This window comes from Anguilla rostrata, chromosome 2, assembly GCF_018555375.3.
Source record: "Anguilla rostrata isolate EN2019 chromosome 2, ASM1855537v3, whole genome shotgun sequence".
In the NCBI taxonomy this organism is placed as follows: Eukaryota; Metazoa; Chordata; class Actinopteri; order Anguilliformes; family Anguillidae; genus Anguilla; species Anguilla rostrata.
In genome coordinates, this window is record NC_057934.1 from 30,196,035 (window position 1) to 30,318,981 (window position 122,947).

General features: G+C 41.4%; 5 protein-coding genes, 1 long non-coding RNA gene and 7 other non-coding genes across 17 annotated transcripts; 8 read left to right on the plus strand and 5 right to left on the minus strand.

Annotated features, from left to right (window-relative positions):
- Positions 1–3,719: 3,719 nt before the first annotated feature.
- On the minus strand, positions 3,720–33,338 carry dna2 (DNA replication helicase/nuclease 2). Of its 2 annotated transcripts, XM_064321503.1 has the most exons (23): positions 33,017–33,338; positions 32,863–32,916; positions 30,363–31,450; positions 29,414–29,587; positions 27,080–27,263; positions 24,277–24,425; positions 23,162–23,293; positions 22,594–22,825; positions 21,479–21,596; positions 17,995–18,151; positions 17,498–17,686; positions 16,980–17,210; positions 16,061–16,177; positions 13,742–13,851; positions 12,959–13,068; positions 12,505–12,729; positions 9,531–9,724; positions 7,051–7,140; positions 6,419–6,626; positions 5,680–5,769; positions 5,365–5,547; positions 4,449–4,597; positions 3,720–4,337 (listed from the first exon to the last, which is right to left on the minus strand). In XM_064321503.1, the coding sequence occupies exons 1-23, from the start codon at positions 33,050–33,052 to the stop codon at positions 4,283–4,285; spliced, it is 4,275 nt and encodes a 1,424-aa protein (XP_064177573.1). In that variant the 5' UTR covers positions 33,053–33,338; the 3' UTR covers positions 3,720–4,282. The 2 variants fall into 2 exon arrangements, with proteins under 2 accessions (XP_064177573.1, XP_064177575.1); XM_064321505.1 differs by lacking the exons at positions 32,863–32,916; positions 33,017–33,338 and adding an exon at positions 32,752–32,829.
- An 11,290-nt stretch (positions 33,339–44,628) lies between these two features.
- Positions 44,629–44,699, plus strand: trnag-gcc (transfer RNA glycine (anticodon GCC)). Its single transcript has one exon. It is a non-coding gene; the product is annotated as a tRNA-Gly (tRNA).
- A 1,925-nt stretch (positions 44,700–46,624) lies between these two features.
- trnag-gcc (transfer RNA glycine (anticodon GCC)) lies at positions 46,625–46,695 on the minus strand. Its single transcript has one exon. It is a non-coding gene; the product is annotated as a tRNA-Gly (tRNA).
- Positions 46,696–46,810: 115 nt separating this feature from the next.
- trnag-gcc (transfer RNA glycine (anticodon GCC)) lies at positions 46,811–46,881 on the plus strand. The gene has a single exon. It is a non-coding gene; the product is annotated as a tRNA-Gly (tRNA).
- Positions 46,882–48,806: 1,925 nt separating this feature from the next.
- On the minus strand, positions 48,807–48,877 carry trnag-gcc (transfer RNA glycine (anticodon GCC)). Its single transcript has one exon. It is a non-coding gene; the product is annotated as a tRNA-Gly (tRNA).
- A 115-nt stretch (positions 48,878–48,992) lies between these two features.
- Positions 48,993–49,063, plus strand: trnag-gcc (transfer RNA glycine (anticodon GCC)). Its single transcript has one exon. It is a non-coding gene; the product is annotated as a tRNA-Gly (tRNA).
- Positions 49,064–50,988: 1,925 nt separating this feature from the next.
- Positions 50,989–51,059, minus strand: trnag-gcc (transfer RNA glycine (anticodon GCC)). Its single transcript has one exon. It is a non-coding gene; the product is annotated as a tRNA-Gly (tRNA).
- A 115-nt stretch (positions 51,060–51,174) lies between these two features.
- trnag-gcc (transfer RNA glycine (anticodon GCC)) lies at positions 51,175–51,245 on the plus strand. Its single transcript has one exon. It is a non-coding gene; the product is annotated as a tRNA-Gly (tRNA).
- A 6,461-nt stretch (positions 51,246–57,706) lies between these two features.
- si:dkey-197c15.6 (putative nuclease HARBI1) lies at positions 57,707–64,806 on the plus strand. Its single transcript, XM_064321506.1, has 2 exons — positions 57,707–59,003; positions 64,079–64,806. The coding sequence occupies exons 1-2, from the start codon at positions 58,337–58,339 to the stop codon at positions 64,498–64,500; spliced, it is 1,089 nt and encodes a 362-aa protein (XP_064177576.1). The 5' UTR covers positions 57,707–58,336; the 3' UTR covers positions 64,501–64,806.
- A 398-nt stretch (positions 64,807–65,204) lies between these two features.
- On the minus strand, positions 65,205–73,528 carry LOC135247726 (proteasome subunit beta type-1-like). Its single transcript, XM_064321507.1, has 6 exons — positions 73,299–73,528; positions 71,562–71,669; positions 69,420–69,501; positions 67,906–68,035; positions 66,409–66,515; positions 65,205–66,231 (listed from the first exon to the last, which is right to left on the minus strand). Exons 1-6 carry the CDS (start codon positions 73,397–73,399, stop codon positions 66,046–66,048), a joined length of 714 nt encoding a protein of 237 aa, XP_064177577.1. The 5' UTR covers positions 73,400–73,528; the 3' UTR covers positions 65,205–66,045.
- Positions 73,529–74,796: 1,268 nt separating this feature from the next.
- On the plus strand, positions 74,797–86,083 carry LOC135247727 (TATA-box-binding protein). 4 transcript variants are annotated; one of them, XM_064321509.1, is made up of 8 exons: positions 74,797–75,251; positions 77,206–77,405; positions 78,006–78,328; positions 78,675–78,762; positions 80,732–80,823; positions 80,979–81,146; positions 81,408–81,502; positions 85,062–86,083. In XM_064321509.1, the coding sequence occupies exons 2-8, from the start codon at positions 77,352–77,354 to the stop codon at positions 85,139–85,141; spliced, it is 900 nt and encodes a 299-aa protein (XP_064177579.1). In that variant the 5' UTR covers positions 74,797–75,251; positions 77,206–77,351; the 3' UTR covers positions 85,142–86,083. The 4 variants fall into 4 exon arrangements, with proteins under 4 accessions (XP_064177579.1, XP_064177578.1, XP_064177580.1 ...); XM_064321508.1 differs by lacking the exon at positions 74,797–75,251 and adding an exon at positions 76,325–76,484; XM_064321510.1 differs by lacking the exon at positions 74,797–75,251 and adding an exon at positions 76,373–76,553.
- On the plus strand, positions 78,773–80,467 carry LOC135247729 (uncharacterized). The gene is made up of 2 exons (XR_010328279.1): positions 78,773–79,312; positions 79,380–80,467. It is a non-coding gene; the product is annotated as an uncharacterized LOC135247729 (long non-coding RNA).
- A 2,626-nt stretch (positions 86,084–88,709) lies between the features above and the next one.
- Positions 88,710–96,147, plus strand: LOC135247728 (rho-related GTP-binding protein RhoU-like). Its single transcript, XM_064321513.1, has 3 exons — positions 88,710–89,482; positions 90,370–90,428; positions 94,041–96,147. Exons 1-3 carry the CDS (start codon positions 89,239–89,241, stop codon positions 94,491–94,493), a joined length of 756 nt encoding a protein of 251 aa, XP_064177583.1. The 5' UTR covers positions 88,710–89,238; the 3' UTR covers positions 94,494–96,147.
- Positions 96,148–122,947: the final 26,800 nt, after the last annotated feature.

The window sequence follows — 122,947 nt, forward strand, 5'->3', positions numbered from 1 at the left end:
CATCTGTGTTTGCTTCTTGTCTTTTCCTAGTATGGAAGGCTAAATGGGGAAAAAAAAAAATGAAATTGACATCTGGAATGACACTGTTAACAGGTGCATTCCAATTGCTTATTTTCACCTCGGACAGCAAATTACAGTTTATGGGCACTAATTTGATTATTTTGGCAAGATTTTTTATCCAGAAATGTAGATTCCTAAAGAACATGGGCAAATGCTTTTTCATTGCACTACTTCCTGATTTTCCTACATTGCATATTTTTGCACACTAAATGGTTTCAGATCTTTAAACAAACTGTAATATTAGACAAAGGAAAACTGAGTAAACGGGGAAAAAAAACATTTAAAAAAAACTTAATGAAATTTAATGAAAAATAAAACAAGTCAAACAGCCATATGAAAAAGTAATTACCCCCTTAAACTTAAATGATTGCACCACCTTAATTAAAGCAGAAATAACTGCTTTAATTGAGACAAATTGATTTGGTTTTTGAACAGTCATGACTTTGACGAGGCCAGTGAAAAACTAATTTGGTTTCTTTTCAGCCATTCAGATGTGGGTCTTGCTGCATGACCCAGTTCTGCTTAAGCTTCAACTTAGACATAGGACTGGACTGTCTCCTTAAGAATTTTCTGGTAGAGCAAAACATACGATTCTGTCAATAATGGTAAGTGCCCAGGTCCTCAGGCAGCAAAGCATCCCCACATCATCACACTACCACCACAATTTTTGACTGTTGGTATGTTCATTCTGTGAATTGCTATATTTGCTTTACGCCAGACATAATGGGACCTGTATCATCCAGAAAGTTCATTGAGCATTATACCAAAAGGCTAGGGGATCATCCTGGTGTTTTTTGCAAATGTGAGATGAGCATTGAGAATTCTCTAGATTAACAGTGGTTTCCGCCTTGCTAATCTCTCATGAGTCCCATTTTTGCCCAGTTTCTTTCTTAATGTGGAGTCATAAACACTCACCCTAACAGAGGCTAGAGAGGTCTGCATTTCTTTGGTTTTTCTGGGATCTTTTGTGACTTCCTGGATGAGTTGTCGCTGTGCCCTTGGGAGAAGCTGCTGAACCATCCTGGGACGATTCACCACCATTCCAAGTGTTGTCCATTTGGAGATAATGGCTTTTACTGTGGGGTTCAGTGAGGTCCCAGAGCCTTTAAATGGCCTTATACCCCTTTCCAGACTGATATTTCAATAACTTGTTTCTCATCTCTTCTGGAATTTCCTTTAGTGCGCTTGTAAAAATATTGTGGCATCTATTTCACTCTGATGTTAAGGTGTTACGACCTGGTCTAGGGTCAGACTGTAACAGGATGTATGATAAGGGAAATGTACTGCACACTGACTACTAACTCGATTCTAAACTAACTGAAAACTGGTCTTTGAAGGGTACTGGGCTGCTTTGAATGCTGAGCTTCGGACAATTAGTCGGTAGTCTGAATACCATACCCTAACGGAGAGTTAAAACTCCACAAAGTGCCTTTAAAAATAAAGTAAAAATCACAAAGCAAAATAAAGTAGCGTCCCAATGGAAGCATTTGTAGTCCAGCTGGGAACACACCAACTAAACGAAACACTATACTTCAAGTAGTGGGTCAAACGAGAGTCAAGGTCAGATATGAATTTAAATCGGCAAACAAAGCAGAAGCGAGGCGAGAATCGGAATCGAATACGAGAGTGAACGGTCAGATAAAATCACAGGGCAAACAAACTAGAATGGTTAAGGCAAGAATCGGTGTCGAAGGGCGGAGTGTAGCACTGGGTAAGGAACTGGGCTCGAAAGGTCGCAGGTTCGATTCCTGGGTAGGACACTGCTGTTCTACCTTTGAGCAAGGTACTTAACCGGAATAGCTTCAGTATATATCCAGCTGTATAAATGGATACAATGTAAAATGCTATGTGAATGACATAAATTTGAATGTGAAAGTTGTGTAAGTCGCTCTGGATAAGAGCGTCTGCTAAATGCCTGTAATGTAATGTAATGTAATCAAGGGTCATACACGAGATCAGCAAACAAACCAGAAGGGCTAGATGGGAATCGGAATCAAACAAAAACAGGAAGTAGTTCAGACTTCAGAACTGTGAAGTCATACAAATTTAATGAAATTTAAAAAATGCATTTTGTGTTTCCCTTTGTCTAAGATTACATTGTGTCTAAAGATCTGAAACCATTTAGTGTGACATATGCTATAATAGAGGAAATTGGGGGGAAAAAGGACGGGGGCAAATATTTTTCACAGCACTGTACCTTGGTTTTTGTTTTTTGAAAAAATTGTCTTTCAAACTTTCAATCATTGATGTTTATAGAAAATAAGCAAGCAGAAAGATTAAAATGTATTAGTCATCTATAATATAGTTACACTTGTTCAGTGAAAATTGTTGAGAAACTTCAAGGACCCATGTGTGATATTTGTTTATTTACTTACCATTTCATTTTGTTTTGATTCTTAAATGCACTTTTTGTTGGATAGCTGTTTCATAGCTGAATATGTCTATTTGTATTAGGGCTGGGCAATATATCGATATTGTGATATGAGACTACATATCGTCTGGGACTTTGTATATCGTAATATCGTGATATGGCATAAGTGTTGTCTTTTCCTGGTTTTAAAGGCATACAGTAAAGTGATGTCATTTTCTGAACTTGCCTGACTGTTGTAGCTGTTCTATTATTTGCCTTTACCCACTTTGTGTATTTTTGGGAAAGTACCAATAGTCATCCCCACAATATCATCACAATATCGATATTGAGGTATTTGGTCAAAAATATTGTGATATTTGATTTTGTCCATATCGCCCAGCCCTAATTTGTATATATGTTTTGCTATTCAAAATTTTACCTCCTTGCGTCCTTTCTTAACTCCAAGCTCCACCCACCGGAGGAGCTTTGACCAGTTTGCTCAAACGAAAAGACACTTGAAAGTATGACAGCCTGGAGGAGTTTTTTAGTATTCCAGACAGAATAAAACAAGGACTTGGACCAGGATGCTTACACTAATCTGGAAAAAATACAATTTTTTCTCCCCAATTGAGTGCCCAATCATATTTTTCATTCTTCACTTCCATAGCCCTGTATGAATTTTGGAGTGCAGACAAGCATGAGCTTTCCTCATTTCCTGCAGTACACAAGTTGGGTTAACACAGACATGAGTAGGACGGAGTCACTTTATGAGCAGCTCAACAGACAGACTGACCAGTGGTTGCTGGTACGCATAATAAAAATTAAAAAAAGGACAAAGTGACTATGACGTCAGCCATTTACTTTCCATGAGCTTGCAAAAAGTGTTTTGAAGTCGTGGAAATGCAGTTGTGTCACCATGTTGTACCATCTATTGCAACTGCATGTTCTTATGGGGAAAATTTATATTTGGTATAATAAAAATGGTACTACATTGGTGCCATTGACCTGCACTGAAACGGGTTGCTGAAAGACCTATACTGGAGCCAAATGTGCTGGCACTAAAGAGCAACGTCTCAAAACAAGACAAGGAACTGAGCTTCAAACATGAAGCCCAGTCTTGGCCCCTAAGTTGCAACATTCACTCATCTCCATACCCACTCCTAGTAGTCAATACAACCATGGAATCAACTGAAGTAGTTATTAACTGAGAATGTAATTAAATAGAAGTTAATCACACCATGCATTTAAACTTTGTAAAAAAAATCTTTTGAACCCTTAAGCCAGGATGCTTCCTTAAAACACAACACAGTATGGTCTAGAATTTATTAATCACAAGTAACCAATTAAAATGTACACAAAATGGTAAAAAATAACTGCATAAAGTTAATGGATTCATACTGATACAGGCAATAACTGTCAGAATGAGCTAGCTTAAGACAGTGTAAAAAAGAAATGCCTAGCATTATTCAAAGACTGAGGTAATATGTAAAATATGTATTTCTGTTCATATTTCTTGTTTAGAAATAAGATGGTATGATCACCTTCTGCAGGCATTTCACAATGAACTTTTTAAAAAATTGCTGTAGAATTACCATAACAATGCCACTACTAAAAAAACTATATGGTACCATTGGAGGTTGGATCCATAATTGTTCACATTTTTCATATTAAGTCCCCACTCCCCAGATCTGTTGTAATATGAAAATCACACAAACAGGTTTATATATTACCGGGTAATATATATTTTAAACACACCCAAAAATGAGTTAATACTTCGTTTGAACATTTTAACAGTTTAACACAACTTAGAGAAAAGTAGTCATTGTGGCCCAGCCACCTCTCCTCTAATATTGGTCAGGACAGTTCCACTGATTAGTGCAGAAGAATATGTGGCAGTGACTCATGGGCCCCAGGAGGAAGCTGGTAGATGTGGAATTACATTAAGGAAAACACTCATCCAAATGTCACTTCTCTATAAAAAAAACATTTTCAGCCATTCAAATTCACATATTTAAGTATCTGTCGTGGTATAAAGGATATCATCTGCTCCCGCTCTAGATGGGACAGCAGCATTCCCAGTGGGGCATAGCGCTGCACAGTGGGGGTGGAGCCCAGCATCAGCAGTTTGTATTTAGCCCGGGTGATGGCCACATTCAACCTGCGCCAGTCTTTCAGCAGCTCACCCAGCTGTCAAGAGACGGAATGGTTACGCCTTGCACCACACATAAATTATGGTCAAAGGGCAAACTCCACTGACCTACTGTAAGAATAATCTTGTCCTGCTCTGAAAATATAGGGCTGGGTGATATACCACAATAATAATTTTTGAAAGCAACAACGGTCGTTACCACCGTGTATACTGCCTTTACTTTTCGTATTTTTCTCAAACTATATCTCATGCGGTAGTAAACAACCACGCTTCAGAGGCTGTGTGAAATGCTTATAGAAAAAACATCACCACAAGTTGTTTATTCGGTGATCATAAAAGACAGCCAAATCAGCAGCAAGGCCTTGCAGCATCCATGTGATTTGACAAAAACACATCACATGATCACGCAAAAGCTGCCTGGCCTTGCTGCTGTTTGGCCGTCTTATCAACACCCAACCGATAACAGTGGTTACGCTTTTATTTATTTATTTATTTATTGGTCGTTTACTACCATTTCAGGTATAATTTATTTTTTTTAAAGACAAAAAGCAAAGTAATACACCATATGGTGGTGAAGACCGCTATTGCATTTGACATGTATTCTTGTGGTATTTCACCCAGCCTGAAGATAATGTATCCTTTTGGAAGAATACAGAAATGTGTCAAACATCAGTGGCAATTTCTCACACTAGCTGCATTTGACTCATTACACATTTACTAATGGTTAGTGGAAGAAGAAACAAATAGAACATACATGAACCAGAAAAGCAATTAATTCTGAGAACTACATTTTATAAACACTCACACTGCCCTCCACATTGCTTCTGACAAAGGAAACAATGATGACACCCTTGTCCCGTCCTTGGTACTTGTCCACGGTGTTAACCTCCACTGCACTGAAGGCTGGGGCCCTCAACAGTCCCAAGATGGCCTTCAGTTGCTGTCTGTAGGGAGCGATGACTCCAATATCACCTGCTTTGCAGCCAGCCTGAAACAGTCATCTTCAATGATACACTGGTAATGGGCAAAATTGTGGCCAGAGCCAACGATCCCCACCGAGTAAACCTAACACCTAAAGCCACTTCCGACATGCCAGTGAAATAAACCAGCGCGCCCTCACCTTTAGCAGGAGGCTGACTATGCAGTGAACAAGAGCAGCCTCTGCATGGTTGCTGATCCCTCCTTTCTCCACAGTCTCTGGGGCAGGGACCTAAAAGAACAGCAGCGCAAATTAATCCTTTTGCACAGATGCAAATTCTGGCCAATCCTCGCCCATTTGTGGGGGTGTTCTATTAAAGGCTTTATAACTCCAGGTGTGAGCATCACAGAGACTTGGAAAATGGCTTTAAATGAAGCAAGACACTTGTTCCATTTGCAATACTAACTTGGTCTATATTATATTTCTAATTTAGGTAAAAATAGTGACACAAATGCAATTATCTCGGCAAAAAATGCAAAAACAACATTGTTCTTTAGTCTGAAATGAAAGCCAGATCACATATAAAAACAGGTAAAACTAAATTTCCTGTATCAGAAATGCCTTGTGGAAAATCTGGGGGTGATATTTATTTAAACAGTGAAAATTACCTAAAGTGCAGTTCAAATATCCAAAACAAAACCTTGTTCTTTGTGAAGAGAGGAATGTAATGGTGTTAGACTTTGTATGTCTGTATGTCAGTGCAATCAAGAGTTATAGCCATTTAAATACTGAAAATTCAATTCACTGCTATAGTGCCACCAAAAGCTCAGGACAGAAAAGATAGCATTGAAATCCCCTCCATGACAGATTTGTCCTTGAAGCCTTCTGCTGTCATGGTCTTCTGGGAGCTGCGGTAATGTGTGCAGTGAACGGGTCTCACCTTGGAAGTGTCAAGGAAGCAAATGGGGTTTTCCGGCTCCACAACAGCCCTTATCCAGCCTCTGTGCGCCACTTGGCTCAGGTACAGCTCCAGATCTCGCTCAACAGCCATCCGCATGGGCAGCTGCAGCACTGAGCGAGCGGTGTGCTCTGACCCACACTCCAGCTTGCCCCCATACACTAGCGCGTTGCTCAGAGACATGATCTTGCTGGAAATACAAAAAATCAATTTACTGGAAGGAGTTTGTCTGGGGGGGGGGGAATAATTTTTTATGTTTTTGTCATCCCTTTTCTCCGCCATTCCCAATCATGCTCACACTGCATCTCAACCAATTCAGAAGAATACAGACAACCGCAGTAAACAAGTCAGGCTCGCACAGGCATGAGGTGTGGGTTAGACGTGTGCAGTGCAACAGAACTGTGAGCACCAAAATGACAAGCGGAGGAAGGAGGCTTGGGGGATCACAGGTGCACAATGAGATGCCGAGCAACACTAGCAACAACTGTGCCGTCGGGGGCTGTTGTCCAAACTGCATACCAGACCCTTGATTTGAGCCCATCTATGCACTAGAACAGTGCATTGACAGCATGAGCCACCCAGCCCGTTTGGAGGATTTTCATGGAGAAACCCACCTGTTCATCCTATACTGTACGGTCAGCTGCACAACGGCATCTTTATGATGCTCAAGACGCTTGAATAGACTCTCATCCATGCCTAGAGACCTGAAGGGGGGGAAAAATTATAAATTTCATGAAAATGTATTCATATTTTTCTTCAATCAATTCAGAACCTGACCGTAACACATGGTGAGATCTTGTTAATGAACTATCTCCTTTATATGACTATTGTGCTGCAAGATAATATGTACAGTACTGGAAAAAGTGAATGTATAAAGTTAGATCAGGGCCGAAAGTTTTGTAAATGAAACACAAATGAGACGTGAAAAGGAAAAGGCTGAAATTTAAAAACCTGAAACCAAAAAAAAAAAATGAAAATGAGCAGCATTGAAATGTAATGTCGCAAAAAAATAATTTACTGTTGAATGTTATTTTCAGTTTCTCCATCCATTTACAATGTTTTTTCCACCCAGTTTCAAACCTTTTTTTGGCACAGGGAGGGGTTAACAAGAGTGAGGTTTGATGGGGGCGTGGTATCCCTTGAACGACATTTAGTTTATCATCCGAATGACATCGGTGTAGGTGTTACAGCGGAGCACCTTGAATCAGTGACTGATGAAAGCAATTATTTTTAGATGCTGGCGTGTAACTGGGGCTATAAGAAACGAAACCGACACGCTACCGAAACTTTAGCTAAGGTGTGCTTTTAAATACAATGTTGCAAAGCAGCTACACAGCAGACTTAAAAGCATAGACTGTGGCCTATATAAAAGTGCAAATCACGGAAAAGTGCCTTATGATGGGTAGTACACAGCAAACAACTTCAAATGCTTTAAGAGGACACAACACTAATAAGGTGCCGGGTTTCGAGGGTTCCAAGGTGCATTTGTAATTAGGTAGCTGTTTTGTAGTTGACTTAGTTAATGCACTCGTGTTTTAACTACTGCTTGTAGTTTTGCATAGACTGCGTTGTTGCTGTTCTTGTTTGTGTTAGTGTTAATCAGTTTAACCTACAGGGTCCAAGTCAAACTATGTGGTTGTTCCCTGCACTTGGAACAGTACTTCTCTCTAGGGTTTTCGACACACTTGTTCCTGGTTATGATTATACACTTTGTTGTACATCGCTCTGGATAAGAGCGTCTGCCAAATGCCTGTAATGTAATGTAATGCATTTCAATTTCAATGTTTAAAATGATAGAATCCTAGAATCCTAGAACCATACAAAAAAAAGGTGACGTGATGATACATCTCAGAGTATCAACTTTTTCAACTTTTCCATTACCAACTCGCAAAAATCAGACCTATGTCCCGTTCGATTATGATCAAGCTTTTTTACTTAATTTACAGCATCACCAGAGCATCAAATGTGTCGTCTCTGTGTTGCATCATATCTTCTATAATTTTGGTATCTGTCTAACAACGTTTGTTTTAAGCTATTATCAGCCAATACCAATATGACACCAACATTTTTGTGCATCCCCAATTCAAGACAATGTTGTTTGACTTAACTATTGGTTCTGTTCATGACGACAAATTATTTTATATTTAAAGCATCAATGAACCCTGATTCATTTAGGCTTCTTCAGTCGTATCTTACATTGAGCTCAAAGCTGAAGAGCTCAAAGCTCAAAAAACATTACATTCAGAATTATTTGATGTATATGAAGATAATTATCACAGCTGAACAAAACAAAAAGACATTGCTATAACTATAAGTTATTGCCCCCCCAATACATATCACTGCTTGTTACGAGAGAGCAAAAGGAAAACTGTATATGAAGTTCTACAGTTACTCCCCAAGCCTCTTTTCTCAGTACGCCTGCTGGGTACACAAAAAAAATAATAATACTCACCAGCCACTTCATTAGGTCTACCTGTTCAACTGCAAACTGCACCCGTTAATGCAAATATCTAATCAGCCAATCACGTGGCAGCAACTCAATGCGTTTAGGCATGTAGACATGGTCAAGACGATCTAGTGAAGTTCAAACCAAGCATCAGAATGGGGAATAAAGGTGATTTAAGTGACTTTGAACGTAGCATGGTTGTTGGTGCCAGACGGGTTGGTTTGACTATTTCAGAAACTGCTGATCTACTGGGATTTTCACGCACAACCATCTCTAGGGTTTACAGAGAACGGTCCCAAAAAGAGAAAATATCCAATGAGCAGCAGTTCTTTGGGCAAAAATGCCTGGCAGAGGCAGGGATGATGGCAGAGGTCAGAGGAGAATGGCCAGACTGGTTCGAGCTGATAGAAAGGCAACAGTAACTCAAATAACCACTTGTTACAACCGAGGTATGCAGAAGAGCATCTCTGAACGCACACCAAGTCAAATCTTGAAGCAGATGGGCTACAGCAGCAGAAGACCACACCGGATGCCACTCCTGTCACCTAATGAAGTGGCCGGTGAGTGTGTATATATATGTATATATATATATTTCTGGAAAAATGATGCTTGTAATGCAGTGACTGAGAATGCTGGTGACATGTTCACCTGGCTTCCGGGTTCTGGACAATAGGCGGAAGCTGCTGGTGATCCCCCACCAGAACAAAGCGATCGGCGTAGAAGAGGGGACCCAGGCACACCGGCTGACTGATCTGTGATGCTTCATCCACAATACAGAAGTCGAAATGGCGTCGGCTGAAGATGGGGTGCTTCATGCCCATGCAGGTGGTGGCCACCACAAGCTATCGAGGGGAAAGACAGGAGGCAGTCTGATGCATTATATATGTAACATGGTCAATAACTTTTTGTACACTGCTGCTACAGTAGCCATTTCAGGATTGTGCACATGCAATTCAGTCCTCTATCAAATGATTAAAAGAATAGAAACACCCACCTGGTCACATGCATTTATAATAAGTACACAACAGATTGGCCAAGGCTATTCGCTTCTGCTATTTGGTTTTGTGTTTGTTTTTATGCATAAATAGGCTATGGCCAAATTCATTTAAATTTTTATTTATGCAAGATAACCTAATCTTGTTTGAAATTAAATGTTCTGTTGTCAATTAAATAAATGCCTCCTTTTGAAATGCTGTATAACAATAGACATAACTTAATTCACAGGTCACTACATTGTCCTCATGTCATTTTGCACAACAGTAGGCTACTTGGAAGTTTTGATGTACAGTAATTTCCAGCAACGGTAGTACAAATCCAGCATAACTTATCCAACTTTATTATAAACATAATTGAAAGGGGTAATGACTACTGAAATGTCAGAGCAGTTCGAAGTAAAATTTCATAGTAGTAGGATAAATATTTTCTGCATAAATCCAAAGCAAAATCCAAAAAATAGGATTTGTACCGTCTATGTCCGCAATAAGTATACATTAAAACTGTTTTTAATTTTGAAATTATTCAAGATAAATTGCCTGTAGTCATGTCTCTCCTGTCAGTGTGTAGTTCCTCATTTATTGAATGTGAAAATAAACAATTACTGAAATAAACAATTATTTAATATACTGATGGGTAGAAAATTGTTTTTTTTTTTCTCCCCAAGGAATTTTTGAGAGAAACCGGTAAAGATGTGTGCAGACAAGACATGCCAACAACAAGCAAGCAAGAGGAAAGTGAAACCTGACAACTACATTTTGAATAAAAATTAGTTGTTATATTTTAAATTCAATGGTTTTTACTGGCAGAGGTCAAAGAAAACATGTCTCAATATGTGCAATGATTTTAAAATGGTAATAAATCACTTGTGTCTTCGTGTTTACTTTAAGGTACAGGGCACAACTGACCCCACCTATGGACACAAGTATCCCTGTTGTTCCTTTGAACATATTCTGTTTGAACTTTTAAGAGAAAATGCACCTTTCATGCTAGCGATCACCAAATGTTAATACAGCATCAAGTTGTTCATTTTAAAATACTGTCATTCTTAGGCAAGCAGTCTCTTTGCAATCACGTAAAAGACTAAATGGGGCACAACCATACCAAGTCTCCCCTACAATCAGATATATAGCAAATTCTTTAACACTAGAAAGGGTAGAGGTGACGCCATTGAATGTTTAGACTTTTAAATTAAAATTACTCCACCACCCGCAATGCAATAGCTAATCTCCTCCATTCTTTTTCCTAAATATTTGGGCTTAAAATTACTGTTTTAAAAATTCTTGAAAAATCTAATCAGCAAAGAAATACAGGCAGTTTCTGCCCTTCTCTTCACAAAAATCCCTGCCAGACAATAGGCAGCAGGTTTTGGCCAGGTGCAAATGTGTCGCTCGCTGCTCAGGCATGCTATTGAGCAACTGAATGACCAACGCTTTGATATGAATTGCTCAAATAGTTCTGCACATATAATCACACAAAATGAATTCATTGCAATCATGTGATGAAGCTGATAAAGACTTTAGGGTGTGGATAATTGCAGGCATTGTAGTTGTAGAAATGATAGATTGAGACTTTGAATAAACTGAACAGTCTACATGACAACTGCTTAAATGTAACTGATGTGTGTGCGGTCCCTGGTCATTATGATTGAAAAAAGTCATTTAAAAAAAATACAGCACTTTGTATTTCTTTGAATTTCTTTTTTCCATTTTGTGTTTCGTTGTGTTTTGCACATTTTAGTGCTTTGCTCAGTGTGCAGTTAGATAGGGTAGTGCATGCTGGTATGTGGCCTGTAGTATCAGAAACAGATCAAATACAAAAAATGTACTTGCATCCATCCACCCATTATCTATACCCACTCATTCTGGTCAGGGTCGCAGGGATTTCTGGAGCCTATCCCAGCGTGCATTGAGGCAGAAAACACCCTGGACAGGTTGCCAATCAGGTTGCAGGGCTCTCACACTATGTACTATTCATTAAAACATTTAACCTAAATATGTGAGTTGTCCTGGCTGAAATGAGCGTGGAATGCGCAGAGCAAGTTTGGTCAGGAACCTTGCTGCAGCCGACTTAGTCGGCCTAAGTAATCACATTCTCACATGTTTCCATAATCAATCAATCACATACACACAATACCTTTTCTCACAATGCCAATGCCAATAGTCAAATATCTCAAATATCTCTGTTTTTGCATGCTTCGCTTGCTTCTGCACAGAACTGCGCTCACCCCCCACCACCCCAGCACCACCATTAGTTTGTATTTGCTTCTAAGTACCGAGGGGAATGTTTAGGAGGGGAGATGTATCATGCTCCCTTTTAGATAGGATAGTGCACACTAGTTTGCGCACTGTATTACCCGAAGCTTGCTACCAACCTTCCAAGTGAATTTAGATATTTATCATCAAGATAAAAGTATTAAATGCAAAATCTTGTTTTACAGCCAATGGCTTGACATGCATATGATCTGCTAAGCTAATAGCTAGGTATACAGTGATACCATTGAAGAGCTTAACAATGAGAACACTGATTGTTGTTGGGTTGCAGGCTAAAGAGAGTAGAAGTTAGCCTATGGCTTAGAATCCCTACCACAGCTGTAGAAACCACTCAATTATTAGCCCACCAGTGTTACCTCACTGCTGTAGAGCCGCTCTAGCTCATGTAGCGTGTGGATTTCCCTTGAGCGGCGCAGATTCTCCTCTGTGAATGGCAGGATATCTGGATGCACCTTTTGGATCCGCCCCAGTCGCAAGAAGCCAATTTTGAACCTCTTCAGCTTGAGCAGAATGTTGTCCACAGCCGAGTGCGTGTAGCTGGTCACCAGGACACTGAAGCCACAGGCGTGAAGGATCCGAACCTGGAAGAGAGGAATTAGGGGGGTCTGCTAGCTTGTCTGATTATGGAACAATTTCAGAATATTACACAGAAAACCACGCAAGACTGAAGAATTGGTTTGCAAATGAAAAAAACCCTCACAATGGAAAATGGGAAAAACATTTAAAATCAGACCATTCCCAAAGCAGGTGACTGAACACAATACAATGATGAAATATGACGCTATAAACCTATGGTGGCAGGTTGCTTACCAGAGTGCAGATAGTAGTGGTTTTTCCTGTTCCAGGCATGCCTACTATGACTGTGTAGTCCTTAGATAGCAGTACTTTCTTCATGGCTTGTTTCTGAGGTTTATTAAGGCCTAAAAACAGAGCAATGGGCCAAAACATTTTAACCAGAGATTTAAATTAACTGAAAATAAAGGATCGACAGGAGATTTTCAACTACTGCCATGTGGAGCTCTGATATAAAAATATCTGACCAAAATATCAGATAGGAGAGAGATGTTTCAAGAACTACAAAATGTGTGAGCGATTAAGTGTTATCAGTCAGGCAATGGCTGGAACCTATCATGATGTTTTGTTTCAAAGTACATGATTGGTTCATATGGGTAGCTGCACCAATTATGAGTTTCGTGGGACAGGGGCACAGATGTGAAAGCACAGCAGAGCAGTAAGAGTAGGACCAGAGTAAGATCCCAAGATGACCCCCATATTGAATCTGTGCTGACCTCATACAGCTTCCCCCAGTTCAAAAACCAGCATACTACAGTGCCTAACAGCCACTGCCCACTACTGCACAGAAATCAATTAACATATCCACAGAACCAATCTGTGGTGTTCAACACATGGTGGCTCTGACAGATAAGGCTTAGAGGAAGATGGCCATTTTCAAACAGTGGACCAATTTGTAGAATTGTGCAGCTTGGTTTGCAGACTAATTACAGACCCTTTAATGTCTGATGACAAGACCATAAAAAATGAGATGATAATTCACATTGATGTTTGAGGGGTGTCAGGTGTCAGAATGTGTACCTTTGAGGATGTTGGCAACTGTATCCTTGGCCTCTCGTGGAAGCACGCTGCTCAGGCTCTCGATGAACTTTGGTGGCTGGAAATCCACAATCAGCTCCCGCAGCTTCTCACTGCATGAAGGAACACAGGGGCAACACAAACAGATGTTCAACTTTGGCACATCCAGGACTAGATCAGATTAGGGGGTGCCAAAAGACTTATGTACAATTCATAGATTACATACGCATCACAGACCAGGTGAGGTTAAAAGCTACTTATACGTGCATTCATTCACATACCAATGTAATGTACCAGCTACTCAAAGAAGTTAATATCTACCCCAAAGAAGCACATTAATTATATTATAGGGTATGTCAAGTTGTACAGTATGCACTTGTATTTGAATTAGATGCTTTCAAAATGTATGCAGGCTAAACAAATACAATACACATTTTGAAAAGTCACATTTGTTATCTTATCAGAAGAAAATAAACCTGAAATATGAAATTAAGCATTCAGCATTTATAACAAGAATTTAGAGTTGTTAAACCATAATTTATTACTACTTATAACAATCCTCCCATTAAAAATGATGCCATGACAACAGTGCTCAGTGTAATTATATTAACCTCTTTGTGCCCATGCCAAATCTGCCGAATCCTTGCCCAATTTAAAGCTTTATAACTCCAGATGTGAGCATCACAAAGACTTGAAAAATGGCTTAAATGAAGCAGGACATTTGTACCATTTACAATACTATATTTGTTTATATTCATAATTTAGGAAGAAATAAAGTGCCACAAATGCATTTGTCTAGGCCAAAAATCAAAATGAATTTGCTCTTAGTTTGCAAAGAAAGTAATGTACCTGTTTACAGATCTCAAATGAATTGCAAACTATAAATCTCAAGCTGGGGACACAAAACGTGTCGCAAAACAACAAATTTTGTTTTACAAGCTGAGGACACGCCAAAATACAAAACATTTTAGCACTATTTTTTCATGTACGATAGGGAAAAATCCATGTGTATGCACCAATCATAATTAAGGCATCCACAGCCAATCACGGTAAGAGTAGCTCATAACCAAATCGGTAAGAGCAGCCAAGCGGCAGGGAGTAGGAAACTGGACGTGAGCTGAAGCTCTGTGGAGCCATAAATATTTAAAGGGAACCCAGCCTGTTAAGACTTGTATGGTTTAATATTCTGTAAATGCCCTCAACTATGGAAATATGTTGTAAAAACCACACTAAATATTTCAGTTATTTAAAAAAGAAACCCCAGCATTTAATAGAAATTTTGAGCTATGGAGGTCGCCATTATTTTAGACACGCAATGCACTTTGGGTAGATGCCGTAAAATTGTTGCACTGGAAGTTAACTCAGTTGTTTTGTCCAGCAGTTGCGGTTATTAATAGAGAAAAATATCAATACAATGCCACAGAATTTGGATATCTGTGAATAGGACAAATTCAATAAACATCTTAGTGCATCAGCACGTATTATTATCATTTAGGGATTATGCATCTAAAGGAGATATTATCACCAGTTTATATAAGATGTGGATCAATAACATTACGTCAGTTAAATTAACGGGGATGATGACACGTTTCAGTTTCACCAAAAACGAGTTTGATCCACATGGTCACGTGACTTTGAATGACGGGTGCTAGAAAGTGCAGCTCTTTACAACAGGCAACTTTTCCATCTCAGCATGCAGTCGGCGCACAGATGCCATCTCTAGTCTTATGCCCTACTCTCGTCTCCTCCAATCTTCATCGTTTCTATTTTGTGATGAGGGCTGTCCTCTGTGCTTTCCGCCGGAGTAATGTCCCGCTCTGGCTCGAATCAAAAAGGCTGAACAGAAGGCATCTTCAATGACGCTCAATGCTCAACGGACAAGAGTAATGGACCGGGGACAAGTGCAACCATTTGATGTCACTACCCATTTGATGAGTGCATTGCGACAGTAAAAACAATGACGACCTAAAGTTGAAGGATTTTTAAAAAAAGTTTAAATAACTAAAGTCTTCCATGTGTTTTCATAACATTTATATAATTGAAGGCATTTACACCATATTAAGGCCTACAAGTCTTAACAGGCGGGGTTCCCTTTAAAATGCATAAAACACGTGAGTTGTGAAACGTGGAAATAAAATCTGACACTAAATTCTTTCCGTAGGCAAGACATCACTAATCTAACACAAACTTTAGAAAACAGGAGTTCGAAACACATTTGATCATACGGATAACCATTTTTTTTCTTAAACCAAGAGACCATTATACCATACTTAAGCTTAATGGTAAACTAAAGTGGAAAGCAGAAGCTGTCTGACAGCAGACCTTATAGTAGTGTTCTCCATCAGCTTGGAAAGGTTTCCTAAATGAGTGTCCATTCCTCCCACCCCTTCATCCTGATCCAATCTGAACATAATGTCAGGAGAATACTTTGAGAGGTTCCTGTAAAAATGAGGGTAAAACAACACATAGTTATTATTAAAGCACACAGTTATTAATTTGCCCCTGGATACATAACATAGATTAAATATGCAGCCTTTAAACTGGCATACATCTGAAAAGATGCTCTTCACATGGAGTTCTCATTGTCAGGGGTTAAACTGGGATTTGAAAGGTGCAAAATTGGGATTTAAAACCCTAAAATTTGGCATATCATAAAAATGTATAGCAGGGGTTGGGTAGACAAGAAAATAAACATAACAAAATGGTACAAACAATCTGTCTTAATGCAAAATAGTTGCCAAATTGATTGGCATGATTTCTGCAATATGATCCGTACAATATAGGCCTACCGGTAAATGGGTTGTTAAACCCCATAAACTTTTCTTGATCCTCAGCTCCATATTTCCTGTACTCTCAAATTAAAACATTAAAACAAGTAAAATTGACTTTTAAACCAGGAAACTTTCAACTGATGTCCAATTTGACGCCATTTTCCATGCTTTCTGGCAATACACAAAAACTGAAATCCCCAAAATTATCCCTTTATATTGGCATACAGTGATAATTTCACTGTACAAGTCAATTATGTTGCATTTATTTAGCCCAAATCAATAGCCGGCACCCCCAGCATAACAAATCAACAAACGGAATTTTGAGAACCAAATCAAGCATGTTCAAATGGCTCTTCTATGATGCAGAAGGTTAGACTAGCAGAGCTTCAAGACAATCATTTTGGTCTATTTGGCTGAGGCCTGAACCAAACAAATAAACAATGCATTCCGAGACAACCATATAATCTCACCGATCCAGGGTGCATGTTACTCCAGCAGCAGTCACCTCAGTGACATAACCCGTAGCCACAGCTAGCAACTTCAGCTCCTGGTCGCTCACCACGACCCGGTCGCCCACAATCAGACAAGTCTCAGCCTTTTCCCCGCCCCGTCGCACGAAGCAGTGGACATAGGCGTTGTCAAAGAGGGGCTTCACTAGGCCTGTCCGCAGAAGGTTACCCATACATCCTCCACTTCGCTCCCTGAGTGAAACAGAGGCCAACAGTGATCAGAGACAAAGCGATCACACAAACACACATGTACTTTTTGTATGACACAGAAACGGGATTCATCTTGTGCGTCAGCACGTCCCACTTGTTAAAAAGTGCTCTTTTGTCAAGTAGGGCATTACTTGTACTGTAATGAGTGTTTGCATTGACGTCTGCAGACAGTAAAAATCAATTTCACATTTTTGAATAGATTTTTTTTCTTTACAACCAAAGAGAAAAAAATGAGACACACGCATGCATCTGCAAGCACGCACGCACACCTCTCCTCAGCTGACAGTAACCAGATGTTTCGACGGCCCCCCTTTCTTTCCATAGTACGCCCCTCCAGGGCACAGAGCAAGACCCAGTGGCTGAAGTACTGCAAGTGGGCCTCACTCAGGTGCTGGGTCTCCTGCTCCACGAAGGCAGGCTGGTCCGGGCGGCCTCCCAAGGTACCGCGTTCTACAGCTCTGCAGGAGGGAATTCTCAAATGGTGACGACTCAAAGACTTTCCAAAGGACCAAAGTCCCAAGATGTCACTTAGTAGATTTTATTCCAAATCTACACCCCCAAAATGAATGAATTAATTAATAAATAAGACATGACAGCGCAGTGCTCAGACTGCACTGTAGGAAATATCATACAAGAGAGCCTGATATCAGAATGCTACACATGCAGCTCATTGCATACAGTACACTTAAACAGTAAACATGCTATTGTTTAGGTGACACAGGTGCACTTCCACATTAAGTCAGCTGGGACACGCCTCAAACCCTACCTGTTGTAGAGAGCACAGTTCCGCATCTGAGGGCAGTATTTGCAAGACTGGCAGTTGGCAATGTCAAGCATGGGTGCCAGATGTGGCTTTCCTCCCTCATCTCGCATCACGCTGTTGTCAAGGTAATGTGCCAGTGTGTTCCGCAGCTTCACCAGTTCTATGGAAAGATGAGTTGGAATGGCAAATTATTTAGACTGCAGACAGCAGTGTGTGCGTGTGAGCTATACAGCACATTCACTGCAATAGAGAACAACAAGAGTGCTAGCTTGTGGTTAGCCTTCATTGACTGCAGTTCTATGACGTTATACAATGAAGAATTCTCAAGCTAGCATGAGATGATAGCACCAGCCCATAAAACTTGATCTTGATATATAACTGAAATGAAAGAAATTGCTTACTATAATAAAAGGGTAATTATGAGTATGCCAGAGGCTTTGTTGATGCAACAATAGAGGCTACACAATCAATGTAACCAGACAAATACATTACATTACAGGCATTTGGCAGACGCTCTTATCCAGAGCGACGTACAACAAAGTATATAACCATAACCAGGAACAAGTGTGTCGAAAACCCTAGAGAGAAGTACCATTCCAAGTGCAGGGAACAACCGCATAGTTCAACTTGGACCCTGTAGGTTAAACTGATTAACACTAACACAAACGAGAACAGCAACAACGCAGTCTATGCAAAAATACAAGCAGTAGTTAAGACGAGTGCTTTAACGAAGTCACCTACGAAGCAGCTACCTAGTTACAACTCTAAGCTTACAGTCAATTTACAGATTACAGGGAGGTAGGGAGGGATGGGGAGAGGTGCAGCCTGAAGAGGTGAGTCTTCAGTTGTCGCTTGAAGTGGGTCAGTGTCTCAGCTGGTCTGACCTCCACGAGGAGGTCATTCCACCATCGTGGGGCCAGAACAGAGAGGAGACGTGTTCGGGAAGCGCAGGTGCGAAGAGGGGGAGGTGCCAGGCGTCCTGAGGTAGCGGAACGGAGGGGTCTGGCTGGCATGTAGGGTTTGAAGATCTTGTGGAGGTATGCTGGGGCTGATCCCTTGACTGCCTGGTATGCTAGGACTAATGTTTTAAATTTGATGCGAGCCATAACAGGCAGCCAGTGGAGGGTAGTGAGCAGGGGAGTGATGTGGGAGTGTCTGGGGAGGTTGAAGACCAGACGAGCTGCAGCATTCTGAATGAGTTGCAGGGGTCTGATGGCAGATGCCAGTAGTCCAGCCAGAAGAGAGTTGCAGTAGTCCAGGCGGGATAGTACCGTTGCTTGGACCAGGAGCTGGGTTGAGTAGGTGGTGAGAAAGGGGCGGATTCTCCGGATGTTATACAGGAAAAATCTGCACGCCCAGCTTACCGCTGCGATGTTCTTGGAGAGGGACAACCTGTTGTCCATCACCACTCCGAGATTCTTGCACAATATTACAAGTTTTTACCATGGCACTGAAAATCCCAAAAATGCCGATTCAGTGAAGTAACGCTAAAGGTGGTGACATGTTAGCTAATTTCATTCATATCAGCCACGATGTGTTAGACAGAGCTAACGTTGACGTTATAGTCTGGCACTTTCGTTTCAAATCCAGACAGGAACTATCTGGACGGGAACAATTCCAAAAGACCATCGATGTAAAATATAAATTTCAATGTGAAAATGCCAACAAAATAATTGCCACAGATTCAAACATTAACGTACCCAGTTAGTTGGCAAATTATTTTTTTGGCATTTTAACGTTGAAATTGACATTTTACATTGCTGGTCTTTCATTCCAAATGGAAGCAGTTGTTGATCACTTGCAGCCCCACCAGCCGGTTAGGAGGAGTGAGGAGTAGGAACTCAATGTATTTCAATGGACAATAATGGAAATTAATTCAAATAAAATACTTGTCGTTGACCGATTAGCAAAATATTTGAGAATTCAGGTCCTTGGCCTGCTGCCAGCATGCACAACAAGTATTAGGCTGATCGGCCCAGTAGTATGCGAGATTAGCTGCAGACAGATACAAACACACTCACACTCACTCACACACACACACACACACACACACACACACACACACACGTGACCAAACGCATAATCCCCTCTAGGCTCTCGCCTGGCGGAGATAATAATAGGCAAAAATCACCACAGCTGTCACTTGACCACTCGATAACCTTACAGTGGAGGCCAAAAGTTTACATACACCTAGGCTATGTAAGATATTCAAACTCTCCTCACTCTTCATTTCATGTTACCATACAATTATTTTGGCAAGTCAATTAGGGCATCTACTTTGTACACATCAGAGGTAATTTTAAAACAATCTATTAGAGACTTAAAGATATATTTCAGTTTTAATTAACTACATCTCTTTAGAAGCTTCTGATTGGCCAACTGTCATAATTAGGAGTTAATTGGCACCTGTGGCTGTATTTAAGGGCTTACCTTTAGAGCCACTGCCTTTTTTCCTTGATACCATTGGAAATTCCAAGCAACTCAGCCAAGACCTCCAAAAAATTGTGGACCTCCACAAGCCCAGTTCCTCATTAGGAGCAATTGTCAAACAACTGAATGTACCACAAGCATCTGTGCAAACCATTGTATGCAAATATAAAAATCTTGGGACCACACAGATATTACATCGTTCAGGAAGGAGGCACAAATTAACTCCCAGGGCTGAACAAACTTTGGTCGGAGGCATCAGGTACCAACTCCGCACATTTCTTAGATCATAAAACCGGAATACAGGTCGGCCAAAATCCTCCGGTCACCGATCACGTCTTATGGAGCAAAAACCAGCCGGTTCCAATCCAGGGCTGATCAATCGGTGCACCCCGAAAGCAAGGTATAGAGGTAATTCTATAACAAAATTCACAAATCTGTAAAATGGATTCACAGACCTCAAAATTAATGCGAGAATACACACAATAACAGTTGCAAACTTACAACTCGAGCAAAGACAACTCTCAAATCAATGTCTTACAACCTCTCAACTTTTGCACCAAATTTTTCAGTGAAACTTGAGCAAAACATTTGCAATGGATTGGTGGCAGTGTAGTATAATGGAAGGAAGTGGTCTTGTAACTAAAGGTCACAGGTTCAATTCCCAGGTAACTAACTAAATGCCTGTAATGGAATGTAACAATCTAATATAATGCTCTGGTAAGGATGGTCAATGTCTGTTCTTCCAAACAATCATACGAGTGGATTTGGGAAGACGCTGTACTGCCGTTACTTTAAGAAGTGAACATCTGTAGCCAAATCCTAAGACGAAAACTCAAAGAAGGCACAGAACTCACCTGTGGACAACCACCATATTCTGTCATATTACTACAGGGAACAATATAACGAATGACTGTCTGATTTAAACACCAACAGTTGCACACTCCATTTCTGTTTATAATAAAATATTTATTCACTACACTGAATAGTGTCATTCAAATCTCCTTCAGAGGGACAGAGTAGTGGGGCCTTTTGGCTAACTCTCAGAGGAGATTCCTACCCCTCCTGTCCATGTGGTTCCCCACAATCGGGTGCACGGTGCCAGTCTTCAGGTAGAGCAGGAGTCCTGCCTCTGCATCAACACGCCTCTCCAGGCTCATCAGGGTATACAGGATCACCTGACAAAACACACGAAGCAGCCTTAGAAAACACCCATAATCCACTGAAACAGGGTATAGACATCCACTATCAATCCTTGGCTTCTCCTTCAATCATCACTGTCAACAGCCATGTCAGCAAGAAATAGTCATTTACATAAAGTGTACAGAAACAGCAGCTTTTGTTCAATCTCCGGCCACTTCACAATTTAAAAAAAAAAGAAAATTGTGGTTGAGAGGAGGGTACCAGGGATTGACATTCCATCTAAAGCTTGCAAACTCCAGTGGTTACAGGAGGTATTGCAGTTTAGTAAGCCTCTGGCACCAGAAAGCAAATTTTCCTACAGAAATCCATTCAAAACAATGAATCTACCCAGGCCGAATTATACTATTTTGGACAGTACTTTTAAATTCTACATTTTCTTAATACCAAACCAATTATTCTCCAGAGACATTTTTTTCTGAGACCCACAGAAAAATTCCATTCATCCCTTCATGTTTAGGTACCCAGTGGACATGCAGATCTGGTGCCAAAAGCACAGCAGCCTCCATGAACTGGCTTCATGCGCCAACGAACTGCATTCATAGCAATCCATGGAACTGGTAAGAAGAAGCTGTCTCCAGTTCTTATACATTTCGATGGTCAAGAGCGAGAGCACAGAGGGGATGATGGGGGAGGAGGAAGGGACATGAAACCAGTCTGTATCGTATCGTAGGTATGTAGGCGGAGCCAGCGAGAGGGGAAGAGGAGAAAAAATAAAATAAAATCCTGTAAATAAAATCCATTACTTACAATCATTGTTTTATAAAGACCAGCTAAGTATAAAACCAAAATAGGACTTGAATATTGTCCTTATGCGGTTACAGAGTAGACAAATTATCCAACAGTATCATTCCCTGACATCTATCTAATTCAGTTCCCATGTACAATTCATCATAGGGCTATGCTAGATGGCCATGTCCAAGTGCTCATTAACAGTCACCTGCGTGATATCAAGTAAAATGCGTTTCTCTGTACCTGACTGCGGTGCTCTATAGAGTTGGACTCTTTGCCGGTCTTAAGCTCCAGGGGCATAATCTTCTCCTGCGGTGGTCGGCGGTCCCTGCGGTGGATACGCACTCTTGCGGTCAGATCGATCTTGCCTTTCAGGCCGAAGCGTGGTGACCAGATGTTCTCCTCGATGTCCACAAAGTCAGTGATCATCACACTGCAGGCAGCATCCTGTTTGCTTAACCTCCCCTCAGTAGGTCTAAGTTGAATGGCATGAAAAAAAAGCAATAATGGTGTGCAATTTGTCAACAAATCGGTCCAAATGCTCATGGATTTGTAGCCTCACACCAGACAGTATGTCTAGATTTCCATTTAGCAGATGTTCTTATCCTGAGCAATTTAAAGATGACAGTCTTTACACACAATCCATTTATACAACTTGAGTTTAGTTATCTGACAAATTTATCCTACAGTCTTGGAGTTGACTTAGCTTTCTAAACATTATACTGCACTGTCATCTAGAACACAGACAGGTCCACTTATGAAAATGGCTATTGAGACTGACAATGAAATATTAGGATGAAAACATACTCACAGATTGACGGTCAGTTGTTTGGTTCCAGCCGGAGTTGAACCACTAAGGTACGAGTTTGCCCAGCCAGACAGAGAGGGCAAGTACTCCTCAATCCCCTGCTGCATGTCTGCTTCAGTCAGTTTGAGGCTATACCTTCAACACAGCAATAGATTATATTAAGGAGTATTTTAATGAAATAAAGTAAAAATACACCAAAGTCACTGCAGAGACTGCATGGTGCATGCCAATTACAGCCTACCAAGAACTGACATAAGCTGAAATACTATTTGAAAAGTCTTTGAGATCCAAACACTCAGGAACAGGAACATTTTCCTTTTTTTTTTGTTGGAAATGTCATCAACATTCCCCAGTTTTAATTATAATCCTATTTTGGAACAGTTATGTACATTATGCCTACTCAACTTATTTTGTAGAGGTTATTATTGTTTTTTTCAATATAAATCTTTGTTTAAGTTGAAGTTAATTAAGCAATTGATATTCCGGATCTTAAAACACAAATGTCTTTTTGCGTGTCAACCATCAAACACAACAGCCTTTTCAGCATCCACTAACTTTGTCCTCTCTTGCAAACTGTTTAATATTTTTCCAGCCATTCCTTACATCAAACACTTTTGAATTTGCCCACATAATTTTGCCGGGTCTATTCATGATAGTATACCTCCTGGATAATTCGCGTATTTGGATAACTGGCATTTGTGGAGATCATTCCCTATTTACTGTTACACTCCAATATTTAGAGTGAGTCCAATGCATGTCAGTGTTTGGCATGTTAGATTAAAAAAATAGTCCCCTAGCCAGCTTCTGTTTTTAAAAAAAAAAAACCTTAAAAACAGGCCATTAAGGTCATAAAGAATATGTGTGTGTAAATTACAGATAGTGTACATATACAATTTTATATTTGCACAGCACAACTGTATATGTGCAATTAATAATCAACATTAACTATGGTTTAGATGCATTAAAAAAACCAATATGTCCTTTCACAAGTATACATAATATTGGAGAAAGCACATAACTGAAATGCTAGAGTTGGTGTTCAATTGTGAACTGTAATCATGAACTGTTGCCTATTTGAAACCAGTTCTGAATTTCAATTCGACGCATTTATTTCTCACATCTCTCCAAGGTACTGAGGCCCACGAAGTGTCTGGGAAGCAAAGTGTTGCAACTTTCCAAGTGAGAAGTCTCGTGACATTGCTGCCTTCTGGAAGATTTCATGAACAATCGTTCCATTGAGCATCTGTTTGGAACCCCCGTCAAAAGCCTGAAAAATCAGATACACTTAATTATCCCACATAGTTAAGCCAATTCTTCCTTTCTTCTTGCTTTTAGCAGTTCCAACAACAATCTTTCATTAACAAAGTACTTTGTAGATTTGACAAACAAAACTGACTATACAATAAATGTTTGTTCATAAACTGTACTTTGTTCTGAAATAGGTCAAGCTGCTTATTCTGAATTAGGCCAATGTTCATCATTAAAATTTCATAGTTTAATAATAGTATAATTCATACTAAATAGTTTCTTTTAATGAATTAAAGTCCATTTTAATAATGCTATACCATTGTGCTATTTCTAGCCTCATAAAAAAACATTGGTGGCCGCTGGTTGCACATACTGTACCTTGCAGCAATTAGTTGTACTTTTGATAAATAGTATGCCCGCATACATCCAAAATGAGTGTTCATGTGATGGAGCAATTTCAGCTAGATTACTGTACCTTTCCACATACAGTGAGCGCCATAATTCATTCGACAAAAGGTTCTATAATTTCTAAACGGTTCATTCGATATGTATGAAAATACCCTCAAATTAAAGCTGATAGTCTGCACTTCAACCACATGTTCATTGTATTCTTCCAAACTAAAAGTGTTAGAGTACAGAACCAAAGTAACAAAAAATGTGTCACTGTCCAATGAATTATGGTGCTCACTGTAATTTAAAGATGAATTTGTATAATCCTTGATGTGTCCCAAGTAAAACAGCACTGCTTGCTCCCAAGTCCTTAGGCAGGATCTTAAGTAACTGTATCATAGGTAGCGAGTTTGTTCTGAATGAGAAGTGGAAACTATTGGCTCTAGAAATGTGTCTGCATGTGGTTAAGAGCTTTGGCTGTTTAAATGGGCGGCAGTGTAGTATAATGGCTAAGGACCTTGTAACCTAAAGGTCGCAGGTTCGATTCCCTGGTAGGACACTGCTGTTGTACCCTTGAGCAAGGTACTTAACCTGCATTGCTCCAGTATATACACTCACCGGCCACTTCATTAGGTCATTAGGTTCAACTGCAAACTGCTCCCGTTAACGCAAATATCTAAATCAGCCAATCATGTGGCAGCAACTCAATGCATTTAGGCACGTAGACATGGTCAAGACGATCTGCTGCAGTTCAAACCAATCATCAGAATGGGGAAGAAAGGTGATTTAAGTGACTTTGAATGTGGCATGATTGTTGGTGCCAGACAGGCTGGTTAGAGTATTTCAGAAACTACTGATCTACTGGGATTTTCACGCACAACCATCTCTAGGGTTTACAGAGAATGGTCAGAAGAAGAGAAAATATTCAGTGAGCGGCAGTTCTCTGGGCGAAAATGCCTTGTTGATGGCACAGGTCAGAGGAGAATAGCCAGACTGGTTCAAGCTGATAGAAAGGCAACAGTAACTCAAATAACCACTCGTTACAACCGAGGTATGCAGAAGAGCATTTCTGAACGCACACCACGTCAAACCTTGAAGCAGATGGGCTACAGCAGCAAAAGACCACACTGGGTGCCATTCCTGTCACCTAATGAAGTGGCCGGTGAGTGTATATCCAGCTGTATTAGTGGATACAATGTAAGTCGCTCTGGATAAGAGCATCTGCTAAATGCCTGTAATGTAATGTAAATAGCAAAAATTCAATTCATTTCTATAGCGCCACCAAGTGTCGAATCGGTGGCAAAAGTACTCCTGCACTAATCCATGTAGGCTAACCCTCGTCCACTTCGCCAAGTATCAGCCCCAGAGACCAAAAATGGGGAAAACATAATAACACATAACACAGCAAAACCGCAATTAAATCCATTCAAAACACTATGATTCAATTAGCTTTCCAGCTAGATTAGTTGTAGTTCTACATATTTTAACTGATTGACACTGTTCAGATTATGCTTTATTCTGATGTGACCTACAATTTCCTAAAGGTTGCAATCCTATAAACGGAGTGTAGAACTAATTAAAATATGCATAATTTATACAGAAACCTGACTATATTAGTGCATATTTCTTGTAAATCGGCCAGTCGCCTTTGGAGATATCATTTAAGCATATTTCAGAATATTCAAAAGTAGCAACAAAAAAAATCTAATCAGACGTACTTTAATAGTCCAACAGACTTTTTTGTCCACCATGAGGAGAGGAATCTAGTGACACTAGTCCCATCTAATTAATAAATTGATGCAAGTTACATGCTGATATGTCAAACAGTAGATATTTTTTATTTATTTTTTTATTTCACCTTCATTTCACCAGGCAAGTTATTAAGAACAAAGTCTTATTTACAATGGTGTAATATCTCAAAGATTTTACAATAAATTCAAAATGGAGAAAAACTCAAAATGGTGCATTATAACTAAGGATTTGAGTTGCCAAGGAAGAGAGACACCTTGAGACAAGATGCAAGCTCTTATCAACGACATTATATTTTTGAAAGAAATCCAATAGGATGATGCACTCAATGGCCAATCTGCTAAATCAGCCATGGAAGGCATTGTACAAGTGCCATGTTCATAGGTTAAAGCATGTGGATTCAGATGCCAAAATAGTACAGAGGAAAGAAATGGCCAATAGCATTTCCACCAAAATGTGTACTTACTGAGGGAGCAAAAATGCCCAATATGCAAAATGCTGAAGGACTCTTGGTATTAAGCTGGATTGTCTCACCTTGAACCTTTCCCCAAGAACAGCACGTCTCATGCAGCGGATGCTGTTGGCAATGCTGGTGCCAGATATCAGCAGGTCTGGCATCAGAATCAAGAACCCTGACACCCTGTCAATTGTCCAGGTAGCAGAAATGCATTCTCCCTCCAGGTGAACTATATTGCCAACAGCAACAGGAGTAGACTCCCTTAGGGCAAGAAATGAGAAGAATTACCACACTAATGCCAATATTACATCTTCACCTCACAGGAGCCAAATAAGAGACCCAAGTTCTATTTCAGTACAAAAATGAGAAACTAAAAGGCCACATGCTCTGTTGAAAATTAAGTTAATGGGAAAGAACCAAGTGACACTGACAGGTTTCTGGAAAAACACTAAATGGGAGAGTACAAGCAGCTGCTTTTGTCCTGAAATGAAGTGCTGTAAAAGCGCACGCATATGATATTAGCAGGGTTGAGGTAGAGCAAGGTGGATACCATACACAATAGGGATGGGGGTATTGATGCTTGTTAACTTATGAGCACCATGGGTTCTATTTACAGTAACTGCCAGAATAAAAGACTGACGCTTTCAGCACTGAGTATTGAAGCAGCAGCTATCACACTCAAAAAAATAAAATCACACGTAAATATTCTCACCCCTCTCAGCTCTCCTATTCATTGGCACTACCCTCAGAACACCAAACACATTCCCACAATCCTATCCAATGAGTTACTCTCTCATTGAATTTCTCCACATCAACACGATGCTGATGAGAATAAATCTTCAGGTATAACCAATTATCACTTGAGCTAAAATAACGGCCTGAGCAACACTGTGCAACATTGTCATGCAAACGTTGGGCAATTTTAGCATGAAAAGCTATACAAACATAGACGGAAATATTAGCCTTATTTGCCATCACCATTTAAAAGTGAATGCCGTTTTCACATATGGCATGATCATCACAGCACAGTAACGGTTGGTTGCCTTGTAGTTTCATTTCAGAAACAACCAAGTCATATTCAGAAGAATTATGTAAAAAAAAAAAAAAAAGAAATACTTAATCTCTGTGTAACTTTTATTAATGCTGCTATACTGTAATTGGTAATAGACCATGATAATAGCTGAACAGTATTAGAAACAGTTATTCTTTTATCATTGAACTACTACAAGATGTAACAGTATTTGCTCAGACATGAGCAAATACTGTTACATCTTGTAGTAGTTCTATTACATGAATATATGTATCTTGTGTATATATATATATATATTGTGGAGGAAAACCTCTTCTTAGGTTCGGTGGGTGAGTCGGTGATGCAAGAATAAAGACTAGAAATTATGATTTCTTCTAATAACCTTTTTATTCTCTTCAATCAATAATCCTTTTCATGTACGTAGGCCTACGGGAGGTCTCCAGTACCATAAAGACACAGAGAGCTTCCTCGCATTATGTTTTACATCCTTTTTATACAACCAGCTCTCCTCCTACCCTGATGTATCTTCCCTTTAAAATAACCAATCCCAGCCTAGGTCAAACTTATGTTTCATCAGTTAGTTTAACAATAGCTATTGTATAATCTTCCATTTTAATCAATGACAGATATTCCACTACACCCACTAACAGAGTGTATATGCATGACTTGAATAACAAGTATTTGTCCTCATGGTTAACAATTGTTCAATCTTCCAGTTCCAAAGTACATGCATTCACTACATGCTGTAATCCAAATGAAATATTGACTCATATACACACCACCATGTTCTAACAAACTATGTTTATATCATTACCGTTGCCGTGATTACTTTGATTTTCATTCATTCATTTTAATAGAATATAATCTATACATTTACTAGATATAGCAAATCAGTTCTTTCTAGGTCAGTATCCTTTCTCTTCCCTTGCAACTCAAAGGTCTTCTGCACAAGACTGTTTCCCAACAGAAGTTACTTACAAAATTCCACTAAGTAAATGTTTACAATTTTCCCTCCTGCAACTGGGGTTCAAAGATTCTCTAGGTAGTATGCATCAGTGTACAAGGAGGCCACTGTCTTTCCTTAGTTACAAATTCTTAGACATAACACAGAATACCTACTGTTCTTCAGTGATCATCCCATAATCACATACATTTAAATATATTCTTGATCAGTACAATCTTTAATAAGAAGAAATGTAAAAACATTAAAAGAATGAAGAAAACATACTTCCACAATATATATATATATATATACACACAAGATATATATACTCATATACACACAACAAGCATTAACTCTGCTGGCCTGCTAATCTTGTGAAAAGTTTTTATAGCTTTGGCTATTAATTTACTTTTAATCGACTGCAATAATAAAGCTTACCAGTCATCCTTTAAAATGACGAGCTCTGTGGGCACAGCGGTCTTTGAAGCAGTGACAATCAAATGCTTCTCAGGAAAACTTCGAGGACCAGCAACCTCCTGCATCCCTAGAACCCAATATCTGTTGTGAAGTCCAGTAGACAGGATTACATGGTCTGGAATGCCTTTTTGTTTCCTGGAAAAGGCAAAACCAAATGACACTTGTGAACTTGGTCTTAAGAATCCAGAGAAATTTTTTGAATCTACAAAAATATCCCCATGATTAGAAAGATACACACTCGTCTTCTTAGACATGGATAAGTTTCTAATTGGTTGTAAAAATAAACTGTTTGGACCATTGTTACGAAACAAGAATGCTCTGGTGAGCTCAGCAATAACAAACAACCTGGTAGATCATGGAAGAACATTGTTGTGCAAGACCAAAGAAAAATTTCTATTGCAAAGAAACATCTTTTTTTTTTTTTAGAAAAAGACTACACCAGCATAAACTCAGAGTTCACCCAAAGATGCAAACCACTGACAAGCCTCAAAAACACAATGACCAGGTTAGTGTTTGCTAAAAAGCCATATACGTATCCAGACGCTGGTAATATTATGCTCATTTGTCCAAATTCTTTTGATCCACTAAAATGGGGAAATATGTATAAAAAGGGCTGCAATTCCAACAAGAATCAGTTGATATGGATGCCCTCAAATAAAAAGTCTGCACTTTAACCTCTTATTCATGTGCTGGTGTACAGACCCAAAATAACAAAAAGGTGTAACTGTCCAAACACCAAAAGACTGCACTGCATATGTGGAAGGAGGGCCAACTGATTATCCTAACATCATCATTACCACCTATTAGCTTTTGGGTTTTTTGTGTAACTATGTGCAGGTTCAAATTTCAATAAAAATAGGTTGAAAACTAAAGATGAATAAACATTTTTAAAAATTACACAATGTCTTACACAGATTTCTTCTCCTTTTCGTTGCTGAGACTCGGCTCCATGTGGTCATCAAACCAGCAGTCTTCCATTACTCCAATGTCATCCCCAGACCCGTTCACAGCAATTTCTCCAAGTCCATGTCGCAAACAGCCACCTTTCCCCCCAACTTCCCCTTTGTTTCCAAGATGGCACTGCTGATCACCTCCCCCACCACTGCTCAAGTCCCTAGCCCCTTTAGCACAGTTTCTGGGTTTCACTACACTATGTGAGGTAGTCTTCGGTTTCCAAGGAGTCTGATCAGAAATGCTCAGTAGATCAGCATCCACCTTATGTTCAGAAATGATAGTAAAATCCCTTCTCCCCTCATAATCTGAGCTGTGTCTGCAACAAGACGCCTTAACCTGAGAGGGCTTCAGGGAGTTGGGTGATACCTTACTCATTGGAAATGATGCGAGTACAGGCACTTCTTCCCTCATCATCACATGGGATTTGAGGTTCCTATCCTGAAGATGTTGAAAGCAGGTCGGTCCAGTTTCACTAGCCTTAATGTCTGAGCCTTTGGCCTTGGAGCACAGTTCCTGCTTGGCTTGCCCGGCTGAGCCACCAATCGCACTCAAGCACTCGTCCAAGAAGTCGTCAAGATGAGGGACACGTGTGGCATGGCTGCCGGAGGGCCTCTTTACTGCAGCTGCTTTGAGTCGTTTGGTTTTCCCTTTCTGTGCTTCTTCAGGACTTTGCAGCAGCCGCTTCACAGAACTGCTCGCCGTTGTACTGTTCTGCAAACCTGCTGATGTTGGAGCCCAAGACATCTGCCCTGCTTTCCCAGGTAGAAGAGTTGAAATCCCAGATGCAGCCCTCTTGGCTTGCCTCGGGCCAGAGCAAAAGGAGCGGGAAACAGGAGATGACACCTCCTGCAAAGGCTCCCTCGATGGACACAAGGGCCCTGTCTGGCTCTCCGGAGTCTCTGGTACAGACAACGGCCCCGGAGAGGGTGGGAAGTTTTCAGTCTCTTCTTCATCGCTGTCCCCCAGGAGACTGAGGAGCATGGATTTCACAGCTACATCAGAGCCTTCATGAAATCTGTTCTCCTTTGGACGGGGCATTGGACTCTGAGGTCAACATAAACATAGATAACAGTTGTGCAGGAGCAATATACACTTAAATACCTATGGAACTAAAATAAAACCAAGTCTAAAATACTACAAAAACTCAGTTTAAAGCAATTTGTAACAAGCAAGTTTGTCTAATTTCAGGTAGACAAATAACAATTTAGAGGATTCAGGTGAAAGCATTAAAAATAGATGAAAATCCTTTATAGCAGTGGTTCTCAAACTCCTGTGGGACCCTTGTGTATGCTTGTTTTCGTTCTAGCCAATCTCTTGCCGAGTTAAGGCTGTCGGACACATGTTTAATTTCATGCATAATTTATTTTTTAAACTTGTGAACACAATGCAGGTTTCATTATCATTTGCTTTGTCTTTGAATTCCTCATTATCTACCAAATGGTTTGTTTTATTGACCCAATGTCTACACTTTCACTAATTAGAAGCCAGCTGATTCACCTCAGTCTTTAATTCAGTTTGATCATTTACCTCACTATGTTTTTTTCAATACAGCAATGTGAATATGGGGCTTTTATTCTTCATGGCATTGATAGCTATTTCTTACATACTGTGGCTTAAGAGGGTGAGTAATCCCTCTAAACATACATGAAGAATAATTTTTGACATCTTGTTACAGTTCTGGGAATGCAATTGTGGCTGGAACAAAAAACAACTGACAAGGTTCCCTGGGACCCCCGTGTATGCTGATTTTCATTTTCAACTACAACTGCAATATCAGATGCTAATTTTTCTTAATTACACACTTTTCATTTTGAGCGATTATTTAGTTTCTGAAGCCACATTATTTCAGAAATTGCATTCCATGAATAAGAAAAGTGCCATATTCACATTGTGCACGTTCTGCAATATTGCAAGCGATTCCGTAAAAGGAAGTTAAAATAAAATTCTGATCAAATTAAATACTGAGGCGAATCAATAAGCTCCTAATTGGTGAAAATGTGGACACCTGGCCACTAAAACTGACCATTTGGTAGATAATGAGAAACTCGAAGGCATATCGAGCCAACCCTCTGCGTTAATAAGCTTAAGGAAATCATTATAAAATAACTTAAACACATGCTTTCAACAGCCTCGATTTTACTGAGAGATTGTTTGTAACAAACAATTGTTTGAGAACTAACTAGATCTAACTTATACTAAGACAAGTACCCTAACGCATTTTCAGGATTTAATATGTTAATTTTTAGTTTTAATATTTCATTAGTCTAGAAACCTTACAAATAAAACCAATCTGGAACCAAATTAAATTCATCCAATTCTTCAAGCGGTTTTAATGTTAGCCTTACCGCAGTTCAGACAATCAACCAATTTAGCTGACAGAAGAAATCGCTCACCAAGCAGCTAATGAATGTATGAGACGGGGAAGGCTTGCGTGTTAGCATTTACTTTAAATTTACCTGATTGGAGCATAAAAGAGACGCGATCTTCTTTTGACCTCCATTCATTCCAACCTGAAAAGAACTGGTAACGTTAGCCAAGAGAAAGATCAGAAATGTAAAGCTGCAGTTATCCAATTTCAATCAAATGCGTAGAAGTTAGCCAGCTACTTACCATATTTTTCTTCAGTTTATTTTTAATCATTTTCATGTTCAGACCTAATTCAGGTCAACTAGCTAGCTGCCTTAAAACGATGCGATTACTGGAATTTAACAACAGTACTTTAGTAGCTAACTCTGATTTTACCAGGATTGTGACATTTTACGTTTGTTGACCTCGTTATAACAATCTAATGCAGGCCAGCGAAAAACAAACAACAGAATTATAATCCTGATTTTAAGTACTCCTCGGACATAGGGGCAACAAGTTCCTACTGCAGATGGTTCGTGTCATGAAATTTCGCGGTTGTTTGTAAGCAAATGGCTGTTGCAGGAACCCTTGAGACACCGGAAATGCTAGGGGAAAGTAACCAATGACAACGCATAGAAGGCGGGACTTATCCCACCGACTGACTGTGAAGGATCTGTTTGCGGGAATAGGGTCTTGGGACAAGAAAGGGGCTGCAGCTCAGTGGGCTACAGGCTAGAAGTGTGTCTTTAGGAGGAGGAGTAAGCGCACCAATCTCTTTGCTATTATCATGCATTTTCAATGCCTTATCAACAATAATATTTTTTGCCTGTGCAGTCAGTTTCATTAACCAAAAAACATGGCTGAGGCTCGCTTCAGTTTTCTTATTTAACTACAGATTTTCCCCTGAATTCGATAAATGGAGTGGTGCAGGGATGTTTCATGATATTATATGATAGATCTACTACTTGAATAACCAGTGTTAGACTGAAGAAAATCTAGACAATGAAGTTATAAATAAAGTTACAATAAACTATAAAGTGTTGTAAGCACACTAATATAGCATACTTGCTTAAAATAAGAAAGTGTACTTAGTTCACTTTTGAACAATTATTCACATCAGGAAAATATGCATAGGCTTATACTTGAACTTCTTTGCAACGTTTAGTACACCAAGTATTTTCAAGTAGGCTGCAGAAATAATACTGACATACTTAACTTGTAGTATGTCACTCATACTCATACATACAGTGCTCAGTCAATGTTTGAGTTACTTTTGAGTTTTATTAAATAAAATGTGAGCCAGTTTAGTCCCAAAGTCAAAGTCAGACTAGTTGGCCTATATTGAAAGTTCACATGTAGCCCACAGTTTTTATTTTATTTTTTGGTAAGGGGGTGGTTTTACACTCTATGCTATGATGGCATTGTAGGCTACACAGATTTTCATGAATAGTAGGTTGATCTTTTCCACAGATGGTATTTCTCAATAGAACTGTTGTGTGATGATTCCTTCAGAAAAATGTGTAGCCTGTCTTTTAAATTGATTAAATAAGTAGATTGAAAGTAACAGACTTATGTGCTGAAAGTGCTGAACACCTGCCACCAGATAGCAAGGTTAACTACATGAAAATTGTGTGCTTTCTGAAATTAAGTGTGTTAACTTATACATTTGTTATATTCAAGAATTTCATAATTTAACTGCAAGATTGCTCAATTGCAGTCTATAAAGAAAGGCCTACTGAATTTCACTATTTTAGCTTTTAGACACTCAATATGGAGACATTTAGGATGCCACCCAGTGATAATGTCGGGAGTCAGGAGCAGCCCCACGCTGCCTCCGGCCACCTAACAATGTTTTTTTTCAGGAACCCACCCACCACCAGGAGATCAGGACAAGGCAGGTAAAAGGGAAACTTTTATTTAACATTTAATTCAAAAAAACAGAGCACGCCACAATCTCGCACCAACCGCGCCCTTCCTTCTTCCCCCCCGGCTTCCTCTAGCACTCTTCCCCTCTGGCCCTCCCCTTCCCTTCCCTTCCACGGAGCCCCCGACGCAGGTAAGAGCAACACCCCTCACACACCACACACTTTTAAGCCGCTGGGGTTCCCCTTACACGTGCCCACACTCAGCAAAAAAACAGTGTACCCACTCTGGCCCCCCTGCGCCTCAGCCCCGCTGCCGGATGGGAGGGGAGACCTCACCCTGCCGTCTCACGGGGGGAGCCACTAACACAGGCGGGGTCTCACACACACTCACTCCTCTCACTCCTACACACACACACACACCACAAACAATCATCCAAATCAAAGAAAGGATGTAGTTGGCCCACACCTCACTGCTGGGCCACTCTACATAAAAAAAAAAATAATAAAGAAAAATAAATCAAACCCCCAAAGGTCTGCTGTCTCCCACTGTCCACGTCAGTCTCTAGGCTGCTGGGCGGCGCCCCGGCCCACTCTGCCGTCCGCTGTACGTTCTTGAAGTTCCACTGGTTACCACGCAGAGTCCCTGCTGCGCCCTGTAGCTGGAGAGTGAGTCGGCGCCGGCTCCGGTCCTGGTCCGCGCTTTACAGTCTCGGAGTGGGAGACTCACTGTTCCTCCGCCCTCGTCAGGGCTTGTCCAGAGTCTCCCCTCGCGGCGTTGGTCCTGGCCGACGTAGCGCAGTGTCCTTGCCACAGGACCAGTCCGGCTCTGCACAGCGCCGCTCCTCCCCGGATCCCACCACGTTTTCCGCTTGGTCTGGGCACAGCTCGCTCCTCGTGGCACCAGTGCAGCGTCCGGGACCGCCAGCCCACCACCAGGACGAGAGACAGCTCAAACAAAGAGAAACAGAAATAATAATAACAAAAGAAACGGAAACCCGCCCAACAAAACTAAACTAACTTAAAGCAAAAAAAAAAAAAAAAAAAGGAAAAATCCTCTTCCGAGGAACCAAACACCCACCCCGGCGTCTCTCGTGTTCTCCCTCTCACCTGCCTTCTTATCCCTGCAAGGTTGTTAGGACAAACACAAAACAGCTGCGCCACGCCCCCAACTCCCGCGACCGGCGAATCGGCTTAGGCTCCGATCTGAATGTGCACCCAGTCTCCAATAATCAATCCCCCAGTGAATCAGGCACAGCTGTCAGGCTACCTCCTGACAATAACACTATGTATCTTTATTGGTTTAATCGACATTTTACATTTTTTAAAACGTATTCCTTTAAAAAGTCAAAAGGAACAAAAATACATTCAGACATGGACATTCCCTAGATTACAAAAAAATCAAAACACTCAGAAAAGGAAACCTAATACAAAACAAGCCTACCTATATTTTAACTAATAATCACAAGACAAATTATTTTAAGAATATTTACAATAAATAGTATTTCCTTAAAAATTAAACAAAAATACGTGCGCTCGGGATGGTATGAAGAGCGAGTGCCCCTCCTAGGGGGGTGGACTATATGATGAGTTCTTTCCAGTGGTCCACCCCCCATTTCTCTCTCGCCAGGTCCTTGTTCTTTCGAAAGTCCACCAAAACGCCGTCCTGGAGGAGGTTCTGTATCTTCCTCCTGAGAGTGACCAGGTCCACTGATGTTTTTTGGTAGACCTTGATGTTTCTTGTCTCCCACAGGACCTGCCTGACGGTGTTGATAATCCTCCACTGACGCTGGAGCTCCATGGTCTTAAGTCCCTCCCGGGGACCGTAGAGGACTCTCTCAGACGTCAGGGAGGACATCGGCAGCAACCTGTTTTGGGAGACAGAGGAAACAACAAGGCCCCAGACCCGCCTAGCCACGGTGCACTCCCAGAACAGATGGTGAATGTGTTCTGAGTCAGTGCAACCGTGGGGGCAGCGCTCAGTCAGGGCTAAGTGCCTGCGGTACATAAAAACTCTTGTGGGGAGACACCTGTGAGCTGTCATCCAGGCAATGTCTTTTTGTTTGTTAGTGAGACACTTGTGTGTCACATTTTCCCAGATGACTTGCGGGTCCCAGGCCTGACCTCGGGAGCGTGGCGGTCTCGTTTGATCTTAAATGAGCCATGATGATTTTATAGCTCCACGAGGTCAGGCCGGCCCTAGGCAATCCCGTCCAGAAAGCAAAGTCCTTCAGGGCCTGATAGACATAGGGGGGGGGTCCCAGCTATACGGTATGGTGAGGTCCAGCACACCCAAGCCCATTGCTCGTGGGAAGGGGGTGGCATAGTACCTAGCAAAGGCACCAGAGGCCTTTCCCACCTTCCCAACGTTCTGGACCAGGGCGGCCAGACCTTGCACCATAATAATTGTGACTATGTCCGGGACCCCCCGCCCCCCATTCCTCTCCTCTTTGAGGAGGGTGGCTCTACTCAGTTTCTCCATATTGCTCCCCCAGACAAAGCGAAAGGCCAACCTAGCAATTTGTTTGCTGGTGGCCTTGTCTGGGGGAAACACCCTCCCCACATAGAGAAGAATGGGCAGGACAATTGCCTTCAGGACGAGGATCTTACCCGTCAGGGGCCGAGCACTCCAGCTCCGGGTTTTGTTTTGGACGTGGCGTAGGGCTCCCTCCCAGCTCGTTCGCCCTCCTCCGTCAGCCTGGAAGGTCACCCCCAAGAGCTTGATGGTATTTCTGCGTACAGGGAAGGAAACGGTTAGAGGCTCACTATAATAGGGAGACAGAAACAGTTCGCTCTTGTCCTTGTTGACCAGGGCGCCAGTGGCCGCACAGAAGTTGTCCAACACCTTGGTGGCACAAGCGATGGAACGACTATCTGTGGCGACGATGGTAATGTTGTCCATGTACGCCATCACCTTTAGCCGCTCTCCCCTAGCCCCCGGCAGCGGGTAACCCGCCACTCCGGGGCTGGCCCTGATGGCCTGGAGAAACGGTTCCAGGTAGATGACGTACAGGAGAGATGCTGGAGGGCACCCCTGCCTGACGCCAGACCTGATGGCAAACGGGACAGAGGGCTGCCTGTTGACAACCACTCTGCCCGTTATGTCAGTCAGGCAGATCTTCGTCCAGCGCCGGAGGGGGCCAGGGATGTTCATTCTCTCCAGCACTCTCTCCAGGCACACATGACTCACCCGGTCAAATGCCTTCTCCTGGTCAAGACTGAGAAGGCACAAGGGGGACCGCCGCTCCCCGGAGTGGATGATTAAATCCCTCACGAGGAGCAGGTTGTCATTAATGGACCTCCCCTGCACGCTGCAGGTCTGGTCCGGTCCGATCACCGATGTAATCAGGCCTTGGAACCTCCTCATCAGCGCCTTCGCCATGATCTTATAGTCAACTGAGAGGAGGTTGATCGGCCACCAGTTACGGAGGTCCTTCAGGTCCCCCTTCTTTGGGACAAGAGCTACTAAGCTCTGTCTCAGTGAGGCCCCCAACCGCCCCTCCCTGTACGCCGCTCTGAAAACTTCAGCCACGTCCTCCTTCAGGAGATCCCAGTAAGTTTCGTAGAACTCGGCTGGGATTCCGTCAGGACCCGGAGCTTTATGTTGATTGAGGGAGAGCACGGCCCGGGTGAGCTCCTCTGTGCTCAACTCCGACTCCATCTGCTCGTCGCCCAGACGTCTGTCAAGGCGGCCCAGGAAGGTGTCCATGAGAGCCCCGTCGGAGGGCCTCTCACTATAAAGGCCCCCGTAGAACTCCCCGGCCACCTCCCGGACCTCCGCCTCTTCAGACACCACCACACCTCTGTTGTTATAGAGAGACGAGATGTTGTTAGTCTTAGACCGTGCCCTGCGGAAGAAAAACCGTGTGCACTTCTCATCCTCCTCGAGGCCCTGGAGCTTGGAGCGGAAAGTAAATTTTTCCCGCTCTTCCCGGTAGAGGGTGGTGAGGCTCTGCCGAGTCCGTGCGATTTCACTGCTAACATCCAGGCCTCGGGAATGGAGGAGGCTCAGTCTCTGGAGGGCAGCATTGTGATGTACAAAAACTGCCCTCCTTTCCTTCGCCTTCCTCCGCCCGACTGCCCGGAAGTAGCCTCGCACTCGCTCCTTCACCATCTCCCACCACTCCACCGGGGAGTCAAAGAGGTGTTTTAGACTCACCCACTCCAGGTAACGTCTCGAGAAGGAGAGTCGCACCTGGGGGTCTTGGAGATGGCTGGTGTTCATTTGCCAGAGCCCCTTACCCACGGTTATAGGTTTCTTCCAGGCCAGGGACACGGTCACCATGTGGTGGTCCGAGAAGTGCACCACCTGGATGGAATAAACGGGCACCCCCAGGCCTGGGGAGAGCAGAAACAAATCGATTCTCGAAGAGGAGCTACCAGAGGAACTCACCCACGTGTGTTGGGGGGGAGAGGCGCCCCCGGCGTCGCGGAGGGAGAAATCCTCTATGAGGGACCGCAGCAGGTCGCTGGATCGGTCCCGTCTGGGTTTGCTGCGGTCCTCATCTGTTAACGCACAGTTGAAATCCCCCCCCACGACAACCGGCATTGTGCAATGAAGAAGTGGTGCTAGTTTTGTAAAGAGGGAGACCCTCTCGGCTACGCTGGTGGGGCCGTACACGTTGATAACCCTGAGTGGGGAACCCCCGACCTTGAAATCGGTGACGAGGATTCGCCCACTCTCCACAATGTTGCTTGATGTTATTCGCACAAAGGGATTTTTCACCAATGTGCCAACCCCATCAGCTCTGGCGATGTTGGAGCCAGACCAGAGAGAGTCTCCCATTCTCCATTCCTCCACCAGAACGCCATCCAACTCCCGGAACGGAATGCCACATTCCTGGAGCAGGATGCCGTCTGAGGGGATCTGAGACAGAATGGAGAATACTGTGTGGCGTTTGGAAGGGTCTCTGATACTACGTGTGTTGAGTGATGAGATTGTTAATGAAAAGTCATGCGTTTTATTGTTGTGTGTGATTTATGAGCCAATATTGCTGTTTGCAATGTCCTTACAGATTTTGTTGAGTTTTTGGTTAACTATGTCCTGGTTATTGAGGCGCCTACTCACCCCCGGACCATGTGCATTCACAGGCCTCCCCTCCTGACTGCCTGGGAGGTTCCGTCCTGGAGAGGTGGGGGCAGGTGTTCTTGCCCCAGGCTTCCCCCCAGTCCCTGGAGGGCCCTGAGAGGAGGATGATGCTCCATGCCCTTTAACAGGGTCTGGACCGGAGGCTGGCTGGTCCCTAGTGATTCTAGGGTGGGCAGTGATGGTAGTTTGTAATTTTTCTTTGTGATGTATGGGCGGTGGTGTAGGTGGTTTTGTAGGGCGGGGAGGGGGCTCAGGCCTGGCTGTAAGTTGTGTTCTATGATCCAGTTTGGAATGTAGCTGTGTCGATTGTTTTGTAGATTGTGTTGTCTGGCGAACTATTGCTGGGTTGGGAGGTTGACTGGGAGGTTGTTGTCTTGCTGTGGTTGGGGATCTGATGCGTTTGCCCTTTCTTTTTTTAATTTTTTGCCAGGGTGTGATGGAATTGGATTCTGATGTTGAGGAGTCTGACTCCAACACCACAATGGGGGTGTTGGAGTCAGGCTCCTCCTTGACCGTGACGGAGTTGGTGGGACCTAATTCGGCAGGGGGCGCTGTGGAGTTGGGGGTTCCAGGGGTGGTGATGCAGAGGGTAGGGTCTTGTGCTGTGGTCTGTGCATGTGGGGGTGGGCTTCCAGGCTGGGAGGGGGTAGGAGTGGGTGGTCTGGTGCGTGGCATGGGGGTGGGCGGGGGAGGCGGTGGGGCCGGAGGGGGGGCAGCAGATGGTGGAGGGGGCGCGGTGCTCCTAGCCCTGTTCGCGTACGAGAGGGGGCAGTCTCTAAAGAGATGCCCCCTCGCTCCGCAGAGGTTACAGGGCTTTGGGTCACGGCACGCCCTGGTCTCGTGCTCGCCGCCACACGTCTTGCACTTGACCACTGTACAGGCCCCGGCTAAGTGACCTAACTCGCCGCAGTTCCTGCACAGCTTGGGCATGCCGTAATAGAACACCACACCCCTATGTCCCCCCAGCGTGATTGAGCTGGGGATGTAGCATACCCCCCCTGGTGCAGAGGGGTCAGGTTTAAGCTGGACCAGCCATTTCCTGGCTCCGGTCCAGACTCCGTCCTCATCAAGGACTCTCCAGGCTTCAGACTTAACAAGACCATACCTGCCCAACCACGTACTCACGTCGTGGTCCTGTACAGCCTCATTGTAAAACTGTACAGTGACCACCTTGTTTTCTGTGTCGGACAGGGGCTCTACGTCAAAATTAGTGAGGGGAGCCTTACCCTTCCCCTCTCTATAGAGTTTCCAGAACCTCTCCAGGATATTTGCAGTTCTAAAACTTATTTCAAAAATATCTGCATTACCCGGAACCTTCACCAGGCAGTTCAGGTCGCCAGGCACAAAGCCCATAGCTCGCTGGAGCACTGCCTGGCTAAATTCTAGGCGGGTCAAACCTGTCACTCTCCTGTTGCTGTTTGGGGCAGCGGCATTGCTTGCCCCCTACGGCTGCGCCCTTCGCCCCTTGTGCCACCTGGGGGGGGCCACTAGCACCGCTGCCCCCTTCTCCGCTGTTCTGGAAGGTCATTCGGACGGCGTTGTGGCGTCGGACCCCTGGCTGCACTCCCGAAGCCATCCTCCCTCTCCCTCAGGCCGGACCTAAGCAGGTAGAGGAAGAAGCACAGGTACAGCGCTAAGTGTTGCTGGTCCGTCCCAGGGGGACCAAACGTTGCCGCACCAAGGGAGCTGGTCGGAGGTCAGCTCCACAAGGCGCAGTGGGACCTCCCTTCCGGCAGATGGCACCAGGCGTTGATCCACGTAGCTGGTCTCACTGGATCCGGGCGCCGCCGCCGTCGTTGGGGGGGAGGTCCTCGGGTCCCCCTTTCTGCCTGCTCCTCGGCCTCGTCCTCCGGGTCCACCTGTTGGTCCTGCTGCGGTCTTGAGAGCAAAGGAGGGGAGCCAGGAAGCGAGGGCGAAGACTCGGCGGAGCTGGAATGGCCCGGAGAGCGAGCCGCTACGGGCCTTCTCTCCGGGCAGCGCTGAACTCCCCTCTGGTCTCCGGCGATGGTCGTCCGCAGCAGTGGTGTGGTCCCCGGATGGCGGGAGTCTTCTGGCAGGGGGTCCTCCTAGCGCTGTCCTGGCTTCGGCGTTGGGGATTCAGCAGGCCGCGGTCACGCCACTAGTACCTGCCTAGCCCCAACGCTATAAGGTCCGGCCTGGTCCGCCGGTCCGATGCAGTGGACACAGCCGCGGTCAAGCCACTGGTACTGCGCCACTACACCATGCCAATAACATTGTCTCTGAATTGTACATAGCTGATACCTACTGTGCTCTCACTTTTTCCATCCATCATCTACCCCACTTATTCCTGGTCAGGGTCGTGGGTGGCCTGGAGTCTATCCCAGCATGCATTTGGGCGAGTGTTAGGAATACGCTACACCCACTGAACTGCTACACCCTGGACAGGTCATCAGTCTATTGCAGGATGCATACACCATTCACTCACACACTTGTATCTATGGCAATGAATTCTCTCTAGTTAGCCTAACCTGTATGTTTTTGGACTGTGGGAGGAAACTGGAGGAAACCCACAGGGCCTCCCCATGCTGCCCCATCTCATTTTATAAAGAACAGCCTACCAGAGGAATGAAAGAATTAATAGTAAACAAAATAACATTACATAAGGATGGTGTGACAAACACGCCTGCCACAGGCCACCAAAGTGGCTTTCCTTGGGGCCCTCCAGCACAGAGACACAGGGAGATGATGTTCAAGCAGTCCACATTTATTTGCAAGGGTTTGGCAAGATGGTACAGCCAAATGAGCAGATGTAAAACCCCTGTCATGACAGAGAAGGCTCCCTGTGTGGGTGGGGATGGCAGATTTAAGCTGTGCGCAGTGATTACCTCACTACGCACAGGTGCAGCCACTCCTGTTCCTGGGTCCAATTAGCCTGGCCAATTATCTAATTCTTAACCAATTATCCAACTGGCCAGGTCTAATTAGCTTGACCCAGGGCAGGTGTGGCTGCTTAAACCAGCCATCCCCACACCACAGATGGCCATATAAAAACAGTTAGGACGCTGATAGCATGCTAACTGTAGACATGCTTTACGCAGGTTACAGCAACTTTGCAGTTCTGAAATCTAATGGTGGCAAAGTAACCTTCAAAATATTTTGAAATTTAATTTGGATTTCCTGTTTATGAATTTTGTTTTATGGATTAAGTATTTACCAAGATTCTCCACAAAGTGGTAAGTATGGTATACATAAAATATTCTCAAAAAGTCCTTTCAAAAAATGCTAAATGAACAATCTACAAATAAGTGTCCTATGTCTCATCCTCTTTACCACTCAAAGAGCATTCCTTTTGGACATTTATAGCTGCAAACATGTTGCCTGGGTAAATTCTGTGCAGTATCTTAAAAGACATCTCCTTAACCTTGAGATTTTAAAAAAAGATCATAAGGAGATATTTAGCAGGCTCTAAACTGATGGACTCTATACAAAGATGGCCATTGATAAACTACAGTTAGGGTAAACTTTCCTGTGAGCACATCTCTCATAAACTTGTTACATTTTTTGTCATTTAATTTTATTGAGTGTGTAGATTGGATGGCTGATCTATTTCTTTATGTAGACAATTTATTATATTGGAAAAGTATTTGCACTGAACTTTGTTGCCTGGACCGCAACAGCGGGGCCAGCCCTACAAACGTGTCTGTGATGAAGTTAAACCATTGGTCGGCTGGTCCTGCCATATACTAGCCAGTCATTTAATTCATTAATGTCAATGTGATCAGGCCATATGGGGTTATGTGCTATGTCACAGCAATTATATCTTAACATGAATAGAAACATTAAGGATAGCTTTAGTTGCTGTGTCATATTACCTCCTAAATACTGTTATATTTAATTATTCTTGCAACTCATTTTAAGTATAAGAAACACCCTCATTATTAAAGGAGTACCATGGTGGTTGAACGTGACACTTCCCAGTTGTCTTCAGGCAACAACAAAACAAATGTGCATAATTGTTTTATTCTTCAGTCATTTCAATGTACTTTAAAACGTATTTTTCTAAGCCTAAATTTCCCACTATAAAAATTCACCCGAACCGTCTAGGTGTGGTAATGAGAACTGTCAGTTAGCTATGATTGACAGACCGTGCCCCGTTACCATAGCTACCCCCATGATACGCGCTCTCTTTGGGACACTGAATTTTCACAAGCTAGCTAGCTTAGTAGTATATCAAGTATCGATAGATAGCTAAGGTAAGGACGTTGACTTGTATCCAATTATAATTTTTGCTATCTAGCTAGCCAAGTTAAGATAAAAGCACAACTATAACGTCCTCATAAAAGCAAACTAGCAAGCTAACGTTATCGATAACATTGCCTTATGAAAGCAAACCTGCTAGCTAACGTTAGCTAGCTAGCTAAATGAATATAACCAGAAATAATCTAAAGGCACTCTAATTTAAGTGAACCTAACGTTAGTCAAATATTTGCATTGTCTGAACAGCAGGACGGTGTGCCCTGTCAGATTTCTTTACGGGGCGTGGAAATGGGAGTGGTTACTATATTCGTGACGTAGCAAAATGACAACTTTCTCAACCGGTTGAAAATAGGACGATGAATTTAAAACGCATATTTCTCCAAAAATACAGAACGGACATATTTAATACTTTGCTCATTGTGTTTCTTCAATGCCTCTTGTGCAATTAGCACATAAAACCGAGAAAGTGTGAAAATCACCATGGTACTCCTTTAAGAAGTTGGTGACCGGATGTAAATTGCTATCATACCAATTCTGGAAAAATAATGTCTAGTTCTTATGTAAGTATGCTTATATCATACAGAACCACCAATGCCCACATGCCCATGCAAAATGCAGTTACTCCGTGCTGAGGCAAGTGAAAGAGGCGTTCCTGCATTTTGCCACTACTTTCTCTGACAAATAAGAGCACCTCACAGCACCTCAAAGCATTGGTGGTTCAGTGGTAGAATTCTCGCCTGCCACGCGGGAGGCCCGGGTCCGATTCCCGGCCAATGCAGAAAGCTTCTTTTCTGATTTCCTTACACCTTATTACTGTTCTTTGGGAAAGGCTCATTCCTTTTTCCCGTTTTCTTTCACCACTGGTTCTTCCCTGACCATAACAGCAGAGGTGAGCCATATTCATCGCACTGTAGCTAATAGGAGCCTTCCCAGATTCAAATACTGTTTTCAGAAATGCACAAATAATGCATTGTGTATAACGTGAGCCACATAATTTCTCGGACAAATTCTCATCTTCTATAAAAGGGTAATTTTATACATTTCCATTTTACCGTGTACAAATTGCAGCACGTTTTATGCATAGCCCCCCCATTTCTGGGCACCATAATGTTTGGAACAAATGGCTTCACAGGTGTTTCTGATTATTCAGGGCTGTTCAGTTGCTTCCTCGGTGCAGGCATGAGAGCTTTCAGTATCTAGACTTGATTCCAGGCTTTTGATTGCCTTCAGAGTCTCTTACTGGCGTTTGTCAACATGAGGACCAGAGCTGTGCCTATGAAAGTCAAGGAAACCTTTATGAGGCTGAGAAATAAGAAAAACTGTCCGAGACACAGGCCAAACCTCATGCTTACCAACATCGACTGTTTGGAAGATCACTAAGAAGACAGAGAGCACTGGTGAGCTCAGTAATCACAAAGGAAGGACCAAGGAAGACCTCTACAGTTAATGGGCGGAGAATTCTCACCATAAAGAGGAAAAAACCCCAAACGCCTGTCCGACAGATCAGAAACGCTCTTCAGGAGGCAGGTGTGGACGTGTCAGTGACTACTGACCTCAGAAGACTTCATGAACAGAACTGCAGAGGCTACACTGCTAGATGAGAACTACTAGTTAGCCACAAGCACTGACTGGCTTGTTTACAGTTTGCTAAGAATTACCTAAAAGAGGCTGCAGAGTTCTGGAAAAGGTCTCGTGGACAGAATAGACCGAGATTGACTGGCATCAGAGTGATGTCAAGAGCAAAGTATGGAGGCCAAAAGGAATAGCCCAAGATCCACAGCACCCCCCTGCCATGGGAACTGGTTCACTTGCCTTCAATGATCATGTAACTGCTGATGGCATCAGCAAAATGAATTCTGTAGTGTACAAAAGCTTCTTATCTGCTCAGGTTCGAGCAAATGCCTCCAAACTTGTTGGATGGCGCATCATTCTTCAGCAAGACAATGATCCCAAACATACTGCTAAAGCAACAAATGAGTTTTCCGAAGGCAAAAACTGGAACATTCTGTACGGGCAAGACAGCTGCCAGACAACATCAGCCCTCTCATTAGGTGAGTTCACCTGCAGCATTGCAAGCACGCACTGCAAGTGACATGCCATTGATACTCGTATTGAAATGGTTTTAGTTGTGCTTGTGCATGTTTTTTTGTTGCTGATGACAAGGCATTCCTTTGTTTAGTAGTGTAAATGTAATGTGTGCTCTAATGTGACGAGTTTTCAGCGTTGAGGAAACTACTCTGAAAGAGTAGTTGTACAAACTACCGAAAATTTATTTGAAAGTAATCGAATTACAGCCAAGCTACCCTAAAGATAAACTTGCGTATTGAGAAAGGCTCTGTTATCAGAGAGTGGAGGTGATCTACTAAGCCTTTAAGAAGCAGGAGCATCCTCTGCTTTTGCCGTTGCTAGAAGGCTTTCAGTCCTTCCTGGAATGCCCTTATACACATTCTGAACTGTGTGTAGCGCGATATCGAACCTTTCTTCAAGAAGGCGAGCCTCCAGTTCTGTGAGGGATGAAGGAGGCGGAAATATACTTGGCACCTTGCGCTCTAATACTTGCCATTAAGGTTCATTGACGTTTGGCGCCGGTTATTGAGGAGGCCATGGATGACACGGGACTTTACTGTGGTGCTCACGAGACCACACCACAACTTGAAGTTCCGTGCGTTCGGGACCATATCGTTTTGAAACCAAAACACTGCCTGCATTGGCCGGGAATCGAACCCGGGCCTCCCGCGTGGCAGGCGAGAATTCTACCACTGAACCACCAATGCCCACATGCCCATGCAAAATGCAGTAACTCTGGGCTGAGGCACAAAGTGAAGGAGGCGTGCCTGCTTTTTGCCACTACTTTCTCTGACAAATAAGAGCACCTCACAGCCCCTCAAAGCATTGGTGGTTCAGTGGTAGAATTCTCGCCTGCCACGCGGGAGGCCCGGGTCCGATTCCCGGCCAATGCATAAAGCTTCTTTTCTGATTTCCTTACACCTTATTACTGTTCTTTTCGAAAGGCTCATTCCTTTTTCCCGTTTTCTTTCACCACTGGTTCTTCCCTGACCATAACAGCAGAGGTGGGCCATATTCATCGCACTGTAGCTAATAGGAGCCTTCCCAAATTCAAATACTGTTTTCAGAAATGCACAAATAATGCATTGTGTATAACGTGAGCCACATAATTTCTCGGACAAATTCTCATCTTCTATAAAAGGGTAATTTTGTACATTTTGATTTTACCGTGTACAAATTGCAGCACGTTTTATGCATAGTCCCCCCATTTCTGGGCACCATAATGTTTGGAACAAATTGCTTCACAGGTGTTTCTGATTATTCAGGTCTGTTCAGTTGCTTCCTCGGTGCAGGCATGAGAGCTTTCAGTATCTAGACTTGATTCCAGGCTTTTGATTGCCTTCAGAGCCTCTTACTGGCGTTTGTCAACATGAGGACCAGAGCTGTGCCTATGAAAGTCAAGGAAACCTTTATGAGGCTGAGGAATAAGAAAAACTGTCCGAGACACAGGCCAAACCTCATGCTTACCAACATCGACTGTTTGGAAGATCATTAAGAAGACAGAGAGCACTGGTGAGCTCAGTAATCACAAAGGAAGGACCAAGGAAGACCTCTACAGTTAATGGGCGAAGAATTCTCACCATAAAGAGGAAAAAACCCCAAACGCCTGTCCGACAGATCAGAAACGCTCTTCAGGAGGCAGGTGTGGACGTGTCAGTGACTACTGACCTCAGAAGACTTCATGAACAGAACTGCAGAGGCTACACTGCTAGATGAGAACTACTAGTTAGCCACAAGCACTGACTGGCTAGTTTACAGTTTGCTAAGAATGACATAAAAGAGGCTGCAGAGTTCTGGAAAAGGTCTCGTGGACAGAATAGACCGAGATTGACTGGCATCAGAGTGATGTCAAGAGCAAAGTATGGAGGCCAAAAGGAATAGCCCAAGATCCACAGCACCCCCCTGCCATGGGAACTGGTTCACTTGCCTTCAATGATCATGTAACTGCTGATGGCATCAGCAAAATGAATTCTGTAGTGTACAAAAGCTTCTTATCTGCTCAGGTTCGAGCAAATGCCTCCAAACTTGTTGGATGGCGCATCATTCTTCAGCAAGACAATGATCCCAAACATACTGCTAAAGCAACAAATGAGTTTTCCGAAGGCAAAAACTGGAACATTCTGTACGGGTAAGACAGCTGCCAGACAACATCAGCCCTCTCATTAGGTGAGTTCACCTGCAGCATTGCAAGCACGCACTGCAAGTGACATGCCATTGATACTCGTATTGGAATGATTTTGGTTGTGCTTGTGCATGTTTTTTTGTTGCTGATGACAAGGCATTCCTTTGTTTAGTAGTGTAAATGTAATGTGTGCTCTAATGTGACGAGTTTGCAGCGTTGAGGAAACTACTCTGAAAGCGTAGTTGTACAAACTACCGAAAATTTATTTGAAAGTAATCGAATTACAGCCAAGCTACCCTAAAGAAAAACTTGCGTATTGAGAAAGGCTCTGTTATCAGAGAGTGGAGGTGATCTACTAAGACTTTAAGAAGCAGGAGCATCCTCTGCTTTTGCCATTGCTAGAACGCTTTCAGTCCTTCCTGGAATGCCCTTATACACATTCTGAACTGTGTGTAGCGCGATATCGAACCTTTCTTCAAGAAGGCGAGCCTCCAGTTCTGTGAGGGATGAAGGAGGCGGAAATATACTTGGCACCTTGCGCTCTAATACTTGCCATTAAGGTTCATTGACGTTTGGCGCCGGTTATTGAGGAGGCCATGGATGACACGGGACTTTACTGTGGTGCTCACGAGACCACACCACAACTTGAAGTTCCGTGCGTTCGGGACCATATCGTTTTGAAACCAAAACACTGCCTGCATTGGCCGGGAATCGAACCCGGGCCTCCCGCGTGGCAGGCGAGAATTCTACCACTGAACCACCAATGCCCACATGCCCATGCAAAATGCAGTAACTCCGGGCTGAGGCACAAAGTGAAGGAGGCGTTCCTGCTTTTTGCCACTACTTTCTCTGACAAATAAGAGCACCTCACAGCCCCTCAAAGCATTGGTGGTTCAGTGGTAGAATTCTCGCCTGCCACGCGGGAGGCCCGGGTCCGATTCCCGGCCAATGCAGAAAGCTTCTTTTCTGATTTCCTTACACCTTATTACTGTTCTTTGGGAAAGGCTCATTCCTTTTTCCCGTTTTCTTTCACCACTGGTTCTTCCCTGACCATAACAGCAGAGGTGAGCCATATTCATCGCACTGTAGCTAATAGGAGCCTTCCCAGATTCAAATACTGTTTTCAGAAATGCACAAATAATGCATTGTGTATAACGTGAGCCACATAATTTCTCGGACAAATTCTCATCTTCTATAAAAGGGTAATTTTATACATTTTGATTTTACCGTGTACAAATTGCAGCACGTTTTATGCATAGTCCCCCCATTTCTGGGCACCATAATGTTTGGAACAAATGGCTTCACAGGTGTTTCTGATTATTCAGGTCTGTTCAGTTGCTTCCTCGGTGCAGGCATGAGAGCTTTCAGTATCTAGACTTGATTCCAGGCTTTTGATTGCCTTCAGAGCCTCTTACTGGCGTTTGTCAACATGAGGACCAGAGCTGTGCCTATGAAAGTCAAGGAAACCTTTATGAGGCTGAGGAATAAGAAAAACTGTCCGAGACACAGGCCAAACCTCATGCTTACCAACATCGACTGTTTGGAAGATCACTAAGAAGACAGAGAGCACTGGTGAGCTCAGTAATCACAAAGGAAGGACCAAGGAAGACCTCTACAGTTAATGGGCGGAGAATTCTCACCATAAAGAGGAAAAAACCCCAAACGCCTGTCCGACAGATCAGAAACGCTCTTCAGGAGGCAGGTGTGGACGTGTCAGTGACTACTGACCTCAGAAGACTTCATGAACAGAACTGCAGAGGCTACACTGCTAGATGAGAACTACTAGTTAGCCACAAGCACTGACTGGCTTGTTTACAGTTTGCTAAGAATTACCTAAAAGAGGCTGCAGAGTTCTGGAAAAGGTCTCGTGGACAGAATAGACCGAGATTGACTGGCATCAGAGTGATGTCAAGAGCAAAGTATGGAGGCCAAAAGGAATAGCCCAAGATCCACAGCACCCCCCTGCCATGGGAACTGGTTCACTTGCCTTCATTGATCATGTAACTGCTGATGGCATCAGCAAAATGAATTCTGTAGTGTACAAAAGCTTCTTATCTGCTCAGGTTCGAGCAAATGCCTCCAAACTTGTTGGATGGCGCATCATTCTTCAGCAAGACAATGATCCCAAACATACTGCTAAAGCAACAAATTAGTTTTCCGAAGGCAAAAACTGGAACATTCTGTACGGGCAAGACAGCTGCCAGACAACATCAGCCCTCTCATTAGGTGAGTTCACCTGCAGCATTGCAAGCACGCACTGCAAGTGACATGCCATTGATACTCGTATTGAAATGGTTTTGGTTGTGCTTGTGCATGTTTTTTTGTTGCTGATGACAAGGCATTCCTTTGTTTAGTAGTGTAAATGTAATGTGTGCTCTAATGTGACGAGTTTGCAGCGTTGAGGAAACTACTCTGAAAGAGTAGTTGTACAAACTACCGAAAATTTATTTGAAAGTAATCGAATTACAGCCAAGCTACCCTAAAGATAAACTTGCGTATTGAGAAAGGCTCTGTTATCAGAGAGTGGAGGTGATCTACTAAGACTTTAAGAAGCAGGAGCATCCTCTGCTTTTGCCGTTGCTAGAAGGCTTTCAGTCCTTCCTGGAATGCCCTTATACACATTCTGAACTGTGTGTAGCGCGATATCGAACCTTTCTTCAAGAAGGCGAGCCTCCGGTTCTGTGAGGGATGAAGGAGGCGGAAATATACTTGGCACCTTGCGCTCTAATACTTGCCATTAAGGTTCATCGACGTTTGGCGCCGGTTATTGAGGAGGCCATGGATGACACGGGACTTTACTGTGGTGCTCACGAGACCACACCACAACTTGAAGTTCCGTGCGTTCGGGACCATATCGTTTTGAAACCAAAACACTGCCTGCATTGGCCGGGAATCGAACCCGGGCCTCCCGCGTGGCAGGCGAGAATTCTACCACTGAACCACCAATGCCCACATGCCCATGCAAAATGCAGTAACTCTGGGCTGAGGCACAAAGTGAAGGAGGCGTGCCTGCTTTTTGCCACTACTTTCTCTGACAAATAAGAGCACCTCACAGCCCCTCAAAGCATTGGTGGTTCAGTGGTAGAATTCTCGCCTGCCACGCGGGAGGCCCGGGTCCGATTCCCGGCCAATGCAGAAAGCTTCTTTTCTGATTTCCTTACACCTTATTACTGTTCTTTGGGAAAGGCTCATTCCTTTTTCCCGTTTTCTTTCACCACTGGTTCTTCCCTGACCATAACAGCAGAGGTGAGCCATATTCATCGCACTGTAGCTAATAGGAGCCTTCCCAGATTCAAATACTGTTTTCAGAAATGCACAAATAATGCATTGTGTATAACGTGAGCCACATAATTTCTCGGACAAATTCTCATCTTCTATAAAAGGGTAATTTTATACATTTCCATTTTACCGTGTACAAATTGCAGCACGTTTTATGCATAGCCCCCCCATTTCTGGGCACCATAATGTTTGGAACAAATGGCTTCACAGGTGTTTCTGATTATTCAGGCCACTTTTTCTCAAGAGCGCCAGAGCTCTGCATCTGAAATTAAAGGGGATTGCTGATATTTTTTTTTATAACGGCTAGTCGTATGCCTGTCAAATGAGTGAATAGATAAAGTGCTTTTCAAGGGGATTTGTATTGGCTTTCTGATGGTGGAAGCCTGTTATAGTTTTTGAATTGGTTCACCACTGTATGTTTCAATAATTTTTAAAAAAAATAAATTTATATAACAAAGCGGCAGTGCTACATAGTAAACCTTGATCATACTGTAAAATTTCAGATAAGGATATTGGTAATCCACATGCATTTCGTAAAGGGTTAGTTCACATTAATTTGGCATTGTGCTGAACATTTTTCAGTCCATTAGTGTAAACTTTTAAATTTACAAACGGTTTACAAGATGGGCTCTTCGTTTTCAGTCATCTGTCATAGACATATATGCAGTTTCACATATTTCTGATGTACTGCACGCTGTCAAAAATTAAAAAAAAAAAATTAATAAGTGTATGCTGCTTCCCGGCAAGAATGTATTTATTGCTTCCCCTCTGATCCATACAATTTTGACTAATGAATGTAGAAACATGTTACTTTGTAAATGTGAAAATTTGAAATAGAACTTTTGAATATTGATGGGATTTGGTTAAAGGGTTACTCTGTTTTTGTTACATTTACTGCTAACCTGGAAAAAAAAAAAAAAAAACGTTTATCTGCAATTAGGCCATTTTTTTGTATACTATAGATGTTTACTTATGTACAACATTTTCCCTTTCTTTGTCAGAAAAAGTACATACTGTAGTTATGGAATGTGAAAATACAAAGATAAATATGATTTCACAAAGTTGGTATGGCAATGGAGCGACATGGTGGCTAAACTATTAGAAAGACCAAAAGATGAATGAGCCCATTGAAAGGGAGTAGAAGCCAGGCCTAGATTAGTCTCAGTTTCTAGTGAGAGTACTCACTAGAGAAGTTAATCAAAATGTAATTGATTTATTCATTTTGATCTGTGACAAGTAATAAGCTTGTTTTGTTCGTAGAATGTCTTTTTCACCTGTGCTTCATCAAATACATCAAACGCCAAAAGGACTTCACTGTAGCACTCCCGACCTGCAGTCTGATGATGGTGGAAATTCCACAATATCTAAAAAAAGGAAGAAAAAAATTATTAAAGTTATGGTAAGTGTTTTATAATAGGTCCACACACAGACACACATGTACACACATAAATATACACACACACACGCACATATATATATATATATACACACACACACACACACAGTTCCCTCCATTATGTTACCTTATACCTGCATTAAAGTAATAATCTCAAAGATTTTCATTAAAATAAATGCCTTTTAAGTCACTATTTATCGCTGCATTGGGTAACACAATGGGGATTGAGCCTATTTTTATATTAATTTATACTATTATTATTATTATAATTCATGATTTAAAAACTTGGTGTCTGTGGCGACATTCCCAGGAAAAAATCACAAGCGGCGCACAGTTAGTGACGCGTTTTCATCACCCATCAGTGGTTGGTCCGCCAGGAGGTAGGCGAACTAACGCAACAGGCTCGCCTTCAACTCACTTGTGTGTGAGCGGCGTAGTTTTTCCGGTGTCTGCATGCTTACAATAACAGAGAAAGGGGGGTTGGGGAGTTATGGAATCTAAAACGTTTTTGTGTAACATGAGAGATCATATTATTTGTTGATGTAGATTTCATATTACATTTAATGACAATGTAACTTTACTAAATTACATAGCTATTTGCACAGCTAACGCTAGCTACCGGACCATGTCAAGAAAGACAACATTAGTTTAGACAATGTTGCGCACAGTATCCATCTCTCATATCAGGTAACGTTGCGTTAGCTAGCTAGCTAATGTAATTAACACAATCTAATGTCGGCTAACAATTAGAAAAAAAAGCTAGCTAACTCTACTGACCGGTACCGATCTCGCAAACCGTCTCTCGAATGCAATGCTACCTTGTTGCAACGTTGCAGTGTAGCTAACTTAAGGCCAGTTCAGATCAATGATTCGCATCGAGACTGGGTGCAACTTGCAAAATACCAAGACGTCTGATTGTAAACGTTCTAAAACTGCACTTGGCGATTTGACAAGGACGGTCTTTTAAAACCTCAGGGCAGGCAACGGCTCTGCTACTAGCCAGTTCACACCGCTGCAATTTTCTCTGCAACATTCTAAAACCGTCTCGCCTCGTTGCGAATCATTGATCTGAACTGGCCTTAACGTTACCGTTATTTACATTGTCATCGAGTTCATCAATATATTATAATGATCGGAATAAAGCCGGGTATGTGGAGCAGAGCCGGGTCTGATTTCTGAAGACGTCATGCAGGAGAAAACTAAATAAAAGAATACGGCAGTATGGATTAGCATTGTTATTATTTTATTACGCTTCCTCATATGTTCCTTCAGCCTTTATGCCCTTTTTGATGAAATCTCCTTTGTTTTTGTTTTATTCTTCTTGTTCTGATTGCTAATTTAACACCCAGCTCAGCTTTATTCTCGAAAAGTTTAGCTAGCAAAATCAGAAACACCAGGGGTAACATTTTGAAAGGCAGTTGTTTCAAAAATACCACACAACAATCATTCACAAAAAAGACTGCTTATTGTGCACGAGATACATAATTGCACGAGCCACAGGGAATCCCACAAATTCTTCTCTGCAGTATAAAGATGTTCATACCGGGCAAAAGGTGGATAAAGAACGTTTGCAGAAATTGATCATCACTAATTCTACCCCAGGTTTGCTACGGCATTTTAACCCGGCTCGGCAGTGTAAAGACATCTTGAGTTAGCCTAATGTTAGACAACGAATGAGTATGTACATAACGTTACTTTTTATTCAGTATATTCAATAGTAAGTGTTATAGTTGGCGTGCCAACTGACTGACGTCACACAGGCGACACTGGTTGGATCCGGTTGGATCTATGGGAAGTGAGGTCCAAAAACAGACATGCAATTACTGCTTCTCGCCATTGGCACCGCCATAGAGAACGAAACTGAAATCTTCGAGATTGTCACTTTAAGGAAGCAATTGAACACACCTGACAAATCAACACATGAGAAGGCATTTGTCCCAAACATTATGGTGCCCTGAATAAAAAGTGCTCTAATTTGTACATGGTGAAACCAAAATGTACATAAATACCCTTTAATAAAAGCTGAACTTTACTGTTGGGGAAGCACAAAATCATCAAGAATGTGATTGTATGTTGCTACATTAAGATTTGCCTTCACTCTATCTAAGGGGCCTAGCCCAAACCATGAAAAACAGCCCTAGACCAAGGGGTGTCCAAATAACTTTGGTCATATAGTGTATCATAAAGGGGCAAAAGTTAAATTGAATAACTGTAGTTACCTTCATTGCAGTTGAGCCTTCTGAATCATCCTCAGCGAGACACCTGGATTTTATCTGCTCTGGGTGTGGGCAAATCCTTTGTAGTGATAAGAGAACAGCATTATAAAAAAAGATTACAAAGTCCTGCATGTTTCATAAAGATGTGTAAACGGTATAATTTCACACTGTATGGATGTTGATTTTGAGATAAATTGAGACAATCAAGGAAGATAAGATAAGAGGGACTTAAATATGATCTTATAACTGATACTGTATTTGGCTCTTGTGACTATTCAAATCCATCATCAGGGACAGAGGTGACATTTCAGGTATGGGTAACAGCTCAGCTCAATTCAGGACAGGAATATTTTACATCAGATTACACTAATAAACACGAAAAGATATAACTGTGTATAACAGTGATTTCTAATACAAGTTTATTCCCAAAAATCCAGAAAAGCTACCATGCTGATAACATCAATGTCAACAGATGTAATAAAATGGAAAAGATTAGTGTCGTCGGAATAAACTATAGTGCCGTCTTAACAAGACAGTTCACACACAATTATCTTCCTACAATGTTTCAGTTCTTTCCTTTGGTGACCCTCAGGTAACATTGTTATAATTTCAATTCCTTTTACTGCTGTAGCTGCAGAGAGGCACCGACTCATAATGATGGAGACCATATGCCAACAACAGGCTCATCATTGATGGTACTGAAGGTCCTTGAGTCATGGCTGAAGGATGCATGAAACAGCACTGCAAAGATGTAAATGGTAACAATAAACCAAGAGAGTAATGAATACTGTCCAGCAGATTATATATTTAAATAGATTTACTGTGTTATATCCTAGATAAGTTACCTGGGTGTCACTGGAGGCAAGGACAGCAAGACAGGTGTGTTCAACGTAATGGGATGGCTCCTCCACAATGACTTGACCCAGAGGATGAGTTAGAAGGATGCCAATCAAAAGAGGGCATTTAAAGACCTTTTTGAAATAAATAGTCATTTGTAAGGGAGCAGTCACACATTACATTACATTACATTACATTATAGGCATTTAGCAGACGCTCTTATCCAGAGCGACGTACAACAAGTGCATAGGTTTCATGATGTAGAGGCGCAAAAGAAACACTAGAGTGAAGTAAGGATCGTAGTGCCAGAAGTGACCACATCGATCAGGACTCCAACCCTGTAGAGTAAGCTTGTTCAGCAAGCAAGAATCCTACCAAGTACAAACTAGCACTGGAATCACACCTAATCATACAAAAACAATCCTGCCAGATACACTAACATAATCAAATTATCCTAGCTAGGTACAATGAGCTGAACTATAGGCTAGGGAGGGTGGGGAGAGGTGCAGCCTGAAGAGATGAGTCTTCAGTCTGCGTTTGAAAGTGGTGAGATTCTCTGCTGTTCTGACCATCACGGGGAGGTCATTCCACCAGCGAGGGGCCAGGACAGACAGCAGACGGGAGCGGGAAGTGCAGACGCGAAGAGGGGGAGGTGCCAAGCGTCCAGAGGTGGCAGAACGGAGAGGTCTGGCTGGTGTGTAGGGTCTGATGATCCTCTGAATGTACCCTGGTGCTGACCCCTTAGCTGCCTGGTATGCAAGCACCAAGGACTTAAATTTGATGCGAGCCATAACAGGCAGCCAGTGGAGGTCAGTGAGCAGGGGGGTGACATGGGAATGTCTGGGGAGGTTGTAGACCAGACGCGCTGCAGCATTCTGGATGAGCTGCAGGGGTCTGATGGCGGATGCTGGCAGACCAGCCAGTAGCGAGTTGTGCGAATGCACATGTGCGAATGCAGGCGAATGACCATCGCCTGCCGAGGCAAAATTCTTATCTTGTTGTGCTGAATGTGGGCAGTGCAGGATGTGACGCACACGGAAATCAGTTTTCTGGTTTGTAGTCCGTTTGGGTGGTTGTGGTTGTTGGTCACACATGAGCGGTTCACTAAGAAAACTACAGCCAATTACAGCCAAGTGGGGTCAACCACACACACTTCTTTGCTATTGGTTGAGGCTGCTAAATCGCTGGTCAAAGTTCACCAAAGTTGAACTCCACGCGAAGTGAAGATGCACATTTGCTTCACCACTTGAAGCAAATGTTTTATTTGCCCCTTCGCTCGCATAGAATGGAAGTGAACGGGAGGCGAATATTCGCCAATGTTAATTTTGCGCTTGTGTGACCGTGCCCTAAGTGCCACAATTCAATATGCATTGTGGTGCCAGGAAGGGAGTTGGGGTGCTGTCCACCAGGAGACAGCACTGGCCCCACACACGGGTATGGCCACAGCTACAATGCATTGGGACTTCAGTGCATCTGACAAGCAATGACCCTATTCATGAGAACGTGTACATGCTAACTTTTATTTTGAAATGTACCCCTCTTGTGCTAACCGGAAGCCGCTTGTTTATGTAGTTAATTTATCGCTCCTCTCTGTATCTCGGCTATAACAACTGATAGTATTTAGTGATTATTTGGTGAAAAACGGTAATGACTTTAGGTATACAGCATAATAAGTCTGTCGTCTTTGTTTTGTATATCACATTTGGACTGAACAGTTGGACTGAATCATTGTATTAATATTTAAGCCCCTCACAAAGTAGCCGTTTGTCACTAGGGAAAGCACGCATTGCGTTCCTGGTCCAGCAAGAGATTTGAGATCAGTTGCTACTGCATAAATATGCCAAAAAGGGTGGATGTCTGGGGGTGAAACCATGTCTATGGGTGAAACCCCAAATACCTTCATCTGATTCATATAGCATGCATTCTGAGAAACTCGTTTCAGTCCAGTTTTAAGAGTAAGACTCTTTTTCCTTTGCAGGAGAGCAAGATTTGTACCAGCTCACGGAGTAGCTTTTAGCCCATTTGTTACGCTCATTAGTTCAAAACTCATGACAAAGTGTGGCAAACGTTTATTATGAAATTTCCCACCTCCCACGCTTACCGGAAGTCCATTTCTTATTGTTAGCTTCACGCTCATAGCTGTAGCTCGGCAGGTAGTATTTAGTGATTACTTGATGAAAAATTGGATTGAAAAATGCTAGCGACATTGCTACGTGTACAGCATCACAAGTCCGCCATCGTTCTTTTGTATGTCACACTTGGACTGAACAATTAGATGCAGGGAGCAATCATTGTATCAAAATTGTATGTTTCGATGAACTTGTGCCGGAAACCCAAAGGACTATAACTTTATAGGCCTGGCTACACTGTGATTGGCAACGATTAGCCAACTGAGCACTTTGCGGGTACACGCGTTATAAAAGAAACTGGAAATGACAAGCGGGGTGCGATGATGCATAGCTAGCTTGAGAAGCTGATTTTTTATTTTGGAGTTAAAGATGTCTTATGCATCTGCAGTTTGGTTGGCGGCTTTGGGGGAATTTGATGATGAATCTGACAGCATCCCGAGCAGTTTGGATAATTTTGATGACGACTTTCTTTTAAAACATTTCCATTTCACTAGATCTGCAGTTTGTTTCATTATTGATTATGTTGGAGCCCAAATGGAGTCAGCCAAATACTGCTCCGACGAGCTTTCTACTGATGTTATTGTTCTGGCCGCATTGTGTGTTTACGCAAACGGCTTTTTGCCAAATGAAACAGCAGATATGATTGGAATAAGCCAGGCATCTGCCAGGAGAGCAGTTAATACGGTGTCCAGGGTTTTGTCTGAGAAAGCTGAAGAGTTTATCACATTTCCAGACAGTTACAATGATCGGGTACTTGTGGCACAAGAGATCCAGAGGTTTTGCGGTATACCAAATGTAGTAGGTGTGCTGGGATGCATGCACGTGCGCATCAAACCTACACCAGAGGAGGAGATTTTTTTTTTGAACGCGTTCGATTATCACTCCATAATGTTCCAAATGATCTGCGACTCTCAAGGCAATTTATTAAGTGTAGAGAGTCAATGGCCAGGAAGCACAGCGGAGCAAAGCATCTGGGAGAGTTCAAAAATCTTCCAGCAATTTCAAAGTGGTAGGCATGGGCACAGTTGGCTCATTGGTAAGTTTCCCCTGCTTTCCTATTTCTTGTGAAATCTTTTCAGAGTGCCTAAACATTAAATCAATCAAAAAACGAGTTATTTTGCATAAAAAAGATTTTGCTTTGATTCCAACCTCCTAAATACTTGATAAAAAAACTATTAGATTTTAATAGTGTAGCAAGGGAGAGGCATCCCCCTCCCCCCAGTTGTTTAAAAGGGCATAGCCCTAGAACCATAGAAAGCTGCAGGGGTTCTGTGTACACATATTTCTCTCTCCATTTCTAGTTTGAGGAATTTTTCGTCTAGAGAGCTAGAAGGATACACACTGAGTTCAAAGCAAGCTAGGGACGGTTCTTGCCACGCTATTAAAGACATCCTCAGTGAGGGGACATTGAAAGGTGAACATTGATGTGAAAGCAGCTTCTGACAACCCAGCTCAACATAAATCTCTAGCACAGTTAATTAATAAATACATCTGTGGCAAAAATGCATTAAGCACATGTTTTACTATGCACAAGGAATCTGTTTTTTTCATTATGCCAATACTTCAGAACCAGCTGATTTTAGATGTATCCTACATGCAGTGAATAGACAATACATGCATTTCCAGTTTTTTAGAAAATTATATTCCACTTCTGGATGAGTGGGTCAGTTTTCTGAAGGTCTTGCACATACTGTTGGGGTAACACCGGCAGGGACAGTGCAGGTTGAATGAATGGAGCAGATGACTCGGTCTGTACTGACTGTTGCTGTATCTTTTCTCTTATTGTACTAGGAATCTCGCTGCCAGGGATCAGTGTAATAGTTAGTTATTGATAGTTAACCACTGCTTGGGACATATCTTTACCACAAAGATGTTGAATGGAACGTACTGCCTTGACAAGGCGGCTGCATTCCTATTCCTCCCAGGCCTATGAATGACATCAAAATCGAATCGGCCCAGCACAGAGGTCCAGTGGTGCTCCACTGCCCCGTGTTTAATTGTATTAACGTAGCTCAATAGACTTGTCTGTTATAACCATAAAATGGTTTGCAGTCAAACAATCTAAATTTAGCGGTGGCAGTCTTTTTCAATGCACAAAATTTTATTTTCTTATCACTAAATTTCTGTATGTTGCCTCCTCACATTGCCTCCTCCTATGCACCACTGCTGATCAAAGGGCCCTACAGTGAGTCTATGCAGGCGCTTGCCCTTGTCCTTCCCTTTCCGTACCCCCTGTGCTGCTAATGCATGTGATTGGGCTATTGTCTGTGCAAAACTCCTCATGAAACGTCTATAGTAGCTAGCAAACCCAACAAATGATTAGAGCTCTGTGGAGTTTGAGGACTGTCTCCAGTTCCTTACTGAATGTATTTTTTCTGGTTCTGTGGCTACTCCAGATACTGAAATGACATGCCCCAAATGCATCTTTTCGGGTCTTTACATTAAGGGCCCTATAATCAACCAGCATTCATGAGGACTCATCCTTCTTCCTTACTGTCACAATTGGAGAAGAGCAGGGACTACAACCTTCCCTAAGAATTCATCTTTCAATCACAATTTTGATGTCTTCATTTTGTTGTGCTCTCACGCCTCCTGCTAACATAAGGGGACTAGTGAGTCTATGCAGTGCCCCTTTCACCCTTCTAAACCCTGGTTTGTAATGCAGCTGTTTATGGTGACTTATTGAACGCTAGTAGCTTCAAACCAACTATTCTTGTATTTGGTTATTTTTATGATTTTTTTTTCTGGATTCGTTGATGCTGCTTCTCTTTTAGTGTTAATCAGTTAATCACCAGGGTTCAGTTGAGACTATCTTTTCCCTGTACTTGGAACCGGGTACATTCCCTAAGAACTTTTCTCATACTTGTTTGTAGGGTTTCATTTGTGTGGACGTCCTCTACATAGAGCGCTGCCAAATCTCAGTAAGTTCAATGTAACCCACAACAATGCCCGGTTAAATGACCTGGGTTAAGTAGCGGATTTACCTAGGCTATATGGAAATTTTCTATGTTGAGCCTGTGAACACATGGCATGACCGTTCAGGATAGATTAGGCAGGGCTTGGTTTCTATTCTCTAAAGCAATACAGAGCTAATATTAATGTTACATTAGTTCATCTTGAAAGCAGCCAGATATTTCACTGAATAATGGTTTTTAGCAGAGATGGAAATCCTACCCACAGATCACAGTTAAAGAGTGATAGGGGTGTAGTGGGTAGCACTGTTGTTTCACAGCAAGACAGTTCTGGGTTTGAATCCAGCCTGGGCCTTTCTGTGTGGAGTTTCCATGTTCTCCCTGTGTCCATGTGGTTTTCCTCCGGGTACTCCGGTTTTCTCCCACAGTCCAAAGACATGCAGATAGGTGAAGTGGAGAGACTAAATTGCACATAGGTATGAGTGTGTTATTCTTACAAAAGGTCTTATGTAAGAATGTTGCAACATTTAGTGTACTTTATCTGGAAATGTTGCTGCTTTTGTTCACAGTAGAACTGAGAACTGGAAAAAGATTCCCATAAATCTTACTAGGTTCTGAGCTGGCAAATAGCAGGAATGTCTACAAGGAAAATCGACTCTGACTCCTATTCATACATGACTCTGACATGGAATATTGCTGGAATATTTACAGATGCAAGTATGAAAGGAGTTAATGTTGCATGCACATGCACACACAGCTGATTTATGCTTCAGCTGATTCACTGATGTTCGTGCCAGAATCTCATTCACACACCATAAAGCCAGTCATTCTTCACTCGTATACGTTTACCACATTATGGATGAATTGGGTTGCAAACAACGCCATAAGAGACACCCATAACACTCCCTGAGACAACTAACAACGACCAAAGACATTACATATTAAAACTGACTTTAGAGCAAAAGTAAATGAGCAAACATTTACACAAGTTTCATGCCTGAATGTAAACAATATGGCAAAAGATAAATGTTGACAATAGTGTTAATGAAAAAAGTGTAGCCCACAGCTTTACTCATTTGTTTCAACCAAGTTATTCTGAGCCAATGGACCCATTTTCGTCAAAGCATAGCCTTAAAAAAATCTGGCAGAAATTCTGCCTCTATGTAGGGGAAACACTGAGCCAATCATGCATTCGTGTAGCCCATCTCAGAACTACAGGCATCTAATGTTACATATGCGCCAAAAGTTTACATACACCTAGGCTAAAGATATTCACACTCAGTTTTTCACAACTCTGCACATTTTATGTTACCATACATTTCTTTTGGCAAGTCAATTAGGGCATCTACTTTGTTTACATCAGAGGTAATTTTAAAACAATCGATTAGAGACAGATTTATTTCAGCTTTAATTCACTATATCAGAATTCCAATCGGTCAAAAGTTTACATACACCAGGTTGGCTGTCTCTTTAAACAGTCTGGAATAATCCAGAAATTGTTGTAGTGACTTTTTAGACTCTGATTGTCCAATTGTCACAATTAGGATTTAATTCGGAGTTAAATGGTACCTGTGGCTGTATTTAAGGGCCTACCTTTAGAGCCACTGCCTTTTTGTCCTTGATACCACAAATTAACTCCCAGGGCTGAACGATTTTTTTTCCAAAAAGCTCAACTGAACCCCAAGACAACAACAAAGGAACTGGTGAATGAGTTGGAGGCATCAGGTACCAAAGTATCAACATCCACCATTAAGAGAATCCTACATCGCCATAGCCTGAAAGGCCGTTATGCCAGGAAGAAGCCCCTACTCCAAGACCGGCATAAAAAAAACCAGAATGAAGTTTGCAGGTGATCACCAGGACAAAGACCTAGCCTTTTGAAGGAGTGTTCTCTGGTCAGATGAAACAAAAATTGACCATAATCATCAGTGCTATGTATGGAGGAAAAAGGGCGAGGCTTTTAATCTGAAGAACATCATCCCAGTTGTGAAGTATGGGGGTGGCAGCATCGTGGTGTGGAGGTTTTGCTGGAAAAGGGACTGGTGCACTTCAGAAAATAGATGGCATTGTGATTATCTACAAATACTGAAGCAACACCTCAAAACATCAGCTAGAAAGTTAAAACATGGTCGCAACTGGGTCTTTCAGCAGGACAATGATCCTAAGCATACCTCCAAAGTTGTAGCAAAATGGCTTTAAGACAACAAAGTGAAAGTAATGGAGTGGCCATCACAAAGCCCTGACCTGAATCCCATATATAATTTGTGGACTGAACAGAAAAGGCGTGTTCAAGCAAGGAGGCCCACAAACCAGAGTTACACCAGTTCTGTCACAAGGAATGAGCCAACATTTGGGGAAAGTATTGAGAGAAGCTTGTGGAAGGCTACCCCAAGCGTTTGATTCAAGTTAAGCAATTAAAAGGCAATGCCACCAAATACAAAAAAAAAACAAAGTGTATGTAAACTTTTGACCCACTGAAAATATGATATAGTACATGAAAGCTGAGATAAATCTTAGTTATTATTTCGAAATGACCTCTTCTGGAAATGAAGTAGATTGACTAATTGACTTAGCACAGGAAATGTATGGTAACATGAAATGTGTGGAGTTGTGAATGTCTTTAGCCTTGGTCTATGTAAACATATGGCCTCAACTGTAGCTTAATGCTGACTTTCAGATATTCAGGAAAAGAAAATGTGGATCACTTGCCACTAAGACACACCCCTGCATGGTATTTGTCATAACATAAACTGCCCATTTTGTAATGAGATATTTTCCTTATTAACGGACTAATTAATTTAGAATCGTGACTTGTTATTGTTGTGAATTAGAAATCGGTCATTCACAGATGTGCAAGTACTTGACCTCTGTCATTCAAGAAAGTTAATATTGCAGTTTTTTAAACTATCTTGATAGACAGTATCACAGCCATTTTTTCATTTTCATTGTCTCAAGCTCCCATAGTTCATTGCAAAGACTATGATGTCTTTGAGATGCTGGTGAAACACTTGATGGGAATTGCATGACAATGGCAAATCAGAAGACTGGTTTCTTTGCTCGTAGAACCATTTTAGTAAAAACATAATGATTTAATGACATGGTGTACTTTCCTTTTAAGTCAGGTGGGATACAAGCTGAAAATACTGATATGAATTGACTCAAAGCATATTCTAATCTAATGACATTCTATTTTTTTAAGGTGCCAGTTGTTATTCTCTGGAAAGACATGTTCTGACTCCTCTGGCCTATGTGAGAAAAAGACCCAGCATGCGTTACAATGAGGCCCACTTCAAAATCCAGACTGTCATTCAGAAGACCTTTGGTGCTCTGAAGTCACGATTCCGGTGCCTGGACAATTTGGGAAGCATACAGAAGAACAACTGCAGCACACATGTTGAGGTGGTCAGTGCTTGTTGTGTTCTACACAACATTGCCATGAAATTTTCTGTTCCTTTCCCTGAGGAGTTTGTGCCAGAACCTGGGTATCATGGTGTGAATCGAGAAGAGATTACACAATCAAATTCCAGCATGCTGCTTTTCAGAGAAGACATGATAAAAGCTTTTTTTCCCCAGGATTCAGATCCTGTACCAGGGATCTTTGTTGGTTTTGAAAGGACCTAGAGGGACATTACATTTTATGTATGTTCATGGAATTTTGTACATTCAGATATCTGTCTGCCTAATTGCCTAGCCTTCAAGATGCTAATTTCTTCATTTTATGTTCAAAATTAAGGTGGTTCTCAACTCAGTCATATGAACAGTATCTTAAGCAATGGCTTAAAAACGTAGCTATATTTATAATGGCTTTTAACCTTTGTAGCCACTGCTTTCTTACTGCTTTTTAAAAAGTTTCCTGTGTTGATGAAAACAAACTTTTTTAATGTAAATAAGAAATATTTATATCAAATGAAATATACTTTCAAATTTGATGTTATGTGATTTTGCTTCTAGCTGACATTGCTAGCTCAATTTTTGCAGTTTTTCCCTCCCCATTTATTCATTTCTGCAAATATTTTTGTTTCAGCAAAAAGTTTTATTTTTACTTTCTAATTGGTGTCAGAGCAGAAGCCCGTAAGACTCAAATGAACAAGATGAACTGATTGTGCTGAATTAACTGAATGGCTCAAATGAACAAAATAAACTGAAAGTACTGAAAGACTCAAATGAACTGAAAGATTAAACTGGTATGAAAACTCTAAAAGTAGCCTACTGAACGACTTGTATATAGCATAGGCCTACTAATGCCTCGTGCAAGCAGCAGTGAGACAAACGGAAACAGGAAATGCTATATGTTCGGCGAAAGAAGTGTTTAGATTTGTGAAAAATAATGTCACTGGGATGTTTATAATGACCTTATGACAACGTAAACTTTTCCAATAGTGAGGACATATTTTCCACATTAGCATATTAGACTACAGACAGAACCCAATGGACCTAGCCTAGCAGGCTTGTCCTTAGAAACAGCGTTGTCCTTCATTATACATATAATATGAACAGATCGTAGCAATACAATTACACTTATTTGCAATTGATATTAAGCAATTAAATGATGACTTAACTGCGAGTCTTTATGTCAACAACAACAAATCAAGAGAAATATAAGTATGAATATAAAATATGGATCAAAACAGAGATGAAAATATAATGAAGTTAAGTGAAGTTCACTCCCAAGTGAATTTTGCAAATGAAGTGCATGAGGGTGGACACAAAACAAGTAGCTTGGATTTCTGTTGACACTGAAAACTTTTTTGAGATCTTTTCTGGATAAACAGATGCACTGGATGGCATTTTTTAATGTGACGCCTTTTTAGCTTGATATTTTTATCCCAGAATGGCTCTTTTGAGCTTTTTCAAATAAAAACATAGCACATATTTAACATTAAAAAAACTGCATACAAACATGCCATGACAACTGATGCCGATTGGCGGTAAAGGTATAAACAATGTTTATGAGTGAAAACCACACCTGAGAAGAGAAAGAAAATGACACAAGAAAGCGTTTTCCAGTTGATATTAAAAATAGTCAAAGCTAAAATGTAATCACCAGTTAAAAAAAAGAAAGCAAACAGCATTGGAGTTTTATAATTCTCTTTGAATTGGAATGAAAAAAACTAGTTGTTACATGCAGTTTCATGGCAGAAAACAGAGAAGGACAACAGGGCATGCTCAATCCTTCCTGAGCGGTACAGTCTCTTCCTTGATGCCACCCTTGGTAATGATGCAGAGCCGCAGGGCATCTCCCGTGTAAACGTCCCTCTCAGCTGCTGATATGAAGACGTCCTTCACCAGCTGCACTGCCTTGTCCTGGCTCAAAGGCACATGCTGCACGTTCTCCATGTTCTTGAACCCGATCTGCGGAGAGATTTTTTTTTTTGGGGGGAGGGGGGTGGTTCATTTCAGTGTTTTAGTAAGTTCTACAATTTTGTGTTTTGCAGTTTTCAAGCAACCCACATCACACTGCAGTCATAAAAACAAAATTTCACTGAAACCTGATGACAATAGAGAAACAGCATAGGTCATGACTTTTACCTGATTGTCCAGAAGTGGCTGTAGCATGGCACTTGCTGAACCTCCAGCCTTGTAGGTGTCTCTCTGGTAGGATCCCACTGGATCAAAACTATATACAGCTCCACGACCTATGAAGAGTATGATTACCATAGTGTTACTTAAATCACCAAAGCCCATCAGTTACTGTTTCAAAATGGCCGTCAAATGACTGTCTTCATTATGGGTCAGGCATTCACGCTTGTACCATTCTCTTGGTGTATGCCACGCATGCACTTGCCTAATTGTCGAGAATATGGTGAAGGACGACTCATCTGACCATATCACTTTTTCCACATCTCTGTAGCCTAGTGCCTGTGGTTTTTGCACCACTAAACTCTATGTAGTTGTCATTACAGGCATTTAACAGACGCTCTTATCCAGAGCGACTTACATTGTATCCAATTATACAGCTGGATATACACTCACCGGCCACTTCATTAGGTCCACCTGTTCAACTGCAAACTGCACCCGTTAACGCAAATATCTAATCAGCCAATCATGTGGCAGCAACTAAATGCATTTAGGCACGTAGACATGGTCAAGACGATCTGCTGAAGTTCAAACCAAGCATCAGAATGGGGAGGAAAGGTGATTTAAGTGACTTTGAACGTGGCATGGTTGTTGGTGCCAGAAGAGCATCTCTTAACGCATACCACGTCAAACCTTGAAGCAGATGGGCTACAGCAGCAGAAGACCACATCGGGTGCCACTCCTGTCACCTAATGAAGTGGCCAGTGAGTGTATACTGGATATATACTGGATGCAGGTTAAGTACCTTGCTCAAGGGTACAACGGCAGTGTCCTACCAGGGAATCGAACCTGCGACATTTACGTTACATGACCAACTCCTTAGCCATGCTGACACAGTCTGATCACATCCTGCACTACACAGCACGTCCTGCACTGATATTATCAGTCACCTGAGGAAGAGTTGCTGTTATGCAATGTGCGCAATTTTCGACCCTATTTACTGATGTCTTTCCCACAGACCTAAATGCAGATGTCACTTTAGTCACTGTTCCTATTGAAACACTAGCCAGTTGAGCAATCTTTGTGACTGAAGCTTCAGCCATCCATCCCCCAATGACAAACCATCTTTCAAAGTCACTTGAATCTTTTCCTCTTGCCATCTTGATCCAAAATCGAGGTCAACTGGGCCTGCTCAGCATTTTTATACATGCCACAGAGCATGATAGGATGTTAATTGCTTAATTGTATCATGCAGCACACCGGTATGGAAGCATTTGCTATGTTTCTCTGCTCATTTATTCAGGTTTACATACGTGAATCTACACAATTCACATATGTGCCATATTTTGTATTCAAAACAGAAAATTCTGCTAAAAGGAGATGAGTTTGCATCCCCGAACTAAGGAATATGGAGCCATATTAAAATGCATTTTATCAGCTCTGAACAATAATAATCCAGTGATAATTATATTACTTCATCTCCTCAAAAAAATAGCAATGTTAACATACCCTCTTCATCCAGACCGCCAATGATGTTGTAAACGTAGTAGGGGAAGAACCGTCTTCCATAGAGAATGGTAGAGAGCATGGCTGCAATTGCACCACTTGTCATTGGCTTGTTGTTTGAGTGCTTGTACATCTAAAACAAAGCAGAAGTTTAATGGACAATATTCCATATGGCAGGCATATTCAAATCTGGCCCTCAGGGCCAGTAGTACTGCTGGTTTTCATTCATCTAATCAGCGACTGATTTAAACCTGACACGCTTGGTGAGCGTAATCTCTGGTCAGTAAGTGACATTATTTGACTATGGACTATCAGGCAGCAGTACAGGGACAGATTTGAGTATCCCTGCTATATGGTTGTTCTTGTTCACTGGTTCTGTAATATATACATGACTTGCCAAACTTCCAAACAGAGCACAGGAGAGTATGAATAAGCAAAACAGAAGAGCCTCTGTGGATTGCTACAAAAAATAAATAAGGCAGAAAATCCAAATTTGACAGATTACCGTGCACAAAATTATTGGCACCCTTGATAAAGATTAGCCAAAAAAGAAAAAATAAAACAAACAAAAAGACTGAATAAAATGTGTTTGGTTAATTGTCATGTCCAAAATGTGAAAACTATTCTTTTATACTAATACACGGAAATGTTAGATCAAAATTAAGATCAGAAGTAAGATTATTTGCACCCCTGTTTTCAGTACTTTGTGCATGCTCACTTTACAAAGATTAAACTGCCGAGTGGTTTTCTACAGTGTTTTATGAAATTGCTGAGCATATAACCTATTGACCATTGCCCTAAACAGTCTTTCAAGATGCTTCACAGCCTTTGGTCTGCACTTGTGGAATGTCTCCAGTCTCCAAACTTGAACCTGAATAGAAATGGAAACGGGGTGGCAGTGTAGCACAGTGGGTAAGGAACTGGGCTTTTAACCGAAAGGTCATAGGTTCGATTCCTGGGTAGGACACTGCCGTTGTACCCTTGAGCATGGTACTTAACCTGCATTGCTTCAGTATAGCCTATATCCAGCTGTATAAATACAATGTATAGATACAATGTAAAATGCTATGTAATAAGAACGTCTGCTAAATGCCTGTAATGTAATGAAAGTGGTTTAAATTGAAGCAGGCAGTCCACAAGTGCAGCCAAAAGATCCAAAGGATACTGAAAGATTCTTTCTCAAGAAATTGAGAAAAATATATGTTCACCAATCTCATAAAACAAAATTTTCCATGGACAAATCATTCTCACAAACTGAATTCCATTTCCAGACACTATGGAGATGAAGTGTCTGTGGTAAAGCCAACCTTTTAAGGAACTGAATGTTTAATTCTATCATGACACATATTTGAATTGTTCATTTGTTTCTTATGTTAGATAATTCTTTTGGAAATATCATGATAGCTTCCAGAGACAAATCGGATTCAGAGTTACTATTCTTAATGCAGTTGTACAATGCATTGGACCTTGCCAAAAAATATATGTAAGAATTCAGAGTGAATGAAAGGCAATCTTACCTTTAATCTTGCATCAATAATTTTGGTGAGAGTCAGGCAATCTCCATGAAACCCACTGCACCCAATGACAGTTGTGTCTGTCCTGAAGGGAAACAATCACATAGTATATCAATGGCACAATGTGACATATACTTTATTGCACTTTAAATAAGTTAGTGTTATTTTATAATGAGGATATTTCACACTGTAATGTAAGCGTTCATTGGTAGCTTAGTAGTTTTTGTGTTGCATGCTACAGTTATGATGTGAGAGTTGGCACATTTCCAAAACGTGGTGGAAGGTTGACTATTGTTTCATGTCGTCCCATCCCCATACAAGAAACATTACATACTGTAGAGTACAGAAATACATACAAGAGTTAATTATTATAAATGTAGGTACTGTGCTGCATTGTGTGACAATGTTTTTGCATTATTTTTAATCTGATATCAATGTTTCATCTTAAACCTTCATAAGGAGCTCATTGAAATGCTTTATAATGGACAAAAAACATTTTATGTCTTTATATTTTGTCACTGTGCATTGTATTCTATGAAGGCTAGATGCTTAAGAAATGTCATGATGGAGTCTATTTAAAACAGTCCAGCTTAGGCCTACTATATTCTGTCATTAGCAGCATACAACTTACTAGTAACACACGCTATTGGTACTAGTATTACTTTCAGTCATTGGCGGCATGAAACACTAACTTAGGTTTAACCCGCTTGGGGTTAGTCTGCACTTTTGACTTGCTAGTAATCCCAGCAAGCTAGCATGCTATATCAAAACTATGAAATCTGTTGGTCACTAAAAATCTGTTTACAATAACAGACATTAGGAATCCATGACATATACACACAATACAGCACCTGAAGAATAATTCTGGCAAAAAAATGAACTTGCATCTAGCCAAAACAGTTGGAGACAAAGGGAGAGACATTCTGAGGGTTCAACTTGAAATACATCGCTCAAGCTCCAATGCCAACCACCCACAAAAAGTCTGTTATATTTGGCCCTTCTCTCCCCAACTAAATTAAACAAGAAATAAATACAGAAATATATATTGAACTTAATGCTAAAGGAAATAAATAGGGAAATAAATAGAGAAAGGAATAATTAAGGAAATAAATAGGCAAATAAATGCAAAATTCCCCATTTGACAGATTAATTTTATCTATTAATTTATTTAATTCTGAAAATGGGAGCCAGCTGACTGACAGAATTGCAGTACATGATTGCTTATGTTATGGACCAATGGCTTTGTTCAATTTCCCTCTTTTTATATCCCTATTGAGATTGCCGGCTGTACAGTAACAAAATATTGCTGGTCTCCTTAGTTAACAACAACACTTCTGATATTATGTTATCCCTTTCTACTTTCAAATTATATTTGTAAAATCTGTTGTATCTGTAAGTTAAGTCTCAGAAAACTGACTGCAGTATTCCTTAGATTGAAGGCTAGGGTCATTCTGCTTTACTGGTAGACCTGAAGGATCTTTATTCCGCTCCAAGAATCTCTCATATGCCCTTCTTGAAACAGATTTTAAACCTTCTCTGCGCATGTCCGCTTTGCCTCTTTAGTTTGTTTATTCAGTCAGATCCAAATTAGATTTTTTACTCCAATTTTTCTCCTGACTGGAATACTCTCATTTCTCATTTAATGTTGTTTTAGCTCCTTGGTAATCCAGGACTTGTTGTTTGAGAACACCATCACTGCCTTTGATGGAGCATAGTTTCCTCACATAAATTTGGATAGCTAGGCACTGTGCCTCCACCTAGTGTGGCATTCTGTGAGAATAACTCCCAATCAGTGCATTCAAAAATATTAAAATTTAAGGAAATTTAAGGGAGTTTTTTTATTTTTATTGAAGAGTACATAAACAAATGAAACTAAAATACAAAATCTGTAGCATAATATATGTAAACTGGGGATAAAATAATCAGTGATTTTACATGAATGTAGTTTGAAAAACCAAAGGTTTGGCTTTTTGATATTCAATTATAAGAAAGTGCATGCATGCCTGTCACTAATCACTGATTGTATCTCAAATCAGTTTATTTAATAAGATAATAGCACATAATAGTAGTGAATGATATTATATTTGCATTTCATATTACATTCATAATCACAAAAATGAATGTGAATCCTGACAGAATACTTACAGTTTGTAACATTTAGGGGAATCCCTGCTGTGGATTGAGTAGCCTTCACTCAATCTAGTATCTGAAGCCACAATGGCAAAGTCTTCGCCTGCGACAGCCAGGACGGTTCTGCAAATAATGCATAATGGTATCATCACCTAGTTAGTCCACATTAGCTTTACTGATGAATAGCCATTTCAGTTAGAGATGAGTTGGTTATCAGCTACCTAATGCCTACAGGTGCAGCTACGTAACTTGACAAAGTTAGCAGAGATTCAAGTAGCTAACTAATCACACTTAGTACACGAATGTATACGTGAACGAATAAGGCTGGACACCCACCGCACGCGTAGTTGATCATATATCATATCTGATCATATAAATGTTTAGACGTGAATAGCAAGACGACACGGGGATTCCCAATGGTTGATTACGGATTATTTATTATTATTATGATCATTACATATTCTTCATAAAGTTGGCACGTTTGTTAACCATGCAAATAAATTAATAGGCTACAGTTTGAGATTGATTATTATGTAGGCTACGTTGCGATTTAAGCTTATGGTAATTCTTTAAAGCGTTTACTTTCTTACGTATTTACATGATTTAACAAAATATTACCAAATTAACAAACTGAAAAAGGTCTCTCAGCAAGTATTCACTTAACCCATAATCAACAGTCGTGAACAAACGTGAAATACACGATGTAATCCCACTGCAGACTGCGAGAGCTACTAGGAATATAGAGCTTTAAGCAAGCCTTTGCGCGACACAAACGGAACCCGTGTAGACACACGACGCGCCGGGCCGTGCTGCTTCGCCGTGCTGCTTACGCGCCGCTTACGCTACGCTAGCGGTGGGTGCACGGCGTTTAGACCTAGGCTCTGAAGACGTATAGTACATAAAGTTTTTTATGTCATTGATACTACCATATGAGTACCATCATAGGTGTATATTGCGCAGGGGATACGCCCCCCTCAATATTTAGAACATGTGCCTTGTCCCCCCTAATAAAAACATGAAAGAAGCATTTCTGCTTCTTTCATGTTTTTGTGTTTGATGCTCAAAATTTCCCCCCCATTAATGTGTCCCCCCCATGTTCAAACGAAACCTACGCCACTGGGTACCATTGTTGTAGCTATCATTACCTGACTGAGTAACGTACACAAAGTTTTTTTTATGTCATTGCTAATACACCACCATATGGCTACCATTGAAGCTATCATTACCTGACTAAGTAACGTCGTAAAATGTCTTCCTACCGACATGTCTACATTCTGTCCAGAGACAAGATAGCTAGCAAAGAGTAGCCTACGATTGAAATTCATTTGAAAAATCGATTTTAAAGTAGATTTTTAGTGAGCTATCGCAAATTACAGCAAGAATCGACAGTAAAGACAGTAAAATCAGCAGACACCAATGTGTGAACAAGCTTAACAGAACCAGTACAAACGGATTGTCACTGAAATCTTGCTCTCGCTAGCTAGCTGTGTCCAACGTTAAACTCACACAACGCTTTAAGCTAACGTTAGCGAAAAAGATATGACAGGTTCTCTGGTTGGGCAAAACAAAACAAAACGATGACAAACTTGCTAGTCGTCACAAGCGGAAAAAACACCGTAAGCCATCAAGGTATAATTCACACTGTGCATCCCTATTAGTATTACCTTAGCTACATATTTCACTGACAGAAAAAACTAACAACTGGCTAGCATGAACTTACTCATACAGCACATCATATTAATTTTCACTTACCCTCCATTAAACGCATATGGTGAGAATTTGTGCTCTGTCGGCCCTGTATAGTGATACTCCTTTACCGTGCCATTCTGTCCATACATATCGGCTGAAAGCATACTGGTGAATTTTAATAAAACTATTGAGTCGACACGACATCCAACACCTGAACATAAAAACAAAAGGGAAACTCGCTGTCTCACTATGTCAACATGGCGGATCAGACAGCTCCTGTCGATTATCGAACCCAAGGGGCCAGCTTTCGGTTCTCAACTTCAGTACAGGATGTAATTATCGCCCCCTACTGATATCTGTAATTTTCGCTCATGAAACCAGTTTCTCAATGAAATACAGTTCAGAACAGATTCCACATTGTGCTCAATTAATTTTTGACAGTAAAATAAAAATGCTTCCACTCATATACTGATGTTAACTCTGTACACAATATTGAAAATAAAAATCATTAATTATTTTTCCAGTGTGAAATCTTTTTTCTTACTACACAGGCAAAGATAAAAATTTATTATAATTATTTATTTTAGCCTACGTCATATTTTGGAGATCTGTATGATGTAATGCCCTATGGCAAGCCAGTTTAACATTTAATAGTCTGGCCAGTTTCACATTACAGATATCTGTAATTCATTTATGACTAGTCAAAACATTAATTTATGATATTTCTAATTGCATTTTGATTAGTCAAAACTTTAATTTAAAATATCTCTAATTACATTTTGACTAGCAAAATTGACGTTACTTCCGCCATTCACTTGTATGGAACCTCCAATTAAAGATACCTACATTTCAGTTTTGACCATCTAAAACGCAAATTCCAGATATCTCCATTTAAATGTGCCCGGACCCCGTCTGGCTTCCGTCCCTGTGCCCGGACCCCGTCCGGCTTCCGTCCCTGTGCCCTGTCTCGTCTCGTCCCAGTCCCGAGTCCTGTCTCGTCTCGTCCCAGTCCCGAGTCCTGTCTCGTCTCGTCCCAGTCCCGAGTCCTGTCTCATCTCGTCTCATCCCAGTCCCCAGTCCTGTCTCGTCTCGCCCCAGTCCCCAGTCCCGTTCCTGTTTTGTCCCGTTCCTGTCCTATCCAGTCCCGAGCCTTGTCCTGCCCTGTTCCTGAGTCCTACCCCAGTCTAGTCTAAGTTCTGTCTTGTCTCTAGCTCCCACCCTTTGTTTCACTCCCTCCCTAGGTCGGCCTCCTGGGACGTCAGGAGCCGTCCCTTGGGGGGTGGGGGGGCGGGGGGGGGGGGTACTGCCATGGTTCTGTCTTTCTGTTTGTTTTTCCCTGTTGGGCACTTGTTTTGTGTCCTGCTCGTTCCTCTGTTGGTTAATTGTATTATTGCTTTCAATTATTTTATTATTGTCTCGTTATTTAATCATCGTCCCCACCTGCCTCTCATTTTCCCTTCCTTCTGGTTTGATTGTTCTTTGAGTTCACCTGTGTCTTGTTACCCCTGTCTATTTAAGTTCTTTGTCCCCTTGACTTGGGTGCTGGTACCTTGTGTCTCTTTCTGACTTGTGCTTGTTCCTGACTTGTGTTTGTTTCTGATTTATATGTATCTACCTGCTTGTGTTCTGCCTGCCTTGTGTTCCGTCTGCCTGTGTTCTCCCCTGTCTGTGTTCTACCCGTACTGTTTCTGTTCCCTGTCTGCTTGAGTTTGAGTTTCTAGTTTTGCTTGTTTTGAGTTCCTTTATGTGTTTCCTGTTTTTTTTTTTTATTTCATTTTGGAATTGCCACTCATGGCCTTTTGTTTGTTTTGTTTTGTTAGTAAAGTCTTTAGTTGTATTTACATTTTTGAGTTTCGTGTTTTTTCCCCACTCTGCGTCTGGGTCCTAACCCCCTTACCGTGATACCAGCAATGACAGCATAAAGGTTGCTGCAGTATCCAGGATGCTCAGCCTCAGAGTAAATTCCCTGAAGCACTCCCCTTCGTCTTTTTCCGACATAACCTGCAAGACATGCAGGTTTGTGTATTCCCAAACAATTTTTGCTCTGTCAGTCTTGTGTGATCAAAAGCTTTACAATCATTTTTTTTAATTTTTGCACAACACAATGGAATGGTAACCCGGTGTGCTGTGTCTGCACCACATTGCAAACAATTGTGTTTGTGCTTTGTCATCATGAACAGGGCATATTACTACTGAGGTGTTCTAACAACTCTAGATATAACAGTTTCTCCTATAAGAATCAGCCAATGTATCATTTAATCTAGTAGGCTATGTGGTGTAGGTTTTATTGTGGAATGATGAAGTGGACATGAGTAATGTACCATACACATTTATTTTATAGCAATACGTATGTCGTGCGTGTATCATCTGAAAAGACTAAGAATACAGACTGACAGACTGTACAATATATGGACATGCCTAAGCCTATGAGCCTAAGAGAGCTTCATTATAAAAACACGTTTGTTCTACGAGATAAATCACACACATTAATATCTGAACCATAAATTTCAAATTCGTTACGTGCTTTAAAAAGTAAGTTGCTATATTGAAACTACAACGGGTGACGGTGTAGTTTCAACACAGCAACTTGTTAGACTTACTTCTTAAAAGTAAATGGCAGTTTCGAAATTCACGGTTGGGATATTAATTGGTGTAATTTATCTCGAAGAACAAAACGTAAAACTCTCTTAAACTCTCTTAGGCTTACGCTTACCACAGACCTTATTTTCGGCAGAAAACGAAATCCCTATGGAAAACATATGGAAACCTGCCGAGGGAACCCATGCATAGACTTACATATATACATAGACGCCGCATTTGGCCTTTGGATCGTAAGTCAACGTCGCCGCCATATTGGAGCGGGCTAAAATGCAAACTTACTTCCGGGTTTTAGGACTACAATCTGTAACACTATTAACCTTTAAACTTCAAGTATGTGACTACATTTCCTTATTTTATGCGGCATTATTCAAATACAATTCGTTGATTTAGCCAAAACGCAGTATCTACGCCTTTTAATTTTGTTTGATCTGTTCCATGAATCTATCCCAACCGTTAATATAGAACTCCGCGGCCCCAACTATAGAGCGTCCCCTGTCCAATAACGCCGGAAATGCTAATTCGAATGCGAAAGAGGCAATCATTTTGCGCGCAGATTTCTGGGAAATTGATATTTTGGTTGGTAATGTGTTTGCGAACGGACACGAACATAGGTTGGGGATCAGGGATTTAAGAAAGCAGGATAGAAAGGTATCCTTTAGTATTTATCCTCGTTTGAAACTCACGTTTGTGTCGTCAGGTCATGATGGGGATGAGAACGTGAGAATATTTCTGGCGGTAGTATTTGGCTACATGACCATGTGTAAACTAGCGTAGGCAATGCGCTAGCTAACTTACCACATGCGTGAGCGGGATTTTTGTTATTGTTAATGTTTTCTTTTGCAAGTGGTTTGCTTACTACAAGCGTATAAACTAGAAATGCGATGTTTGTAATTGTAACAAAGATTATGATTGTTGCTGTTTTATTTATACGGCGTAACGCACAATGTTTCTTGTTTGCCTGCTAAATTATCTTTATTAATGGAAATTTTAGCGTCCATAGCGGAGAGAGAGCTAGCCCGCTTGCTGCCTTTGAATGAACACATTGTATTGTCATGTCCGAATAGCTAACACTCCGGTTAGCCTAGGATCCTCTGCAGTGTACTTGTATGATATGTATTCTACCGTATATTTTATGAATATTTACAAATTGTATTTAGCCAGCTACTAACTAACTGGTTTCAATAAATATGGCTCTTACTAACTATCCATGGAAGCTTGCTAGCTAGCTATTTCATTTGGCTACTGTCCATTAGCTTGCTAAAGTTAGCGGGCATAAACGCTTCTGCACATTGGTACATGTTGTGCATGCTAGACGACATGAATGACAAGACCTTCATTTATTGATATGCTGTTATTTTTCCTTTCACAGTGTCAGTGCGAGGGTGTTAAAAGAAGGCCGGGTACAGCAAAAGTGACCAATGATTCGTTAGATTGTTGAAGCGTATTGGGCATAGGTAAAGCCAAAGAATCCTCTGTGGGCCGTTCTCTTGGTGACATTAGCGTTGCAGTTACAGAATGGAGCAAAACAACAGCTTGCCTCCCTTTGGTCAGGGGCTAGCCTCTCCTCAGGTGAGCAGTATAACCCAAATGTTCGTGTTTACTTATTTGTCTTGAATCATGTTCCCTATACTTGCTCCCTTTTAAACTTTAAACAGTTTTTAAACATGGCATGCTGGTCAAACTATGTTTTAAAGCAGGGGTTCACTACTCTAGGAGGTCTGGTTTTTGGTGCTTTCGAATACCTAGCTATCTGTTTAATTTAAGTCACGGACTGGCTAAAGGACCCACACACCCGGTTTTTTAAGGCAAGGTCTAGATTGGGTGTTGATATATAGAAAACAATACAACCTGCAGACTGAACCCCTGGTTTAAAGAAACCGACAGTGGTATTCACTGCATCATTGTGTGTGTGTGTTTTTTTAAGCTACTTTAGTTTTGGATGTTTTCTCATTATAACAGAGTGCAAAATGTCATAGATTTAGCAGTGATCCTTCAGGAGAAATTCATTAATTTTATGTTTAAGGTAACAGCTGATTATTTAGATGCCTTAGCAGAAAATCTGTTTGTGCTGTTGTGCTGCAGGTTTATCTAAAAGTGAGTTTTCCCCCATTCAAATTTGTATAATATCTAAACGTGTATCTAAAAGTAAAATCTCACCATCCCTCTCAGGGGGCAATGACGCCTGGCATCCCCATCTTCAGCCCTATGATGCCATATGGCACTGGGCTCACCCCCCAGCCTGTGCAGAACACCAACAGTCTGTCCCTGCTGGAGGAACAGCAAAGGCAGCAGCAACAGCAGGCTTCCACCCAGCAGGGAGGAGTACCTGGGGCCTCTGGGCAGACCCCTCAGCTCTATCATTCCCAGACTGTCACCACGACTACTGCACTCCCAGGAAACACCCCCCTCTACACCACTCCGCTCACCCCCATGACACCCATCACCCCCGCCACGCCAGCCTCAGAAAGCTCTGGAATCGTTCCACAGCTGCAGTGAGTCTCTGACCTGCATATGCTTGTATTCCAGCAGGGATGTAAATACCATTTCCAATGCATGTGTGTCTGTACCATTACAGGCTTAATTAGAAGAAAGTTAGTGTACTGAAAGCTGCATTCTGGTGTTGTGCCAACCTGGCTCTAGTAGTACTTGCGGTATCTTCAGCTGTTGAGCATTGAGACTGATATTTTCATCTCTGGTTCCTGTGATTAAAACCAAGCAACCTTACTCAAGGAACCTTAAGAAAATTATCTAAGAAACAGGAATATGTAACTTAGTTTTATGAGGACTTGTTCACTACATGTACGTTAGTTGGAGTTAACTTTCCCACCCATTCAACAGAAATATTGTGTCCACTGTGAACCTGGGCTGTAAACTTGACCTGAAGACAATAGCATTGCGAGCCAGAAATGCAGAGTACAACCCCAAGGTAAGTTAACTAGTTGTAGGTTTAGTAATTGTGTATTGCAGAAATTAGACATTTAACATTGAGTGTCAGCTTTCATTAACTGTGACATAACCTTTACATAATGTAATATAACTTTTAAGTAAACATGGTTTTTACCAAGAAACCAGAGGCAACATTTATGAACTGTGCACATACATAAATATTATGGTTTTAATGGTTCAGTGGTTCATTGCATGTGCTGGGCAGAAGGTAAAAAGGTCAATTCTGCACAGGCATGTGGAATAGCCTGCCAGATCACGTAGTAGAGGCAGAAGCAGGCTTGATACAGTGTTAGACGCTATCTAGCCTGTGCGTAATCGGAGCAGTGAGCATTGTTGGGCTGAATGGCCTGTCCTCGTCGCTATGTTGTGTTGTGTTATGTTAATAACTACGCAGAACAAAGTATTTCAGTTTAAGAGATAGGATTTATTTCTGCAGAAAGAGTCCAGCGCCTACACACAGCAAAGTTGATAAATCTGAACTGAAGAAAGTCGGAGTAGTCCCCACGTTTTATAAGCAAAAATGATAAAAAGTAAAGTATTTTACTCATGACCTGCATAAATCTGATTTGATTGGTTGGTAAATAGTTAATATGTAAGCATATAGTAAAATACAGCAAATAAATTATTGGCTATGTTGAACACACATGAATACTGAATAAGCTCACAACGACCTCTAACGTTACCCACATTCCCTAGGTCTACAGAAACATGCTGTAAATTTGGAGCCAGCATTTAGTTTTTTTCTAACATAAGTTTTGAGAGTTATAGGGAACATGGCGTCTAGCACGATTCCTCCCTGGTAAGGTGAGGAATGTTAAGTGGGCAAGTCTATCCATCTGGACTCCCGAGCAAATGAGGGAAAAGTAGAAAGACACACATACATACACACACATACATGCATGCATGTGTGTATGTATTTCCTGTTGCACAAAACAACTACTTGTTACCCTTGGAGGCTTGGTCCCTGGAGAGCCAGAAGCCCCAGTGGAAGGCCTAAGAATTTAATGCAGTACATACTTTTGCCTTAATTACAATATTCTCCACTCATCACATACAACTGCATTTTCAGTTCTGGTCTTCAAAACTATCACACTGACACATCAGATTCCAGGGGACTGCTTGTAAATTGTCTTAGCTTTGGATGAACATGGTTTACAAAAGAATCTGATTGGCACATCTTGCAAGTCATTTCTTTTGAGAAACTTATGATTAGTTCTCCCTTGATTGGATTAGTTAGGAGGGCGCATGCGCACGCAGCGACTGGCAGCAGTGGTAGCACCCACCCCTTGCACCTAGAGTTTCAGACCTTGCCTTCGGGTTTCCGCTTCAAATACTCATTAGCCAAAACCAGCAGATACAAGCACTCCTTCATTCTGTCAGCCATTTCACTGCTGAACTCCAATAGAAGAAGGTAATACCAGCTGACCACCCAACCAGGCTTGATAATATTATGCACTTTATGTTTTTACAAAAATGTATTTTTATGTTTTTACTGTATTCTATGTTTTTATTTTTTATTATATGTTGTATTTAATTGCCTTGGTACTGTTTTCACTGCTGCACAACCAATTGCCCCACTGGGGACAAATAAAGTTCTACTTGACTTGACTTCTAGTTGGAGAAACTTGGAAGTCCCACTTCCCTGAAACTGTATAAAAATTCTGGTTCCTCAAGTCCTGATCAAACCCAAAGTGAATGGCTTGATAATTTTTATTTAACATTGTCTGTTACCCAAGGCAATGGCACAACACCCTTTCCTCTTGTGAGTTCCTGTAATAATATCAGACATACAAACTGATTTGAGTTGCCTGTGTTTACTGACCTTTGAGGGAATAGTTGATTTTTGACTTCATCAAGTAGTTGTAATGTGTGTATTTGCTGTACATACACTGCTGTTCAATTGATAGGACACGCAGAGCGTAATGTTTACTCAACTTATTACTTTGTAGCGTTTTGCTGCCGTTATTATGAGAATACGAGAGCCTAGGACGACTGCTCTCATCTTCAGCTCGGGGAAAATGGTGTGCACTGGAGCAAAGAGGTCAGTTTAGAGATGCCTAACCCATCACTTTGTCACCTCTGTTTTCTTAAAAATGGATAAATGGAAACATTTCATGCAGCAAATAAGTGTTCTAGGCAAAAGGTATTGTTTCTTTTTTGTAAGGACTGTGTTACTGTTGCTTTTCCTTACCACAGCGAAGAGCAGTCTCGGTTGGCAGCCAGGAAGTATGCACGTGTGGTTCAAAAGTTGGGGTTCCCTGCGAAGTTCTTGGATTTTAAGATTCAGAACATGGTGGGGAGTTGCGACGTGAAGTTCCCCATTCGACTAGAGGGCCTTGTGCTGACACATCAACAATTCAGCAGGTGCATTGGACTGTTCATTTCATAAGTCTCTATGTTGACAATAACATTTGAATACAAATGTACAAAATGACCGAATGAGATTGTTTCTGCCCATAACGATTTTGTGCGATTGTGCTAATTGTTAAATGTAGGATAATATGTGCACCAGACAACACTTTTATTGACCATCCCAAACTCTTACATAAGATATACTGTTATATTAATTGATTAGTACAAACATCTGTCTGGTAGTAAAGGGTGAATTGTTTTCTTGTTTCTCAGCTATGAGCCTGAATTGTTCCCTGGCTTAATCTACAGAATGATCAAACCCAGGATTGTGCTCTTGATATTTGTGTCAGGAAAAGTGGTACTAACAGGTAAGTACTTTAATGCTTTGTCTTAACTTGGAAATTTAATGTGTGTATGTTGCAAATTTAAGGACATTCCTTGTGAATTTAGAATTTATTTTCCACAAGGAAACTTTCTCAGCAGGAATGACAGTTGATCTTTGCGTCACAAATGTTACATATGTTGTTATTTTCATTTTCTGATATGGACATATTTCTCCTGCGTAAACAAATCTTAACTTTTGACCACTTAAAATTTTTTTTTAAAAAATGAACAAATTAGTGCAAGCTGCATGCCAATATGTCAAATGTCTTTGTGAAATGTTTTACAAAAAATTCAAAATGGTGGACTTTCCATCTTTATCTATATCACACACAATTGTGGAACTGCTTAAATTTTTACTCAAAATTGATTGGCTGATGACTAAAAGAAGCATATGTAATGAAATCTGATGTCTACCAGTGTTACAAATGTACTCCGTCTCCCCTCTGTTTATCTTAAAAAACTGTTGGAGTAGTTGTGTTTGGAAAATGGGAATACTACTACTACTACCACTAATAATAATAATAATAATAATAATAATAATAATAATGATAATATTAAAAAATGAAAAGCCAATAGGTAGGATATAAATGTATCTATGTATACATAAATTCATCTTTTATTGTTAAAAAACAGAGTAAACTGTTTTTTTCCAGTAGAAGATGAAGTAATGTATTGTTAATTGAAGGTTTTTTTTTTTACAATAAAGATAAATTCAGATTACTTCCTGGATGTTTCTGTTTTATTTATTTATTTTTATATTGACCCTCTGACATTTGACAATGAGCCCCTAAAAAATAGTAGGGTGCCAATTTGGATCAAACACTGATAAAAGAAAATGCACTACAATTGAGGAAATTATGCAAATTCCAAAAACAAATAAGCTAAAGCAAACAATGGGAAGAAATATTTCTGAAAGAAGAAATATACATACCATTTGCTAAGAAGGCTTTTATGAAGAATTTAGTTTACTTTGTTTTGTCGCGCCCCTTGCCTGTTAATGGGTTATAATATACTGTTGCGTTAGACGGGTATTACGTATGAGATGCATTTTTATGCATTTTAATGAGTTCAGGAAAAGTTCAGAGAAGGGAAGTTTAGAACCTGCTGCACCCATTGTTGAATATAAGAAATATTGCCGTTCTTGGTGAAATATTGCACAGCGTCACAGTCAGAGACCCACGTGCGTGCATCGATATAACCACATACGTACTCCCTCTGTGAACAACTGAAGGAGGTTGCATTAAACTTTATTGAAGAGACAGAAGTTTTAGTGCATTCCTCCCGAGTGCCCCACGGAGATGACATTTTTACCCCAGCCATTTAATTCAGCAGAGAAGAGGCAAATAATTTCCTCAACTTGTTCACCTCTACACCATTTATGTTTTTTTTTCAGCTTTTATTGATAAGCAGAAATTGTGCATCACTATTGTTTGCGCCTGAATGAGAATACTAAATTGGTGGCATAAAAACCTAGTGATTTGCAATTGGGCCAGTAGTTTTCATGTGTGGGCCAATAACTTTGGAAAAACTACTGGCCCAGATGGCCAGTGGAGAATTGACCTAAATGTCAACCCCTGAGGTGAGACAAAAAAAAACTTCCTGTGTGTTTGAGCTTCTGTTACTTTCTTTCAGTAATATTTAGAGTAATTCTGACATTTTGAAAGGAAACTCCCAAGGGTTACTGTTCAGAAGAGACCAGGATTATGCCTGTAGTCAAAAGGGTCCAAGAATTGTAACCATTATATTTTGGGTATGTCATTTTCATGCTTTAAAAAAGTGCGCTACAAAACATACCTATAGAGCCAGAAGCGCTCACTATGTACGTTACTAGGGTAACTAGAATAGGGTAACTTTGTGACCTTATTCTGAAATGGGAATAAAATCGCCCTCACAAGACACTGATTTAAAGGGAGGGTTTTCTGTTTATTTTTCTTCCACACAGCCTGTCCTAAGCAGCACTGAAAAGGACTGTCATTGAACATAAACATTTTCTCAGCCCTTAAAAATATAGGGCCTTATTCACCAATATCTTCCTAAGTTTTTTCTTAAATTTGTTCTTAAGAAAGGTCCTAAGAAAAATCTACGTCATATTCACGACGTGTTCTTAAACTGCAGAATTGTTTGCACGTGTTCTTAAAATGATGAATCCCATCGTCTTCGTAAATGTAAAGCGCTTGCCAGTTGTACCTAATTAGCATAGGTAAACGCCCGCCAATCCCCATAAAAGGGCATGAGACTGCAGGGCCGTGTGCTCACAGAAATGGAACAGAAAAGTTGAGAGCGAACGAAGTCAATAATGCCCAAACGAAAATCTAAAGAGGGTGGAGCACCGGACTCCAAATGTAAGAAAAACTTCAGTAGTTCTGAAGTGGAGGTATTGCTGCGGGAAGTGAACAGCAAACGACCTGTCATATTTAGTAGCGTCAGTAGTGGATATAAAATAACACAAAATGAGATGCATGGGATGCTAGTACTCGTTTAGTGAATGCTGTATCCGGAGAAGGGCGCACAACTGATGAAGTAAAAAAAAAAATGGTTTGATGTCACATCTGAGGCAAAAAATAATAATAAAAAATAAATGCTGGTGGGAGTGGGCGCAAGGAATTGCGTGTTGTGCATTAAAACGACAAAGCGCTTCTTGTCACATTAATACCGCCAATTAAATAAACCGGCAGTAAACTGCATTGGAGTAAACCCGTCGCTGCACAAAACACTGCACAAAAAATGTATTACCAGTCATTTTGGTGTCACCGCCCTAGTGACGCCTCTGAATTAGTGTTCTCTTCGTCAACATGTCCATGTGTTTAAAAAGTGTTACCTAAGTTACCTAAGTTTGTATTCAATATTTAAACGTTTTCTTTTGCAGTATAGATCAAACATTGCATAATTAAACCCCCAAAAATAAAAGGTCACTAAAATGGTTTGTCTTTTTAAATAATTTATTTACAGATGAACTCCCGCTGAGGCAACCACCCTCTGAGGTGGAACCTGGCACCTTAATGCTTTGTAAAATAATGAAAATAATTATTAAAAATATTATAAATGATAGAAGTATTATTGTAATTTAAATCCTATAATAATATACAACTGTAGAATTGAAGAAAACGCAATAATCAATTATTTTGCGCAAACATGTCAGCACTCAGATGTGCCTAAGTGTGCTCTTGAGTGTGCGTAGATTCTGTTCTTACCTAAGAACAAATCCCAAATAAGAAAACATTGGTGAATGTCAGAATCTTCGTGAAAACTGCGTAAGTGGGTTTTAAGAAGAAAATTCTTCTTAAGAACGGTTGGTGAATGAGGCCCATAGTTCTTTGGGTATTATCTTGAATAAAATTCATTTTACCCCAGCTTGGCTCCTAATGCTTGAAAAATGAACCTTAAGGATTCCAACTTAAATTAAGGATTTGTGCTGAACTGTCAAAGTTAGCAGGATTAACATAGGCATGCTAATCTTCATGTGAGAAATTCAAAGGGGAAAATGTAGACAGGATTCTTTCATTACTGATATCAGAAAATATACTTTTGCTGTTTGTTTTCCAGGAGCAAAAGTTCGAGCGGAAATATACGAAGCATTTGAAAACATCTACCCCATCTTAAAAGGATTCAGGAAGACAACGTAATTGGATTATTTGACTTTGTTATTTATTTTTTTATTTTATTATTTTAATTTGGCCGCCTTAATGCCGACCTATTTCTATTTGATTGGAGACTAAAGTGGGAGGACTATGTGTTGCCACTCGTGCAGAAGCCAAGAGCCCCACTAATTCACTGCTATGCTGTTTCATTTCCATTTGAGACTGTAATTTCATTTGCTTACATCACGTGTCTTGCCTGGTTCACCTGGAAATGTAGCTAGCTATTTTTCCTTGGCTTTAAAGAATTCAATTTTTTAAATATGCTTTTAAGTTTTAGTGTTCTCTAGTTTTTACCTACCTTATATTTTAGATGTTGCTCCCACCCAATACATTCCTCGGTGTCTGATTCCCCAGCAGCCCTGTGAGTTGAATAACACAATTTCTACTGTATTTGGAGATTCCAATGGTGTGAGCAAGGATGTGATCATATTACCAGAATATCTATGAATGTCTATTAATGAAGTACAATGTAAATTGGGGGTGAAATGATTGCAGAGCTAAAAAAGCATTCAAACTTGAATATCTAGTCATTTATAGAACAATTTCTGAATTAAGCAGTTCTAAGAAAGTCATAAAGTGTTTAGATGAGAATTACGTGTGCATATGGGGTTTTGCCTCTCCATCTGTAAAAACCCTTTTCAGTCTCAGTTTTATTTTGTTACATGTAAGAATGCAACTACTCTTTATTCTGTTATAGACCTCTCAATTTAACTTCTTTATGTTTTTATTAGGAGTATTCAGTTGTGTTCGGTTTGAATTCTAATTCTCATAAGGTACAAGCCAGTAAGTATATTTGGCATTCTACAAAGAACCGCCTCTCAAAAAGCACTTTTTTATTATTTGTGTCTGTACAGTATTTCCTTTATACAAGGAGCTCCCATGTGTATTGACTGTTATATTCCAAATGATTAAATCTTTACTACTTAACCCTTGTTTCATTGGTTGTCTTGGACAATTGGAACGTCAGTGACTCCTCATACCTATTGCATACCAGATCATGAGTGTTTTCTTCCATTGGGTATCATGATGCCGATTCTGTTTTTATTTTTGATGTAACTGTCGTCTCCGTTACATCTTATGTTGTGCTCGCAACCATAGAGGAGCAAGATTTTTCTACGCTAAGAAAGGTATTTTCGTAGAATTTTTATGTTATGTGATATGTTGTTAAATTGAGAATTGGGAATTGTGTGGACATACAGGAATGTTTGAGCAGTCTGTGGAAAACCAGTGCAGAGAGTGAGTGCAACATAGTGGTGTCCACTTCTGATGTTGGAAGTCCACAACCCTGGGCTGTTGTCACAAAGAGATGTTTAATTTTCCTCAACAGTCGACAGCCCCACATAGGATGCCGCTTCACAGAAAATGCAGCGAAAGCATTTTAGCTTGATCAGTACACTGAAAGATTGATGTTAATGTGTGATCCAGAATTTGTGCAATGTCTAGGAGGCATTAACACACAAGCCAGTTTGATATCCACATGGTCCTCAACCAATTTCATTCAATGGGTATTCAACAAAAAGTTAGTCAGTTAATAGTATGCATATCTGAGAAATATTGGATGTTTGGCACCACTGTTTTTTTTTTTTTTTTACTGTGGGGTTTATCTGTGGTTGCTTGCCTGTTTTGTGGTGCACTTAACATTATTGCAGGAACTTCACAGTCTGGATTATGCTGTCTTCTCCACTGCCCTATGCCATTGTTGTCTTTCCCATAGATTTCCATGCTAATGTCATCTTAGACACTGTTTGTGTAAACATCAAAAAATGTAGGTGTCTTGTTTGTCCCACGAATCACCCCCTTTCAAATTCACTGCTCATGGAGCGGTGTTAACCATAATTATAAGCAAACGGGCCTGTTCTGCATGACCCTATGCATGCTGGGATATTTGCTTATTCATGAAATTGCAAATACATGAAACTCATACCCCCAGACTCCATTTCTTCATCACTTAAAAACATAAATGTAGGCACAAACTGCTTGCATAAAATGATTTTGCACTAAACGTGTGTGTTTGGAATTAAAATGTTCATGCTTACCAGATGGGAACAAAGGGAAGATGCTGCTTCAAGCAAACTTTTAAATGTTTCAACCATTTAAATATATTTAATTGTATACAAAAGCATAAGTAAACTGACTGAGATGTCATTTTTATCAGTAGCTGATGTTAATGGTGTAGTTTTTTATACTTCCTTGGAAGACTAAAGACCCTAGTTGTGCATTACTTCACCAGCGGTGCACTAATACTGTCTAAAGATGACAAGTTCGATCTACATTTTGTCAACATGGCATTTACATCACATCTTGGTGCCTGCATTGTAATGTCATAATCTTTGTTTAAACATAGTCTTATATAGCCATCAGAATTTTATCTTGATATTAGATACGAAAACTCTAACCTCCAGAATATTGATATGAATTTTTAATAGCATCAATTTGTTTTTGTTGGGAAAGTCTGAGATCTGGAATTTATGCATTTCCTCTTTGAATTCCAGTCCATCAGTAGGTTGTCAAGGATAAGTGGAATCCCTAAATTGTCTGTGTGTGTGTGTGTGTGTGTGTACCCACTGCCCTTTGATTGACTGGCATGACTTCCAAGCTGCAATTTGAATGAGTAGGTGGTTAGGTTTAATGTGCTTCAGTCATTCTATACACCATATAATCACAAGCTAATTATGCTAACACTTGAAAAACCAGCATTTGATTACTGGAGGGTTATAGATTTCACTGAATGCCAACCCATGTACTGTAGTCCCTGAGAAGGTTGGCAATGGTGTAGCACAGTGTTTGTGGCGTCCTTGCAGGCCTGTGGTTTGAATTTGATTTCATGAATACAGGCTGAAGAACAAACCCTAAGGTAATTTCTGCCTTAGTTTTGTTGTGATTGTTCTCTTCTCCATTTCTGTGATTCTTGTATTGTAAGCCTGTGCAATTTGTCTCCCATTTCCTGGAGGTTAAATGGAACAACAAGGACATTAAATGACATAAAACAATTGTCTGCTTGTTTAATTTTACATTATTGATATATTTGTAATGTTTTACTGTGATATCATGAATTTTGAGTAGTATTATTAACATTCTTGTTCTGCATGGATGCTCTGTCTACCATCCCAGTAAGCAGCTGGTCTTGTAACCTACAGGTTGCTGGTTCGATTCCCAGGTAGGGCACTGCTGTTGTACACTTGAGCTAGGTACTGCATTGCTTCAGTGTATATCCAGCTTTAGAAGTTTATTTAATATAAATGCTATGTAAAAAGGTTGTGTAAGTCGCTCTTGATAAGAGCGTCAGGTAAATGCCTATCAGCTATTCATATCAGGTACTGTTGAAATGCTTGTTGTTTTGCTGCTTCCTGACAGCAAAATTTGGATAACTACACCAGATGGCGCAATTGAGTTGGGCATCGATACCAAAACATGGACTCGTCGTGTATATGTCCGGTGAATCGCTTCAGATAGGCTACTATTAATTTAGAGAAAAGTAAGGCTAAATACCCCCCAACGTATCCCGTCTTGCGCGGATGAACTTGACTATTATACTAGTAGAGTCGCTCCGTGGTATTGTTTTGTACTTTAACAAATGCAGTTTGCGAGATACGTAAATCCTATTGCTTGTAAATACTAACATTAACTTTGTAATTTTTGCAGTGTGTTAAGCCGCTAGATGGCCATTGGTTAACTGGAGCGAAGCAAATTCTTTTTACTGATTTTGCACATGATGTCATGCTGCTCTTGCCTCGCGCAGAGTGGAGTAGAGGAGGCATACACAGAGCTAGGACTACACCGTGAAACGACTCGCGCAGTAGTTACGGAGATGAAGATTTTTTTCAGAACCGGAGAGCCAGTTTTCCCCGAGTTTGTATTGTGCGCCGTAGATGTTGATGTGTTCTACTCCCTGGGTCGTAACTGGAAGCATTTGGATTTATTTGATGGAAGAAATAATTTTCCAGACAAGAAAATACAACAGAAACTGAAGCCTGCTAAATGAGTCTTCTGATGAAACCCCCACTGATGTCAAGGTATTGGAATCAAAAAAGCTCAGATAACTTGGATTAGTACTAGGAACGTTTCTGTGGTAGCACAATACGATGCCACCACAGGGGGTTGGAGAGTATAAACCAGTTTCGGACTCGGACATTCCCCCAGTACCTCCTCACAACGTTCGGAACACAGATTTTCCGTCGGAGTCGAAGTTTGGCTCTGGATGTGAGCACAAAGTTAAATGCGTTCTCGTTGGGGATGGCGCGGTTGGCAAGACCAGTCTTATTGTCAGCTATACAACAAACGGATATCCAACGGAGTACATCCCTACTGCTTTTGATAACTTTGCAGGTAATCAATGAAAAAAGAATGACTGATTAAATTTGATCTGTTTTGAGATTATGTATTTTTTCTAAATTGTATCTTACGTATGCCTTTTAAAAATATTTGTTTAAATGGCGCTGCTTTTTGTGTTATTTTGGTTTGTTTTTTGTGCACGCTTTGTAAGAAAACACTCAAATTAGTCTGTCCAATCTATTATTTTGAGAACGTATCACTATGAATTTGGAGTCTATCAAATGTAGAGTACATATTGGATTTTAGTGCCATATCCTGTTAGAGTGATGTCCCAGCCCAGTTCAACAAAGAATTTCCCAACATGTTTTCTGTCCTTTGTCCAGTTTCTCGACTTAATTCATGCAATTCAAAGCATGTAGAAAAGCATCCTTCATTATACCAAAGACAATGTCAGTTAGCTTACAGAGACTTGCTATATCTTTCATTTTGAAAATTATTTAGGGATAAAAACGAAATAATGCGCAAAGACGATGGTAACGACATGAAAGCAAACTACAACCACACGTGAAAAAATCTCACTTGACTAATAAAAAAAAAAGATAATATGTCTAGCTACAGAAGAGGGTATAGGCTGAAGACGTTTGATTGGTAGACTTGACTATTAATGCAAAGTATATTTTTCACCACGTTAGGGAAGTCAGTATGCAATTTTGTGTTTTCCCCCCACATGGATTTTTTTTTAAATTACAGAACCTAAATTATTTTTTTAAATTGGGTGTGATGTGAAATTAATTGACGGACGGACGCGAATGGACGCATGAGACTGAGCTGCTTTTATCGCCAGGCCAAAACGACTGCACAGTGAAACTGTAGATATACAGTATTGCAGCACCACTGAAGGGAAGAGTCATTCTCAATATGCTTTTTTCTGTCATTCCCAGCGGTGGTAGCAGTTGATGGAAAGCCTGTGAAACTTCAGCTCTGTGACACAGCTGGCCAGGTTTGTAAAACATACACACACTCACACAATGCAGCTTGTTCACAGAGGTGGACCTGTTGCCCTGAACATTACTTATGACAGTTTCAGCAGGAATCTCCAAGGGTTTCACTCCAAACATGTGGATGAAGGGAGAAAAGCATTGGGCAGTCAACATAACACCTGCTGAGGTTTCCTAGCACCTGTTCATTTAACCCTTTGAAGAGAAAGCTTTTTGGAATTTTTATTTTTTTTTCAAAATTCAAAGTCAGTGTTCTCCATTGCTTTAAATTACCAGTAGTGATTGTTAAAACAGTATTATAATATTCTATTAAGAACATCCTAATCACATATTTATGATCTCACTCCATAAAAGGTTAAGAGTACTTCACAGGAAAACTGTATTTAGGTCTTGGAAAATTATCTTAAGTGCATATACAGTAATGTGCACTACTGAAGTTAGAGGATGAGATGGGTTTGGAAGATGTAAAGAGGCAGCAGAGAATCAGTAAATTACTAACATTCAAAATTAAGATTGGTCCTGTCCAAATAGGCAGGACCCAGGCTAGAGGATTGGGTAATAGTGTGCATCTTTGTAGAAAACATAAGAGTTGATCAGGTGCAAGTTGGGTTAAGGATGAAGAGAGCTTTAGCTGACATAAAAATCCACAGATCTCCATTTCTGTATCATATAAAATGCTACGGTGAACGAAAATATAAACGGAATGTGTGAAGTTTGTTTTCCAGTGCTTCATGGGCTGAACTAAGAAATCCCAGAATTTTTCTGTGTGGTCAAACAGCCTATTTCTCTCTGATTTAGTGCACAAATTTGTTCAAATCCCTGTTTGTGAGCATTTCTCTTTGCCAAGATAATCCATCCACCTGACAGGTGTGGCATAGCAAGATGCTGATTAAAAAACATGATTGTTACACAGGTGCACCTTATGCTAGGGACAATAAAAAGCCACTCTAAAATGTGCAGTTTTGTTGCACAACGCAATGCTACCAATGTTACAAGCAGGCAATTGGCATGCTTACTGCTGGAATGTCCACCAGAGCTGTTGCCAGAGGATTGAATATTCACTTCTTTGCCATAAGCTGCCTCCAACGTGGTTTCTGAGATTTTGGCTGAACATACAACTGGATTTACAGCCTCAAGACCACGTGTAACCACGCCATCCCAGGACCTCACATCCAGCTTCTTCACCTGTAGGACAGTCTGAGACCAGCCAGTTGAACAGCTGATGAAACTGTTGGTTTAAACAACTGAAGAATTTGTGCACTAACTGTCAGAAACCATCTCAGGGAAGCTTATCTGATGCCTGTCATCCTCACCATGATCTTGACCTGACTGCAGTTATGCATTGCAACTGACATGAGTGGGCAAAAGTGTCCTCTTCACAGATGAATCCCAGTGTCAACTGTACCGGCCAGATAGGAGACAGTGAGTACAGCCTTGTGTGGGTTTGCTGATGTCAGTGTTGTGAACAGAGTGCCCCATGGTGGTGGTGGGGTTATTTTATGGGCAGGTATAAGCTACGGACAATAAGCACAAGTACATTTTATCAATGGCAATTTGAATGCACAGAGATACTGTGATGGGATCCTGAGGCCCATTGTCTGCCACCATCACCAGCATGATAATGCACGGCCCCGTGTTGCAAGGATCTGTACACAATTCCTGGAAACTGAAAAGGTCCATGTTGTCCCATTGCTTGCATACTCGCCTGACGTGTTACCCACTGAGCATGTTTGGGAAGCTCTGGATCTACAGCATGTTCCAGTTCCCACTTATATCTAGAAACTTTGTACAGCGTAGCTCAGTAAAATCTGTGAAACTGTTGCATGTTGCGTTTATATTTTTGTTCAGTGTATTTTAATGCAATGAGAGATCCACTTATGTAGACATGCTGCAACACCTGTGTGAGTTTAGAGAATGAAGTAAAACACATCAAAAGGAACAGGTAATAAATCATGGTAGTTCGTCATATTTCAAAATAATTTGTTTTGTACTGTACTCACTGTCACTGGAGAATAATGTGTGGTAATTGCGGTTTTGTCATTCAGCTTTGTAATGGTGAGAGTGGGTTGTTTCTGTGAAATTAACATATTAAATGTGTGTTTAGTCTTGGTGACATTGATCCACAGTGACGAGGAGCATGGTAACTAGTTTATAATGAACATTACTAGCTGTTCAGAAATTAGTTGAAAGCCTGTGCTCTCCCAGTTTGGGATTACTCAGTGTATATCACTAAATATCAAGATTACAAGTTGGGAATGGCAAAGAGAGAGTGACTGTTGAATTCAGATGGTGCATTTCTACAGAAAAATACCAGTTATCATACTCTCTCTGAAGTCACTGTGGATTTTCAGATGTGTGATATGAAATGGAAGCTGCTGTGTTGCATAACTCAGCAGATGAAAGGATTGAAGATGCATTACAGTAGATAAGCATTCCTACTGGCGTCAATGGCCCACTTGTCTGCTGGATACCACAGTGATTTTGTGCAATACAGCCTCATGCTCACAAATAGACATAGCCTTATTGCTAGGTTCCCCTTCCTGAAGATATGCTTTCTGTTTAACATAAAAGCATAGCTTGTGACACTTTGTACACTGAAGTGCGGCTATAGCATTACTGTTTGACAGGTTCATCCAAATGCCCTTTCCACAATGTTACTGGTATGTACCTGAAACCTTTTCTAAGGACCTGTGGCATGTTTGTTTGGCCCTTATATTGTCACTGCAAACTCAGTGTTGCATGCTGTAGATAGATCCCTCATTAAATTACATAATTTTGTATCAGGCTGTACGGTGAAGATTCAGTCCTCAGGTGGTCATGTGCTGATGCTTAAGAGTTTTTCCAGAATGTCACCAGTCTGCCGGTCATGGTCTGACTTTGAAACTGGCTATAAAACCACCTGAACTATTCTGTAGAAATATTTAGTATATACAATGCAGTACTCTGTTAGTTGTCTATTAATCATTTGTATTATTAACAATGTTCATATTAATATTAGTGACATGAATGACCTTGTGCCTGTGAATTCCTCCATTGAAGTTGATCTACTTATTTGATAGTATGTTTACACGTCATGTTCATTCATTGTTGTTTTGTGTTATTATGAATTACAGAAATTGGGAATGGAGGTGGGATTCCAAAACATATGTGTAAGCCTTTATAAGTGAAACAGATTAGAGTTGTTGGTCTGAAGACTTTGTCCTGGGACTTGTGCATATCTCTGTGAACTCTCCAGGAAATAGTTGCCTGATTTCACTGTGGTGGCGTCTGTTTTTGAGTATGTCCTCGTATTTATTATTTGACTTCACATTATAATGTATCTTTTAGTAGCTAGAAAGGAAATAGTAAAAGTTATGAGTGGGCAATCAGTAGTTAGTGGTTGGTTGTAGCTCTGAGCCATGGCTGGAGTGTGTTGTAGCATTGTGACCACAACTGAGCCAAGGGTGTGGTTTCTTACTTTGAACTGTGGTCACATTCTTCAATTCCCGAATGGACCACAGTTCAACATGTTGTGTTGTGCCCTGTTGTGGCCGTAGTGTGAATGAACTGCCAGTGCATTTAGTGCTCTTGCGATTGATGCACTGTCTCACGTACTGCTCCCCTTCTTTTCACAGGACGAGTTTGACAAGCTGAGGCCTCTCTGCTACACCAACGCTGACATCTTCCTCCTCTGCTTCAGTGTGGTCAGCCCCTCCTCCTTCCAGAACGTCTCGGAGAAGTGGGTGCCCGAGATCCGCCGGCACTGCCCATGGGCACCTGTGGTGCTGGTGGGCACCCAGTCGGACTTACGTGAGGATGTCAACGTCCTGATCGAGCTGGCCAAGTACAAAGAGAGGCCTGTGGACCAACAGGAAGCCCAGCTGTGCGCCCAAGGCATCAGGGCCGTCTCCTACATGGAGTGCTCGGCACTGACCCAGAAGAACCTCAAGGACGTCTTCGACGCCGCCATCATGGCGAGCATCCAACATGCCGACAGCCAGCAGCAGCAACACTTGAGGAAGCAGACTCCTGATAAGATGAAGAACCTCTCCAAGTCCTGGTGGGAAAAGTACTGCTGCTTCTTGTAGCCATGCTCATAGCGGAAGGAAGCTGGGTGAGAGTGAGGGGAAGGTTGTTTGCGGAAAGTTGTGTTGCCTTGCACGCGATGAGAACTCACATTTGAGGACAGGCCTCAGGAAGGTTCATGCTGATTATTAGTAGAATTGGACAGCCTTTGGGTGGGCTGCCTGTTATTTCTGCCTCTTTCAACTTTTGAGAAGCGGAGAGCACTCACTAATATCACCCTGTTGAACTGCCCGTGTTATGAGCTGCTGTGGTAATTGGATCACTTGTATGGATGACTGTGGATTGCAAAAATCTCACTCTATCAAATACAGATCAATGTTTTGCTTATCTAGAATTGTGTGGATCGAGACAAAGGCATCACTGCTGTTATCCTCTGTTTTCACCACCTTGGATTGGAGTGGGAGGGGCAGGACTCAGCTGTGACACATTAGTGAGGCTAGCCTGTTAAGCTGCAAAGTACAGGGTTATTCCCTCACCTCTTTAAAATAGTGCCTGTGGTGAAAAGCAAGTTGAAATTGCATTTCTAGTGAATGTAAGCCAGAAGCCATGGAAAGCCATTTAATTTTGTGTTTCTTTTATTGCATCTCAGTCCCTGTACAGTCCATCAATCAGGTTCTTTTCAGATTGTTGTTTGCATGGCTGTCAGTAAATCAGAATATACAGTGCTTTTTCATTCTAGGTAGTTGTGCTTTACCGCTCCATAAATAGTTCCCAAAATGTCATCTATGGCCTTTTAATCGACTAACAAGTTTTTGAGTTGGGCTACTGTTAATGAGGAGAGTCATGAAAGCATTAATGAAGCCAAGGCTAAATGAATACAACCTCAACAAAGTTGCGCATTGTGGATTTTTCACTTGTTTGGCTCTTGGTGCTCGCTCTGAAAGCATTTCAGGTCTTGCTCTCGAAGCTTGTGAGCGTGCTCTTCTTGACCACCTGTTGGGCCCAGGACACAGAAACCCAGGCAAGGTTTTTCACTGGTTTGGAAGGGAAATGAGAATATCATTTTCAGAACTCTATATAAATAATATTTATTCAGCTTGATACCATCTTCAAAGGAAACCACTGGAGCATCTCATATGATCAGACTTCTTTGTCATATCATGAAATACTGTTTATATCACACGTATGTATATTGCAGGGATCAGTTTAAACTTATTTAACCCCTTCGCACAAGCCCTCTAGTGACGCCGGCGTCCGGAGATTGCTCAACTTTCAGATTGCTCAACAAACATTTTTTGTTTCTGCAACCATTCTACAAGTAGAAATGACAAACTCTGTGTTCTAGCCTTATGAGTACACGATACGTTACAACGCTGCCAAATGTGGAGCTTAAAATTGCCACCATTGTTGCATAGTTTGTCCATTTAACTTGCACCCACAGCCAGGTCTCATCTGCTACTATACTGACCACAAATGGCAAAGTGGACAATAGGGTTTATCTAGGAGTTCATAAAAATATTCTTTCAGCACTAAAAATTTGTATTCCATTATAGCAACAAGATAAAGCCAACAGTACCCTGAAAGTATTGCAAAACAGTGTTGATAAACATTGTTCGCTTAACAGCAAAATGAACCAGTGAATTGTAATTATACCATTTTGTTCTACTGTTAATATCAGCTACTAAATATGGAATAAATACAAATACGTTGGTTTTACGCAGAGTTGTCCCTTTCAAGATTCAGTGGTAATTTATTGTCTTGTACAATACATTTGTGAAATATACACTTATTTGCAACACTTGTATACATTCTGAGATAGCTGTGCATAAAACCACACATGCTGTTTATGCAGCATTGTGGGCCATTCCAGTTAATTCTGGTTTGATCAACAAATCTTTTAACCAGGAGAGGAAAATATTAATCTTAAGAAGCTTGACTAAGGCATTTCCTCACCTAACTGATATGGATTTTGGGGGTCCTCTGAGTTTGTCAGCCTTGATTCTCTCTAAGAGGATACATACGGACGTAGTGAATATGTCCTCTTCAACATGTAAGTATTACTCCTTGAAATTTTTCAAGTATATGTTATTTTTTCCACTGTACCTTTGCCTTTGCCAAATTTTTCGTATTGTTCTATTCTCATTGGTCATAATCGACAACTGTTAGTCTTTACTAAAAATGCTGAGCATTTTTGTGGCTAGCTAATGGCTAATCATTGTTATTGTAGTGGCTCTTTGTGGCCATCTTTGTTAGAATTCATTCCACTCACAAAGAAATTCAGTGTCTTTCAAGAGTTTAGCATTATTCCCTAATGTGGGCATTTCACATACTGTAGCTTAAGTGTTCGTATGTGGCTCAGCCATATGTCATGTTTGATGCACCGATTTGCCGTGAAGCTAGCACATTGCTAGCATTTTCCTGATGGTGGAATATTATTGTACATACAGTAGACTATGGGGAATTAGTGTCTCCATGGGCATGGAAAATACAATTTATGCCTTGCCGGGGCTGTATGTCCCATACCTATGCAGCACTGAGAGTTTGGCACTTTTCAGGGTTTACAGAACCTTACAGAAATAACCACAATAACCACAGACTCTCAAAAAACATTCATTTTTGTACCTTCTGACCCCATTTCAGCCGACAGAATTCACGAACAACCTCACATGTCCACAAAATAAAGCCCCAAACTTTTTTCTTTCTTCTTTTTCTTTTTCCTGCTGATTTAATCATCACCAATGCTCCAGGACCACAAAGAATATGTCTCCCCATTGGAGTACATCAGCCAATAAAAATATATAGAAACTTTGCGACCCTGGCGTCTATTTCACTAGTAGCTAACTGGGTAGCACATTTGCCTGTGGGATTTTTGGACGACTGACAGGCACCAGTTCAAATCCCCTTTGGACTGAAGCAAACCTCTAACTCAGGACACTGGCTTGCTGGGTAACTAAAAATAAAACATTTAAACGATTTGCGCCTGTATAATCTTTGCGGGAAACTCATTTATATTTCTGAAACCCAAATAAAATAAACCCACACTTTAGACAGTTCCGATTTGGGCATTTTGACAGTGTTTAACATTAGCTACCTTGCTAACAAGATGACAGACTGAGTGTATGGTGTTAGTAAAGACGGCTTCAGTCCAGCGGTTACCGATTATATAGAAACTGACTCAAGATAATGACTTCTTCGCGGCAGCTATATCGTTTGTCTTTAAGTCAAAATGGTCACATTCACTGTGCCTGTACTGGTAACTGCTTTTTAACTAGGCTAGTGTAGCTACCATACAAGGCAGCCAGTGGAGGTCAGTGAGCAGGGGGGTGACATGGGAATGTCTGGGGAGGTTGTAGACCCGACGCGCTGCAGCATTCTGGATGAGCTGCAGGGGTCTGATGGCGGATGCTGGCAGACCAGCATTTCCCTTCACTGGAACAAAGGGGCCTAGCCCAAACCATAAACAACAGCTCCAGACCATTATTCCTCCTCCACCAAACTTTATAGTTTGCACTATGCATTCGGGCAGGTAGCGTTCTCCTGGCATTCACCAAACCCTGATTTCTCCGTCAGGCTGCCAGATAGTGAAGTGTGATTCATCAGTCCAGAGAATGCATTTCCACAGCTCCAGAGTTGGCACTTCAGCACTCAGCAGTTCCGTTCTGTCAGATTATGTGCCCTATCACTTTGCGGCTGAGCTGTTGTTGCTCCTAGACGTTTACACTTCACAACAGCGGGGCAGCTCTGGCAGGGCTGAAATTTCATTAACTGACTAGTTGGAAAGGTGGCATCCTTTGACAGTCACTGAGTTTTTTAGTATGACAATTATACTGCCCATGTTTGTTTATGGAGATTGCTGTATGCTTGATTTTATGCACCTGTTAGCAATGGGTGTGGCTGAAGTAGCCAAACCCACTAATTTGAAGGGGTGTCATATTTGTCACATTTGGCCATATAGTGTATCTTATATAACGGCACGTAACCTGGAAGTGGATTCAGTTGTTGCAAGGATTTTTCATAGCTTGACTACAGCCCTACTTTTTACCAACACTGCTGTTTGCTACTTTATTGCTATATCTTTAAATTAACCAGCAATCAAAGATCTCATTAGAACATTTTTGTTTCTCTCCATCAAATTTTCAAAGAATACATCTCATTTTCAAGGATACTATCATTATCTAGGCTTTTTTGTGATTTGTTTCATTTTGTTCTGTCCCATTTTTATATCAAGCACAGTTACTGTTGCCTCATTGTATTCTTTAGCAGTACTGCTAATGTGTTCCCCTTGTCTGTAGTAATCAGTAGTTTTAATCAATGGGAAGTGTGATTTGTATTGCCTTTTTGTATTAATGATATCTAGGAGTTCAATAATGAAAAGGTGTTATTGGATGTGGTTAAACAGTCTGTAATTCTGGGGTTCTACTGTATATACGTGTTTCCACATTAAAGCATTTTCAGGTACTCCTGACTCCTAACTTTAGGTAATTCCTGCTTATAGTCTTGTGAAGTCTTCGCTGGCTTGTGATATCATCTCATTTAAATATGCAAAGCCAATTATGTGGCAAAGTAAGAATATTAAGAAATCAAGGAAATTCTGTTTAAAATATTTTATATGATCCATAGTGATGGACCTGAAAGATTAACCACACCATAATTATTAGCCAAATATCTGTGGCACTGTATTATAAAAAATTAAAATACAAATGCTTACGGCATATGTGTTCTGGACACAAAATGGAGTTGGTGATACTGTGAACAGTTAACTTTTGTGCTGTTCCAATATTGCCAGGTATGTTTGTGAACTACATACAGTGAGCTCCATAATGTTTGGAATAAGGACATATTTTATCTTGAATTGTCCCTGTACGACACAATTTTTAATTTGTTATAAACATTTCACAGGTAGTTAAAATGTACATTCTTAGCTTTTATTTAAGGGTATTTTTTTATACACTTTACTTTCACCAAGTAGAAATTACAGTGCTTTTATACACAGTGCCCCCCCCCACCCCCACCCCCCATTTCAGGGCATAATGATGTTTAGGGCGTATCAATGTTATACAAATGAAAGTAATCATGTTGACTACTTTGTTGCATATGCTGTGCATGGAATGATTTCTTGAAGCTGGTGACCCATGGCACTGCAGCCATCTCCAGCTCCTCCTTGTTTAGGGGGATAGTTACCTTCATTTTTTCCTTCAGCATATGAAATGTATGTTCAGCTGGATTCACATAGGGTCAATGACTTGGTCAATCAAGAACTTTTCAGTTTTTAGAACTCCTTTGTTGCTTTAGCAGTATGTTAGGGATTATTGTTTTGGTGTAGGATGAAGCACCGTCCAATGAGTTTGGAGGCATTTGGTTGAACTTGACCACTCAGAATTCATTCTGCAGCTGCTATCTGCAGTTACATCATCGATGAAGACATATGAGCCAGTTTCTGTGGCAGCTGTACATGCCCAAACCACAACACCACAACCATCAAGTTTCACTGATGAGGAGGGGTGCTTTGGATCTTGGGCAGTTCCTTTTGGCCTCCATGCTTCACTCTTGGCCATCCTTGTTTTTGCAGCTAACTTGTGGTTTGCAACTTGCAGAAGTTTACCTTCTGTAGTTCTGTTTGTGACATCTTTTGTGGACAGTACTCACTTAAATATCCATGCCTGCCTCCTGAAGAGTGTTTCGGATCTGTCAAACAGGTCCTTGGGGGTTTTTCTTCATTATGGTGAGAATGCTTTGGTCATCAACTGTAGAGGGTTCTCTTGGCCCACCAGACCTTTTGAGATTACTAAGCTCGGCAGTGCTCTCTTTCTTGTTAATTATGTTCCAAACAGTCAATTTGGGATATACATGCTGTTGGCAAGCTTATACTCTGTAGTGGATGAAAAAGGTATCAGTCAAACCAGAATGAACTGAACAGAGTTGCACTGGTCTAAATTGCGTGTTGTGTTTTGTGTATGGCCGTTGTAAAACCAATGGTAAAACAGTATACTTCTTCCATATTTAGTGACAGATATTGATAGTAGAACGATGTATAATTACACAAAAGTCCTCTTGTTTATTTAGCTATTCAGTGAGCAGCATTTTTCACCACTGTTTTGGTATACCTTCGGGCTATTCTGGGGTTTTGGTGATGAAATAATTTTTTTATGAGCACCCAGATGGTGGCACTTAGAAACTCTGTATTTGGCATAGTAGTCATGTATCATCTACTAATAAAGCTAGAATACAGTTGGTTTGATTACAGGAACTGTGGTATTTAGATAAGTTTCAAAATGTGCTTCATTATCATATGTTACTTCTGCTGAATTAACATTATTGTAGAGAGCTCAGTGTCTTTGGAAAAACATTAAAATGTGGTAAATACGCTTTTTAAAGTGGCACTTTTAAAATGACTCATATTTTGTTAGATGCTCAAGTAGTTTAAAAATTGTCAACTGAAATGACCACCCTTCGTGAAAAGCTAGGAGAAACATTATATGTCTGTTTATTCCAAGAGCAATGAGACCAGTTGGACAGATTTATTACTATTAACAAACATCTTATGTGTCCTTGTCTACTTTCTGATATCCATGAGCACATTTAATTTTCTGACCAGTCATTTCCACTTAGTGGCTGTGACTGTTATGGGGCACTGTGTTGTGACTGACTCATCCTGTCAATTTATGAATTGGGCATTTAGTCAGTGAGGTTTTATCAGCCATGAAAATTGTGCCCTATATAGCTCCCACTGTCAGGACCAAAAGGATAAGGAGATATCAAGACAATTCAAACTAGGCACCTCAGCCTACACCCACAGATATTCACTTGATATTCCGATTCTCTAGAAAGCCAGTTATATAAGTCTTCCTCAGGGTTGTTTAATCCATCACTGCTCTGCCCAAGCCTGGGTTTTGAAAAATATATTGTTGAGCAACTACCCAAGTTGTCACTTGCATGGAATTATGGTACATGCATTTTATTCAACTTCCAAATAAAATAAATCAGCAAAAAAGTGACCCCATAGAGTGATTACATTTTTTAGAATTGGCCTCTAAGATCTAGTTTTACCAGCACGAACCAGTGAAGTACTGGGCCAAAACCAGAAAACTTTCAGCTCTCTGGAGAAAAATCATTCAGGATGTGTTGACAAAGATGATGCATTTCATACCTCTGCAAGCAAGAAATCACATGATGATACTCCTGGCACTGTCTTCGCTGATAAACTGGATGTTTAATGCTGATTTATAAGTCATAAAGGGGCACCTTCACATCATTCTAGATCACTGCGTCAAAAGTCATATTCTGCATGAATACAGATAGCGAAAGTACATGTGAGACTGTTTCTGGATAGTGTGTATTGATGATGACCGGTTCTGGCAGGCAATGTTGAAAGAATGAATGTTTACAACATGTGCACAGGACCAGGTGGCATATACAGTTGAAGTCGAAAGTTTACATACACCTTAGCCAAATCCATTTAAGCTCAGTTTTTCACAATTCCTGACATTTAATCCTAGTAAACGTTCCCTGTCTTAGGTCAGTTAGGATCACAACTTTATTTTAAGAATGTGAAATGTCAGAATAATAGTAGAGAAAATGATTTATTCCAGCTTTTATTTGTTTCATCACATTCCTAGTGGGTCAGAAGTTTACATACACTCTGTTCGTATTTGGTAGCATTGCCTTTAAATTGTTTAACTTGGGTCAAACGTTTAGGGTAGCCTTCTGCAATTTTGGCCCATTCCTCCTGACAGAACTGGTGTAACTGAATCAGGTTTGTAGGCCTCCTTGCTCGTACACGTTTTTCAGTTCGGCCCACAAATTTTCGATTGGATTGAGGTCAGGACTTTGTGATGGCCACTCCAATACCTTGACTTTGTTGCTTCAATATATCCACATATTTTTCCTTCCTCATGATGCCATCTATTTTATGAAGTGCACCAGTCCCTCCTGCAGCAAAGCACCTCCACAAGATGATGCTGCCACCCCCGTGCTTCACGGTTGGGATGGTGTTACATTACATTACATTACATTTATTAGGCAGACACTTTTATCCAAAGCGACGTACAAAAAGTGCATTTCATGGTCATGGACAACTACAAAACACAGGTTCAGTAAGATACAATACTTCTTTTATACAGCTATTTCTAGCCAAGAACACAGTTTAGTTCACACTGTGAACACTATTCTGACCTAACCTCTGCAGAGCCAACTATGCAGAAGAATAAGCTACAGTATTAGGACAAATACAAATTACCAAAAAGTGCTGGGATGGGGGAACATGTAACAAGTGTCATGAAAAGGGGGGGGGGGGGTGGATTTAGAGTGAAATATACAGAGTGGTGGTAGTTAGTCCAGGTATAGTCTGAAGAGATGAGTCTTCAGGCCATGTCGGAAGATGGGTAGTGAGGGAGAGGTTTGAAGAGGGACAGGGAGTTCGTTCCACCACTGGGGAGCTAGGGTGGAGAAGCTCTGTGATCCCTTTGGTCGGGTGGGAGGGGGTACAAGGCGCCCTGCTGCTGCACAGCGGAGTGGTCGAGCAGGCATATAGGATGGAATCATATCCTGCAAGTAGATGGGGGCTGTCCTGTTGGCTGCAGTGTTCTTCGACTTGCAAGCCTCACCCTTTTCCCTCCAAACATAACGATGGTCATTATGTCCAAACAGTTCAATTTTTGTTTCATCAGACCAGACTTTCTCCAGAAAATAAGATCTTTGTCCCCATGTGCAGTTGCAAACTGTAGTCTGGTTTTTTTATGGCGGTTTTGGAGTAGTGACTTCTTCCTTGCTGATCAGCCTTTCAGGTTATGTTGATATAGGACTCATTTTACTGTGGATATAGATACTTTTGTACCTGTTTCCTCCAGCATCTTCACAAGGTCCTTTGCTGTTGTTCTGGGACTGATTTGCACTTTTCGCACCAAAGCATGGTCTTCTCTAGGAGACAGAATGCGTCTCCTTCCTGAGCGGTATGAAGGCTGCGTGGTCCCATGGTGTTTATACTTGCGTACTATTGTTTGTACAGACGAACATGGTACCTTCAGGCGTTTGAAAATTGCTCCCAAGGAAGAACCAGACTTGTGGAGGTCCACAATTTTCTTTCTGAGGTCTTGGCTGATTTCTTTTGAGTTTCCCATTATGTCAAGCAAACAAGCACTGAGTTTGAAGGTAGGCCTTAAAATACATCCACAGGTACACCTCCAATTGACTCAAATAATGTCAATTAGCCTATCAGAAGTTTCTAAAGCCATGACATAATTTTCTGGAATTTTCCAAGCTGTTTAAAGGCACAGTCAACTTAAGCCATGTTTCCACCAAAAGTACCAGGAACTACTTTTCAAGGAACTAAAAGGTTCCTTCAGCCCATGGTTGTCTGCGTTTCCACCGCGGTCTAAAGTCCCGCGAAGATTAGGCAAATTAGCCCACTGACGTATGAAAAAGCGACGTTGTCATTGGTCCATCTGTCATATGATTTCTTCTGTAACCCCATACTACCAAGTAGTAGTAGCCTACATTATTTTCTAATAACCGGGACAGCCCGGAGGGGTTTATTCCACTTATATACAATGGGTTACCAACAATGACTATATATGGTTACTTTTGTATTTATTGATTTTTATCGATTTAATCACCTGGAATTGAAATATTCTTCTGCAGCCGTTTGGGCATATTTTACTGTTGTCAAGCAAAACTGTCGTTGGTAGTTGAACTTGGACCGTTGTTATGCAACAAATAGGATATAACAGGCCAATAGTCAGATTGTAACTGTTTTATATATCCTCTCAAACACATTAATTATGTTTTTAAGCGAACATTCACTTTCATGTCTTGACATCCGAAGCGACAGAATGCATTCACATTTCCAATATAACTGGCAACAACAGCAGAAAACATGCACACGTTGTAAACAATTTGCTGTTTGATTACTTTCTCATCGTCAATTCCATATAGGCTAATCGCAAAATGACAAGAATAGAACGAAAACTCGGACTTGCGTGAAAATTTAAATTAGCAGTGGTACAGCCACCGTTTGCTTTCCTTCGAAGTTACTGCTAGCCGAGCAGCGAAGTGTGCCCTCCGGATGCAAACCATGCACCATAAATTAGTCCATAGTCTTCCTGGTCTTTTTGTGGAATTGAAGAATGGCAGAGTAAAATTACGGCAATCTGAAAAAGCTAAAGGGACGATTACCAGAATGAACCTGTTATTTTACCCTGACAAAAAGTGCGGAAGGTGATTTCCAGTTTGCTTTTACTGTATCACCAATGTGAATTACGCAGAACTACCGCATACCTCACATAACTGTATCAAACGTTTTGAGTCAATTACAACGGGCTAACAAAGAAAATTCGGAAGAAAATATTCAGCAACCGAATTAATCCGTTTGAATGTTTTGGTACGTAATATGCTGTCCCAGCACGAATGCTTAGCATTTTATAAAACGAATACTAAAGCAAGAAAAGAACAGAAGAGCACACGTTATAATTCCAAGACGTTGGCAGGCTATAACCAAAACTAGGCTACTGCGCCGCATAACATACAAGTTTGATTTGAAGTTATTATGAAAATAAATTGGTTTGCGGCTGCATATTTTTAAACATGGTGGTTGAAAATAAACACAAAAAAATGGTGCGAGTACTCGACCAATCAGAAATGTTCAGCACTGCAAGCTCCACCCAAAAGGTTCCTGTACTTTCGGAAAGTACTACCTCCCGAGCAGGAACTTTTTGGGGGGTAAAATAAAGCCCCCGGAACTACATTTAGACCCTAGTTCCTGCGGTGGAAACGCACTGAGTTCCTCAAAAGGTTCCTAGTTCCGGGGTAAAGTTCCTGCGGTTGAAACGCGGCTTTAGTGTATGTAAACGTCTGACCCACTGGAATTGTGATATAGTGAATTAAAAGTGAAATAATCTGTCTGTAAACAATTGTTGGAAAAATGACTTGTGATAGATGTCCTAGCACATAGATGTGTAGATGTCCTAACTGACTTGCCAACACTATAGTTTGCTAACATGAAATCTGTGGAGTGGTTAAAAATGAGCTTTAATGACTTCAACCTAAGTGTAAGTAAACTTCCGACTTAAACTGTATACTACCTAAACCACTAAACCAATTGCCCATAGTGAAAGAGCATCTTCAAAGCATTGCCTCCTGTGAAAGGATTTAATTTAGCATAATTCACAAGTGCCACAACAGTGTAATCTATTATCAGAGTTTCCCATCATCTTTCCCCTCCAGTAGTATCATTCACAAACCTCAAGCTGCTTGCTGTTTGCAAAGTCTTATCTCCCTCTCTTCTTGCACAAGCATTAGTCATACACCTGGTATAGAGCATAACTAAATGCATGTATGTACTCCTTCTGTGCATGCCATGTAATCTGATTCCACAGTAAAACTTTTTGTTTGATTTGTCCCTGCTGTTTTATTGACAAGGGATTGAACCATTGATGCATCTTTGTTCTGGAATACTGAATACTCTACCTCAGCTTCTGGCAAGATATTCAGTGGCTTCCTGCTCAAGCAGCTAAGTTATACGTTAAAGTGAAGAGACAAGACCACCTGTACAGCGGATTTGCGTGCTGTCTGGGAGATTTGCAGCCCTTGCGCATATGGTGGGTGATTCTCCTACCCCCGACACCCCCCCCCCCTCATCACTAATACCTTGACAGGGCAACCTGGACAGGTCAATGGTCATCAGACAAACAAGCCTGCCTTTGTGCTCTACGCGGAACACAAATATTTATCTGACAAATTGCTTGTACTTCCTGCCTCAATCTCCTGACCAGTGTCCCTAGTAGTTTCTAATTCATGAAAGTGAGGAAATGGCTGAGTCATCAAGTGTTTTGGTCAGGGCAGGAAATGACTGCACAAAAAGTATTCCAGGGTAATGTAGATCAAACTGCAGTAAACATATCAAAGTCATCATATTCTTTCTGCTTATCAAAGGTTACGTTTATGCCATAGGTCTTGATACCCAGTTCCGATTTTTTGCTTATATTCAATTTTTTTGACCGCCTATTTAGAATCTACTTTCAAAAGTGACCCATAACTGATTCCTGTGTTAACACGGTTTACACTTGAAACAACCCACATGTACACAAGGGTTTGGCTACTGATACGAAAGTAAACAAACAATGAATCGCTTATTTTATTCGTCCTTGTCACTGAACTGTCTCCTAGGTCCTTGACTGACCCGGAAATGCATCGAAGTCCGCCATCTTTAAGGCCATTCCAACCCGTTAAATACTCCTTCGAGGAGCTACAGTAGGAGCTAGGAGCTAGAAGCAATGGTTAGGAGGCCCCCAAAGGTTTCTTGAGTGAGGAAACATGAGTGAATCCTTTGTGGAAGAATTTTTTGTAGTGGCTTATGTGTTTTTCAACCAAGTATCTGCATCAGTTCTTGCATCTCTTTCATACTTCGTCCCTTTCAGCCCTCCAAACGAACTCAGAGCGATTAGTCAGCATTTCTTGGGAATATGTGAACACTCCAAAAGAACTCAGACCCCTCTGAAACGAACCGTACTCAGACCTCCTTGGGAGGTGGTCTGAGTACAGTTCGCTTCAAGTCCACGTTGCGGTTCGCTTAACCTGTGCATTGTGAACACAAAGCGCTCCAGGTTTTCTTCGCCCTTTGCCAAGAACCATGGCCGCTGGTAACGTTAGTGGACGAGGAGTAGTTTGGTCCGAGGAAGAAACTACTGCACCTCTCCATATATGGAACGAAGAACACATCAAACAGCAACTGTCTACAATGCACATAAACGCAAAGGTTTTCCTCCAATTTCCAGTTCATATGAAAGCGAAGGGCTTCATTAGGACCACACTGATGATATTAACCACCCTAATATCATCAGTGATAGAGCAACAACGGCGAGACTATGACCTGTTCATTCTCAAGGAAGACGAACGTCATTGCAGAGAGATGGAATTACAGTGAGAGCGCTATAAGCTCCAAATGGAAATGGAAGAAAGAAGGCAACAAGTGCAGGTGGAGAGTGACCAGGCCATGATGCGCATGATCACCCAAGTGATGACCACTGTTGCTGCGCACAGTGCGCCAACCTTGCATGCACCACCTTACCCTAACGTATGACTCTGTAATGTAATGTAGTGTAACCAAATGGTCTCTCGCAGTTATCTACCAGAAGAACCAACATTTCAGTCTTACCCCCAGACAACAGCCAAACACTATGGCTTCAGGCTATGGTCAAGACGACTCTGCGCCCAGTACTGATGAACAGCCACTCTCACCTGACTTGCACAAGCTGAATAAGTTCAACTAAATATAGAATTCAGCCATAGAAACAAAAGAACATTAGTTCAAGGTTTTCATGTTCCATTGTTGTTTTGTAGAAGAAGCATTTTCTTTTGGCTACCTGATGACTGACGAGCATTAACACCTATTAGCCAATTAGCATTTTTTTTGTTCTTTTATAAACAATGCACTTTATATATTTTTTTACAAATTTTTCTCTTAACAATTTCAGTGTATTGCCTGACGTCTACCTCTTATGCCTATGTGCCTATTTGCTGTTTACTTTATAATGTTGAAGTAAGGCAACTCTGTGTTGGTAACAGAACTTAAAATACCTATGTTGGTTTAGATTTTACATTACAATGTAGCAATAAAGGTTTTGAAAGATGTGTGTCTTTTATCCAATACAGTAGTAATAAAAAAGCTGCACAGAACTGCATAGCCTGAACTATATAGGAATGTTATAATCCTTGTCTTTAAACATATCATAAAAAAATAACAAAAACAAAATTTAAATGTCTGCATTAATTTTGCTCTGTATTTTAGACCTACTGACAAAAGGCAGAGCAGCTTAGACCATTATCATTTTAGAAAAATACTGAGTCAATGCCCTGCGAGTGTCATGTCCAGTGGCGTGGTCAGGGATAGGTCCTTCCTCTTCCATGTTCACCTCTCTTTCATCAGCCACATTTTCCAGAAGATGTGCCTCCAACTCTTCCCCTCTGCTCTCACATATGTTGTGTAATATGCAACAAGCTGTCACCATCTGATTAATAATCTTGACATTGTGATCATTTCTTCTGAGTAAGCAACGCCAGCGAGTTTTAAGTCTGCTGAAAGCCCCTTCTACACACATTCTTGCTTAACTCAGTTTGCAATTAAACTGTTGCTGGTCTTGTGTTATACCCTGTCCTTCAGGATATGGTTTCTGGACCCATGGCAGCAGTGGATATGCTGCATCAGCTATTATTGATAAGGGAACACTAACCCCCTGGAATTCCTCAGTCCACAATGGGAAGTCTTCCAGACTGGCCTTTCTGGAAAAGTGTTGAGTTTGCAAACACTCTTGCATCATGTACTTTTCCAGACCAACCTACATTTATGTCCCAAAACTGGTCTACTACAGCCTGCAGTATTACTGAATAATGGCACTTACGATTGTAATAATTTGCTCTGTTGACATGTGGGGCTATTATGAGCACATGTGTGCCATCAATAGCCCCAGCACACTGGGGAAAACCCCATCTATCCCTGAATCCATTAACAATGTCCCTCAAATCACTCCCTTTTGGGACTTTGATGAAGTGTGACTTGAGTACATGTACAATGGTGGAGACTGTTTCTTGGGTTATCATGCAGGCAGTGGAGAGGCGTATACCGAAGAGGTGTGAGATGGAATGGTATTCTATGTTAGTGGAGAGCCTCCATAACGTAACAGCAACATGGTGCTCCACTGTCAAAGGTATCCTGTACCGAGTTCTGTGCAGCTCAAGGTAAGGTCTCAACTACTGCCAGAGGTAGAGGAATGTGTCCCTGCCCATTCTGAAATTCCGATGCCAGTCAGTGTCAGTCCAGGCACTTGTGCTCTCCCACCAAATGCGAGACCTTGGTTTTGTCCAGCATGACCTGTTAACATAGATAGAATCCGCATCTGAGTCAAACTTAATTGTCAAGTTAATATGCCTGTTTGACACAAAGAACACCACCAAAAGGAGCTAATGTTTCAAGCATAGTTTTTATACTTCTGTTAATTTGTTTTACCATTAGGATGTTGATAGTGGTGGTATGAGAGGTAGGTGTGCATTTCTGAATTCACTTTTATATGTAATACCTACCTTTCAGGTGAGAGCTGAAGTGTCACAAGTGTTGCTAGTAGCATCAGATGTTGCCTGATCAGTTTGTCATGTCGCTGCAAAATTCTTCTCCTCCATGTCTGTCTCCTTTGCAGTCTCCTCAGTCGCTTTTTGTGTTCAAATGTGATCTGAACAATTATACTTTGGTTTTCCCTATCACTGTGGGCTAATTTAACCAAATACCACAGGTATACCACAACATTTTTTTATGGCAAAGATTACCTGTTTTTTCAAATGTTGGGTTTATTCTGTAGTTTAATTTGACAATTAATTAGGAAGACACTCTCATCCAGAGAAATCAACATGGCTAACATAGCGCACTAAAATTTGGATTTACAGTATGTATTTACACATCACAGCAACATGACCAAACAGGTGCTGAACAGCCAGGATTACTGCATCTAGGTGAAAAACATGACTAAAATAAAACCAAAACAACCATAAAAACATAACATCATACATCATAGCCCAAAATGTATCTGTGTCTTTATTTTCTAATCCAGAGTGATGTAATAATGTGGCATGAATTACACCACCCAGCCAAAGTAAACAAATAAAAGGTACTGGAGCTAGGCCTGGACACCAGGGCTTGCTCAGGATGTGCTTGTGTTCCTAGCTATAATTCCTGGTCGTCTGTTCCTGAGCATACAGTCCCACACAGTGGCTATCCAAGGCCAAAAAGAGGAGTCTGCTGGCATAGGGAACAAGATTTAGGCTTGAGTTTAAAAAATGCAAAGGGGTAAATCAACATTCTTGGGAAAGAAATTGTGTTCGATATAGCAAAGTTTGTGTTAAATACTTGCCAAAGCAAAACCATGCTATTGATTGTATGAATGTGCGTCTGGAAAATAAACTGTTAAAAGTGTAAATTAAATATCCAGACTTTTGCAGTGACTATGAACGTTTTATGATGATTATGTAATTTCAAAACAACCTACAAGAGCCTTAGGGATGTAGTGCGTTATATAAGATTTAATTAATTGAAAAGCACGCTGTTTGTCGGTGTATGTGTCTGTGCTAATTAATGAGTCTACAGAACCAGCCCAGAGTGAGAGACAGCACTGTGTTTATAATGACCTTGGCAGAAAGCCATCCCTTTCAACCATCACCAACATAATTGGGTTCAGGCCTTTCAATTCTGAGATACAGTATTTACACACGCACGCACACACGCACACACAGGGGTGTAGCACAAAATTCTGGGCCCTATACATAAGCAGTCTCTGTGGGCCCCGTTCATCTCTTGATCCATGTCTCTTATGCATCATTCCAGGCTTTTCCCCCCACTACGATGCCCCTGCGCACACATGCACACACACACACACACTTTATCATTCATGTACATGCTTTTAAATGCGACAGGAAAAACATCTCCTGCAGCTGACAGTTGTGTTCTTAGTATTAGAAAGTTGAATAGGTAAAAATTGCATTACGAATTAATTAAATGAAAACCTTTTCATTCCACACAGCAATAGCACTTTTAAGCTCTGTCTGTCGTGTTTTGACATTAACTTTGTTATTTTTGGGGTTATCCAAACTTTTAGGATTAAAAGGATTTTGTGATAAAATGAAAGAAGTGATTGACAAACTAACACGTCTTGATAACATGTAAGACTGGTGTAGACTTTTTCAGAGCATGGAAATGACAGAATTTTACCTGAAGGTTCATTAATGATAAAATGTAATATAAAACTTTATTCATCTCTGAAATTTGAAATTGTTGTCATATGCATAAACCAAACACATAAAACACACTTTTCTCAACAAGCACAACTCAGTATGCACACAGAAAGAAGAAAGAAAGAAAGAAAGAAAGAAAGAAAGAAAGAAAGAAAGAAAGAAAGGGGGAAAACTTAGTTTAAAAATGGTCATTCCTGTTGTTTGGCTTGAATAAAATCAAAACAAGGCTGTGGAGACAGGTGGAGAGAAAGTAGAGCAGCTTCACTCTCGTGTCTGTATTGCCCTGCAGAAGGCTGGATAGCTTGGAAATGCTGACACACTAATGTGATTAAGACTCAACATCTCGTCAGTAATCATCTTACATGGGCATACATTCAAATCCGCTTTCAGTAGTAAAATGTTTAGATCATGGGTGGCCCATCTTATCTGAAAAGGCTGGTGAAATGGGCATAATTAACTAATCATGGTCTTACATCAAGTACAATCAGATGTTGTAGTGCTGGGCTACATCAAAACTGTAACAGTCCTTTTTGGATAAGATTGGACACCGCTGGAGATGTTTTGGATGTTTTGGAAACATCATGCACTGTTACAGTGTGCTTTTGAAGTGTGCCATTTTTGAACATTGACCCTCAGCATCTTGCCATCTCTAATCTGATTCACACATGGAGTTAACAAACATGTTGTTACACCAAAAACCATTGACATTTAGTAGTTTCCAGTAGGACTTTATTTTATATTTGTATACTGGCCTGTAGCATGAATTGTCTGGACAAGCTGTTAGTTACTTTTCAGTTACAGTTAGGGTTCCAAGCATGTAGTGCACATAGTGCTGAAAACCTTTCTTTCTGTTTTTATATTATTGGTTCTATTTGCATCAAAATATAAACCAACCTAATTATATGAATCATTTTACCACTATTAACAAAAGTGAATTACATTAGAGGTATTTAGGAGACACTATTATCCAGAGCAACTTACACAATTTTTTAACATTTAAATTTTATTTTTAGCATTTTTTATATAGCATTCATTTGTACATATGTAATAGCAAAAATGTATTACAATGCAAATGTATTAGAAAACAAAATTGTGGCAAACTAGAAACTGTGCAGATTGTTATGTGAGGTGGTGGCACCTCTCTCTCTGATTTCTGTGGGTTAATTGACCCTGACGAGGGGCAGGTGTATGAGTTCTATGGTGAGGTGATAGCACCTCACAGGTATTTGTCTGAGCTAATTATCCCTGATGAGGGTCAGGTGTAGGAGGCCTATATGTAGCCCCTGATTTCTGGGGTTCAGCGCAGACTCATTGTTTGTCAGACTCTTAGTGTGTAGGGGTGTGAGAATCGGCAGAAGTTACCGTGTTGATCCTATCTGCCTGATTTGATCACCGTTTAGTTTCTTCTCGAGTTGGTTATCTCTCTGCGCTGTGGAGGACATTTTGCCCTCGTCTCTTAGTTTTCTTTTTGTTTTCTACCCGCCGGGCTGCGAATATCCTTTTTCTTTTGTAAGTGACCCCACTCTGTTTTTTCTAGTGGGGTTTTTTTTGGGCAGCTACGCTAGGCGGTGTTTAATTTCTTTTAGTTTTCTGAGCCCGCTGACAGAAGTTTCAGTGAGTGGAGAGAGCGATTACTTTGCTCTTTATTATTTGGTTTTTCCCCTTCCCTTTCTATCGCTCAGCGATTTGGTGGTTATCCCTCAGGGTTAACTTTTAGATTCCCCTCGGTCCGCAATTGCGTCCCACCCTCCTCAACCGTGACAGAATGAGTCTGCCTAAACCGGACGCAGCAGACCCTTCTGCGCTTGATTACCAACTAGTGGCGCATGGACAGGCAATCGCCGCACAGGGAGTCATGTTAGGCTCCCATGAGCAGATCCTTCATACCATTACTGAACAACAGAATTCTCATGCCAACATGTTAAAAGAAATACTGGCCCATTTACAGACGCCAGCTCCACCCGTTGCGGTCCAACAAGCACCTCCAGCCCCGCCCCATGGGCAAATCACACACCGTGAACCCAAAATGCCGACACCTGGTCGGTATGACGGGCATCCAGGAAAATGTAAAGGGTTTATCACCCAATGCAGCTTGGTGTTTGAATTGCAACCCTCCATGTTTTGCACAGAACGAGCCCGGGTAGCATACATAATATCACTTCTCTCAGATAGGGCTCTCTCATGGGCTACAGCTGTGTGGGAGAAGCAAACCCCTATCTGTTTGGACTCCACCCTCTTTGTGGCTGAAATGAGTAGAGTTTTTGACCATGACATAAGCGGCCAGGAGGCAGCTAAACGACTTATTGGGTTACAACAGGGCTCAACCAGCGTAGCTGACTTCTCGATTCAATTCCGCACTTTAGCTGCTGAATCAGGTTGGAACAGGGAAGCCCTGACGGCAATTTTTATGCATGCCTTGTCAGAAAAAATTAAAGACGAATTAGCCACCCGCGACATTCCTGACACACTCGAGGAATTGATTTCATTAGCCATTCGGATTGATAACCGGATCCGTGAACGCAACAGAGAGAGAGAGAGCACTCACTCCCGATCCATTTCGGGGCGGGGGTTTACCATCCCTCAGAGAACACCCGAATCATTTAGCATGTCCCTGGACCATGATGAACCCATGCAACTAGGGCGCACGCGGCTCTCTCAGGTAGAGAGAGACAGACGAATGAGCAGTGGGTCCTGTTTGTTTTGTGGGAAAGCGGGTCATTACATTCGGAGGTGTCCTGAAATAAAAAAGAAAGAAATTCAGGGAAAAGAGTAGACTCGTCAGAGCAGGGGGAAGCTCTGACGAGTCTGAATAATCCCCCCACGGCAGCCAATAACCGCACCTTTCTACCAGTGGAGTTATCATGGAGTAATATCAAATACAACCTCCCTGCGTTTTTAGATTCAGGGGCGGCTGGCTGTTTTATTGATGTGACCCTGGCCAAAAACCTTAGCATGCCTATATCTCCCTCCATATCCACTTAACATCACGGCATTGGATGGTCGACCGTTGGGTTTAGGGAGGGTTGAAAAAATCACGGGCCACATTAAAACTCGCATCGACACCCACTTTGAGAAGATGCAGTTCTTCATTATTGATTCACCTGAGTTACCACTCATCCTGGGACACCCATGGCTCTCTAAGCACAATCCTCATATTAATTGGAGTTCGGGGTCGGTGCTGAGTTGGGGTCCCAAGTGCGCGTCGCGTTGTGTTGAACCAGACTCTGTTCAACTCAGTCCGTTGTCCCTCAAGTTCCCTGCTACTATGAGCTCTTCCTCTCTCGAGTTCCCCAGTCCTCGTTTGGAGGCCCCTCTTGTCTCTCCTGCTCCTGGAGGCTCCTTCCCTTCTGAACCCCACAGGATCTCGACTCCTGTGTCTTTCGAGTCCCCTGCCCCTTCTGGTACTATCTCTATCGGGTCTACGGGTTCTCCCGCTCTCATCGGGGTCCCTGTGGAGTATACTGAACTTAGGGAAGTATTTAGTAAACAGAAGGCCTCCGTCCTACCTCCCCATAGGCCCTACGATTGTGCCATCGATCTTCTCCCGGGCACTACACCCCCTAGGGGCCGTTTGTTTTTTGTCGATACCTGAAACAGCCGCTATGAAGAGTTATATTGATGAGGCTCTAGCGGCTGGTTTCATTCGCCCTCTACGTCCCCAGCGGGGCTGGATTTTTCTTTGTGGGGAAGAAAGACGGGGACTTAGACCCTGCATCGACTATAGAGGACTTAATAAAATCACGGTAAAAACCGCTACCCCCTCCCCTCATGGCCACGGCGTTTGAGCGCCTGCAGGGGGCGTCCATCTTTACCAAGTTGGACCTCAGAAATGCCTACAACTTGGTACGTATACGTGAGGGGGATGAGTGGAAGACGGCATTCAACACCCCTAGGGGGCACTATGAATATCTGGTCATGCCTTTCGGCCTTTCGAACTCTCCTTCGGTCTTTCAGGCGTTAGTAAATGACGCGCTCAGGGACATGCTGGAATTATTTGTTTACGTGTACCTGGATGACATCCTGATTTTTTCAAAAACCTATCAGGAGCATGTATCCCACGTCAAATTAGTACTGCACAGGTTGTTAGAACACAAACTCTATGTCAAGGCAGAGAAATGCGTGTTCCATGCCTCCACAGTCAGCTTTTTGGGGTACATCGTGTCACAGGGCAGTGTGCAGATGGACCCCAGCAAGGTCAAGGCAGTACTGGAGTGGCCTCGGCCTGACTCCATCAAACAGGTGCAGCGGTTTCTGGCTTCGCAAATTTTTACCGGCGCTTCATTAGGGGTTCAGCTCTGTCGCTGCCCCACTCTCAGCCTTGACTAAGGGTACCTCCCCCAGTTCAGTTGGTCCCCGCAGGCTGAAAAGGCCTTCATGGAGCTGAAACGGAGGTTCACTACCGCGCCCGTCCTCATTCACCCGGACCCCTCTCTGCCCTTCGTCATTGAGGTCGATGCTTCTGACGTAGGGGTTGGGGCAGTGTTATCCCAACGGTGTCCCCAGGACCAGAAACTTCACCCCTGCGCGTTCTTCTCACGGCGTCTCCTGCCCGCCGAGAGGAATTATGACGTTGGTAACAAGGAGCTCCTGGCGGTGAAGTTGGCCTTGGAAGAGTGGCGCCACTGGCTGGAGGGTGCTGAGCATCCATTTGTGGTCTGGACGGACCACAAAAATCTGACTTACATCCAGGAGGCCAAACGCCTGAACCCTCGCCAAGCTCGGTGGGCCCTCTTTTTCAATAGGTTCAACTTCAACCTATCCTACCGTCCAGGTTCGAAGAATCTGAAGCCAGACACACTTTCCCGTCAGTTTGACCGTTCGGACAGGGACAGATCTCTGGAGCCCATTATACCAGTCACCCGAATCCTCGCCCACTTACCTGGGGGTCGAGGCAGTGGTTCGGGAGGCCCAGCAGCAGGAGCCTGACCCGGGAGGGGGCCTCCAGGCCGTTGGTTCGTCCCTAATAGAGTGCGCTCGCAGGTTCTTCAGTGGGGTCACTCGTCCCGCCTTACAAACCATCCGGGGTCCACCGCACTCTGGACTTTCTTAAGAGGAGGTTCTGGTGGCCCCGGATGGAGGGGGACGTGCGGGAGTTCGTGGCCGCTTGCACTGTTTGTGCCCGGAACAAGACATCGCAACGTCCCCTGCAGGTCTCCTCCGGCCTCTGCCTATCCCTCATCGCCCCTGGTCACATGTAGCCCTGGACTTTATCACCGGGTTACCCTGTCAGATGGTTCCACCGCCATCATGGTTATAGTGGATCGATTCTCAAAAGCGGCTCACTTCGTTCCCCTCCCTAAGCTTCCCTCGGCCCGAGAGACCGCCCAGCTTATTGTCCAGCATGTCTTTCGCCTCCACGGTCTACCCCAAGACATCGTGTCTGACCGTGGTCCACAGTTCTCTTCTCGCTTCTGGAAGGCATTTTGCTCTCTAGTGGACTCTTCGGCCAGTCTGTCGTCAGGGTTCCATCCTGAGACCAACGGTCAGACTGAGCGCACCAATCAGACACTGGAGAGGACGCTTCGGTGTTTGGTCTCTTCAAACCCGACTACCTGGAGCAGTCAACTTATCTGGGCAGAGTACGCGTACAACACCCTGCTGAACGCTTCGACCGGTCTCTCTCCTTTTGAGTGCCAGTACGGATATCAGCCGCCATTGTTCCCAGAACAGGAGAAAGATACGGAGGTGCCCTCGGCCGCGCGTTTCATCCAGCGGTGTCGCGCCACCTGGAGGCGGGTTCGGGCATCTCTTCAGCGTGCGACAGCGCGACAGAAGCGTTATGCTGACCGACGTCGATGTCCGGCTCCGTCCTATCGGGTCGGCCAGAGGGTGTGGCTCTCCACGCGTGACCTCCCCTTGCGGGTTGAGTCCCGCAAATTAGCACCGCGCTACATCGGCCCCTTCAAGATTATTCGGAGAATTAATCCGGTCACGGTCCGTCTCCTGCTTCCCCGGTCCATGAGGATTCACCCCACGTTCCATGTCTCGCGCCTCAAACCAGTCCTCTCCAGCACGCTGGCACCAGCTGACAGGCCTCCGCCTCCCCCTAGGTTGGTCGGTGGTCAACCAGTCTACACTGTTCGGCGCATCCTGAACAGTCGTCGCGTGGGACGTGGGGTGCAGTACCTTGTGGACTGGGAGGGATACGGGCCGGAGGAACGCACCTGGGTCCCAGCTAGGGACATCTTGGACCCAGAGCTTATCCAGGAGTTCCGTCGGCGCCTCCCCGCGGGCTCAGCAGGAACGTCGGGTGCCGTCCCTTAAGGGAGGGGGTCCTGTGAGGTGGTGGCACCTCTCTCTCTGATTTCTGTGGGTTAATTGACCCTGACGAGGGGCAGGTGTATGAGTTCTATGGTGAGGTGATAGCACCTCACAGGTATTTGTCTGAGCTAATTATCCCTGATGAGGGTCAGGTGTAGGAGGCCTATATGTAGCCCCTGATTTCTGGGGTTCAGCGCAGACTCATTGTTTGTCAGACTCTTAGTGTGTAGGGGTGTGAGAATCGGCAGAAGTTACCGTGTTGATCCTATCTGCCTGATTTGATCACCGTTTAGTTTCTTCTCGAGTTGGTTATCTCTCTGCGCTGTGGAGGACATTTTGCCCTCGTCTCTTAGTTTTCTTTTTGTTTTCTACCCGCCGGGCTGCGAATATCCTTTTTCTTTTGTAAGTGACCCCACTCTGTTTTTTCTAGTGGGGGTTTTCTTTTTGGGCAGCTACGCTGCGGCGGTGTTTAATTTCTTTTAGTTTTCTGAGCCCGCTGACAGAAGTTTCAGTGAGTGGAGAGAGCGATTACTTTGCTCTTTATTATTTGGTTTTTCCCCTTCCCTTTCTATCGCTCAGCGATTTGGTGGTTATCCCTCAGGGTTAACTTTTAGATTCCCCTCGGTCCGCAATTGCGTCCCACCCTCCTCAACCGTGACATGTTATGCAAATTTGCATTAACTTTAAAGCTAGCATGCTGAAACTCCTCATACAACCAGTGTGACTCAACACCAAATAATTTCATGAGACCATGACTGGTAAAAAGGTGGTAGTATAATTGCCTTCCAAACTCAAAATTGAAAAAAGGATAAAATGGATATAAAATCTTAAAACTTAGATAGAGAGCTGCAATTTCCAGCATGTCAAATCAAATCATTTATACACTGGTACCTACCACTGATTCTGAAGATGACCCACTCTGTTTATAGCAAACACTGACTGTGACTCCACAGCATTGTCCTCTTAAACCTATAGGTTACAGATTAAGGCCAACATGATTTTTGAAATCATGTTTAAAAATGACTATTTATTCAACTGTCATGTAATACTTGCCTTAACTATTTTCTGTGTCATATCTCCAAATGTATGCATTAAGGAGTTTAAGTTTAAGACGGTAAATGCACATAAGTTTAATTTGTCAGTGTAAGCATTTTCTCTTTCCCTAACCAAGCAATGGGTTTGCTGTCCCGTATACCATGTATGTGTGTAATTTCAAAATCGAACTACTCTTGTCTATCTCTATGTAAACATTTTAACACCATTTTCTGCACCATAAAAGTCTGGGTTAAACACGATTCAGCCTGGTCTTTAGATAAAACAAGCCTGGTATTTCTGTTAGTGGTGCTCATTGGCTGAATTTGTGCCTGGAATTGGATTTGTTGTTTAGATTCTCAAAAATCAATTGCAGCTTAAGACTGATAGCATTGGCTCTTGGCGGATCATTAGGTCAGAGAATAAACTATTCAAACCATCAGTTTGTTTATTTCCCCAAAATTATTTTATCATTTGAGTCAAAATTTATTTTTCTCAGTTACACCACTGGCAAATCTTGAACTGAGAAAAACTGCCTCAACTCCCTAGTAATATTTTTGTCTTATAAATAAATAAAAAAAAGTAATATAAATAAGATTTAAGTCTTAATATAAGACTAAAATGCTTGTTAAGATATAAATACTTTTTTGTTTGTTTTGCAGCACTGAGAATCAGAAAATAGATATTTTAAATGTCCATCCCTCCAGAAGGTTGCCTCTATTCCAGTAAACATCTGTAGAGAATCATACAATACAATAGTGTAAAGCAAGAAACACATTCTTGTTTCCCTCAACCCAAGGCCTCTGCTTTAGTCTGGTAAGGATTAGGTTAGAAAAATATTTGCTCTTCCATTTTCCCATAAAAGCAAGAAGTAAATTAACACTCAGCTAGCGTTGAAAAAGTGCCTCATTGGTGGACTTATATTTTGAACAAAATTAGTCTAATTACACCTATAGTCTAGCCCAACTCCATAAAGAGAGAAAGAGCACAGATTTGAAACCAGAGTAGAAGGTGTAAGAGAACTTGCCTTACGATTAAACTCACCTAAAATCAGCTGGTCTGCTCAGATATGGGTTCATGCCAGGAAATGAGGCCTGACTTATAATGAACCATTATTCTGTTCTCAATAACCACAAATAATTATGCACAGCTGTTCACTGATACAGTGGTCACTGTTTTCACTGAGCAAACCAAACCCAACCTTTTCAGTGCTCTTTTTGTCCTTCCCTCAAAGGGCAGATTTTTGTTCATTTGGTTGTGATTCAAGTGTAGCCTGATTGCAGTGTGTGGGATATTTAGGCAGCAGACTGCATGTGTGATTACAAGGATTGTGGAATTGCAAAAAAGGCATCACTGTGTTTCCAGTTCAAGTGTCATTTGGATGTATCGACCCCTTAAAATCATTTGCTTCTTCAAGGCAAATAAAGGCAATGAAACCTCAGGGATGGTTTTTCACAGAAGGGCCAAAGGGAATTTATTTATTTATTTAATCAGAAAAATCTGGGTGGATTACCCCTTGAATCACTGATCCCAGTCTATGCATTGTGGTATTTACTAATTACCTTTAGGTCAATATTTTGTCAACCTTTACATACTGCACACTGAATTATTTTATTTAAATGAACAATATAAGGATTTGTTAAGTGTTCTGGGATTGTGGTGGTGCTTCCGGCTTTGTTCTACCATTTTTAAGGAAATACATGTGTATGAAAATCATGCCTTTCAGATTTAAAACTGTCTAATCCAGTCTAAAGTTTTCCATTCTGTATGGTCAGACTGGACAGCGGGGTAATGTTCAGATTTTCATCTGGCTTGGATGACTTGTCCGCTACGGTGCTGTGCAGAGCGGAGCTGTGTTCACTGAGGTTCATGCAAAGGTTTTTGGACTCCAAATGATTTGTATAATTGTTTAGCCCTGTTAGGAAACCAACAAAACTGAACAATTGTTTTGTAAGGGAAAAATAAGAGGAAGGATGATAGCTGAAAGGGTGGATGGATTTATACACTGCTGGCTGTTAGGTAACAATACCAAAGGGTAGGGATGCACAAAAATGTTATTATAAATTTGTATATTCAATTAGTTAGGGAAGGAGGATATGATTTCCTGACATAACACTCCACACTCTGTTACAGTAAGTGCCAGTATTCACTTTCCAAGCTGATTGCAACCATAGAAGAATTTGGTTAATCCGCATGAAGACAAGCAGGCAGTTTGTGTTGGTATTAGATGACAGATTTGGTAGTATATGACAGACAGACCTGGGTATACAGATTGGAGTCTGTATGCAACAGTATCTGTGGTAAATATACTTTTAAATATTCAAAGAAGCCTCAAATTAGGATACTATCTTGCATGATAAAAACTTTTAAATGGGTCTATGTTGTATTATAAATGTTATTCTGCAGGATATGAAGCCAGATAGTTGGACTATATCAAGAGATAGTGTTAATTAATAAAAGTAAAATGATACCCTAAAGGTACAAAAGTGTTTGAATGTCACGTTACCATGGTTAAAAACTGGCAGTTGGTCCAATGTTACCCTCCTATCTCCTGCCACAGCCCCAGAACTCCACTTACAGATCACATCAATGGCTGAAATTCAAATGAGACAAACAGGGAAAACAGTTTGGTGTTACTGGGGCTTTTAAAAACAAAGAAAACTTAACATTTAGTTATGTTGAATTTCATTTTCCAGGTTTCCGCCCATTTCTGGATTCTGTTTAAATCTTCTTGGATTACTTTAATAGATCCCAACTGCTCAACTGATTCTGATTCACATGCTGATATGATGAGTAAGACAGGAACTCTAATGTGAATTGCAAGACCTCTGTGTTTATAATTTTGTGCTGCTTGAAATCCCAAAAATACACATCATGGAGATTGCACAATACCAATCCCAATAATAAACCTCATGGGAAAAAATTATTTTGTTTACATTAAATGGCAGGGCTTTGTGGAGCAGCAGATTCCATTAAAGTACAAAACAGTTGGATGGATGGATAACGTCATCCCATGTTATCTCTACATTTTTACAATCCAGTGACCGTGTGAGAGGATTGGCTCTTACTGAGCTGACTCTGATCCAATTGGCAGACATCAGTATGCAAAGACTGTGATGGGTCTCAGAGGTCTTTACCTTTTGTAGACAGGACTTGGACTGGATTAATTCAGAGGATTAGACTTGAAGATGGAGTACTAACATTCACTCATAGGATCTTCTGCAATCACTTCCTCATGCTTTGTTTTTTAAGGTGACTAATGATTTCTTTGGGCAATTCTCTGACTGATCAAAGCTATCTGCATGGCAATATTTCACAGGCACACTGTGATGCAAGTGAAAATGCATGTACTGTGATCTCTGATCCTGGCACCAACTAACTCTGAACAGATTCTACAGCTCAAGAGAAAGAACATCTGCTGAGAGAGAGAGAGAGAGAGATAAAAAAAAAAACAGGGCAGATGGAAGGCCTAGGTAAAGGCGTAATTAGAGGTGAAAGAAAAGTACCCCACGAGGATTCATTAAAAACTACAAATATGTGTGCTGTAACACCCGTATTTATTACCAAGCACAATAAGGCTCACTGAAGACATAAAGGCAAAAGAATAGACTTCAAGTGCACATAAATGATTTGAGGGACTGCATTTTAAGAGAGGAGCAGTACAAAATTCATGTTCTGTTAGCAATAACAATGTGTCATGCTGTGATGAAATAATGTTTCATACTTGTCACAACACAGAAGAGGTTAAGAATTTTGACATCCCCCATTTTTTTTCTGACCGGCTGATTTTAGCTATGTATTGTTCCTTCTATTTGCCCATAACATGATATTTTTTCCCACTCCTGCTGCTGCACCCTGTATCTTTTTCAACCTTTAATGTTCGTGCATGCATGTGTGCATGCAAGTATATGAGTGTATGAACATTCGTTTCTGGGGGTTGGGGAGTGCAGTTGCAGCTGCTGCTTGTCTTAATAGACAGTACAATGACATAATGATCAGAGCTACTGCGTGCTGGACGAAGGCCAGGAAAGACTTACAGGGGACAGATTGGATTAGCCATGCAAAGGAGTGCACAGTCAGCTTGCTTTTCTATACACTACTAATCGGAGAACTTTTGAGATATTAAAAATATATTACTTTCAATTTTTTCATTTTTAAATGGAAGACATGTGATAAGAAAATCCAGAGCTAGGAAAGATGGTAAATCTTAATCAGATGTGAGGGTCAGCATTTTTATATTCACACGTGAGTTTTGAGCAATCAAACCAATTGTCTATTAAGTGAAAAACAATGTAACTCATGAATTTCAGAAATCAGTTTCAATCAGTACTGGGAAATTATTTGAAGTGGTGGGTGGTTCCTTATTTTGAAAATGAGTGGAATTCAGCACCTCTGAATATTGAACTGCTTTCTGTGCACCATCTCTACTGGATAGACTCACAGAGACAGCCTTTGG

What these genes read in the sequence shown, in the direction of transcription:
- LOC135247728 (XM_064321513.1), top strand. Translation starts at nt 89,239, where the DNA reads ATGCCACCACAGGGGGTTGGAGAGTATAAACCAGTTTCGGACTCGGAC. An exon ending in TGCTTTTGATAACTTTGCAG is followed by an intron (nt 89,483 to 90,369) that starts GTAATCAATGAA and finishes TGTCATTCCCAG; the next exon opens with CGGTGGTAGCAGTTGATGGA. An exon ending in TCTGTGACACAGCTGGCCAG is followed by an intron (nt 90,429 to 94,040) that starts GTTTGTAAAACA and finishes TTCTTTTCACAG; the next exon opens with GACGAGTTTGACAAGCTGAG.
- LOC135247727 (XM_064321509.1), top strand. Translation starts at nt 77,352, where the DNA reads ATGGAGCAAAACAACAGCTTGCCTCCCTTTGGTCAGGGGCTAGCCTCT. An exon ending in GGAATCGTTCCACAGCTGCA is followed by an intron (nt 78,329 to 78,674) that starts GTGAGTCTCTGA and finishes CCCATTCAACAG; the next exon opens with AAATATTGTGTCCACTGTGA. An exon ending in ATGCAGAGTACAACCCCAAG is followed by an intron (nt 78,763 to 80,731) that starts GTAAGTTAACTA and finishes ATTACTTTGTAG; the next exon opens with CGTTTTGCTGCCGTTATTAT.
- LOC135247726 (XM_064321507.1), bottom strand. Translation starts at nt 73,399, where the DNA reads ATGCTTTCAGCCGATATGTATGGACAGAATGGCACGGTAAAGGAGTAT. An exon ending in TTATTGATGCAAGATTAAAG is followed by an intron (nt 68,036 to 69,419) that starts GTAAGATTGCCT and finishes GCTTTGTTTTAG; the next exon opens with ATGTACAAGCACTCAAACAA. An exon ending in TGGCGGTCTGGATGAAGAGG is followed by an intron (nt 66,516 to 67,905) that starts GTATGTTAACAT and finishes TACTCTTCATAG; the next exon opens with GTCGTGGAGCTGTATATAGT.
- si:dkey-197c15.6 (XM_064321506.1), top strand. Translation starts at nt 58,337, where the DNA reads ATGTCTTATGCATCTGCAGTTTGGTTGGCGGCTTTGGGGGAATTTGAT. An exon ending in TGGGCACAGTTGGCTCATTG is followed by an intron (nt 59,004 to 64,078) that starts GTAAGTTTCCCC and finishes TATTTTTTTAAG; the next exon opens with GTGCCAGTTGTTATTCTCTG.
- dna2 (XM_064321503.1), bottom strand. Translation starts at nt 33,052, where the DNA reads ATGAAAATGATTAAAAATAAACTGAAGAAAAATATG. An exon ending in CTATAGAGCACCGCAGTCAG is followed by an intron (nt 21,597 to 22,593) that starts GTACAGAGAAAC and finishes GTGTTTTGTCAG; the next exon opens with GTGATCCTGTATACCCTGAT. An exon ending in TAGTCAGCCTCCTGCTAAAG is followed by an intron (nt 5,548 to 5,679) that starts GTGAGGGCGCGC and finishes TGACTGTTTCAG; the next exon opens with GCTGGCTGCAAAGCAGGTGA.